Source organism: Copadichromis virginalis, linkage group LG14 (assembly GCF_057382275.1).
Source record: "Copadichromis virginalis isolate Kocher_CV1m ecotype Utaka linkage group LG14, C_Virginalis_male_GT1.1, whole genome shotgun sequence".
In the NCBI taxonomy this organism is placed as follows: domain Eukaryota; kingdom Metazoa; phylum Chordata; class Actinopteri; order Cichliformes; family Cichlidae; genus Copadichromis; species Copadichromis virginalis.
The window spans coordinates 1,120,618-1,252,908 of NC_140631.1; the positions used below are offsets into that span (position 1 = coordinate 1,120,618).

The 132,291-nt window shown below is 44.1% G+C and overlaps 4 protein-coding genes and 2 long non-coding RNA genes across 9 annotated transcripts; 4 read left to right on the forward strand and 2 right to left on the reverse strand.

Moving 5' to 3' along the window:
• Positions 1 to 9,334: 9,334 nt before the first annotated feature.
• Positions 9,335 to 26,427, reverse strand: LOC146693168 (uncharacterized). Its single transcript, XM_085478950.1, has 11 exons — positions 26,170 to 26,427; positions 24,000 to 24,118; positions 23,366 to 23,390; positions 23,033 to 23,079; positions 22,756 to 22,903; positions 22,359 to 22,662; positions 19,825 to 19,930; positions 15,189 to 15,335; positions 14,696 to 14,756; positions 13,964 to 14,127; positions 9,335 to 11,360 (listed from the first exon to the last, which is right to left on the reverse strand). Exons 1-11 carry the CDS (start codon positions 26,303 to 26,305, stop codon positions 11,337 to 11,339), a joined length of 1,281 nt encoding a protein of 426 aa, XP_085335076.1. The 5' UTR covers positions 26,306 to 26,427; the 3' UTR covers positions 9,335 to 11,336.
• A 16,498-nt stretch (positions 26,428 to 42,925) lies between these two features.
• On the forward strand, positions 42,926 to 47,979 carry LOC146693169 (zinc finger MYM-type protein 1-like). 3 transcript variants are annotated; one of them, XM_085478951.1, is made up of 3 exons: positions 42,926 to 43,070; positions 44,298 to 44,351; positions 44,780 to 47,216. In XM_085478951.1, exons 1-3 carry the CDS (start codon positions 42,987 to 42,989, stop codon positions 47,081 to 47,083), a joined length of 2,442 nt encoding a protein of 813 aa, XP_085335077.1. In that variant the 5' UTR covers positions 42,926 to 42,986; the 3' UTR covers positions 47,084 to 47,216. The 3 variants fall into 3 exon arrangements, 2 of the variants coding, with proteins under 2 accessions (XP_085335077.1, XP_085335078.1); XM_085478952.1 differs by lacking the exon at positions 42,926 to 43,070 and adding an exon at positions 44,029 to 44,046; XR_014923907.1 differs by lacking the exons at positions 42,926 to 43,070; positions 44,780 to 47,216 and adding an exon at positions 47,715 to 47,979 and having other exon boundaries at positions 43,981 to 44,351.
• A 1,923-nt stretch (positions 47,980 to 49,902) lies between these two features.
• LOC146693170 (uncharacterized) lies at positions 49,903 to 62,655 on the reverse strand. 2 transcript variants are annotated; one of them, XM_085478959.1, is made up of 3 exons: positions 62,547 to 62,655; positions 51,294 to 51,449; positions 49,903 to 50,864 (listed from the first exon to the last, which is right to left on the reverse strand). In XM_085478959.1, exons 2-3 carry the CDS (start codon positions 51,417 to 51,419, stop codon positions 50,631 to 50,633), a joined length of 360 nt encoding a protein of 119 aa, XP_085335085.1. In that variant the 5' UTR covers positions 51,420 to 51,449; positions 62,547 to 62,655; the 3' UTR covers positions 49,903 to 50,630. The 2 variants fall into 2 exon arrangements, with proteins under 2 accessions (XP_085335085.1, XP_085335084.1); XM_085478958.1 differs by lacking the exon at positions 62,547 to 62,655 and adding an exon at positions 52,136 to 52,184.
• On the forward strand, positions 54,738 to 55,720 carry LOC146693171 (uncharacterized). Its single transcript, XR_014923908.1, has 2 exons — positions 54,738 to 55,259; positions 55,434 to 55,720. It is a non-coding gene; the product is annotated as an uncharacterized LOC146693171 (long non-coding RNA).
• Positions 61,351 to 62,372, forward strand: LOC146693172 (uncharacterized). The gene is made up of 2 exons (XR_014923909.1): positions 61,351 to 61,911; positions 62,086 to 62,372. It is a non-coding gene; the product is annotated as an uncharacterized LOC146693172 (long non-coding RNA).
• A 30,085-nt stretch (positions 62,656 to 92,740) lies between the features above and the next one.
• On the forward strand, positions 92,741 to 109,518 carry pou2af1 (POU class 2 homeobox associating factor 1). The gene is made up of 5 exons (XM_085478955.1): positions 92,741 to 92,783; positions 101,380 to 101,507; positions 105,630 to 105,669; positions 105,753 to 106,021; positions 107,381 to 109,518. Exons 1-5 carry the CDS (start codon positions 92,768 to 92,770, stop codon positions 107,801 to 107,803), a joined length of 876 nt encoding a protein of 291 aa, XP_085335081.1. The 5' UTR covers positions 92,741 to 92,767; the 3' UTR covers positions 107,804 to 109,518.
• The last annotated feature ends 22,773 nt before the right edge of the window (positions 109,519 to 132,291 follow it).

The window sequence follows — 132,291 nt, forward strand, 5'->3', positions numbered from 1 at the left end:
TGCAGCAACAGTGGCAGCAGCAGGGATTAAAGTAATAGATGATAATTAATTAATTAATTCTAGATTAATAGAATAATAGATTATTCATGGCTGGGGAAAAAAGGACCAATGGTGTGACAGGATCTCATGAGGAGCCAAGAGGTATCATAATATCAGACGAAGCACATTTGTCATTGTAGAATACACCAGGCACAGACACACGCACACACAGGCAGGTACAGCCAACTTCCACATTTATTCAAGTGTTGTTGTTTTGACAGCTGACTCAAAACAACAACTCCCCCCCCGCGAGCGAGAGAGGAAATCGGCCACTGCCATCTGCGCCCCCGGCCTATGGATCACCTTGAACTTAAAGGGCTGCAACGCCAGATACCACCGGGTGATCCGGGCGTTGGCATCCTTCATGCGGTGGAGCCACTGCAGCGGGGCGTGGTCCGAACAGAGGGTGAATGAGCGTCCCAGGAGGTAATAGCGCAGGGAGCCGACTGCCCACCGGATGGCCAGGCACTCCTCCACGGTGCTGTACCGGCGCTCGCGCTCTGCTAGCTTCCGGCTGATGTATAGGACAGGGCGGTCGGCCCCCCTCACCTGCTGGGACAAAACGGCTCCCAGCCCTCTGTCCGAGGCGTCAGTCTGCAGAACAAAAGGGAGGGAAAAGTTAGGAGTGTGAAGCAGCGGCTCCCCACAGAGAGCCTTTTTCACCTGCACAAACGCCGCCTGGCACGGCCCCGTCCACTGGACCAGATCCGGGGCACCTTTTCGAGTGAGATCGGTCAGGGGGCTGGTTAGCTGCGCAAACCCCGGCACAAAGCGACGATAGTAACCCGCCAACCCCAAGAACCGTCTCACCTCCTTTTTCGTCCTGGGGCGCGGGCAGGATGCGATAGCCGCCGTCTTCTCCACCTGTGGACGCACCTGCCCGCCCCCCAGGTGGTACCCCAGATACTGCCCCTCCCTCTGTCCAACCGCGCACTTCTTCGGATTGGCCGTGAGCCCCGCCCCCTCAGGGACTCCAGGACCGCGGCCACCCGCAGCACATGCTCCGCCCAGGTGTCGCTGTGGATGATCACGTCATCCAGGTAGGCGGCAGCATACGCTGCGTGCGGACGCAGTACCCGGTCCATGAGACGCTGGAAAGTGGCCGGGGCCCCGAACAGGCCAAACGGAAGTGTCACGAACTGGTACAAACCGTACGGAGTGGAAAAGGCCGTTTTCTCCCTGGCCTCGGCAGACAAGGGAATCTGCCAATAGCCCTTGGTTAAGTCCAGTGTCGTGAAAAAGCGGGCCGTGCCTAACCGGTCCAGGAGCTCGTCGACCCGAGGCATGGGGTAGGCATCAAAGCGTGACACTTCGTTCACCCTGCGATAGTCGACACAGAACCGTATAGACCCATCCTTTTTCGCCACCAGAACGATGGGGCTACACCAGGCGCTGTGCGACTCTTCTATTACTCCCATCCTCAGCATTTCCGCCAATTCCCTCTGCACGATTTTTCGCTTATGCTCCGGGAGCCTATAGGGCCGTGAACGCACCGTCACGCCGGGCTGCGTCACGAAATGGTGCTCGATGAGGGACGTCCGGCCGGGCAGGGGGGAGAACACGTCCGCAAAACGCTGTTGCAACGCGACAACATCCACTCTCTGGGCCTGTGTGAGATGGTCATCACAAGGGAGGGAGGTGGGAATGATAGAATTTGGCACCTCAGGCCCCAACTCATCTCTCTCCTTCACCAAGCTCACCAGAGAAGCGGTTTCAACCTCTCGCCACAGTTTGAGGAGATTGAGGTGATAAATCTGCGTGGCTCCTCCCCTGTCCGACCGAGCGACCTCATAGTCCACGTCCCCGACTCGCCGTGTGACCACAAAGGGTCCTTGCCACTTGGCGAGCAACTTCGAGCTGGAAGTAGGGAGTAACACAAGCACTTTATCTCCCGGTGAAAATTGCCTGAGCCTAGCCCCTCTGTCATACAGGCGTTGCTGACGCTGCTGAGCCTGGAGCAAATTCTCCCGTGACAACCTCCCCAAAGTGTGGAGTTTTGCTCTCAGGTCCAACACGTACTGAATCTCATTCTTGGCGGGGCTCGGACCGTCCTCCCAGCTTTCTTTAATCAGGTCGAGCACCCCACGTGGCCTCCTGCCGAACAGCAGTTCAAAGGGAGAAAATCCCGTGGAGGCCTGGGGCACCTCCCGCACTGCGAATAACAGAGGGTCTAGCCAGTGATCCCAATTGCGTTCATCCTCGTTAATGAACTTCCGAATCATGGACTTTAAAGTCTTATTCAGCCGCTCCACCAGCCCGTCAGTCTGAGGGTGGTAGACGCTGGTCTGAATAGATTTAATGCCCAGTAATTCGTACAGTTCCCGCAGTGTACGAGACATAAACGACGTGCCCTGGTCAGTCAGTATCTCTTTCGGGATTCCGACTCGGGAGATGACCTGAAACAGTGCCTGCGCCACACTCTTTGCAGAGATGGTGCGCAGTGGAACTGCTTCCGGGTACCGCGTTGCGTAATCCACCAGGACTAACACAAAGCGGTAGCCGCGTGCACTCCGGTGAAACGGCCCGATGAGGTCCATGCCGATGCGCTCAAACGGGACCTCAATGAGGGGGAGAGGGCGCAGCGGCGCCTTCGGTATGGCCGGCTGGTTAACAAGTTGGCAGTCCGGGCAGGACGCGCACCAGCGGCGCACATCCGCTCGGATGCCCGGCCAATAAAATCGGGCCGTTATTCGCTCCAGAGTTTTCTCATAGCCCATATGCCCTGCCATGGGGTTATAGTGGGCCGCCTGGAAAAGCGTTTCCCGGCGGCCCTGCGGCACCAACAACTGGGTGTGTGTTTCCTCTGTCTGAGTGTCACGACTCACTCGATATAATCGGTCGTTTAATAAGACGAAACGCGGGTAGGTCTGCGCGGCCTCAGGGCGCACCACGTGACCATCAATAGCCATCACTTGGTCAAAGGCTGAGCGTAGGGTGCCGTCACGAGACTGCTCCAGTGGGAAATCACCCATGGGGGACACTTCCGGGGCCGGCGGGACGTCCCGTGAGGCTCCTCCCCCCCGGAGTCAGTGTCGGACGACCCCGCGTCACCGCTGAACGCCGCGCACACGCTACACCCCGCTTCCGGTCGTGATCGCACCCCCGCGTACTGCCCCAGTAGCTGATGAAACCCCGGCCAATTGGTACCCAGAATCAGGGGGTGCGACAGGCGCGGGCTAACCGCCGGCGTTACTCTATGCGTTTTGCCCTTATACTTTAATAACAGCGGCACTATGGGATACCTGTGAACGTCACCATGCACACACCTCACCTCCACCCATTCTGCCTCCAGCAATGCCCCGGGGCGAACCAAGCTTTGGTGTACGAGGGTCTGCGTGCAGCCCGTGTCCACCAACGCCTGGCGTATACCCCCTCGAGTCCTTACCGGAATACTGTATGTCCCTCCTGGACCGGGGGAGGGTGCTGGGGCGCCAGCAACACGAAACACCTGCCCCACTTCCATAAGCGGACAATCCCTCCTCAGGTGCCCCGGCTGCCCGCACTTCCAACACTCCGGCCCCGGCGTCTGTGCTGCTCTCCGTGGCTCGGGGGCGGCTCCACTTGGCTCGGCTCCCCTGGATTGCACCAACGCCGCGAAAGGGTTAGTGGGGCTCAGCGCCGGCAGCCGCTCTGCCTGCCCTGGTGCCGGCACACGGCGCCTCGGGGCCGGCACTGGGGCCTGTTTGTTCGGCCTCCGTCCGGCGTCCCCGGGTTCCCCTGCTCCAGCGGCAAGGTGGTCCTCCGCCAGCGTCACCGCTACCTCCAAGCTTGCGGGCCGGTGGCACCGGACCCATCTCGCCGTCTCCGCTGGCAATCCCTCCGTGAACTGCTCCAGCACCACCTTGTCCACCAGCTTCGTCTCCCCCTCCGATGTTCCCGGTTGCAGCCAGCGTACCGCCGCGTCGCGCAGCTGCCGGGCCCAGGCGAATGGTCGGTCCGTTGTAGCCAGCCGACAGGCCCGGAACCGCCGGCGGTGGTCTTCGGCGGTGAGCCCTAGCCTGTCCACCACCGCCCGGCTCACGTCCGCGAAGCTGCTCCTCGACGCCGGAGGCAGACTCAGGGCCGCTGTTTGTGCCTCCCCGGACAGCAGGGGGAGCAGCCGCGGAGCCCACTCCTCCCGCGGCCATTGGCAAGCCTCCGCCGTGGCACGGAAGGTCTCCAAAAAAACCTGTGGGTCGTCCCCGTCCCCCATCCGGGGCACCGCCACCGACATTGGCGAGGGCTTCGGCGTGGCAGCGGCCCCGACCAGCCGCTCCAGAACTTGCGTCTGCCGGTCCGTCTGCTCCCGCAGCGCGGCCAGGTGGGCACGCTGGTCGGCCGCCTGATCCCGGCTCATCGTCGCCATCTCCGCCAGCATCTGCGCCAAGAATTGCAGAGGCTGGGCGGGTGGCGCGGCCTGTGGGTCGGACATTTCCCCACCGGCACTTTCCTGGGTTTCGGCACCACTTGTAGAATACACCAGGCACAGACACACGCACACACAGGCAGGTACAGCCAACTTCCACATTTATTCAAGTGTTGTTGTTTTGACAGCTGACTCAGTCACACAGTCTGACAGCTCACGAGCCCAGCTGATCTCTCCTCTGGCCGCTCCTCCTCGTCTCACTATAAACACAGCGGAGGGAGACCATCATCAGTCCATAAACAACATCAGCTGTTCTTACCGGCCTCGCAGCGCCGCCCTGTTGAGCCTTCCGCTCCACTCCTCCCCCGCAGCTGCGCCCGGGGCCACGCCTCCGCTACAGTCATTATTAATGAATAAAGTTGCATACTGAAACGTGCTGCATTCCTCTCATTTCAAACTTTGTAAACTTTGTCTTGTAGCTTTTTGGTTGCTCCTCCTATGCGTCTTGTTTTATTTTAAATCCCCCCTCCCTTAGGCATCCCCTGGAACCCATCGTTTCATGCCACAGTGATACCAGCTGTGCGTGATTCTCTCAGGCTAAGTCTGCCAGAATGTTGAAACACGGGAGGTGTGCATATAGAGCTCAGAATGTCTGCCTGAGAGGGTTCCTAGCAGGTGATGAGCCAGACGTGCTGTTTACCAAACAGTGCTTATTGTTCTATCATAGCAGGTCACCTTCGACTGGGTCGTCCTTCCAGCAGAGCTGAACCTTCGCTAACAGAGGTAACATTTCTTGCTACGTGCTTTCAAATTAGAAATGCATTAGACACGAGTGGCATGTGTGTATGTCTGTGTGTGCGTGTAATGCTATACGTCTGCTAATGCAGTCGCACTCATTCAGAACCATGCCATTAAAAAAGTCTGCCCTTGTAAGATGTAAGCCAAGTTCTTCACACGAAGGACATTCAAAGCATTTTGAATCCACCTGAGCACACTGATGATACATCTAAAAATCTTGTCACAGGCTGGGTCTCCGACCCAGCACTCTGAGTTTTCTTTGTATTTTTTGATATGTTATTAGTTTGTGTTATTTCCTATTTTGCCTTTAGTTTAGGCAGTTATTGGTTATTGTTCCTGGGTTTTCTATGTTTTGGGGTTTGGTATTTATTCATCACGTGTTGGGTCTGTTGAGTTGTGTTGTCATGTTTAGTTGTTAGTATTTCCTGTTTTATTTTGACAATGTCATGTGTTCTTTGTTCATTGTATTTAGCTTTCTCTCCTGGTCCTGTCATTAGGTTTATGTCTGTCAGCTGTTCCCCCATGTGTCCCCACTTCCCCTGATCACCTCATGTCTGTATTTAAGCCTTTTGTTTTCTTCATGCCATTGTCGGTTCGTCTGTTTATCTCACCAGGGTCACAGTTTTAGTTTTCATCTGTTATGTATTATTAGTCTTAGTCATGGTCTTTGTTTATTATTTTTCCACCACAGTCATAGTTTAGGTTTTGGTCTCAGTACCATTTAGTATTTTGTTTCTTAGTGTTTTGCCTGTTTGTTTTTGGTCTCTTGGTTCATTTCCTGCCGTCATCGCATTAAAGGTTCACCTTTCTGTTAATCATTACAATTCCTCGTCATCATCTGCTTTTGGGTCCTGTTTCCACACACATCGGCGCACCCCGCCGTGACAAATCTGAGTCCATGTCCTTTTTAATTTGATAATTACGCCTTAACCAGCCACTTTATTAGTTACACTTAGTTACACTACTACAGAAATGCCAGCATGTTGTAAGATTTCCTCGAGGATGTTCGCAGTACTGAAACACTCACTGTGTTTGGCATTAACAGCTATGCCACGTTCCAAGTCACTGAAATCCTCTTGGTTGAGTCAGTACTATATTATGGAATATTAAAGCTGAAAAATGGTATCTGTCATTAGTTTATCAGCAAAGTGAGAGTTTGTTTCTGTTGAGTACTGAGCCACACTTTGTTGGTTTGAATCAATGTTTCCTGATATATTGGTAATAAGTTCTGAGAGCTACCGCAGACGGACGGCTGTAGCAGCTGTGACGACACCACTGACTCTGAACAGTCACTCACTGAAAATGAAGCACAAACGTCTGTGATGGTGAGGTTTGTGCTTCATTTTCGATAAAGTTTCAGCTCTGATATTACCTTAGGTGGTGGGTAATGAAGTACAACTCAACAAACATCAGCAAACACACAAACTGTGTGCTGTTTGTCTCACAGTGTGTTGCAGCTAAAGTGCAGCTGCTGGATTTCACAGGGAGAGAAAAGAAAGAGCGCTAGCTTCACTCAGAGATGGAGAAAGATGAGAACGACGGGCAGACTAACTGCTGTCACTCACAGGTCAGTGCAGGATAAACAGGTTAGTTTGCTGCACTGTGATTGGTTTAAAGTAAAGAACAGTGACTGCTGCACAGTGGCTGTGTTTCGTGGTCACAGTTAGCTCACAGTGTAGCACAGATTCATTCACTGAATTCCACCTTCACACCAACTTCATCCAGTCTAACGTAAAGGCGGCATAAACAGTGTAGAGTCAGTGCAGGAAACATCTGGTTGAATCCAGGTGTGTCAGCAGCTCCGCTGATCACAGCCTGTACACTAAGAAAATCTACTGGAAATGAATGTGAGTTTGATTCTTTTCCCCACACTGAACCATTACAACCAGTTTAGTTTAGTTTAGTTTCCCCCACTTTAACCTCTGACGGTGCACATTTCCCTGTTTACAGTCCCCAACTATAATGTAGGCATAAGAAAATAGAGCTGCTTTCTATTTACTTCTGATTCAAGATGAGAATATTTAGAGTTTAATAAAGTTTGTATTAACATCTACTGATATTATTTTAATATTATGCTAATATAGCACAAGGTTCAGTTAGCTTTGCACAGAAACAGAAACATCCTCCAAAGAGCTTTTCAGAGCCTGTACGTTTTTACTTTTACTGGAGTAAAGAAGTTGATTCTGTACTTCAACTTTTACAGTAATATTTTTTAATAGTAGTATTTGTACTTCTGCTTGAGTACAGAATGTCTGTACTTTTACCAACTCTGGATATTAGTCAGATCAGCACACACACAATGGTCCAGTCCAGTTTAACGACTCGAGGTTGGAGCAGAGGTGCTACTTGCCACCATCGGCTCCTCGGAGCCCCAGGCCAGTACGGAGGCCCCCGAGAGCTGGCAAGCTTTAAACTGGAGCAATGATTTGTGCAAAGTTTGCCATAACAATCAAAGACGCCTGACCTCTTTAATGGGGCCCCACCCGACTCCACCCGAATCCCCCCACTCATATTGCAACTGATATTTATGATTCTGTTCAAACTAACCCAGTGACGGATGCCAGTCAATAAAAATGAAGAGCAGTTATCCTTCTGGAAGTGAAAAAAACAAAAAAATGGTGAAGAAAAAAAGCAAGACACTGAAGTCTAATACTAAATAACTTCATATTACCAGTCTGTAACATCACAGTCATCAGCATCATATTATTTCTCTGATGTGATGTTTGACATTAGTGCAGCCAGCAGACTGGAAGAATGTAGAAACATGCAAAGAAACTTGGACGTGTGCTGCGATGTGACTTTTATTATATATTTTCCACGACTGCAAGTCCAGCAGGTATGGCTGGTTTCCAGTAACATACATCATCTGACGGTGAGTGCAAGGATCCATGGAGAATTTATATTTCAATGCACCAATTATGCATGTGCCCAGGAAGTGGACTTCAGGCAGAAGTATAACAGCAAGGACCTGGTTCCCAGCCCGTATCAGTCTCTACATGTATGCATTACAAAGATGTAAATTATTGTGGTGTGTGTGTGGTGTGTGTATATTTCACTACATTTTATACCTGTGGTGTAGACCACAGATAGACTGTCTTTGCAGTTTAATTGGCGTGTTTGGAGCACTGAAACCTCCAACTTGCTTACTGCTATGTGAGTGATGTCTCATTGTACTGCCCAGCTGCTTGTTATTGTCTAACCCATAACTATTTTTACATAAGGCCTTCTATGGAAATCTGAGCTTCGGGTCGAAACACTGAGTCGCTGTAAATTCTGTGCCACCATAAAGGAGACTTTGAAGAGCCACGGGCAAGTACTGAGTGACCAGGGATTAATGCAGGGGTCCATCCAGGTGATGTGACTGGAATAAACTGTATCGCATGTATTACAGCACCTCACAACCCCATTTGCAACAAAAGACAAAGTCATGAGCACCATCTAGTGGTGCAAAAGGGCATTTCCCCTCAGCTTAGATCCCTCTCCCCGTCACATCTTTGAACTGAGATGAAGGTTATCAGGTTATTTCTCATTTTTGACCTCAGCAGTGACCGAGGTGGAAAAATGCCAAATGTTAGACTGCTCCTGGTTGGCTGGCTCTGCCTTAAACTGAAAGGGAACAATTGACAGTTCTCATTGTAGAGTAGTCAGTAACTTTGTTTGTTGCTGGAGACACAGGAGGACACATAAGACGAGGGTCTGCTGGTGTGTGTGTGAGGAGGCTTCTTGTTAGATCAAAGTTGTCAGGTTTAACATCAAGACGCTGATGGTAAAACAATCAGCTCTAGGCTGAACTAACTAGACTTTACTCACACTAGCTACATCCATTTTTATCTACGGTCTGCTTCAAAATCATTTCATCAGTGACTCATACGAGAACTCGAGCAGTGGGAACAGAATCTGGATGTTTGCGTAATCAGAAGTTGGGCAAGGGGAGATGACTACAGAGAGTTTGTGTGTGAACCTGTCCTCTGAGGATCGTTTGATTCCAGTAAACGGTTTCAGCAGATGTGATCTCGTAAACATGATTTATTGTCAGAGCCTGACACTGAGAAATGCTCACGGCTTCTGCTTTCTAGCCTCTGGCTAAGCAGCGTCAAACAAGCACGACAAACGTTTGAAACCCTTCCGGATGCATGAATGAACCTGACAGCGTGAGGTTTACTCAACCCAAACTTTATTGACCTTTTTAAAAAGCAAAAGCATGTTCACACAAGTGTAAAACGTGCAGGAACAGCTCTACCTGATGATTCACCAACTCATTATGACTCGTGTGAAAACAACCCAAAGGTCAAATTGTTGGCACCACTCCATATAAGACAACAAACAAACAAACACATGTTAACCACAGGTGTACACTGGAGCTCACGTCCACAAACAAAAGACATAATGCTTACATAACACAAACACACATAGAGCCCCTAGTTGAGCCCATTTAATCCCCATGTCTTATATAATATCCCATAATAACAGCAGTACAAATCCCATACAATAAAGGAAAGTGTTTTTTAAAACTAGGATGTCATTTGTTTTTAATACATAAGCCGAGTGGTTTAAAATTAGCACCTGAAATACACTGTTTCTCATTCATGATGCAGGTGGACTCCCTGCCTGCTCAGGACTGTGTTGTATATACATATACAGATATGTTCATATATTTGGTCTGGTCAGTTTCTTTGTATGGCTCAAACTCACATGTACAGAGTCAAAGAGTCAAAACATATTAAACAAAATTGGGGAAAAAAGTCAGTATTAAAACAGACCTGAACAAACAAGGAACATGAAAAATAAAACCCCAAACAAATAAGTAAATATTAATTTTATGTCACATTTATGTTGTCGGCACTATTGGAAAACTAAAAGGATAACTAACGTGCTAACAACGAGCTGTCTTACATACATGCTGACATTCTTCTCCAAATACATCAAACAAAAAGCAATAAGTGACTGGAACACCAAACGTAGCTGGCAGATGGACTTTGACTTTGTTAACGTTTTCACCACAGCTTAAAGTAAGTGCTGGCATTAAGAGTCATTATTTTCAGCTTTGTGGTGAGTTATGCAGGAATATCAATAGGAATTTAAAAATAATGGGACACTTCTGGTAAATATCCATCAGCCAATATACTGGTGCATTCCCAATATTTATCATTTTCCAGCACAGGCACACTGGTTTGCAGCGCGGCCCACGTTCCTCCATCAGTCTTTACTCCTCTATAACCAGTGTACCATCTGCTGCAGTGACCGAGCTAACTACACATGCACATATAGAAACACATCAGACATTTAAAGACTCATACAGGAGCTTTCATGTCATTTATGAACATGACTACACTTTATTTGATCATTTTGTTTTTCTTTTCACTGCCGTGGTTTCATTTTTCAAACATCGAAACAAGAATGAAGTAATACTCGTACATTTCTGTGTTTAACCAGATTACTAATCAGTGACAACTGTTCACAGACACAGAGATGATATTTGACAGAAAAGAAAGTTATACATGCACAAGAGATCGAGGGACTCCTCGTCCCCCGGCACTACTTAATGTCCTCCGGTATCAGAGCCTCTTAACCTCTTAACGTCCACCACGTCGCCGGCACCCGTCGAGACTTAGAGCTGGGTTTTGTTTTTAGCCACATGCTAAACAGCCATATTTTCAGAAACTAGAAGATGTTACATTTTGAATGAAGTGTTTCACACGTGCACAGCAGTGTTTGTGTGGCTGGATGTTAACCAAACCCAAACCTAAGGCTTGACTGGTGGATTCAAGAGGTTAAAGATCCAACATGGCTTGTTCTAGGTAACAATGTCACAGCTCTCCTCAAAGAGCTCTGAGACATTAACAGCTTAAAGAGATTGGATCAGCTGGACACCCTAACTGAGGACAAGTTGTTACTCCAATGTAACAAACAATGGAAGTTTCATAGAAACCAGCTAATGAGAACCTAACATTTCTGTGCAGGTTACAGTAAACACCTGATTGCAAGTCAGGCATTTTTGCCAAACACAGAATGTCAGATGTTTCTGTAACAGGCCTGAACACATGCTTGGAGAGAAAAACACACACCAGTAATTACAGCCTCTCTAAGACAAAGACAAGCCTGAATGTACTCGAAACGTTACCGTCGGGGTCTCTGAAACGCCCTGCCAGGCAGATCAGCCGGTTCTGGGCTGCCCCCTCTGAGGAAGAAGGACAGTCGGGTTAATCGTTTCAAATTCACTCAAATTCAAATTTGTAAAAACAAAAAAATCTGAACAGAAAATTGTAGTTCAGCAGGAGATGGAGACCCAGAGCTTTCTGAACCATGTTGTTCAGTTTTAAAGCACTGAAGACGAACTGTGTACTGTAGCTTGGAATCCTCATTAACTGGACCTGTCACTTTTGTACTTTTAGTCTATATGAAACACGGACAGCACTGAAGTCAAGAAGTTCCCTTCAGCTGCCTCTCCAATCTGTGCTTAATGTCTTGTTTTGTCAGCAGTGCCACACTTCCATGGATTCTTTTGTTTACAGCTTTTATGTGTGTAATCGATTCAGTGCTCGGGAATATACAGGGAGTGCAGAATTATTAGGCAAATGAGTATTTTGTCCACATCATCCTCTTCATGCATGTTGTCTTACTCCAAGCTGTATAGGCTCGAAAGCCTACTACCAATTAAGCATATTAGGTGATGTGCATCTCTGTAATGAGAAGGGGTGTGGTCTAATGACATCAACACCCTATATCAGGTGTGCATAATTATTAGGCAACGTCCTTTCCTTTGGCAAAATGGGTCAAAAGAAGGACTTGACAGGCTCAGAAAAGTCAAAAATAGTGAGATATCTTGCAGAGGGATGCAGCAGTCTCAAAATTGCAAAGCTTCTGAAGCGTGATCATCGAACAATCAAGCGTTTCATTCAAAATAGTCAACAGGGTCGCAAGAAGCGTGTGGAAAAACCAAGGCGCAAAATAACTGCCCATGAACTGAGAAAAGTCAAGCGTGCAGCTGCCAAGATGCCACTTGCCACCAGTTTGGCCATATTTCAGAGCTGCAACATCACTGGAGTGCCCAAAAGCACAAGGTGTGCAATACTCAGAGACATGGCCAAGGTAAGAAAGGCTGAAAGACGACCACCACTGAACAAGACACACAAGCTGAAACGTCAAGACTGGGCCAAGAAATATCTCAAGACTGATTTTTCTAAGGTTTTATGGACTGATGAAATGAGAGTGAGTCTTGATGGGCCAGATGGATGGGCCCGTGGCTGGATTGGTAAAGGGCAGAGAGCTCCAGTCTGACTCAGACGCCAGCAAGGTGGAGGTGGAGTACTGGTTTGGGCTGGTATCATCAAAGATGAGCTTGTGGGGCCTTTTCGGGTTGAGGATGGAGTCAAGCTCAACTTCCAGTCCTACTGCCAGTTTCTGGAAGACACCTTCTTCAAGCAGTGGTACAGGAAGAAGTCTGCATCCTTCAAGAAAAACATGATTTTCATGCAGGACAATGCTCCATCACACGCGTCCAAGTACTCCACAGCGTGGCTGCAAGAAAGGCTATAAAAGAAGAAAAACTAATGACATGGCCTCCTTGTTCACCTGATCTGAACCCCATTGAGAACCTGTGGTCCATCATCAAATGTGAGATTTAAAGGAGGGAAAACAGTACACCTCTCTGAACAGTGTCTGGGAGGCTGTGGTTGCTGCTGCACGCAATGTTGATGGTGAACAGATCAAAACACTGACAGAATCCATGGATGGCAGGCTTTTGAGTGTCCTTGCAAAGAAAGGTGGCTATATTGGTCGCTGATTTGTTTTTGTTTGGTTTTTGAATGTCAGAAATGTATATTTGTGAATGTGGAGATGTTATATTGGTTTCACTGGTAAAAATAAATAATTGAAATGGGTATATATTTGTTTTTTGTTAAGTTGCCTAATAATTATGCACAGTAATAGTCACCTGCACACACAGATATCCCCCTAAAATAGCTAAAACTAAAAACAAACTAAAAACTACTTCCAAACACATTCAGCTTTGATATTAATGAGTTTTTTGGGTTCATTGAGAACATGGTTGTTGTTCAATAATAAAATTATTCCTCAAAAATACAACTTGCCTAATAATTCTGCACTCCCTGTATTTGTTAAAACATGTCCTACTAACACCGCTGAACGAAGCGCCGAATGTGCATGAATTCTTTTGGTGACGTGGCAAACACACGAACGCTCTGCTACTTGATTCTAACCTGTTGCCAAGTCTCTTTTACACTGCTGCAAATGCACCAATAAAATCACTAACATCAGTTTCACGTTGGCACTTTTCATGTCTCTCATTATGTTTTGCTCCACATGGTGGCTGGTCAGCAGTCCCACACTGCCGTGAAGGATGGACTGAAGTCTAACATTGTTGTTGCAGGAACATAAATACTGATGTTTCTTACACTCCTTCAGTCAGCTGTTGAGTCTGCTTGTTTTCATTCTGCCAAACTTGGAAGCATGAGTGGATAATTGCCTATTTACAGTTGATGATAAAATCATTAGTCTCTCCTGTCAAGTGTGAGACTTACGAACTGATTAGCATCAGTGGGGCCAATGATTCGGTGTGAAGTCCACGCAGAAGCTCAGATTCATCCTGGGTCGTTATTTCTTTATACTCTTACAATTTAGTGCTGCCTTACAAAACAGCTTGTCTTGAAATACGTGAGGACTATTTAAGTGTGTAAATGTCACCTGGCTCGAGAGGTCAGAAGAAACAATGTATGAATAGTGCTGCAGCAATGTGTGTTTCATGGTTACTGCGAGACTCACCATGACATGAAGGTAGCTGCACATCTGCAGCACACACTCCAGAGTCTCCATCATTTGCTCTCGGCGGAGTGTGCGGAGCTTGCTGTGACCGAGGGATTCGTTGCTTTCCACCTCACAGATGGTGGCCTTCAGAGCAATGGAAGCACACTGTACCACACTCATCCCTGCAGAAACACAGAGGGCTGCAGGATAATGGTGCTTCTAAGCATAACTGCAATCAGTTGCAGACAAAAACAGGAAGTGCAGCTTTCAGGTTTTTAGTCACTGTGACTGAAGTTTTGTTGTCTTCTGTTCTCGCGTGCTTTGCTCTTTACACTCATTTGTGTTAAAGATGAAAAAAGGAAACCTTGTTCTATTCTAGTTGATGACAGTTGGCTAGTCAGTCATGGCTAACCATGCTGTAATGACTAAAGCCATTAAATAAACAAGAGGTCACTGTTTGTGGATTTTAAGCACTGCCAGATGTCTTTCTTTGGCTTTGTTCTACAGCACATGAGAGGAAGCCACAAAGAAAGTGCTGCTGTTTAAAGACGGACATGTTGCTGGCACACTAACATAGAAGATCGTGCAATGACAAAGGCGTCTTTGGCATCAAAGCTCTTACTTTTCTCTCTCTTAGTTCTGTGTTGTCTTCTTATATAACCATGTTCTGCATTTATCGTCTCATTATGTTTTTGAAACAGTGATGCACGAATAAAATGATCTGAAAGCTTTAAAGATTTGAGGACTTACCAGAGTTATCAGTAGCTTCGACGTCCACATATATGCCATCCATCATTGCACGCATTAGAACCTGTTAGAAAACATTTGAATACATCTGGATTGAATACAGTAGATAAGAAGCAAAGGTTGATCAGCCCAAACTTGACGCCATGCATCAAAGTACAGCCAGAGCTTACATTACAGCACCACTCTGGAATTCAGTGAGCCCTTTAGCCTGAGCCCTCTGTCATACATGTTTGTACTGTGAGGACAGACTTTAGAAAAATAAAAATACGGCAACTTTTTAAATATCTTTAACAATTTGCACAGTGAACTACACAACCTTAATTTTTCATCACAGCTGTTTTCTAAGCCTCGTCTCTGACAGTAACTTGTAATGCTTCTTGACTTGCTTGTAAACTGTGCAGAAAGATGGGACACAAAAGCAAAAGCCCAACAGCAGACGTACTGTCACACAGTCAGGTTCTTTCTCTATACAAGCAGAAATGATAACGGCTCTGACCTCCAGGACTCTGATGTAGCCGCTCTCAGCGCTGAGGTGGAGGCATGATTTTCCTGCGTTGTTCGTCTCATTGACGTTGGCTCCCAGATAGATCAGATCGGCCACCATCAGGTGGTGGTTGTGTTTTGATGCATAGAGAAGAGGAGTCTGAACAGAGAGCAAAGGAAAGCATGAAGCTATGAACTGAACATGTTGGTGCAGAACGCACTCAAGTCTTTGAATAGTTACCATGAATGTGGCTGCAAAACAATATCTAGGAACAAGACGTTGTGCAAACTGATGGAAGACTTAGTGGTTACCTGTTAATTACATACCGATGGGTAACACCTGATATGGACCTTAACATGTGCAATAACACACAGATAGAACAGTGAAGCTGAATACGTGCAGCTCTGTACGCAGGAGGTGAGAGGAGCGTCACAGGGAGTCATGGTGGTGGTGGTGGTGGTGGTGGGGGGGGGTCAATCATTCTCCACTTAAACCAACGGCAAAAATAAAAAGTATACGAAAGCTTTTTGAAATACAGCGATGAGTCACATATGTGCCTGAAGAATCCACACGTTCTCACTTCCAGAGTGTAACATTTTACGCTAGGTATCGCCGATATGTTACGCTTCTGCGCACCCAACACTTCCCTAGATTACCAGATCGGAAAAATGAGGAAACATGAGAACCATTTGGAATGAATCTACACACGTTCGTTTTAGTTCAATCGTTTGGGAAAACAGTATGTAACGTGAAAGTGCTGGTTACGTTTAGGGATAAGGTTATGGTTAGTGCTGGAAGACGTGGCTGGAGCGTGCGTTACTGCGGGAGCGTCATTCTCCTGGATTTCACCCGGCGCGTAGCATAAGAACATGGGCGGTCAGAGTGCACTATACAGGTCATCGGATGTTCAAGATGGGCTTTACGTCTACCAACAACTGCTCACACTGCCAAACCAATTCACCGGACAATTATATCCACGCTCTTTGGTTCTGTCCACCAGTTCAGAAGTTTTGGCGCGAGATATGTGAAGACTTATCGAAGTGTCTGAAATGTAACATTCCAACTTCCCCCTTAGTGTGTTTGTTGGGCAGCTTAGATAATGTCACTTCAGAAAAGAATATAGCCCATATGATTTTCACTGCCCTATGCATAGCCAAGAAAACAGTCCTCATGAACTGGAAAAATAAAAATAATCTTAATTCTAACCAATATAGAAATTATCTATTAGATTACATTAGTCTTGATACAGCCTCTGCCACCACATCAGATCAATTGCTCTGGGCTCCTTTGATCAGCTCCATCACCTAGTGGGGGTGGGGGGTCATAGTTTGGTCCCGCCTTCACTGTTGTGATTGGTGTGGGGGTAGGGACAGGCTTAGGGCGTCGGGGGGTTCCCCGGAGGCATCTTCCTTGGGGGGCTCAACCCGGGGTAGCGGTCACGTCCGGTTAGGGGCTCTGTTGGCTCTCAGGTGACTGTTTCCTCGCGGCTGCGTGTAGCGGGGCTAGGGGAGGGTCTGTGCTGACGGACGTGGGTTACTGACCTGGTAGCCTGGCTGCCCCTGGGTGGGTCCGGGATGGGCGTGAGGTTCTGGGGGCGCTCCGTCTCTGGGCTGGGACCCGGACCGGGCCTCGGGGGCTTGGGTCCTGGTTGGTGTGTTGCCGGGGTTGTGGGCGGGTGGGTGCATGGGGGCCCAGCCCTGGAGCAGGGTGCCGCCGGTGCGTCGAGCCACCTGGGGGGCTCTTCAACTGGTGGGGGAGATTGTCACACCTTGCAGGAGCTTTCCTCTCCTCAGGAACTCTCTGCAGGAGGGGGAGATACAGGAGAGGTGGAGGAAGATCTCAGCCTGGGTGTTTATTGTCTTATGTAGTCTGGAAGAAGAGTGGATGGTGGGGTGGGTGCAGTTTTCTCTGTGGTGGGGTTGGGTGGACTGTCCCGGGCTCTGTGGGGCCGGGAGGCGCTGCTGCACTGGGCCCCGGTCTGGATGGGCCTGGGCCCCCTTTCCCTGGCGGGTCGCGGAGTATGGGGGTGCCTACTGGGGTCAGCGGGGGAGCTGGCCCCAGGGAGGGGTTACCTGCCCCTCCCTTCCTTCCCTCCCCATCTCCAGCTGCCTCCCCCTTCCCGCTCCACCACAACCACCCACACATGCAGGGCCTTGGAGTAGGGGTATGTCACCAGGGTGCAGAGGAGGCTACCCCCCCCCCCCCCCCCCTGTCCCCTTCTGGCTGCCTCTGCCTCAATTTTATCCCACAACTTAGACATTCACATTACTCACACTCTCATTACACATACATATAGGATCTTGGGGGTGGGCACGATACACGGACTCCAAATTACCATCAGGGTGTACACCTCACCCCTGGCGTCGTTGCCCACCTCTCAAGGTTAAATACACGTAGACATTGAGGGCTATCAGGAGGGACCATGCGCTTACCTGCTGCTCTCTGGCAGGTAGCTCCATGCCCTCCTGGGTTTTAAATGCACCTTAGAACACACAAGCATCAACACTACAATGAGCGGGTGGAGGGAGGTTTGGAGTCTTCTCTCACCCCCATTCTCTGTGACCTGCTGGAGCGGGGGGGCCAGGAGGAGGAGTTGGCCGTCCGACTGCGGTCTGGAGTGTGGGGCCTCCCTGCTGCTGCGGAGTCGGGGCAGTCTGCCTCCCCCCACCGCAGGGAAAAGGGTAACACCACCTGGGTCTGGGTGCAGTTCCCCCTCCAGGGGCAAAGGTACCTAGACCCGGTTTGTAGAGTACGCTTGGGGAGTGTGATCGTGTGTACAGCGTCTCTTTATGTCTGTCTCCACGTTGGTTGAGTGTGGAGTAAGTGCATATGAGAGCATGAGGGTGGGAATGGATGTTTGTGTCTGTGTGTGCCTGTATGTCTGTGTCTATATGTCAGGTTGGGTATCAGACGCCACCTCTCTGGGGACATCTCAGGCCCTCCAAGGTTTGGAGGCCTATCTCCCCCTACCCCCTCCCTCAGACATCGGTGCGTTGGTGGTTCTTTGTGTCCGGGGATGGGCGTAGAGGTACACACCGGCTCACTCCTTGGCGGCCGCTTATCGGGGCCTGGAGCCTGGGGCTCGCTCGGGCCACTTCGGAGGTGGGGTGCCCCCGGCCTCTCGGCCTGGGGCTCGGTCACTCAGGCACGGCTGGCTGCCGGCGGAGCTCACGGGCGCGTCACTGCAACTCCCCCTGGCTTCTGCTCCGCGGCTGCTGAGTGAACCCTCATCTGGGACTCTCCTCAGCTCTTTCTGGGACAGTGGCGCAGCTGCCCCTCTGTTGGTCTTCCTTGGTCTCTTGTGTTCTGGGGGCCTCTGGATGTCTGGAGTTTTGATCTCCTCCATACCTGCTTCATGCCCTGGAGGACGGGGCTGTGGCCCCCCCACACCCTCTAGCAGATCATTACATGAAGGAACCTTTTAAAAAAAACAAGCGCGTCCATGCTCACAGGTGTACACACGGGTGATCACACCCACAAACTACACCCTTTTTGGCTCCTACCTCAAAGCACACTGTGTTCTGTTGATCTTATGTGCTGCACAATAATGTTTAATATTTAGTATTTACTGTCATATTCCCATATATCATTGTGATGTTGTTTATTCTATTACTCTTGTTCTCTTCTGCTTGTTTTCTTTTTTATTTCTCAGCAGGTGATCCAGGTGATCGATATATGCATTTCTTATTCTTTTTGTTTTTTTCTGCTCATTCTGTTGGTTTTTGTCTTTTGCCCTTCTCCCCCGTCCCTCTTCTCAGCTGTTTCTTTCCCTCTTTCTTTCTCCCCTTCTTTCCCCCAGTCAAGTCTGTCCCGTATTCAGTAAGTGAAAATAAAATAAACAATAAAAGGTGAATCAAATGGACCATTACGGCAAGGCTGGGATGGTCAGTTTGGTAAAGTAAATCCGTTGGGCATCTTTCTTCGCCTTTAGACAACAATTCTGATGCAAAAGAGCCAAACGGGACAGGCCAAAAAAAAACAAAAAAAAAACATGGGCGGTCACCTGTCGCGCTCCTCAGGAATGCCGTGGGACGTGACAAATCGTCATCATATTACGCCTCAGGAGGGAGAACGGGCTGGAAGAATCTTAGTTGAACAGGTGACACAGTATTAAGTTCATATTTTAAACGTCTTTATCCCCCGTGCTTGTTATCTGCACATGGCTAACAGGGAAAACCACGAGGACACATTAGCTAATGCAGGATTTCAAAGGCCAATAGCAATATTTGGTGGATTAAAAATCTGATATTTTGATATACTGGCTGGTATTTTTTCTTTGAAACAGATGAACCATTATCATCACCTACCATGTGTTTTACATCAGCTCGGATTAGCTTGGATTAGCTACTACTTGTTTTTTGTAAGTGTTCTAAACGACAGGTTGTCAAGAGGTAAACTGCAGATTTCCCCCGTTAGACAAACTGTGCAATGTCAACACTCAATTGTCATTTTCATTTATTGGCTGTTATTAATCCCAGTACTGCTGATAAACTGGTCACGTTGTGGTGTTAGCTAACTTACTGGTTACAGGCTTAAAAGCAAAGAAAAATGATGCCTGACATGTTGCCAGGCTTGTAAAACACTGGAGGGAAATGTTGTATAAAGCAACAGATAGTTGTAATATTCATAAAAATAGAAATCTGTTTACCATGCCATCTGAGTCTTTTAGGTCCAGGCTGTTGAATGTGGCCATCCTTTTAGCAATGGCAAAGCCCAGAGCCCTCTTTCCAACACATGCTACTCTGTGAAGAATTCTGGAAGGAGAAACACAAATAAGCGATTCAAGTTTTTACTGACACAGGGCTACAGAAATGGGTAAAGGTGGGTTATGGACACTTTATTTGTTTGTGTATTAAGATCTCCATCAGCTTCTGCGGCAGCTACTCTTCCTGTGGTCTGACAAATTCTTTAACAAAAAACGTTTTCATACACGAACATCGAATACATGAAATACAATAAATGCAAATGTAACTGGAGCTGTGTCTGTGTAAACTGAAAGTTTGTCTTGTGTCCAAGGACTTCTGCACATTTGAGTGAGCTTCTTTGTGTCCTCCTTGCAGCAGACTAATTAGAGCAGTGCCCTGGTGAACGTAAGTAACAGCAGAAGACAAAAACCGAGCGTGAGTTTCCAGCATGTCAAAACGCCCTTTGAAAAAAAGGAACTTAAATGTTGAACGACAACAGATGTGACCAAACTAGTTGAAGCCTGGTTTTACAAGTCAATCCTTCAGCACAGCTCTGAGACATCAGTTACAGGATCCCGTAAGTACATGGTTGAAAAAATGAGAGAGCGATGAAAGAAGAAGATCTCATGAATCTTTGCCAAACAGAAATTTGCTGGCAGCTTGTTGACTTTGCAGAAGACACGAAATTTGCAGTTTAGAAAGCACCATCTGGATTTTTTAAAGGTGAGATCACAAGCTGAAGTTAGACAGTGGCTCTGTCTACCTTTATGTCAACACAATGATAAAAAAACAGTACATTATGTTAGTGTAGCCAACAAGCTCAAACTTTTATTTTGAAAAGGGCCCATTACCTCAATACAAACGCATACAGATTTTTTCTAAATGACACATTTGTTGATTTTCCAGTGCATCTATCTTTTTGCTGCTAAGACAAGAGATTTATAGTTATCTGCCAAGCAGAGTGAGCAAGTATTCATCCAGAAGCTTATTAATGTCTGCCAAACGGATGTCACTGAGGGTGAACATGCTAAGGGACAAGTATTAATGGGGGTATATGCATATTTTGATCCTGTGTGGATTAGAGAAAATCCCAAATAAATTCAAACGAGTGCGCCCAGCTCTTGTTTAAATGTAACTATTAATTTAAAAATCAATAGTTCAAAAGAAATCATTAAAAGCCCAGAACGTCCATGACATTCCTGCCCATGATCACTGGATGCAAACTTTTGACCACAGCTGTACATGCACAGTTTCGACTGTCAGCTCCAGCATAAGGTTCCCTGCACCGTAAAAAAAATTCCTAAAAAACAGTAATATCCCAGCAGCTGGGGCGCCAAAATAATACCAGAAAATAACTTTCCCATGAAAATACGGTTATTTTCAGTAATGACAATACAGTTTGTTGCCCTAATTTTACATGGGATTTTGCCTTTTCACGTGCTTTTAAACATTAAATTAGGAACAATTTAATGTGATTAAACAATGAAATTACCTATAAACAAAGTCAATGAATGCAGCAATATATACTTAAAGCCTCTGTCAGTGCGCCCCAGGGTGGCTGTGGCTACAATGTAGCTTCATCACCAGTGTGTGAATGTGTGTGTGAATGGGTGGATGACTGGGTGTGTAAAGCGCTGTACAAATACAGGCCATTTACCATTAAATGTACAGAAATATACAGTTAACAGTTGGTTTGAATAATAATGGATTGCATTCATATAGCGCTTTATGAGACCCTCAAAGCGCTTTACAATTCCACTTTACTATTCCCCTCTGACCATCACCAGTAAAAATGTAAAATCAGTCTATTTATGTGAATTTAATGATATTCAAGAAAAACAGTACAAAACTGTAAAATACGCAGTAAAATACTTTTATATTACAATTACAATTTTTTTACAGTGTAGTAAAAATCTGTCCCTTTGCAGTAAAAGCTGGAACGACTGCGTGTGCAGGACCGTGCAGCCCAGCCGTCGGTGCGAGGTGAGAGACAGTGGTCGTAAACGATTTAACCTGCCTACCACTGCAGGAGGACAAACGAGTCGTAGTATCGTCTGGTTCCTTTTTGACTCTTAATTCTTCAGTCGTTTTTATATTTGTAAAATAACTGTAGCATTAGGCTAATGACATGTGTTGGCTAGCTTAAATGCTCTAGTTTGTTAAAAAGTTAAAAAGTAATCTGCAGCCGTGCAATAACGACGGCTGACTAACCCCGATCTGGTCCACACGAATAATTTACCCTCAGGGCTCTTTTTTGAAATAGTTCTGGTCAGTAGATGCTCTGCTAGGATAGATGTATGAGACTTAATGTTCAACAACAACATTTATATTTCATACTGTACATTACTGCAGTTTCATTTCACCTCTGTGTCTCCTGAAAATTTCAGCTAGTTTTTTTGCTCGTGGGCGTCCAATCAAGGTGAACAGTAAAAGCGCCTCCTCTTTGGTGGCCATTACCTTTAACATACATACAGAGACAGTCTTCTATCAAACTTACGTCCTGCCATGTTCATCAGCGGACAGCAGTTCTGCATCGCAGACATCCCTCAGCTGGCCCTCCTCTTTCTGCAGCTGTGTCCAGAAGAAAGCGCCGCCGTTCACGTTATATTCACTGTAATTCCTGGGACCAAACCACTCCTGCCTTTGTTCACCATTTTTGCTCACAATTCCAAAGATCGAGGGCGGGCAGCTGGGAAACATGAAGCCAGGAGGGGTCTGGTGGTACTCTGCTGTGCCTGGGGAGTAGGTCATGTAGGACGGGGGGCTGGGAATGATTTCATCGTACTCGTCACCGTTAAGTCCTGCACCGAGCGGAGACAGCGTGGTACATCAAGGGTGGAAGTAATTGCCAGTCACAGTCTCACTTTAAGGAGTAGCTTTAAAAAACATATTACCAGTTGGAGACAGCTGAGGAGAAACTGGTGGATCAGTGGGGGACAGGGGTGGGGGAGACAATGGGTTTCTGCTGCCAGTCCTGAGATCTTCTTCCAGTACTTCGACGATGATTGACAGCTCCTCCAGGCTTTGTGACGGCTGTTGTGTCTGAAAGCCAAAGAGTACTGCAGAGTATTTGAGCTGCTCTTCAAAATGACATGTAGCTTACAGCATACCAAAGCTTTGCACTTTGAAACCTTCTGGGTGGAGCAGAGTTCTGTCTTTTATAACACTGACCTTGACAGTTCGGCGCCTGGAGCTCGTTTTAGCTCGTTTTAAGTCTCCTGAGGAACAAAGAGTCAAGTATAAGTCAGCACACCTCTACGCAGGATGTTTGGCTTCTTCTTAAGCCAGGCCCAAAAGCCTGCGTGACACCATAACACCCCCAAACAACACTATAAATCTGCCACGACGGAAAATTCTCTTAACATCACGCATGAGATGACGCACATCCATCCAACATAGGCTAACCCCACCACTGCCAACATTTTCATGCAAAGAAGCCAACCAACCCAACACACGACCTCCTCCGTGGTGCACACTGCCGCGTTAAATAAAGATTGCACTGACCTTTGGCTGTTTTGCTGCATCTGTCCTGCATTCACACAGTTGGATGATGAAGGGATAAAAACAAAGAGTGCGTCAGTGTGAATATAAATCTAAATATAATACTATACAGAACTTATACAGAAGTCCAATTTTTACCTATTCATGCAGTATTTTTTTGACCCTACAGTGAACCTAATGCAAAGCCACTTTCACTCTTTAAGCATGATTAACAGAACCTTTACTTTCAGCTCATAAACAGCCAGCACCACCATCGTGCCGTCTGAGAAGTGAGCTCACGCTGCAGACGATACATTAGATCAGTTTTCGGCTGCACATTATGAACACGGTCAGTTCTCTACCTGAGGATAAAACGGGTGTGATCGGCAGCCGGTTGTGTGCTGCTGCCTGCAGTTATCAGTTATTAAGACGCTGTTGTGATAATCTCACATTTGATGACTACAGCATGTCACATGTTACACGCACTTTCTTATTTTGCCTTGGCTTCAGTTGGTGCAGCGTTTGGGGGAACTTGTAAACCTCACTATGATTTCAGAAAACACAAGATTTCCTTTTCCAAGCAGTGAAATGTGTTTCTGTGCGGCTGTATCTTTGTCACACTTTTATTGTACGCGTGTGTTTTGAACCTCAAGCCTACCTTCAAATCTTGGCCACAGCCTTGAGTGAGGCGGATGTTTCTCAGCAGATCCTTTACTGGCATTCTGACACGGACTCCGAGGTAGACCTTGTCGTTACCATAAATGGAACGTTTGGCACCTGCAGGAAAACATGAAGGATCAGACTGCTGTGGCGCCATGACACAGAACCAGCTCTCTACAGAGCAGTGCTGATTTTCTAACCGGAAAGTAACTCAAAATGTTAGAAAACCAGCACTGCTCAGTGTTAGCCATTGTTAATCTTCTGACTAGGTTACTTTTAAAAATATAACACTGTCAAAAGTGATCATTTAACACTCAACAGTGTCATATTTAACACATAATGACTTGTAGCTGTAAGATGTGGCCGTGCTTCACCTACTGTATGACACCTATCTGAATGTCAGTGTATCATCAACACAGTATAGCGTCAGGTTTAAATGACGGGTAACTTCTGCATTACAGATGCCAAAAAAGTCAACAGAACCTACAACATATACGCCTGCATAGAGTCGAAGAACTTTTCAAAATAAGACCGAAATGAAAAGAGCTCAGTCAAAGAGAAAGAATAAACGCAGCTCAAGTAAATACAATCAAATGAAATATGTTTTTAAAGGCTAAATATAGTTGCAATAAAAGAGAAAAAAAGCTCAATAAAATGCATTGAAGCAAACAAAATAAATAAATAGCATAACACAGACTGATAAGAGTAAAGTGGCTCACAGTGTAACCTGTACAAGCTCAGCTCCCTGCACTTTGCTTTTGTCTTTTCCTCAAACATGCACACAGAACGAAGCAGGTCCCATTTAAACAACACCTTTAGATGAGTGAAGTGAATCCTCACATTCCTGTTTTTAGCAGGGTTGTCAGGACTCTAGAATTCCAAACTTTGTTCCAGTTTCCATGCCTCCTTCATCGGGCTGTGGAACAGTAAGCTTCAACGTTTAAATGGATGCAGGCTAAAGTTTCAGAGCTCTGACCTGTCACCATAGACGTCTACGGCAGGACTGAGAGCTCAGTATTAAAATAATTCACTGGAAATAAAATGTTTATTTTACCACTCTGTGCCCCCAGATTAATAATTAACCACAGTGTTATATCTGACTATTATATATTTAGATTCTTTATAGATTTCCAATCACCATTTGCTAACCTCTCTGGAGTAGGCGATCACTATCTGTGCAAAAAAAGGTTGTATGATCCATTAAACGACCCTTTAAGATTGGCCACATGCTGCCAACGTCACCCTCTTCACATGGATGCGCTGCAGAAATCTGAATTTAGTACAGCGGTCTTAAACTCGCAGCCCGGGGGCCACATGCAGCCCATGTCGGCCCTACTTGTGGCCCGTATACCGATGTGAATAAATGTAAGGCAGTTTGGCCCTTGAAGGGACTTTTTTGAAACCAATATGAGCAGAGAGCACAAACATGCTGAGGCTGTGTTCGCTCAGTGAGAGAGTCACAAACTCATGTGTGCAGTTTGATTTTGTTAAATATGAACACAATGACAGGGACCAGTGTGTTTGTTTGTTTGTTCAATGAAAGACTTCAGTTAGTTAAGAGTCTATTTATACAATATTTGAAATAAAAACAAACAAACAAATCATTTTCTGAAATATTTGTGGCTGTTTTCTTGTTTGTTTGGTTGTTTTTGTGCCACTTGAACACTAAAGTGGCCCACAGCTCGTTTGATAACCAGCTTCATGTGACTGTTTAGGCTGATTTTAGGGTCAATCCAAAAACGTAAAGAAGTCCTGGCTTCATGGTGCAGGACCAAGCTCGAAGTCTGATGTCTGTTATCGCATCATAGTTTCTCTTGTCTGGAGTGCTCTCTCTAAACAACACACGCCCAGGCGCTGACAGTAGATCAGCAAACAGTCGATCTGACGACCATGCTACGTTTAAAGTCGTGTTTCTTTAGCTCAGTGTACCATTGGCTGGTTGGATATCTGTGGTAACTAGTAGTCGAACAGGTGTACCCAAAAACGTGTCCGGTGAGTTTGTAAAGTTACTACAAGCTGTTAGGAGTTCCTTAGATAAAACACACAAACAACAAAGAGAAAAGCCGAGCATCGTTCCTGTAAAAGTACAAGAGCTGCGATAACGTCCTTTAATAATAAATGTTCTGCCTCAGAGATTTTCCTCAGAGATAAAACATCTTCTCGCCTACCTTTCTTAGTGCCTCCCACATCACGCACTGCTGCACCTGGGACAGGTGAGCCCGCCGCGGTGTCCCCCAGCAGAGCAGAGGAGTCGGCTTCTCCCCGTCTGCCCCTGCGCTCATTTATTTTGTACCGTCCTCTCATATCGTAAACAGACAAAGCTGAGTTAGCGACACACGGCTCCCACCACTGAAGCACTGACACCTGACAGCTGCTGTAGCTGGGCGGAACCTGAGCCTCGACCGGCTGCACGGCTGAGGACTCACCTGTTTGTTTGCCCACTGGCAGCTCGACGGGAACTGCACCAAAGACGATCCCGCCTGCTGCTCGATGCCCACGCCCAGCAGTGTGAATGTCACGCAGTGTTTGCATTACAGTTTTAGAGCAGGCCTCTATACCGACACTGCGCCCTGAGAGAAATGGCTACAGGACCCACGATGTTAATGTAACTGTAAATCTCTTGCTCTGATTTCGCATAGAAAGAATATGAACTCACCCTCAAGTACAGCGTTTACTCTCACCGGTTAAATAACTTGCAATACTTGAATATGAGAAAAGAAGACTAGAAAACTATGCTTTTACATAATTATCATATTATTGCAATGTACTTATAGAAATGTGTATTAAGTGATGGGGAGATTCTCACAGTGAAGCACTGAAATAAATGATATGGTGATTTGCCATTTCAGCTCGTAAGTGATCAGAAGCTTCAGTTATACACAGAGACTGACTATGTTAGTTCAGGGCTGAAGTTAACAAACCAAATGCAAAGCATCCAGTAAGACCTGCTTGAACATGACTGCTGATGAAGACTCTGCCCGAGGCACACATTCCCATTGAAAAAGATCTTTTCAATGGGAATGTCTGGTGTCTGTGCTGAAAGCAGATTTGAAAAGCAAAATAGAATAAAGCAGACACAGTACAGGGACAGGTGAGGCTACTGACATCCGTACCCCCCCAAACCAAAACAGCAACAAAGACACGATTCATAAGTTGTATAATGTGTGTTTCAGCTGACACAGGAAACCATCTGGCGCCTCCAGAATGTCTTTTATAGGGGTGGCCTTATGGTTGATTATTTTGCTGACTGGAAGTCCCAAACAGCTTTAAGGATTCCCAGCAGAGCTAAGCAGAAGCAGCTCCCCCAGCATGGAGACAAATAAGTAAAAGTTAAAATAAGTTGAAAACATGTATGTGTTGCTGTGTGAAATACTTGTAATACTTGTGTCACATGTGGATAGGGCACTATCTGTTGTGGCACTAAAGGCTAGCAGGCAGCATAATTAAAGAAATTTAAGTGCCTTTAACTTTAATGTACATAAAATATATCAGGAATATTAGAGCCAAGCCCTATCTGTATAATTAGCTTTTGTTTATTCTGTAGGGCAAATTTTAACCAACTGTCAGAAAACAAATAACCAGCATGTTATGTGTATGAATCAGAGGTGGGACCAAGTCATTGTTTTGCAAGTCTCAAGTAAGTCTCAAGTCTTTATCCTCAAGTCTCAAGTCAAGTCTCAAGTAATGTCAGGCAAGTCAGAGTCGAGTCTCAAGTCACTGGTGTAAAAGTCCGAGTCAAGTCACAAGTCTGAAACTTTGAATTTCAAGTCCTTTCGAGTCTTTAAAAAAAAAAACAACGAAAAAATAATGTTGCAGTTATGCTAAATATAAATATTAGACCATGTAATTTTAAAATCTGTGTTTTTCTCAACACATGACAAAATAGTGAACTTAGAAAATATACACAAATTGTGAAATTGCACCTCTTTAAAATGCAGCTCAATTAAACCTAGCTCCAAGAATAATTTTCACCGACAGTTCTGAGATAAGCTGCATGTTATTCTTGGATGCGGTTGTAGGACCAGCTTTAAAATCGCATGACAAAAATATCATACACATTAAAAAAACTGCATCACCAACGTAGCCTGGACAACATTTGCTAGTTAGATGAAGTCAGCTATCTCATCGTAGCATATTTATATGCATATTTATAATCATACGGTTCTTGGAGTGAGTGCACACACTCATGAAGTTTAGTAACTTCAGGTCACTGCAACAAGCCCAGGTACAGTTTACCGACGGATGGGTGCAGGACCTTGAAACCGTGTAGAACGAAAGACCATCGTACGTATCATAAGTTTACCAGTCTCACAAATCGTCTTCATAAATACACATTCATTAACCGTTTATTAATAGGACCTTTGAGCTCAACGGTAATTAATTAGCAGTGGAAATAATTTCTGGTAGCATCACAGAAATGTAGCAGTGACAATAATACTGTATGCTGTAATCGTACTGGGCAATTAGTGATACAAAAAACCTGTTTTACCCTGTGAATAAAAGTATATGTTTTTGTCAATGTACCATAATAACAGAGGCGAAACACAATATTGTGTCAGGACAATTTACTATTTATGCACAATAAATAAAGGAGCATAGTGCGACCATTTCTGTTCAGCGCCAGACTTGCTTGTAACCTATATCACCAATTATGTTATGAAAAATGACGCATTAACTACTAAAAAACACTGACCTTTGTGTAAATGCTTGGAGCAGACTAACCTGTGAGCTGGAGTGTTCTGGGACGTTATATTTGGTCTTTGAATGGCTGCAATCCAGGCCACCCGTCGCCTCTTTGTTACTTCGGAAACATGGCTCGAACAATTTCTCTTCAACGACGTAATCCGATAACAACCGATCTCTTTACCCGTCGGCTTCCCGTGGCTGTCATGTGACCGGCTATTGCAGTTAATAATACAACAGCTTCTTGACATTTTTGTGTTTCTTTTTATCGCTGTGTGACTGATTTCAATTGAAAGCCTGCGTGCGCTAGTACCGCTTGCCACGCGTTCCCAGAATCCTTTGCGGTTTTACCCGTGAATGACGTCACATTTTCAATCTCTATATAATATGCGTGTTAAATTTTATATTTGGGGTAAAATATCAAGTCTTTTCAAGTAAACCGGTTCAAGTCCAATTCAAGTCCCAGGTCATTGGTGTAAAAGTCCAAGTCAAGTCACAAGTCTTACAACATTTTTTCAAGTCAAGTCTAAAGTCATAAAATTAATGACTCGAGTCCAAGTCATGTGACTCGAGTCCAAGTCATGTGACTCGAGTCCACACCTCTGGTATGAATCATCAGTATTTTCTGAAAGATCAGCTCAGATTTTTATATTAAATTTATGCCTGGAATTTCCATGTGATCTGTATTCAGGTTTATTATTTAGACCTCTCATTGAAATCTTGTTACTCTCACACCAATCCCATCTGAATGGAGAAACTGGTGACACGTGTCACATTCCAGGACAGGTATAAACAATGAGAGGTGGTGGATTGGCCAGATGATGGCCGGTGTGTAAAAATAACTCAGTTGTTTGGTGGTGGCATCGCAGAGCTTCCACAGATTCAGTAACATTAACAAGTGGTGGAGGCCAGCAGGTGGATGAGGGAGAGGGGAGGCAGGAGGAGGCCGCCAGTCTGAGTGTCAGGTGAACTTGAGGTAAGAAGTTATGACCTGCAGTCCATCTGGGTCAGATATAAACCAAGTTTAGGTGGAGATTATTTTTGTTGTGTTGACTTTTTACAGTCAGTTACAATAACTCGTACTGCATGCTAGCTAGCATGACGGAGTTTCTATACAGCTGGGCGGGTGCTATGATGTTACTGACAGTGAACTTTATTTTATTCATAAGGTGATAGGTTTGTAGCTTGAACCTATTCGCTGGAACGTTGAAGGCAATAAAATTACACAGCAAGCAAGACACGAGTAGGCACAGTTCTTCATGTTTCTCGTGCACGGGAGAGAACCGGACAAACGCCGTTCCTTCGCTTGACCCCAGTTGCTCTCGTCCGTTCTCCCGTAACACTGTTGTTTTATTGAGGTTACATGAATATGCATCGGTTCATTAACATATGACGTCTACATACAAACAAAGAGTACCTTGCCTTTGTGTGTGTGTGTGTGTGTGTGTGTGAGGTCAAGATGTGACCCTGTGAAGACCCTCCCCAAAGCTGGTGCCAGGAGTCCAGCGGGTCCATCTGAACAAAAGGCTCTTATACTTAAAGAGATATATACGTGTGTTTGCTATGCCATATATCAGCAAGAGAAGATACGATCTCTCCTAGGAGGTGTGTGAGCTATGCCAGAGCACTCTGTAGAAGAGTGAACTCACTCCCCTCTTCATGCTACACAGAGTTGTTACAGACCTCCTAGGATGAGACATTCTTTCAATCTACAAATGATTATATACTTCTAAGCATATATGAGTAAATATTTCTAAGCATAAATGACAATCAACAATTCAAAACCTAACATCCCCCCTTTTTGACCTTTATGCTAGAAAAGCTCCCAGGTATGAATACCTCATGTCTGACAGTTTCAATGCAAACATTGTTATACACAGCATATGTCAAATCACCCTAAATTACTGTATAAATACACAGTTTGACAAATGTATTAGCAGTTATCCCATTCCTCATTGATCTCATCCAATGGCAACCTGCATCCTACGAGCAAACAAATAAATTGTTAATTTAATAGTTGAAATAAGAAAGTAACATTTTCAAAAACATCTCAGCTTGGTGATGCTTCCTCCGGGTGTGCAAATCACATGTCTCTCTGCAGAGTGGTTTGAGTTCTGCAGGGCGTCATAAATGTCTCTTCCAGTTGTTTCCATCATTGTCCATAGGACCAGAGTCCAAATGTATGTAGAATAGACATTCAAACATACCAGTTGGTTTTGTTGTTTGTCAACATGGGTCTCAGCTATCTCCAAAGCTGCAGACCTCTTCAGCACTCAAGTTTTATGGCCTCTATCAACCCCCATCACCTCACTTCAGCTTTGTCCTGTGTTCCACTGTCTCTTCTTGCCATTTTACTCCAAAGGTGGCAAATGTCAAACTCCAACAGTCTCCTCAGTTCTCCTCAAAAGTTTTCTTCACATGCACAGTGAAGTTGTAGCTTGTTGTAAACACAGTGCCATTCATCCGATCAGTCAGGATGATGGGTTTGCTCTTCTTCTCTGATGCTGTTTGTCCACACTGCTGCTGCTTGCTGGGACTCTTTGCTCAGGACTTGTTGCTGTCTCTTTATCATGTTATTGCTTTGGAGCTGCATTCCTTGTCTTCAGGGAGGGGTGAGCGCTTGCTTGTGAGGTTGAGAGACACATGGTGCTGTAAATAAGTCAGCCAGAAACTTGGCCTGAATGTTTCCAATGATGTTAAACTATAACTTTCTTCCGACCGCTGCATGTGGAAAATTGATTCAGGTCTGCTTTTCACCTGAAAGTGACAAACTAAGACATTTTCATTATTATCACTGCTTCATCTCTCTCTCTCTCTCTGTTTTTGTGAACAGTCCTTTCTTAAAAGCAGAAAATGAGATTGTAGTTGTTCTTGGCTGATCAACACAAAACCTTTTTCCTATTATTATTTTTTATCTACAATATAAATTCTCTCTCTTTTTCACTCTTTTTTCTCTTTCAAATAGCCGGTGACCTGCAGAATCCACTCCATGACATGCTGGTCAGTCACAGGAGCTCGTTCAGTGAGAGACTGAGATTACCGAAAAGCACCACTGAACGACACAGGAAATCATTCCTGCCTGTGGCCATCTCCCTGTACAACGCATCCACTTAACACACTGTTTGCTGCTACAGCTACACATGTTTCTTTTCCAACTATTTATTTATAAGTGACTTATGTATGTATGTATATATATATATGTATATATTGTACTATTCTTAGTTAGCGTATTGTCTGTCTTGTCTTAATGTTGGTTTAAAATGGAGCACTGTAACAAAAAATAATTTCCCCCAGGGATCAATAAAGTATTCTGATTCTGATTCTGAATCACCGCTCTCACAATTGGAGGCAATTACTTTTACACAGCGCACAAAGACACTGTGACGTCAAACACAATCACACTCACTTTTTCATCTGCATAAATAAATCATATGGCTGATGATATGTGCCATGGTGATCCATATGTATGATCACAAGTTTATTTAATTATTTTTAACCCAACAAAACAAATAAACAGAAACATGATGCTGATGCTATGAACACTCCACACACATGAGTCAAGATGCAGGAAAACTGCTCACGGAAACTCTGCACACTCCAGTTATCATAGTTATCATAGTACTGTTTCCCTCTCTTTGAGGAGTTCTCAGACAGCTCTCGATCTGATAATGTGTAGCTTGCTCATCAGCTCAGAAAAGTGGTCGCATGCTTTGCCCACAGTGGCAAAGTCTTACACTTTCATATTCAATTCAGCTTCTCCATCATGTAGTTTTCAGCTGTTTCATACAAGGTTCAGCATATTAGTTGTTTTCACAGGTGTGCTCTATATCTCAACAATAGCTCATAATAAGACGACAGTCTTTCACACAGGTCAAGTGCCTCTATGCACTTCATTAGTTTAAATATTTATCTATATCACTTCACCTCATATGTCATTGTACTAAATCTGAGCAACCCTAAGCTTAATGCAGATTGCTTTTAACAATTATCCACCTCAATTAAATCTATGGTCTGGCACACAGGCTGTTGTCGATCAGGGCAAGTTAAAGAATAAACATTTTGTGTCAGCAAGGGGTGGAGGGAAAGCCACCCACCAGAGCATAGCTGCTGATGTGGGCTGGCCTTCTCCACACGCTCTTCAAGGCTGGTGTGTTTTCTGAAAACTTCTGACATTTGAATCTCTTCCATTTATAAGCCTGCGATTAACCGCACGGCTCAGGTCCGCGTGAAACCCGCGCGACCGTGCTCGCGTGAACCCGCGCAGCTAAGGAGCCGTCGCTCTCCTTTTTTTTTTTTTTTTTTAAATACTTTGCGCTGCCAGGAGCAAAGTCCAGCATAAACGTCTGTCACCCTCTGACTCACTCTTGGTTGCCTAGGAACCCATGATAACAACAACAGTCGGTGTCACAGACCACGTGTTCTGCTCCGCACACAGTCACACAACAACAACAACAACGACGACAACAACAACAACAACAACAACACAAAATAGGCCTTTTGTCCAGCACATTCTGGGCCCCGCGGAACTTCTCAACGCCCCACAAAGCGGCGGAGAACTCACCTCTCGCTCCACAAAGCAGCGAGGAACTCAGTTATCGCTCCACAAAGCAGCGAAAAACTCACTTATTGCTCCACAAAGTAGCGAACTTCTCAACGCCTCACAAAGTGGCGGAGACTGCACAACCACACGGTTATAGAGTCGGGCTCTTTAAACTTACTTGGTGTTGCTTAGCGTGTAATATGAGCCTCGGATCCCGCCGATCGTCATTCATCGAGGAGAAAAGACAGACAGTTAATCCACAGGAACTTCCTGGCTGACGTCAGTCTTTCAGCGTGTCCCTCCTCCCCTCGGTGAATGCCGATTCCAGGGCTCCGGCTCTCGAAGGACCAATTAATGATAGGTTTGTAGTTTGAACCTATTCGCTGGAATGTTGAAGGCAATAAAATTACACAGCAAGCAAGACACGAAGTAGTATTTTAGTATTTAGTATTTAGTATTTATTTATTTATTGTCATTGTCAAGAACAATGAAATTGCGTTTGGGGCTTCCATACAACCCAAAAAAAAAGAAGAAAATAATAAATACCCCTTAAAACCCAAGTGTACATATTTAACCCAGTGTGACTCCAATGCAATAAGACAATCCTTAGCAATAATGTTCGTAGAAATTCAGACAAAGACCTGAGAAACATGATGACAAAATACAACAATGCAACCCATTCAATATTATTGTACTGTGAGATATGATATCAGATATGATAGTTATCTATTTAAGAAAGAGGGGGGGGGGGGGCAGGAGGGGGAAGAGAATAAAGATATGATGCACCAATGCAGACCAGTTCATTGCTATTAAGAAGTTGGATATGGTTATTGTCCGTGAGAGGGGGGCAGAGAGTTCAGGAGCCTCACAGCCTGTGGATACAGGCTGTTGGCCAGTCTGGATGTTCTGGCCTGTATAGACCTGTACCTTCTCCCTGAGGGCAGCAGATGGAAAAGGTGGCGCGCAGGGTGATGTTGGTCCCGTAGGATACTGTGCACCCTCCTCAGACAGCGAGTGGGGAAGATATTACTGATCTCTGGCAGACTTGTTCCAATAATTCTGCCAGCTTCTTTCACCACCCGCTGGAGTGCTTGCTGATCGGCCTTGGTGCAGCTGGGGAACCACACTAGAAATCCATACGTCAGAACGCTGCTGATGGCACAGTTGTAGAAGTTCAACATCAGAGATCTGGGAATGTGTGCGCTCCGCAGTCTCCTCAGGTAGTAGAGGGGCTGTTGGGCCTTCCGTACAACTGAGGTGATATGGTTGCCCCAGGACAGGTCACAGTTACCCCCAAGAATTTAAAACTGCTCACCCTCTCCACCGCCTCACTGCCAATGAAGAGAGGCAGATGGTTGTTATGACCCCTCTTCCGGAAATCTACAATGATCTCCTTGGTCTTTTTGGTGTTTAAGACCAAGTTATTGTCGTGGCACCATGACTCTAGTTGTTGCACCTCTGTCCTATAGTTTGTCTCATCATTGTTGGATATAAGTCCGAGCACTGTAGTGTCATCTGCAAACTTAACAATGAGATTGGACGCGCAGGAGGAAATACAGTCATGGGTGAAGAGAGTGTATAGCAGAGGGCTCAGGACACACCCCTGAGGGGCACCGGTGTTGACCACAAGGGTGGAAGAGGTGTTCTTACCCACTCTGACACTCTGTCTACGGTTAGTGAGGAAGTCCACAATCCAGTTGCACAGAGAGGAGTTAAGTCCCAGTTGGTAGGTAGGTACGTAGGCAAAGTTCTTCATGTTTCTCGTGCACGGGAGAGAACCAGACAAACACCGTTCCTTCGCTTGACCCCAGTTGCTCTCGTCCGTTCTCCCGTAACACTGTTCTTTTATTGAGGTTACATGAATATGCATCGGTTCATTAACATATGACGTCTACATACACACAAAGAGTACCTTGCCTGTGTGTGTGTGTGTGTGTGTGTGTGTGTGTGTGTGTGTGTGTGTGTGAGGTCAAGATGTGACCCTGTGAAGACTCCCCAAAGCTGGTGCCAGGAGTCCAGCGGGTCCATCTGAACAAAAGGCTCTTATACTTAAAGAGATATATACGTGTGTTTGCTATGCCATATATCAGCAAGAGAAGATACGATCTCTCCTAGGAGGTGTGTGATCTATGCCAGAGCACTCTGTAGAAGAGTGAACGCACTCCCCTCTTCATGCTACACAGAGTTGTTACAGACCTCCTAGGATGAGACATTCTTTCAATCTACAAATGATTATATACTTCTAAGCATATATGAGTAAATATTTCTAAGCATAAATGACAATCAACAATACAAAACCTAACATAAGGTTAGTTAGTAGAGTTGCCAACTGCTCCTTAAAAAACAATCGTCCCGCATTCAGAGAAAATATTACGCGTTTCATGTTGAGCTGAGAAGGGACGCAGTTTGTCTAGGATGGAAAAAGACACAAAGCTGGAGTTATTCTGTCGTTACGCTGCAGCTGCCTCTTCTCTCATCCTCTCCCCCTCCCTCTCCTGTTGCTACTTCAATCATGAAACTGATCAATGATCAGCTGATCGGCTTTTCTCTCTTGTTTATTTATCGCCCTGTTACGTTTCGGTGTTGTCAGTGTTTTGTTTTTGCGTGACTGTCATGTGTTTCCTGTTTTACTTTGAAGGTCTGTTGTTATCTCAGTGTGTTCAGTTTACGTTTCCTTGTCTCGTCAGGTCTAATTTGCCCCAGCTGTGTTTCCCTCCTGTGGTCCATTCCCTGATTGCTCCTTCTATGTATTTAAGCCCTGTGTGTCAGTTGGTCATGGTTGCGATCTCCCCCGTGTTGTAAGTAGTTTGGTGGTTTGTTGTAAATAAATAGTCTGTTGTAAATAGCTGTGAATGGGTTTGTTAATATGTTCGTTTGTGACACCTTCGTTTTGGGATTTTGGTGGAGAGCTGTAGTTTTTTTTTTTTCTCGTGTGTTTTTCTTATTTTTATTTTCATACGTTGCACGCCGGTTGCCTAGGCTGGGGTGTAACAGCCCACTTTGCGCCAGAAATCAAATCAAATCAAAATTTATTTATATAGCACATAGTAAAACAACAGTGTTGACCATAGTGCTTCACAGTCAGTAAAAGCATGAGACAGTTAAAACAAACAATAGAAGAGGACAACAAACAATAGGTAACAACGCAACAAGCTAAAACAGCCAACTAGACAGAATCAAAAGCCAAAGTAAAAAAATAACTTTTAAGACGTGATTAAAAAGACTGGATAGACTCGGCAGTGCGAATATGAACGGGGAGGTTATTCCAGAGTCTGGGTGCCACGGATGCAAAGGCCCGGTCGCCTCTCGACTTCATTCGAGTCCTAGGTTGTGCTAGGAGCCTGTGATTGGACGATCTAAGTGCTCTGTTGGGATTGTATGAATGGAGTAAATCAGAAAGATAACTGGGCGCTAAATTATTCAAAATATTAAAAGTGAACAAAAGAATTTTAATTTTAATCTATACAATATTTAACAGGGAGCCAATGTAATTTGGCTAAGATTGGAGTTATGTGTTCATGAATTCTCGTACCTGTTAAAAGACGCGCAGCTGCATTTTGAATTAACTGGAGCCGGCAAAGAGAGGAGTGTTGGAGGCCCGAGTAGAGGGAGTTACAGTCGTCCAGTCTGGATGTAATAAATGCGTGGATAAGCTTTTCAAGATCTTTTAAAGGAAGGAACGGCTTTGCTTTGGAAATCTGACGCAACTGGTAAAAGCTGTTTTTTTACCACAGTGGACACCTGTTTCTCGAGTTTAAAAGAGCCATCCAGGAACACTCCGAGGTTTCTTACAGTGGGCGAGAGATGGCTAGCGAGAGGGCCTAGGGCATCAGCTAACTGGTCTAGCGGAGTGTGACTACCAAAGACTATGATTTCGGTCTTATTCTCGTTCAATGTAAGAAAATTATGTGATAACCAAATTTTAACTTCATGCAAACAGTTGAACAGAGGTTGCAAAGAAGCAGACACATCGGATTTCAAAGGTAAATAAATCTGGATATCATCGGCATAACAGTGAAAGGAGATGTTGTATTTTCTAAAAGTTAATCCCAACGGCAACATGTACAAAGAGAAAAGAGCAGGACCGAGCACGGACCCTTGAGGCACACCACAATAAATAGGGGCAGAAGCCGAGGAGTGTTGCCCCATAGCAACAGAGAACGACCTCTCTGAGAGGTAGGATTTAACCAAGATAAAACCTTTGAGACCAACAACATGTTCCAGTCTTGATAGAAGAATGTTGTGATTAACCGTGTCAAAAGCAGCAGACAGGTCAAGTAAAACTAAGACCACAGAATATCCAGAGTCAACAGTTAAAAGAAGATCATTAACAACTCTAAGTAAGGCTGTCTCTGTGCTGTGGCGAGGTTTCAAACCAGACTGAAACTTGTCATTAATACCATTTGCATCTAAAAAGGCCTGAAGTTGTTTTAGAATTACCTTTTCCAATATTTTGGAAATAAAAGGGAGTTTGGAGATCGGCCTGTAGTTAGTGAGAGCATTAGGGTCAAGATTTTTCTTTTTCATAATAGGTTGCACAACAGCATGCTTAAAGACAGACGGTACACAACCTGATGACAATGATGCATTCAGCAGAGATAAGCTACAAGGACCAATAACATGTAAAGCTTCCTTAAAGAAACGAGAAGGAAGAATATCGTGCGGGGAACCAGAGATTTTGAGATGATCAATTATATCTTTTAAAGCAGAATAAAACACTGGCTCAAACTGTTGAAAGACAGTCAAGCATTCAGAAGCTGGAACTGGGTCTAAAATTGATGATGGATGAGATGGATGAGAAGCCCTTAGAGCTGAGATTTTATCAGAGAAATACTTTAAGAATTTATCACAAAGAGCAGGGGAGGCATCCCTATAAGTGGTAGTGCGAGGGTTTATCACAGAATTAAAAGTATTAAAAAGTGCTCGGGGGTTGTGGCTATTAGTCATAATAATGCTAGACAAAAAGGCAGATTTGGCAGCTTTAACAGACTTTTGATACTTAGACAATTATGGAGGATGTCCAGAGAGACGTGGAGTTTGTCTTTCCTCCATTTTATTTCAGCACGACGACATTCACGCCTAAGGGCGCGAGTAGTATCATTTAGCCAGGGTTGTTTAATCCTCAGAGGTGCCACAGAGTTAAGAATGTCAGCGCATGCAGTATAAAAGAGGTTAGCAAGCTCATCCGCTGATAAAACCCCATTACAGTTAGCATCAGAGAGGGGACAGTCAAGGAAAGCATCAATGAAGTGGGCGATTGACTGGGAGTTAATCGTGCACGATTGCCGCACAGGGCCATCACTGTTCAAATCCACATCGCTCGCTACAGTATTAAACAAAACCGGGAAGTGATCTGAAATCCCAAAGTCCTCTATGTCCGTGATGCAAATATCCAGACCATAAGACCAAATCAAGTATATGACCTTTAGTGTGAGTTGGTTCACTTACCCACTGGGTGAGATTGAGGGTGCTAATAAGAGCGAGGAAATCCTTAGCTAGCGAACTGTCCTCACAGCAAACATGAATGTTGAAGTCACCAACAATTAATATACGGTCATAACGTGGCACTAGGCTCCCCAGTAGATCAGCAAATTCTGGAAGAAAATCCTTGATAAGTTTCGGGGGACGATACACCACAGCGCAGAGGATGGAGGGGACGCAGTTCACTTCCAATAACTGCACCTCGAAACTGCGGTACAGAACAGGTGGCAGCTGCCGACATCAAAGTTTGTTTTTAAAAACTGAAGCTAGCCCTCCACCTCTTCCAGTGGTCCGGGGTGAGCTAATAAAAGCGTGGTCAGGTGGGAGCAGCTCCGAGAAGGGAAAAAGTTCGCCGGGGCGAAGCCAAGCTTCCGTCAGGAATAAGAAATCCAGTCCCGACGATAGAATAAGGTCATTTAAAATAAAAGTCTTATTCGTCAGTGACCTTGTATTTAATAAGGCCATACGGAGAGTGGTCACACTGTTACTGGTAGGAGAACGCCGCAGCAGGCGAAGGTTGCCGAGATTCGCGCCTCTTCTGGAGGACCGCACCCAGCACCGACCGGGTGGAAGATCAGCTGGGAGGTCCAGGTAACCATAAGGTCCGACAGGGCGAATCCAGCGATGACAGAACAGTCTGAAGTTAGCATGGTCTCGGAGGGCAGAAATACAGAATGTTTGTAGAATAGCGATCATTTATTGCAACATAGGACTTTAAAAGGGCCTTGATACGAACACGGATGCTGCCACGTTTACCCCGTCTCCGTGAACGTTTCCTTTGAGAGAAGGCAGATGGTAAGTGGCGGAGGTAATCAGGAAAGTCCTTCGAAAGCGGAGGAGGATCGTCAGATCTCCATTTAAAATCTTGTGTCTGGTAGTCCAAAGGCCGGAGATTCAAAAGAGTTTGGCGATCATAGACAAGTAACGTGGAGACATCAGGGCAGCACATAGAGAGAAGGACAATAAACAACAAACAAAAGCGGAGGAGACGGCTTGCCGTGAACACTGGCGCCATCTTGGTTAACACAACAGAAAGAGGAAACCAGCGGATGTCGCGCTAAACAACAGCAGCACGTTTGATCAGCTGTTGTTAGAATTTATTTAATATCACTTTCTAGTATCAGCTGATGTTTGCTGGAGCCACAGCTGTAAAGCTGCTGGTCATGATGTCGGTTTGGATATGTGGTGAGAGGGAAACATGAAGATGAGACCAGGAGATGTCCTTACTGAATCATCAGAGCTGAACTGGTGATGGATTGCAGAGGCCTTATTGACAGTATTTGGCTCTGAATGTCTGTGTGAGCAGGTTTTCTCTCACATGAGTCCTCAGGTAGCCTCTGAATGCTGGACACTTGGAGACCTGTGTCTCTGAGTGGGGCACCAGAGATCACATTAACATGTGTGTCTCTGTATTAACAAACATGCCATATTGGCCCAGTTTATTTTTCTTATCATTGTTGTGAGGAGACCATAAATAGCATTTGTATTTTCTGTTGTTCAGTTCATTTGCTGTTATGGATAAAAAGTCTTTTTTTTGTTTCAAAATAGCTGAAAACTATTCGCTGACAGCTGCCAACATCTGCGAACAAATATAATCCTATAAAGTGGTTCTATATAGCTTTCTTTAGCTCTCGGCGAAGGCGGTCGCACCTTTCTCCTCTCCTCCTCTCCCTTATCTTCCCTGCTTAGCCTCTTGTGTCCTTGTCTTGTCTTGTGTTTTTACTTTCCCTGGACACTCTCTCACAGTCTGTTTCTAAAACCTAAAAGAGGAATTATGGATTTGATCAACTGGTCTCTGAATGCTATTGACACCCTTTTCTCAACGAGAAGTCTGGGCTCGGTGAGCCTGAGTGCCCTGGAGGGACTTTCCCTGCCGGATAAACGATGGACGGGTGGCAGAAATGGAGGATCATGTGCCTGGCGGGACTGTCGATCAAGGACGCTGAAGATATCTACCTATTCGGAACCATGATAACAGGGTTCTTGCTGATCGGAGCTGGCTTGGCCCTGGCTTATCGGAGAATTAAGGAAGCGGAACCGGCTGTTCAAACACCCCAAGGCTGCCCGCTGGGATTGAAACGATGGGACGAGGCGCGACTTCTCCGAACGGGCTCACTGAGAGCAGCATGGTTAACACCTTGAGAGAAGCTAACGGCTGCCGTGAATACTCAGAATAACACCTCTGAGCGAAAGTTGGATCACATCGTGGAACAGCTCACTGCGGTCGTGAGGTCTCTAAATCTGCTCTTTGAGCAAAAGAATGGCAACATCACAGAGCACAAGTTTGATAACATCAGGGAAAAGCTCGCAGCTCTCCAACGGGAGATTGAGAGACCAGTGTCGGAGTGTTAAAGAACAGCTCTGAAATTCTCATGAGTTGCTCGCATAAAACAAAAATCACCATTTATTCCGGCTACCACTTCGGCGCCAGCTGTGGGCTCAAGGCTGGAGCCGAACAACAACACCCTGATGACGACTGTGTTGAGTCTGTTCCTATGCAAGGCCACCTGGGTTTACTTAGCCTGGCAGGGCGAAGGACACTGTCTCAGCTGAACTCTGGAAACACACACACACATATACTGATACACACTCATCCCCCCTCCCTTTCCAAACGCCTTCGATGCTTGTCCCCTCCCGGGGAAGATGGCGGTCGACTGGACCAGCGCAGACATGCTGCAGGACCGGATGCGCTGTCTACACCGGCTCTCTTACCCTTTACCCGCCCCTGTTGCTTATCTTGTGTTTCATGGTGTATTGATAGTCATGTGCTTTTTGTGCTGAGGTGTTTTTTTTCTGTTATCAAACTGTTCTCCCACTAGGAGCTCAGTCTGAGTGGAGTTTTTTCTCCTCCTCTCACCTCATGTTATGTATTGTCGTTGTTTTTTCCTATCAGCCTACCTCTCTGACATGTCTTCCCAATGTGTTGTTTGTGTTTAGTTTGGTCAGAAGGTTCCTTTGTAAGTGTGCATGCGCCATTAGCGTGCTGCCTGCTGTAACCTATAATTTCCTTCGGGATTAATAAAGTATTCTGATTCTGATACATAGTGTGTAACTGTTAATATAGAGCATTATTAAATTTATTGCTAATGCAATCATATGACACACTGACTTCTGAGGAAATTTTAAATGGCACTCGCCATCAGAAAGGTTGGCGACCCCTGTTCCAGGACATGCAAAGCGTATTTTTTGCACTTCTTGTAGTTATTATCAGGCTTATTTCAAATGGCAAGAAAAAGTAGTGATGTTGAACAAAGCAGATTTTTTTCCATGTCATCATCCTGCATGACTTACTTTTATTCCTGGCTGAGAACATTTCTACTAAATTAGATGTTATTTTAATACTGATCACATATAGGATGCATGTAAATTGAGTTTTTAATTAAATCCTTGCTTCTCTCACCCCAACCAGTCGCAGCAGATGGCCCCGCCCCTCCCTGAGCCTGGTTCTGCTGGAGGTTTCTTCCTGTTAAATGGTAAATGGCCTGTATTGATATAGCGCTTTACTTAGTCCCTAAGGACCCCAAAGCGCTTTACACTACATTCACACACAGGTGATGGCAGCTACATTGTAGCCACAGCTGCCCTGGGGCGCACTGACAGGCGAGTTTAAAGGGAGTTTTTCCTTCCCACTGTCACCAAAGTGCTTGCTCATAGAACAGAGGTTCCCAAAGTGTGGGGCCCACCCCCTATGGGGGGTCGCGGTATGAAAAAAAAAAAGAACTCTTGGACACTGCTAGCATAATGGACAGGTTTATGATGGGGCTCCTACACAAACGCAAAGCAGGAGATGAAGCATCGCTGAATATGTTTCCAAACCAATTTCCTTCCAAGCCAAAGACTAGAAAATATGGTGAAGCACATCTTCCCTTTGGCTTCACCTGCGCAAGTGCTAAGCTAGGTCTCCGTGCGACAGAATTACGGTCTGCTCAAATCGAACGCGATAGACGCGATCAGAGCATCAGATTTACATGTAAAGTTAATGTAGAAGCGCGATGACACGCAATTGCGGGTCCTGCAAAAATTCAGAAGCAGATTTGCGTCGCAAAAACGCGTGAAAACCACGCTCCTCAGTTTTTGTGTTGCATTTTGTGCATACGCGCGTTTCGCGTCTAGGCTCGAGTTGGAAAAATCTGAACTCCAGCGTCAAATCGCGCCGCGACAACCAATCAGGAGCCTGGTGACGTGGCTCTGACCTAGGTCAAAGGGGCAGATCCAGCCAAAGCCATTCATACTTCAATGGAGGGAAGGCTCATCAACGCGTAGCAAACAACTCGGAGCTGTATGACACCAGCTGCTTTCAGTACCCAGACAGGAATAAAAAGGACCGAGCTTGGAGGAAGATATGTGAAGAGATCGGGCAACCTGGTAAGTTCATTCATTTCTCTTTTGAAAGTTTTCACTGACCCGGGGAAGCCGCACAAAAGCTAGCAAGCCACCGCTATTTTCCCACTGACGTACAAATACCGTTCTGCTTTTATGCATGTTGTCATTTAGGAATATATTTTGTTTATTAATAAACAGCACACAGTGGTCCCGCTGTTCATCCGTCACTGCTTTGCTTTTTCGCTGATTTTTTTATTGCACAGTACAGCATTGCATTCTGCAGCCTGATTGACAAATCTCCTGCGTGCCGTGTCTCCTGCGCTTGCCAAATTTGTCACGTTTGGTTTTGATAACCATCACGTCCAATAGAAAAAACAGCACAAAAACACCCATAACTATGAGCCTCATTCGGAAATAGACACCTGCACCGCGAGGGAAAAAGGCGCACGAAAGTGGCGGGCAGATGAAGACAAACCGCGGCATAATAATACTTTTACGTTTTGCAATCTACAAAGGTTTGCACTTTGAGAATCAATTGTGAGAACTGTGACCAGGGGCTAGTTATTCTGAGAACCCCTGCTGCAGTGGCGTCGTTAGGCCTATTTTAGGGGTGCTGAAGCCTCCCTAAAATATTCTTAAGCCCCCCTAAATAATTTGGTGGGTTTTTTTTTTTTTTTTTTTAACTTATTCGATTTTTTTTTTTTTACAGAACTTGCAGACAAATTCAATATAAAGATGCAGGAATATGAGTTTAAAGAAATAATAATATAAACCTGTCGCTATTCACACAAATATGATCATAACTCGGTTGGTCCCTTTCGCTTTACATTGTTAAGGTAGCGTCAGTGCTTCGTTATCCAATCCCTTCCAGTTGTTCACAGGGGACATCCACATGACTGAAAATCCAGTCCTCGTTTTCACTGCTACTTTACACTCCGCTCGTATACACCTGCGGGCACACTAGCGTGCATGTGGCAAACGGCAAGAAATCATAGATATACGCAAGTTTTTCAAGAAAGTAAGTCTTCATCACTGGCTGGTAGTAACAATTAGTTAGCTCCAGCTAACAGCAGAGAGTCCCATGTAAATAATGAACCAGGTGCTCCCCATTTTGTAAATAAAAACCTGGCTAGCGCACTAAGTTAAATTGTTAGCATAATGTTAATTTCTGTCACTCGTTTTAGCTCTGAAAAATCCAGCTGAGCTCATTCAGGTATAGTTATCATCAGTGGAAATAATAATAATCACTCCATCCCCATTAACCTGTAGGAGTCAGGGCAGAGGAGCACAGAGAGGCAGAGGGGAGAGACGTCTGCTGGAGAGGTGAGTCAAAGGATGGAGTCATTAGTGATGGAGACAGTCTGATTAGAATTTTATGGGACTCAATATGGATATGAAATATGAAACATTTCAGTCACGGTACAACATATAAGACCTGTTTAACTTGAGCTTTTATTTAGGAGAGTCAAGGTTAGAAAGTGGAGAGAGCAAAGAGAGAGATATGTATATAAGTCAAATTAGCCTGACTCACATATTTTTGAGGGTTCTATTTTAATATTACTTCAATTCAAGTAATTTAGTAATATTTTTCAGGGCTTTAAATTGCAACCATTTTAGTCACATGCGTGCTCAAAATATAATGTTTGTAACTTCAAAATATTTGGGAGCAACAAATTACTGTGGAGCGGGAGCAGAAGTCATGATATTAGCAATTTACATTACAATTCAGTATGTTTTAATGTATCTTGAAGGGTGAGGCAGAAGGAGTGGCTGAGGGAGAAAAAGGTCAACAGGCAAGTTCAAGTCAGAGAGAGCAAGGAGAGACAGAGGAGCTGCAGCAAATGGATCGAGAGGCAGAGGAAGATCAAGTTATTACAGAGAGAGGAGAGCAAACAGGCCAAGAGAGGGAAAATGATGAAGCAGCTGCAGCAACTCATTCTACTACAGGGTTTGATTTAGGTGACAAAGACACAGGGCCCAGACAGGTGAAGCTGAAGAGCTATCCACATGATACTTTTGGTACACAGAAGCGAGCATTTAACCACAGCTGGTTTGAAAAGCACAACTGGTTAGAATATTCAGTCAACCAGAATGCAGCTTTCTGCTTCCCATGTAGAGTGTTTGGCAAAAACATCAAACATGATAGTTTGGTCAGTAACGGTTGCAAGAACTGGAAGAAAGCTTTAGTCATCTTTGGCAAGCATGAGATGGCACAAACACATAAGGACAGTGTTGTTACATGGAAAAGCTACCAGGGAACTAGCAAACAGGGAAACGTTGCACAGATGATAGCAACTGCAAATGTGAGTGAGATAGTCGAAAGAAGAGAGTATCTCAGACGAATTGTTGCAGTCACCTCTATGTTAGGGAGACAGGGACTCCCTTTTCGTGGTCATGATGAAGGTGAAGACAGCCCAAACAGAGGGAATTTTCTTGCGTGCATGGAGCTTTTGAAGGAGTTTGATGCTTTTCTTCAAAAACATAATCCCCCATCAAATGCACAGTATATCTCACCAACATCCCAGAATGACATGATTGACTGTTGTGCCCAGGAAGTTACTAGTGTCATTGTATCTGAAATGACAAAGTCTAAAGTCTATTCCATCATGGTGGATGAGGCAAGGGATAAAAAGGCAGAGCAGTTAGCTGTTTGTGTCAGGTACGTGTCAGAGGGGGCAGTGAAGGAGCGTTTCCTTGCACTTGCAGAGATAAAATCATTTGATGCCCAGTCCATTGCAAATGAGATTCAGCAGCAGATCCAAAACTATGGTCTTGCAGAGCTTAAGTGTGTAGCACAAACATATGATGGTGCAGCCGTTATGAGTGGCTCCACTGGAGGTGTACAAGCACATTTTAGAAGGCTCCATCCTGAGGCTATCTATGTGCATTGTTATGCTCATCAACTCAACCTGGTTTTGTGCAATACTTGCAAGGCTGTCCCAGAGGCTGTGGAGCTTTTCAGCTTGTTGGAGTGTGTGTATTCTTTCTTCAGCACCTCCCTAGTCAATCATCATAAGTTCATGGAGACTCAGGCAAAGCTTGGATTGACAAAAACTGAGCTTGTGCAACTTTCAAACACTCGCTGGGCATGTCAGTTGCGATCAATCAGTGCAGTTCTTGAGACATTGCCTGCCATTTTGGAGTGCCTATCTGCAATTGGATCCCCCATAGCTGTTGGTCTCAGAGCAAAGCTCTACAAGTTCTCAGCAGTCTATGCACTACTGATGTTTCAGTCGATTCTGTCTGTAACCGAAGGACTCCACAAATTCCTGCAGAAAGAGACTTTAGACCTGGCAGAAGCTTTTATCTGCAAACAAGCTGTGTGTGACACACTTAAGGGCAAACACTCAGATGCATTTGCTACAGAGCTGTATGAGAAAACCAAGGCCCTGTGTAACACTCACAGTATCCCTGAACCAGGTGCCAAGACAAGGCACAAACAGAGGAAAATGGAGGATTTTGTCCTGGAGGCAACTGTGGGTTCACGCACTGAATTGAACAACTCAGACACATTGAAAAGAGAGTTACTTTTCCCTTGTGTGGATCGGATGGTTGGCGAGCTTGATCAAAGATTTTGCAGTGTAGATGCAGGGCTGCTAAAAGGCGTCCAGGCATGCAGTCCTAAATCTGAGAACTTCTTGAGTGAACCACACTTGAATGAACTTGCAAAGCACTACAGACTTGACCTGAAAAAAGAGGAGGTTCTGGTGGCCAGAAACTTTCTTACCCGGAAAACAGAGGCTGGATGTCCACCCAAAAATATGTTGTCTGTGTACAACCTCCTTGATTCAGACATGTTTCCCTCTCTGAAGGCAACCATCCAAGTTGCCCTAACAGTGCCTGTCAGCAGCTGCTCGTGCGAACGGTCCTTTAGTGCACTGCGTCGGCTGCACTCCTGGCTGCGTCAAACAATGGGTCAGAAAAGACTTCACAGTCTTGCAGTCATGTCTATTGAAAAAGACACGCTTCAGCATCTGAGTCACAACAGAGTGATTGACCGATTTGCCACTCTTAAAAACAGACGTCATTCTTTGATGCTTCCACCCACCAAGTAACTGGTGATTGCAGCCAGAAAAATGTACTTTTTTATTTTCAGTTTTTTTCTTGTTATTGATGCAGCAAACACATTTCCTCTGTTTTTTTGTTGTACTGTATTATAAAGCAGACTGAAATAAAACAATAGATCTATTGGTGGCCTAGGATGTTTAATCTGTCCAAAAAAGTAGGAAAACAATTTCTCAGTCTTTGTTTTCTGTTTGTGAAATTTTGTGCTCATTCACTACGTTCGTTCATGTCGCGTGCATCTCTTGGGGGCTAAGCCCCCCCTGTCCTTAAAACCTAGTGACACCCCTGCCCTGCTGCAATAAATGAGGGACCACTGTATATACTTTCTCTGATTATATTCAACATGTTAACATTTAATACTGTATTGATAGAACCAACTGATTCTGCAGCAGAGCATCCCCAGTCCCTGAGCTCCTGCTGCTGCACCCACAGATATGTACAGCAAGCACTGATACCTTTTTAGTCGGTGGGATTGCCTTGTGATCACCTTTACTAAATATCTACAACCAATCTGATTATATCCTGTTTTTTTTTTTTTTTTTTTTTTTTTTTCTTTTCAATGTTGAAATTAAAATCTAGTAGCAGCCTTCTCATTTCTTTGTGTTTTGTGCTGTTTTACAGGCCCACAGAGGAGGACGGCTCCGAGGCAGATGAGGGACGGGTCCCAGGACGGTCCATCGGCGCTGGAGCTGGCCACCCTGGTGTCCCTGAAGAGGCCACACCAGTCTCCAATGGAGCATTTCCTCCTCAGCCTTGTTCCTGCTCTGGAGAGCAGCTGGTCCTTTTTATTCCTGTCTCTCTGTAAATTCTTATATTTTATATATTTATGTTTAATGTTTTTCTGTTTGAGAATTTTAATATTATTTCAAATAAATGTTTATAATGACTAATGTCTCAGTTCTACTACACAGCAAATGTTGGCACACGACTTGACACATGTAGAATTTATTTCATATTATACTAATGACAAAATATACTAATACAGTGGGATGCAGAAGTTTGGGCAACCTTGTTAATAGACATTATTTTCCTGTATAAATCGTTGTTACAATAAAAAAGGTCAGTTAAATATCATACAGGAGACACACACAGTGATATTTGAGAAGTGAAAAGAAGTTTACTGGATTTACAGAAAGTGTGCAATAATTGTTTAAACAAAATCAAGCAGGTGCATCAATTTGGGCACCACAAAAAAGAAATGAAATGAATATTTAGTGTATATCAATGTGTGTGTCTCCTATATGATATATGGGGTGCCTTTGTCTGGACGTGCTTCCCATCCAGAGCTGCACAGCACAGAGGAAAGTTCCAGCGCTCCTGGAATCCCTCTGTGATGGACCGCCAGTCTCCAGGTGAAGGCACAGCCATGAAGTCTCCACTAGACAGTCCCATGTGTACTGCAGTTACAAAATACATTATTCAAATTCCAAAATACTTTGGTGATGTCAGATTTAAATCACAAAACTTAAATCTTACATGAAACATTTTGTAATTATAAGGATAACTACAAAATGTATATTAGATCATATCTAAAACAGTTGTTTTGTTTTAACTTTAACATATCATAATTTGATTGGTAACAACTTTTACCCCTACGGTGTGTCACGGACCCGACTCTGGGGACTCGTGGTCCGTGGGCAGTGGGGACTACGACTGTTGTTGTTGTTATTATTATTATTATTATTATTATTTGGTGTGTTGTCTGCACTGCCCCTGTGCACATCTGTATGTAGGCAGGTGTGTGTGTGTGTGTGTGTCGCCTTTCTTCTGTGGCCAAGTTACAGGCACCTTCAGCCCTGGGGGCGTGGCCTGACTTGAGGGCTGGCCACGCCCAAAGTCCTTGCCGCACGCCTGCTCCTCATCTGGGCTTGTCGGGGGAGCTATTTAGATGAGCGATGGAGCTTCCACCGACGCTGGATTATTGCGTTTGACTACACGTCAGTCTTCAAGCACAGTCAAGTGTGAGTGTATGCCTGCTGGGACAAGTGTGTAACAGCTGCCTCTATTGTTTCCCCCTCAGGAGGAGTGCAGGGACACTGGAGGAGAGAGCACTACACGGGGACTTTTGGAAGAAGACACTACACGGGAGTCTGGGAAACTGGGGATTTATTGTTGTTTACTTCACCACCTTGTAAATAAACACTGTTGCACTGAAGAGTCCGGCGTTTGGGTCCTATTTCCCCATCTCCCCACAGTCTGCCAGCCAGACCGTGACAGAGTGAGCCAATCACTCATAATTCCTACACATGTCAATCAGGTGGGAATGAAGTAAGACATTTATAGAAATAAAGAGTTGTATGTTGACATGTAGCCCTTTTCTTGCTTAAATCATTGTTAATAGTTTTGAAAGATTAACCTGTGATAAGACAGCTTATCAAGATAGAACATGCTACACTGAAAAAAATAATCAGTGGGATAAACATAAAAAAATTATTGTAATCGGTTGCACGAAATTAAGTTATGTTTGGTTAACCTTAGTTTTTTATGTTATACCTGCACACATTTTTCTGGTAACACGAACATGACTTTTTTATGTTGTTGTTATGTTTTTCATTCCGGTCAAATATTTATAGAAACCACTTGTTTATCAGACATGAACTTTTTGTGTTAATTGTATTGGACTACTATGTGTTATATTGACAAGATTATTTTATGGTAAGCTTATTTTATTTTATAACAAATTTCTAATATATAATATATAATCTAATATATAATTGAGTGTTCAATAAATAAAACTAAATTAAGGCTGATCTTACTGTATGTACTGTACACTTTCTCTTCAATCAAAGAAATAAGCAAAACATTTTTGAACAATGACCTGTGTATTTTTGAAAATACTACACAGTTGTAACAATGGACTTTCAATTCAGGCTTCCAAAATATACATGAGTCATATTTGTACAATGCATCTCTTGAAAAACATTCCACAACATTCCTCAAAGTTATCTGCTGGAACCTGAATTCAACATTGTGGGGCCTTGTGACATCGCGCTTATGTAAAAAATAGTTTTTTAAATGTAAGAACCATGAGGTAATATGGCAACAGGGGTGTAATTATTAAAATGACACAAAGAAGAGACTTAAAATAACATTATAACCCACAGGCACACAACCAAGAGACCTAAACTGATTAGTATTGGCTTGCTTCTATCACTAAACATCACAATCACTAATACTACACGATGCAATCTGTTTGTAGTGGTGCACCTTGGGAAAAAAATTGCAAATTGGTGAAATTGGTGCAAGGCGCCATTTCCATTGAGAAAAATGGACATTCAAAGTTTGAATTAAAAAAAAAACAAAAACCATGGCTTGAAAAGTGAAAACTGCAGGAATAAAGGCCCCAAGTTGAAAAGTGCCAGAAAAATAAGTTTCACTATGTACTGCAACTTTACCAGTGCTGGCTTAAAAGAAAGGATGGTACATATTCGAAGAGGTAAACATGTTGTTCCCACATCATAACTGGAAAACTGTTCAATCATACAAAACCTGGGCCTTCTTTGAAAGGCTGTTCCTTTTGAGCTCCATAACCAGTTTCTATAATACCTCGAAGGTATACTTTTCCAGTGGGTAGGTGAGGTTCAAAGTGTACATTAGTCCAAACAGCATTGCAGCTGCTAGGGTATAGTTATCCAAATCCTGCCAGACTCTCTGGCCTTCAAGGACTATCCCGATGTCTTCAGGGCTGCCATTGGCATCTCTTGACTTTATGATGTAAATTCCCATGGTTGTTTCCTTATTAGATCGTTGGATAATGGCTTCATCTGTGGCCTAGAAAATGCAGAATTCCAAAATTTAATTAAACAGAACACTGGTCAAAGAACATTATACCAAATCTTATTTTAATCTGTGTCACTATTCCAAAAAATGTTAACATTAACACATTAGGTGAAAAAAAAAAAATGGATTCGTTACAGCATGTGATTTGAGTCCTCAGAATGCTTAAAAAGGTAATGCATGAAGTGAAATCTCCATGCAAAGAAGCAGAATACTGTCAGAGCATAGAGAGGTGTTCAACTATGAACTCCACACATCGTTCTGATGCAGGTAAAAGAAAAAACAAAAACAAAAAACGCACCCATGGTAAATTGTGAAAATCCCAGGTGATTTTCAACATACTCCTGGCATAGAGTGACAAGCAGCATTTTGTTAAAATTATTATTTTCCCTAAAGTGTATACACAAATTATTTTTTTCTTACCTGGGCCGTGGGCTCCAGAATGTTCTGCAGTCTTCTTCCTATTTGTCCTCCTCGCCTTTTGAAGACCTTTATGAGTTTGTCAGATAGCACATCCATCTGCGAGAGTAATCTGGACTGCAGTGGCATGGTGGTAATGCGCTTAAACTCTGCATTTATCTAAAAAGACAAGTTGTCACATAAAAATGCTGTCAAAATCTCAAATCTCACAAGGTTACATCCACACAAAGTTGTTATTTTTTGTCATGTTACTATTTATTAGCTATGGGTCCCATGTTGCTGAGCAGCTCCATAGTTGCCCTTACTTCCATACCACCCAAAGCCTGTTTGCAATCACAGCAGTTGCCTCCTTCTGGCCATTTTGCAGTTCTGCCAAATGACCCAGAAACTACATCTATTATTGTCATATACACATCAAGGTCTTTCATTAATACTTAGTTAAATTAGTTAATTTGACCTTTCCAGAAAATTTACCTTACAGAATGTGAGATAACATATGCAAATCTTCACCCCCCCCCCCCCCCCCAACAGAGCCCACCCCATGGCAAACTAGCTTATTTAACTGTTTAACTAAAACATTTTAGGTACAACCAGTTAACTAAATGGACACGAGTTTGTTAGTCTGTATTCACTGAGAAAAAACAAGCGAATGTGACTGGGCACACACTGAAAAAAAGCTAATGCACATAATATTGTCCTGCAGCTTAAGCTAGCATTATCGTTAGTTAACTTAAGGAATGACTTGTTTTTTCCATTATGTTGCTCAACAGGAATTCATGAGAAAAACTTCCCCATATAATGGATGCTCTCTTCGTTTCCTCTCAAACATGTAGTTTTCAGTTTACCTCGACAAAGTAAAGCTCAGCACCAAACGTAAACGAAGCAACGACAAAAAATGGCAGACCGCCACAGTGAATTTTCCCTCGCAGAACACACCCTGGGGGGTGGAGTTTCAACAGAAAACACAACTATTTTCTGTTATTTTGATATGACTGGTTTTAAAAGACTGAACATCCTTCTAAAACAAGTGAAAGGCGTGAGACTTAATTATGTTTAGACCAAAAATATAAATGATTCATGTTGGATATATTTACTGTATTTTTACTAACTTAACAACGTCATCATTGCATTAGTCGCTTTATGCTATAGCATTACGCTTACATTAGCTTGAAGCTCAAGGTCGTCATTTTATTTAATTTCTTTTTCTGGGCTTACAAACAGGACACACAACATTTAGATAACCGTTACACTGAATCTTGGGTCTGTGTTGAGTCTTCCAGCTGCTGACTACAGAAGCTAGATTGACCTTTCAGCATGTTTATAGCGGCTGTGGCTATTAGGGGTGCAACGATATTCGTATCGATATTGAACCGTTCGATACAGTGCTTTCGGTTCGGTACGCATATGTATCGAACAATACAAAATTTTTAATTTATTTTATCAACTTTCCTTCTGACGATGCTGTCTGTGTTGAGCGCTCAGTGAATCTGCGTTCGACTACTCCGCCTAGGCTCGACAGTGCAGCCTAGGCGGAGTAGTCGAACGCAGATTCACTGAGCGCTCAACACAGACAGCATCGTCAGAAGGAAGAGCGCAGGGCATTCAGATCTGGCGTTTGGAATTATTTTGGTTTTCATGTGACGTATGACCCTGAAGGTAAGCGAGTCATGGACTAAAGTAAAACAGTATGTTTGCCATGCAATGCTCAATTACATGGGTGGGAGCTAGTGTGTTAGCGCAGTTAGCTCGTTAACATGTTGGCCATCTAGCCCCATGCACGGAGCGATCGGTGGTAGCTCGTTAACGGAGATTTGCCGTGTTGTGGCGTTAAGGTCATTTCAACGAGATTAACCTGAAAGCACTAGTGGGAACACAACGAATATGACTCCACATTTACGCCGACATCATCCTAGTGCAAAGACAAGTTGAAGCAGAAAAAAAACAAGCAAGCATGCTACTAACTTTAGCCGAGTCATTTAGACAGCTGTTAGCACATGATTCTCCTTATGTGTTTAATATGCTGCTGAGAATATAGCCCAGAAGAAGCGGATAGTATAGCTTTTATTTTGGAAAGAGACATTTCTCTGTAATAAACTCTCTTTTCCAAAGATGAGTGATTCCTCAATCAGATACAGGGCTCGCAATATCGCTAGCCCGACGTCCCGGGGCTAGCGATCTTTTCAGTCGGGCTACCAAAATCTATCTCTTCCCTGCCCGTCGGGCTATTGTAGGAAAAATATATGTCAATGCTTTTGCATTCTTTCAGAAATGTAGCTGGGTAATTATGTCATTGGCATCGGTGAGCCACTGTCAATATGTGACACATTGAAATCGCGTTTGAATTTGCGCTTGTTTTTTTGCTTTCACTTTGCAATCGTGCGAACTGTGTATAGAGAGCGACAGCACTGATCTGTGAGTGATGATAATTTGTGCACCAATTCCTCTGACATCGTCTTATTAATTGTTAGCTTACTATGCAAACATGACAAGTGAAATCTCCCGCAGCTTAAACATGTGAGAGGTTGATCGCGCAGAGAATCGCTGAGCTTATGTGAGTGCGCGTGTAAAAGCAGCAGGATATATATTTGACTACGATGACCTGGATGACTGAGAACCTTCACAGACAGATATATATTTTAGTTCTGCTGAGCCAAATAAGACAGGTCAGGGTGAAGAAGTGACAGCCAAAGAAAAGCTTACCACAAAACGGAGAAGTTATGACAAATCAGACTATAAGGCAAAAAGAAAGTGCAGCTTTATGGTTTCATGGACAAAAGAATTTCTGTGGCTGCAATATGACGAGCTAAATAACCAGGGCTGCACATAAGTGGTCCGCAGGTGCGCATTCGCTGTCAAAATAAAAAACACGCACAAGGGTTAGGGTTAAATTTAAAAACTGTACTTTTGAGTTAAAATATATATTTATAATTTTAATAAATGACAAATTAAAAAGGCATGAACATTTTTTTTGTATCGAAAAAATATCGAACCGTGACACCAAAGTATCGAACCGAACCGAACCGTGAATTTTGTGTATCGTTGCACCCCTAGTGGCTATGTGCTGGTAATGTTACCGTGTGTGAGCAGTCACATTGGCAGCAGACATGTTTCAACAAACTAGTCATATCCCGGCCCTACATTAGCTTGTTTAATGGTTAAGACACTGCAGGTACCACCACTTACTACAGACACCGATGCAAGTTTGTAATAGTCTGTTAATTTAGACTGAAAGAATATACAAACAATATTAACTCACATTATATATGTTAATTACTAATTTGCTTATCGCATAATTTCGGTTACCATTAGCTAACTGGAGCCTAACATTGGCCTTTCATGGTTTTCGATAAACAGCCCACATACCTGTAAAATAACAACACCCCAGTAAAAGTCCACATATATAAAGGGTCTACACTCTTTCTCACTGGTGTGTTAGTGTGGCAGGATGAATGTTATCCTTCGGTCCAACCCACTTTCAGCCTGGCCCATTAGGGGGCGCTGGTATAAATAGTGGCCATTTGAGTGTCTCTGCGTCGCTTGCCTGTGATCTCCTTTTTGGTCACCTGACTTCCCCTCGGTGTGGTGGAGATCATTTGCGGGTTATTCTTCTGAAGCCCCCATCGCGGCTGGTCGTAGCTATAGAAGCCTCCTCTGAGCTATTCTGCTTACGTTCTGTGACCCGGCTTATTTGGAAGTGTGGGCCTTAGTTTTGCGCCAAGCTACGCGAACTGAAGTGCTGCTGTTTTGCCTTGCTGTGCTTTTACCGTCTGTTCCCGTTGTGAGAATTCTTTCCCTGCTGCTGTCAGCTTTTACAGTGGACGTCGGCGTGGACAACGGCCATATGCATGCCGGTTATCGGAGTCAGCTGGCGTGCATATTGATTGACTGTTAACTTATCGTCGTGTGGACGGCAAGTTGGAGCAGTACGGCGATTCCGTTTGCTCCAGATTTTAGAGTTTTATTCAGATTGTATGTTGTTTTATTGCTTTTTGATTTGTAGTTTGGATTTTCTGTTACACCACTGGTGGGAGGCCCTTTTTCTAGCTGTAGATCACCAGTGTGGTCCTGCAGTTGGGTTATCCCCCGGTGCTACACATTAGTTTGTTGTAATATATTAACATTTTCTTTGTTTCTTTTATTCAGATGCGGAGTGCCGACGTGGAGGAGACTAGGGTGCCTTGGTGGTGGGATCCCTTGAGTGTACACACCTGCCTTGTCTAGTTTATTAGTGTGAGTGTGTGATAGTGTGTTGCACTTGTGTTTTGGTGTGTTTTCTTTCTTTAGTTGTGTGTGGCATCCCTGCCCCTCCACTGGTAAGCCTCAGCTCTGAATACCTTTTTAAGCATATTTGTATTTGAATATTTATGATTATGTTTTTATTCGGTGTTTTAAATAATTACCAATAAATTGTCAATTTGTTTATTATTGAACCTCGTCTCTGGATTGAGTATAGCGAACCTAAGTGCCTTTTTGGTGATTTAGTGTCATTTCCAGTATTCTCTGGGTGAAATTCCCAGGGTGGCGTTGTCGTTCTTTAAAACTGAAGAGTATTTACTTTATATCCCAACCTCGTCTCGCCACAAACTTGGCGTTGTCGGCAGGATATACTCTTTAAAACAGAGACGTGTGTTCTTCTTTTTTTTGTTTGGTGTAACGTAAATTGTTTTTTTTATATTATTTTGTACAGAATAAAGGCAAAGCAGCAGCTACTTTGGTGTGGGATTTCACAGCTGTGTTACAGAGATGGAGGAAGAGTTACAGGAACTCAGGGACTTGATTGCGCAGCTGAAAGCAGACAACGAGAGGCTGCGTCAGGAGAGGGCTGTTGGGTCAGGTACTAGTGCTACACCTTCTACTTCAACTGCATCATCTGTGAACCCCCCAACGGCTGGTGTCTCTGTAGCAGAGAGACTAGGTTTTGTGCCCCGTGACAGAAAATGCCCTATGTTTAGAGGAAAATCAGGTATAGGGTTGAATGAATGGTTGGAGGAATTAGAAGGTTGTGCTAGAGCACGTCATTTGTCTTTGGCTGATAAAGCATTTTTCCTGTTTGACCACCTAGAAGGAGAAGCACGTGAGGAGATTAAATATCGCTCTAGTGCAGAGAGGACTGATCCTGCTAAGATAATTACTATATTGCAAGAACTTTATGGCTGTTCAGAATCCTATGTAGCATTGCAGGAAGCTTTCTTCTCTAGAAAACAGCAGGAAAGTGAGACACTGCAAGAGTTTTCCCTCGCTCTCTTGGGTCTTATGGAGAAAGTTAAATCGAGTGCCCCCAATGGCATGCCCAATGCTGACGTTTTATTAAGAGATCAATTTGTTGAACAGGTCTTAGATAGTACCTTGCGGCGGGAGTTAAAGCAGTTAGTAAGGAGGCAGCCCACACTGACATTGCTGGAGATTAGAGGGGAAGCTATTAGGTGGGAACGTGAAGGGTTGCCTAGTGGCGTTAGGCATAGAAGCAGTTCTGTCCCTTCTGTTTATGGCATTCAGTATGGGGTCCATAGTGGTCCCTCAGGAATAGCTCAGTCTACCCATTTGTCTGAGATGAGCGAGATGAAGGAATTGTTAAAGCGCCAGCAGGAGCAACTTAATCAGCTCACTCAGAGCATTGCTCGATTGCAGGGCCCCCATCGAATGCCTCGCTCAGGACGGGGCGACTCCATTATATGCCGTCGTTGTCAGCAACCTGGACATGTTGCTCGGGAGTGTGATGGGGAACGCGTTCCTCGTTCCCGGCCTCCTTCGCAGGCCCCTCTGCATAATCGCAGGCACTCTCCTTTAAATACGGCTTCGGAAAACTAGCACCCTCCGTATTGCCGAGCCACAGTTCGGGTGGGGTGTCTATTGGCTCAAGGGTTGTTTCTAATGGTCCAGAGGCAGTCTCGAAATTAATTTCATCCTGTCCTCATATAGATGTGGACATGGGCGGTATAAAAGTACCTTGTTTGGTTGATACGGGGTCCATGGTCTCTACCATTACTGAAAGTTTTTTCCGCCAGCATTTTGAGTCCTGGGGTCAAGAGCGTCTCCAAGCTTGTCATTGGTTGCAGCTTAAAGCGGCTAATGGGTTGTCCATTCCTTACCTTGGCTATATCGAGCTAAGTGTAGAGCTCTGTGACAAGTTTCTTCCACAGTGTGGCGTGTTGGTCGTTAAAGATCCTCCAGGTGCAGGACCTTCCACGGTTCCGGGTGTATTGGGGATGAATGTCATTCGGAAGTGTTACCACGAGCTTTTTGGGCAACACGGTGAAGCATTGTTTAGTTTGGGCTTTGTCACCGAGGCCCCTAAACCCCTTGTGCAGGCGCTGCAAAAGTGCCATGACGTTAGTATAAGAGCCCCACTGGATTTGTCTGGCCATGTGAGAGTGAGGGGTAAGCGAGCATGTTGCATTCCGGGTGGTGTAATGAAAGTAGTGGCCGCCACCTGTTCTGAGCAATATTCAGGTGCCACTGTGTTATTTGAACCTACTGATGTTAACTTGCCTGCTGGACTTTTAGCGTCCCCTGCATTGGTTCGAGTGGTTAGAGGTACTGCATACATACCAGTTGTTAATGTAGGGACTACGGCGGTCTTGCTTTACCCTAGGACCGTTATAGGGACCCTGGAAGATGTTCATGTGGTCAGTTTGCCCGCTGGTGTGACAGAAGTACTCCCTAACGTAGCCACAATGGCATCTCACACCGCCACTCCTACTGTGCAGGATCAGATGGAAGGGATTGATTTGTCTAAACTGTCAGCAGAGGAACAGGCACAGGTGAGGTCTCTCCTTAAGAAATACAGCTCGGTCTTTTCTGCTCATGACACTGATTTGGGTTGCACTAACTTGATCTCCCATGACATTCCAGTCTTAGACGATATCCCCGTGCGGCAGCGTTATAGGCGCATCCCCCCTTCAGAGTACGAGGTTGTGAAAGAGCATATTAACTAGTTGTTAGGGGCCGAGGTGATTAGAGAGAGTAGCAGCCCCTATGCCTCTCCCATTGTGCTCGTTAAGAAGAAGGATGGCAGCCCGCGCATGTGTGTTGATTATCGGCAACTGAACAACAAGACAAGGAAAGATGCATTCCCCCTGCCGCGCATTGAAGAATCCTTAGATGCGCTGACTGGTGCCCGTTGGTTTTCCACCATGGATTTAGCAAGTGGCTATAATCAGGTCCCAGTTACGGAAGAGGATAGGCCCAAGACTGCCTTCTGTACTCCTTTCGGCCTATTTGAATGGAACCGAATGCCATTTGGGCTCTGTAATGCCCCTAGCACCTTCCAGAGACTAATGCAACGCCTTTTCGGTGATCAACAGTGCCAGTCTCTGCTTCTCTATCTTGATGACATTGTAATCTTTTCATCAACAGTATCGCAACATCTTGAGCGGCTGGATGTGGTGCTAGGTCGGCTTCAGCAGGAAGGTTTAAAAGCCAAGCTTGCCAAATGTGCCTTTTTCCAGCGGGAGGTTCGCTACCTAGGCCATGTCATCTCCGATCAAGGTGTCTCTACGGACCCTAGCAAGGTGGAAGTGGTGGCTAACTGGCAGCCTCCTAAGACTGTTTCGGAACTACGCTCCTTCCTTGGGTTTGCCAGCTATTATCGCCGTTTTGTGGAGGGTTTTGCCAAGTTGGCGGCACCTCTGCATAGACTGGTGGCAGAGTGGGGAGGCAGAAAATCAAAGAAGAGGTCAGAGCATGGTGTCGTGGAGAACTGGACTGCAGAGTGTGCTCAAAGTTTTGAGGCATTAAAGACTAAACTGACAACAGCACCAGTGCTCGCTTATGCAGATTTCTCTTTGCCTTTTATTTTAGAAGTGGATGCCAGCCATGCCGGCCTAGGGGCAGTGCTTTCCCAGGAGCAGGGAGGTAAGGTGAGGCCAATAGCCTATGCCAGTCGGGGTTTGAGGCCCACTGAGCGCAATATGCTAAATTATAGCTCAATGAAGCTGGAGTTTTTGGCACTTAAGTGGGCCATGACTGAGAAATTTAGAGAGTACTTGTTGGGCCATAAGTGTATTGTTTACACCGACAACAATCCTCTTAGTCACTTGTCTTCTGCTAAACTTGGGGCTACTGAACAGCGCTGGGCAGCTCAGCTCGCTTCGTTCGACTTCGACTTAAAGTACAGGTCAGGAAGGAGTAATAAGAACGCAGACGCTTTATCTCGCCAGCATCCCCCTGATCCTCAGGAGATTAAAGCCATGGTTCCTGGTACAGCCTTGCCTGGACCTCTTCAACAAGCCTTGCGGCTGGGACCAGCTGAGGTATCACAAGCTGCCATTACGGTTTTGCCCCATCTCACTACTCCTGATCTTCATGCCCTCCAACAGGTCGACCCAGTGATAAAGGAGATCTTGGTGTTCTGGAGACGGAAGCAGCGACCCAGCTTTGAGGAGCGGCAGCAGCTTGCTCCACTTGCTCTGGTGCTGCTACGACAATGGGATCGTCTGATTGAAAGGGAAGGAGTTCTGTATCGTCAGGTTCATCTCCCTGACGGTGCCGAGGTGGTACTTCAGCTTTTGCTGCCTAGTGCACTAATTGAGCAGGTGTTGACTCATGTTCATCAGGAGCACGGCCATCAAGGTGTGGAAAGGACCCTAGCGCTTCTCCGCTCACGGTGCTACTGGCCAGGTATGTCTGCTGAGGTAGCTCGTTGGTGTCAGAGATGCGAACGTTGCCAAGTTGCAAAAGACACCCAACCAGCAGCTCAAAGTTTCATGGGACATTTGTTGGCTTCTCGACCAAATGAAATCTTGGCCATTGATTACACCTTGCTCGAACCTTCCCGGAATGGGCTGGAGAACGTTTTGGTGATGACTGATGTTTTCAGCAAGTATACATTGGCTGTCCCCACTCGTGACCAATGTGCTGCTACAGTGGCCCAGGTTCTCGTGACTGAGTGGTTTTCGAAGTTTGGTGTACCAGCGCGTATCCATTCCGATCAGGGTCGTAACTTTGAAAGCTCCCTGATCCAGCAGCTCTGCAGGTTTTATGGTATCGAGAAGTCCCACACTACTCCTTATCATCCGGCTGGAAATGGTCAGTGTGAACGTTTTAATAGGACTTTGCACAATTTGTTGCGGACCCTGCCAGTGTCCAGAAAAAGAGACTGGAATGTATGTTTTCCCCAGTTACTCTACTGTTATAATACCACTCCCCATCAGGCTATTGGGGAAACTCCATTTTTATTGATGTTTGGGCAAGAACCCAGGTTGCCAGTGGACTTTCTGTTGGGCAGAGTACCGGACCCCATCAGTGGAGATGTGCACGAGTGGATTCAGGAGCATCAAGCCCGGCTACAGGTTGTACATGAAGGAGCCAAGGAACGATTGCAATTGGCTGCCGACCGCAGAAAGAGGCACCATGACAAAAAGGTGAAAGAGGCACCATTGAACGACGGCCAGTTGGTGTTCCTGCGCGATTTGAGTGGAAGAGGGAGATGTAAAATCCAAGATCGATGGAAACCAGCGGTATATAGAATCCTGAAGGCACCTAAAGGAGGTGGGGTAGTATATACCATCGCACCTGCAGATGATCCCAGCAGCGTGAAGCATGTTCATCGTACCTTGTTGAAGGCTGTGATAACGGCAGCCACACCATCAGAAGGGCCTGCTCCAAGCAGTAGCCCACGTGGCCCAGAAATATCCTCCCCAGAACCAGGACATGACTCATCAAGTGACAGTGACCTGTTATTCCTGAGCGTAGGAGCTCCTCAAGTAAATGTTTCACCATCTTACAGCCCAGTGGCAGTGATTCCAAGTAGCCCTGAGTTGTTGCTCCGGCCAGAAGACCGAACTTCCGATGTCCCAGCCACTTGTACAGTTACTCCGAGTGTAGCACCAGTTCCATCTAGCTCTCTTCCTGCTCCCTCTACGAGTTCTGATACAAGAAATGTGGTGGTGCGAAAAACAACCCGGTCCACAGCTGGCCAGCATTCAAACATCCATCGTCTCCCAAGACCAACAGGGGAGGTGGCACAAGGGGCTGCTAACTCTATTTCTGAGCTTAGGGTACATGCTGTCTCTGCATCTTTTAGGCCTTGGGACTAATCTGGGTGTCTTTTCATCGTCGGGGCGACGATGCAAGAAGGAGGGGTAGAATGTGGCAGGATGAATGTTATCCCTCGGTCCAACCCACTTTCAGCCTGGCCCATTAGGGGGCGCTGGTATAAATAGTGGCCATTTGAGTGTCTCTGCGTCGCTTGCCTGTGATCTCCTTTTTGGTCACCTGACTTCCCCTCGGTGTGGTGGAGATCATTTGCGGGTTATTCTTCTGAAGCCCCCATCGCGGCTGGTCGTAGCTATAGAAGCCTCCTCTGAGCTATTCTGCTTACGTTCTGTGACCCGGCTTATTTGGAAGTGTGGGCCTTAGTTTTGCGCCAAGCTACGCGAACTGAAGTGCTGCTGTTTTGCCTTGCTGTGCTTTTACCGTCTGTTCCCGTTGTGAGAATTCTTTCCCTGCTGCTGTCAGCTTTTACAGTGGACGTCGGCGTGGACAACGGCCATATGCATGCCGGTTATCGGAGTCAGCTGGCGTGCATATTGATTGACTGTTAACTTATCGTCGTGTGGACGGCAAGTTGGAGCAGTACGGCGATTCCGTTTGCTCCAGATTTTAGAGTTTTATTCAGATTGTATGTTGTTTTATTGCTTTTTGATTTGTAGTTTGGATTTTCTGTTACACCACTGGTGGAAGGCCCTTTTTCTAGCTGTAGATCACCAGTGTGGTCCTGCAGTTGGGTTATCCCCCGGTGCTACACATTAGTTTGTTGTAATATATTAACATTTTCTTTGTTTCTTTTATTCAGATGCGGAGTGCCGACGTGGAGGAGACTAGGGTGCCTTGGTGGTGGGATCCCTTGAGTGTACACACCTGCCTTGTCTAGTTTATTAGTGTGAGTGTGTGATAGTGTGTTGCACTTGTGTTTTGGTGTGTTTTCTTTCTTTAGTTGTGTATGGCATCCCTGCCCCTCCACTGGTAAGCCTCAGCTCTGAATACCTTTTTAAGCATATTTGTATTTGAATATTTATGATTATGTTTTTATTCGGTGTTTTAAATAATTACCAATAAATTGTCAATTTGTTTATTATTGAACCTCGTCTCTGGATTGAGTATAGCGAACCTAAGTGCCTTTTTGGTCATTTAGTGTCATTTCCAGTATTCTCTGGGTGAAATTCCCAGGGTGGCGTTGTCGTTCTTTAAAGCTGAAGAGTATTTACTTTATATCCCAACCTCGTCTCGCCACATTAGCTTTAAAATCCTATTTACCTTCAAGTGTAAAACTCCAGATGGTAGTAGATTTTCCAAAGCGAGAGACAAAAATGGCGGACAGTGCAGCCGATTTTTCCTTTCCAGGGGGCGGAGCTTGAGGATAAAACACGACTAACTTGTTTCTTTTCAACATGATTTGTTCTAAAAGAATGAATATTCTTAAAGAATATGTGAAAATTAAAAGACAAAAATATGTTTAGATGTGAAATTTAAATTAGTCATGCTGGATATATGAAGTAATTCTATGCAGATTCAACAACCACCCTATTGCATTTTTTTCAGTGTAGATAGAACCATGTAACTAAAGATGAACCAAACTGTTCACAGTTTTATCTACCTCTCAGTTTTAAGAAAGGCTGGTGACCCCTGTTATAGAGTCTGACAGCTGCGAGGATTATATACAAATATTCAACTATACCAGAATTAAACCAGGTCTAAATACAAAAAAAGGAGTGAGTATCACTACAAAGATTAACCCACAGTGGTCCTCATACTCAGGGGCGTTTCTAGGATCAGAGCTTTGGGGGTGCTGAGCACCCAGAGAGCTGCCCACACTGTTAGCCTTTGCAGTAATTTCCATAGCTTAGTACTGCAAAATCAACAGTAAAAAACTCTAAAGGATGTTAGCAGTTTGGTACTGTAATTTGCATGAAAATTCCATGAGATTACATTATTTTTACGGTAACTCACCGTACTCATGGAAACAGCTGTAAAATACAGCAAATGTAACAATTGGTGATGTTACTGAGATTATACTATTACACCATCCGGATTTCTGTTGTTTTCTACTGTAGATCTAAGAGTAATTACTTAAATCCTCATTCAGAGTGTGTTACTATAAAATGTGATTCACTGTGAAAGCAGTATAACATATAAACTACAATATACAGCATCATTTTTAACTTAAGGAGTAAGTTGCAGCCACACTAAAATTTAATTCCTTGAACTGAGTGGAACCTCATATATTAATAAATGTATTTGTTTATTCAAACAATGTGAAACATTAGTAATACTATTAATTAATAGTATACTTGTAAGGTTAGTATTGTGATAGAGTCGAGTATATTTAATTATACTCTTGTAGACATTATGACATTATGCTAGTACAATTATGGTGAACAAAAAGTACATCTAAAAGTTCATTTCAAGAATACTGTTATGTACTAAAACGGGGGCCAATATAGTCCCAAGAAGCATTATTAGTATACGTACTAGGTAAGGTATACTTGGGAAATATAATTGAAGTATGCTTGTTTTTTGTATGGCCAGCAACAAAAACTAATGGCTACATTTAGAGTAATGTTTAAAAATGACTTCATTTAGCAGGATGTTGCTTTTTTCTCTTCTTATTCTTTCTTATACTGGACCTTCATTTGTTTTGTATAAGGTGGTACTTTTTAAGACACCTCTGCCTAACTACAGTGAACTGACCTAATATATGACGACCTCTGGTCGTCATATGTTTGTTCATGTTTGTTCATGTTTAGCGTGTCGGGTTACGTTTTTAAAGCTTTGTAATGTGACAGGTGCGATAGCCGACGCCACACCTTCACCTGACGTACAACGTGACGTATGACGCACACGTCGGGTATTCACTTTCAAAACAACAATGGGGATAGAAAATATTGCTCGAGGTGGTTAATGCTCCTTTCGCTGGTTGCCAACCACCATTAAATAACAACAAGAAGAAAATATTGATCTGCTTCTCTTAGTTTTGCACGTTTAAGCCGCAATTCAGACTCAAAAAAAGCTGCAAAGCAGGAGAACAACATGGCCATCAACTATTCTGTGCCACAGATACAGTTCGCTGCAGCACAGAGTGATGATGAGACCGTTAACATGTGCAACTTGGAAGTAGTCAGAGGTAACTGGATGTTCAATCGGGTTAAATGCAAGGTTGATTGGATTATATCTGAAGGTCGTATGCTATTCGTGGTAACTCTGCTAGACTCCAAATTGCTCGTCCATGCGGGAGTATCTCAAAATTAAATGAAACCACTTAACACTTTTTCCCTAAAACGGACTGACATGGGACACATTAAAGTTGGATCGGAACCTGCTAATCAGTCTGAAGGTAAGTGTTTTTTTCACTTATTCGAGAGAAGTCCGAAATGCGTTCTTAGTACTGTTTGTTTTGACTTTTAAGCTACCCTACCAGTATATTGTCATTTAAAGACAAATTGTCAATATCTCTGAATGTGGAGACTCAAAAGACTAGTTAGGTAATTTGCCGATGGATTTATGAGACTTGATAGAAACTTGGACGTTTGCAACAGGTGAATCGGTGAACTACCGAGGTTGCGCCCAAATGCTTAAAGCTGTTAGCTGGTCAGTGTTTTCAGGTGTGCTTGTACTACCTGTACGGTGCGGAGTGCTGACTAAGTCATGTTAAACCCATTAAAGCGTCGAGCTCAAATATCTTTTCATGTTTGTGCACTGCTCTCTTGTCGGCACACATTTTCTGTTTATTGAAGCCTTTTGTGAATAATTTTGATCATGTAAAAACTGGGAATTGGTCCCTATTGACAATACTCTTATTTTTTGCATTGCATATGTCATTCAGGAAAGGTAATTGGTCACTGAAGTTTTTGCAACTGTGTATTTCTAAATTTTGTGGCTTCAGTGCACGTTTATTATATTTATATTTATTTTATATTTTGTTTGATGATTTAAAGTCTCACACACAACCCGTCGATAGGGGGGCAGCTGCTTCCAAATAGAGCACATTTCATTCATAATGATGTAAATCCAAGCCCATTATGTATTCATGATTTGAATCCTGGGTTGTGTGAAATCCCAGAAATAAACCTTAGACAAAGTGAATCTGTGAACTAAGGTGTAGCCAAAGCCTTCAAGACCTTGAAAAGGACAAAATCATTGACCGCCTTACATATCACCGCCTTTACCCAGGGGATACCATACCCTGCATTTACGGACTTCCTAAAATCCACAAGGAAGCTGTCCCACTCAGACCCATAGTCAGTAGCATAAACTCAGCCACTTATAACATTGCTAAACACCTTGCTACCATCCTTGCTCCTCTCGTGGGGAACACCCCACACCACATCAAGAACTCCACCGACTTCACCGACAAGGTCCAGAAACTTACCCTGGATCCAGATGAAACCATGGTGTCCTTTGATGTAGTCTCTCTCTTCACTTGCATACCCACCACGGAGGCCGTGGAGACTGTCAGAAAACGACTACAAGAAGACAGCTCCTTGGAGGACAGGACCAACTTCACACCCGATCAGATCTGCACACTGTTAGACCTCTGCCTCACCACTACATATTTCAAGTACAACGAAGGCTTTTACAGACAAAAACATGGCTGTGCCATGGGCTCCCCCGTGTCACCTATTGTAGCCAACCTTTACATGGAGGAAGTGGAAAGGAAGGCTCTTGGCTCTTTCAAAGGAAGAGTACCCAGCCACTGGTACAGATATGTGGACGACACCTGGGTCAAAATCAAGACACAAGAAGTGGAATCCTTCACTGCGCACATCAACGCTGTGGATAAAAACATCAAGTTCACCAGGGAAGACACAAAGGACGACTGTTTGCCTTTCCTGGACTGCGCTGTGCACATCGAAGAGAACGGCAAACTCAACATCGAAGTTTACCGGAAGCCCACACACACGGACCAGTACCTCCTCTTTGACTCCCATCACCCTCTGGAACACAAACTTGGAGTAATTAGGACCCTACACCACCGGGCAGAACATGTTCCCTCTAAGCCTGAAGGAAAAAGAAGGAACACACACATGTAAAGGAAGCACTCAAAACGTGCGGCTATCCTAAATGGGTGTTCTTAAAGTCAGCAAAGAGGCACAGAAAAGAAAACCAGACACCAGCGAGGGAGGATAAGAAGGACAGACGCAACAACATTGTCATCCCCTATGTAGCCGGTGTATCAGAGAAACTCAGGAGAGTTTTCTCCAAGCACGACATCCCAGTGTATTTCAGACCCAGCAACACACTCAGACAGAAACTGGATCACCCGAAAGACAAAACGCCAAAACACAGACTTAACAATGTGGTGTATGCTGTACAGTGCAGCGAGGAATGCTCAGACCTCTACATTGGAGAGACCAAACAGCCACTTCACAAGCGCATGGCACAACACAGAAGAGCCACCTCCACAGGACAAGACTCAGCAGTCCATCTGCATCTTAAGGTCAAAGGTCACTCTTTCGAGGATGCCAATGTTCACATTTTGGACAGAGAGGACAGATGGTTTGAAAGAGGAGTGAAAGAAGCATCTATGTCCACTGTGAGCGACCATCTTTGAACAGAGGCGGGGTTTACGACACCAACTCTCTGCCATCTATAATCCAGTTTTGAGATCCTCCCCAGACGCCTTAACGCCTACTCACATCCTGGGCCATCTGACCTCAGGAATTCGCAGGATAAGGTGGGGCCAGGTTTCACAATGAACACACCCGAAACTCTGGCTGATTGGGACCCACGCCCAGTTTCACACCTTGTCTCAGGCGATCAGGGGGTCTTTTTGTCCCTCTGTGGGGGGAAACTCCCACTAGGTTTAAATCTGGGACTCTCCACCATTTGACCTTAGAACTGAAGAAGCTTCTCGGATGAGAGGTGAAACGTCTTCAAGCAACTTAAAGAAGTCCAGACGCTTTTCTTTGCAAGCTCCTTTGACTACGATGACCTGGATGACTGAGAACCTTCACAGAACCCTAACTTATATCTTTACTCAGCCGACAGGAAGACACTAAATATGCAAACTAAGAACCCCTTTTTAAAAAACACTATAATGATCTGGTTAGAAACACATAACTACTTGGGAGAAATGTTACAACTGTCTCGGTTTACTCTGATATTTGGAAATAACAGCTTTCTTCCTGGTAGGGTGGATGCAGGTTTTAAATTTTGGTTCGATCAAGGTATAAGAAAAGTGTCTGATAAATTTAGGAATACAGTTTTTTTCAATCGCTAACAAGCGCCTACCCATACTTCAGATACTTTTTCTAAACTCTTAACACAGACTCACACCTACAAAACACAATTGGCCAAATGGATAATTTTCTTCTCAAAAATACATTTTGTTAAATATATATTAACTCTTCATTACAAAATAGAACACATCTTTCTCTGCACACACTAACATGACAAAAACACTATAAACCTGACTCAAAATGAAATTAGTCTGTCAAAGAATAACACTTGTTTTCACCTCACAAGGTACATGCAGTCAATCAAAGTACACCTTGTTTCAAAATACTGGCTATTACAGTTTTTTGCAGTCGCTAACAAGCGTTTGTCCAAACAGTTGTCACATTTGCAAAACTCTAAACACAATTAGCACAGCATCGGTCTGTTGTGGCCATACCATTCACACATTTCATGTCGTGTTCACCCAATATGCAGTCAGTGAACACATTTCCACAATGCTTACATTTTCTTAACAGACAAGTTATACCTCCCAACAAAATTATGGACTGTTTTTGTAGTATCTACGAATTGGGTAAATTGGGCACAGCTTCTTCCATTCTGGCTTAGACTCAGTGGGGTTTATAAGGCAAGACCTTGAGGAGTGATGTTTTTGGAAACAAAAAAAAGACAAACACTGTAATGTCTGGTCGAGGAAGAGTAAGAGCAAGGGGCCCAGGGAGAAGAGCAGGCCCAAGGAGAGGGCAAGGTAGAGGTGTAAGAATGCGTGGTGGTGGCATTCCAAGGGCTGCAAGAACAGTAGTCAGTGATGAAATTCGTGCCACTATCATTGACCATGTAATCAACCATGGTCTTTCACTAAGAGAGGCTGGTGAAAGAGTGCAGCCCAATTTGAGGCGGTCAACGGTTGCCTCCATTATACGCATCTTTCAACAAACCAACAGGTAAGTATTGCATTTTACATGGATTGTTTCTATTCTCACTTGACATGTCAATATGGTCATACAGTAATGCATATGTTGAATTTTCTGTCTTTCTAAAGAATGCAACGTCTTCCACCCTCTGGGGGAAGATGAAAGCTCCTCAGTAATGATCAGGAGCTTGCCATTGTAGAAATGGTTACTGCAAATAATGCAATAAAACTGCGTGAAATTCAAACTAGAATTGTGGCGGACCATGAGATATTTGACAATATCGATAGAATCAGCCTCACAACCATTACGCGGACATTGTCCAAACACAGAGTGCGGATGAAGCAGCTCTACACTGTTCCCTTTGAGAGGAACAGTGAGAGGGTCAAGGAGCTACGACGACAATATGTCCAGGTATAGTGTATATTCAATCCAATGTCCAGTTCTATAAGCTTTGCACTTTGCAAGTAGGTAACCTACACAATACTAGGTTACAGTACAGTATGGTATACAGTAATAACATGACTTACATAAACTTTGTTTCAGAGAGTTATGGAATTGGAGGCCAACCAGGCCCCTCATGAATTCATATACATCGATGAGGCAGGATTCAATCTGGCCAAAAGGCGTCGACGTGGACGAAATGTAATTGGAAAAAGGGCCACAGTTGATGTGCCAGGACAGAGAGGGGCAAACATTACCATGTGTGCAGCAATTGCAAATGCAGGATTACTCCTTCACAGATGTCAGGTTGGACCCTATAATACAGAGCGCTTGCTTGCCTTTCTCAATGATCTCCACCAGCGCCTGGTTCCAGAGCAGGGTCAGGAGGGTGAAAACATGAGGACCTTTGTAATTACCTGGGACAATGTGGCTTTCCATCACTCGCAAGCAATAACAACATGGTTTGAAGTCCACCCAAGACTGGTGAGTCTCTTCCTTCCACCCTATTCACCTTTCCTCAACCCCATAGAGGAGTTCTTTTCTGCATGGAGGTGGAAGGTTTATGACCATCAGCCACATGACCAGATGTCCCTCCTCGAAGCCATGGATGCTGGCTCCAGGGACATCACAGTTGACGATTGCCAAGGGTGGATCCGACATACCAGGCGGTTCTATCCCAGGTGCATCGACTTGGATAACATCAGATGTGATGTTGATGAAAACATGTGGCCTAACCCTGAAGATCGCAGAGATTAGATGCAAAGTTTTTGCCTTTTTTTAGCCCCCCTCCCCCCCTTTTTATCTTGGCTTTTTGCTGTTGTTTTTTTGTTCAGAATGCTCTTGTGTGTTTCATGGATATTTTGTTCACTGTAAGCAATACTGTAAAACCTTCTCTGTCCTATCATACCGTGTTTCTACTGTACCTCCTGTAGTAAACAGTAAAGAAACAAAAACTTGTTTGCTTTTTACTGGAATGCTTTTGAATGTGAACATTACTGTACATGTGGACATACAGTTACCAACCAAGACATTTCTGGTGTCAAAATGGTGGATTGCATGTTTCGCATGGAAATACCTGTAAAACTGAAACATAAAAGTCTATGCAGTTTTTGTAATGTCAATAATAGCCAGTATTTTGAAACCTGGTGTACTTTGATTGACTGCATGTACCTTGTGAGGTGAAAACAAGTGTTATTCTTTGACAGACTAATTTCATTTTGAGTCAGATTTATAGTGTTTTTGTACAGTTAGTGTGTGCAGAGAAAGATGTGTTCTATTTTGAAATGAAGAGTTAGTATATATTTAACAAAATGTATTTTTGAGAAGAAAATTATCCATTTGGCCAATTGTGTTTTGTAGGTGTGAGTCTGTGTTAAGAGTTTAGAAAAAGTATCTGAAGTATGGGTAGGCGCTTGTTAGCGATTGAAAAAAACTGTATTGACATTACAAAAACTGCATAGACTTTTATGTTTCAGTTTTACAGGTATTTGCATGCGAAACATGCAATCCACCATTTTGACACCAGAAATGTCTTGGTTGGTAACTGTATGTCCACATGTACAGTAATGTTCACATTCAAAAGCATTCCAGTAAAAAGCAAACAAGTTTTTGTTTCTTTACTGTTTACTACAGGAGGTACAGTAGAAACACGGTATGATAGGACAGAGAAAGTTTTACAGTATTGCTTACAGTGAACAAAATATCCATGAAACACACAAGAGCATTCTGAACAAAAAAACAACAGCAAAAAGCCAAGATAAAAAGGGGGGGAGGGGGGCTAAAAAAAGGCAAAAACTTTGCATCTAATCTCTGCGATCTTCAGGGTTAGGCCACATGTTTTCATCAACATCACATCTGATGTTATCCAAGTCGATGCACCTGGGATAGAACCGCCTGGTATGTCGGATCCACCCTTGGCAATCGTCAACTGTGATGTCCCTGGAGCCAGCATCCATGGCTTCGAGGAGGGACATCTGGTCATGTGGCTGATGGTCATAAACCTTCCACCTCCATGCAGAAAAGAACTCCTCTATGGGGTTGAGGAAAGGTGAATAGGGTGGAAGGAAGAGACTTACCAGTCTTGGGTGGACTTCAAACCATGTTGTTATTGCTTGCGAGTGATGGAAAGCCACATTGTCCCAGGTAATTACAAAGGTCCTCATGTTTTCACCCTCCTGACCCTGCTCTGGAACCAGGCGCTGGTGGAGATCATTGAGAAAGGCAAGCAAGCGCTCTGTATTATAGGGTCCAACCTGACATCTGTGAAGGAGTAATCCTGCATTTGCAATTGCTGCACACATGGTAATGTTTGCCCCTCTCTGTCCTGGCACATCAACTGTGGCCCTTTTTCCAATTACATTTCGTCCACGTCGACGCCTTTTGGCCAGATTGAATCCTGCCTCATCGATGTATATGAATTCATGAGGGGCCTGGTTGGCCTCCAATTCCATAACTCTCTGAAACAAAGTTTATGTAAGTCATGTTATTACTGTATACCATACTGTACTGTAACCTAGTATTGTGTAGGTTACCTACTTGCAAAGTGCAAAGCTTATAGAACTGGACATTGGATTGAATATACACTATACCTGGACATATTGTCGTCGTAGCTCCTTGACCCTCTCACTGTTCCTCTCAAAGGGAACAGTGTAGAGCTGCTTCATCCGCACTCTGTGTTTGGACAATGTCCGCGTAATGGTTGTGAGGCTGATTCTATCGATATTGTCAAATATCTCATGGTCCGCCACAATTCTAGTTTGAATTTCACGCAGTTTTATTGCATTATTTGCAGTAACCATTTCTACAATGGCAAGCTCCTGATCATTACTGAGGAGCTTTCCTCTTCCCCCAGAGGGTGGAAGACGTTGCATTCTTTAGAAAGACAGAAAATTCAACATATGCATTACTGTATGACCATATTGACATGTCAAGTGAGAATAGAAACAATCCATGTAAAATGCAATACTTACCTGTTGGTTTGTTGAAAGATGCGTATAATGGAGGCAACCGTTGACCGCCTCAAATTGGGCTGCACTCTTTCACCAGCCTCTCTTAGTGAAAGACCATGGTTGATTACATGGTCAATGATAGTGGCACGGATTTCATCACTGACTACTGTTCTTGCAGCCCTTGGAATGCCACCACCACGCATTCTTACACCTATACCTTGCCCTCTCCTTGGGCCTGCTCTTCTCCCTGGGCCCCTTGCTCTTACTCTTCCTCGACCAGAAATTACAGTGTTTGTCTTTTTTTTGTTTCCAAAAACATCACTCCTCAAGGTCTTGCCTTATAAACCCCACTGAGTCTAAGCCAGAATGGAAGAAGCTGTGGTTGGCCCAATTTACCCAACATAAATAAGCTGTGTCTCAATTATTCAGTTGTTTGTTTATTATCAGCTGAGATATATTTTTGATATTGATATTGTTTTTGTACTGATATCATTGCAGAGGCAGAGGTTTTTATACTGTATCTAAGGTTTGGAATATTGTTTTTGCTATTGTGGGATGTTGTGTGTTAACATTCGTAGATACTACAAAAACAGTCCATAATTTTGTTGGGAGGTATAGCTTGACTGTTAAGAAAATGTAAGCATCGTGGAAATGTGTTCACTGACTGCATATTGGGTGAACACGACATGAAATGTGTGAATGGTATGGCCACAACAGACCGATGCTGTGCTAATTGTGTTTAGAGTTTTGCAAATGTGACAACTGTTTGGACAAACGCTTGTTAGCGACTGCAAAAAACTGTAATCAGCTACCATCTCTCCTATGGACTTTTTCAGCCCAGCACAGCCCCGCCCTCCAGCACTATCAGCAGCAGCAGCAGTAACCCCTCAGCAGCAACATTGTCAATCAAAACATGCGCGCTTTGCATTGTCTCCACCTGCTGACAGATAGATGTGATTCCATATTAGATTCTTGATGAATGTGGGTTGTTGTGACTCAGCCCGGTTAATTTTGAGCACCCCCCCGCGCCCTATCTGAGGATTGCTTGACTGCAGCAGCATGTGGACTGCCGCCATGAAATGATGTCTTTACTGCCTGCTTCCATTGAACCTTCAGCCTCTCTTGCATCATCTTCTCATGAAGCCTAACCTTAAAACGATAGTATATAGTGTTTTGAAAACCTAGTCGTCTGCAGCCATCTAGTGTTCCTATTACTCACTGCATGGTCCCTGTTCAGAGAACGTGTATGTGCGAGGATTTACCAACAGGTGGCAGCAGTGGATTAGAATAAAGAGCCTTTGGGAGCTGCTAACCTTTGCTGTCTGCATATTTTCTTGTCAAGCTTTGTATGCTATGCTGATATCCTTCTCTCTGTTCTATATCACCTTTGAGTTTTCTCTCCTAACTGCTGATGATGTCTCTGCATTGATAAACGTATGGTTTACTTGCTACATGTGAACCTGATAAAAGGCTTCATTGTTAAATGGTGTCTTTGCCTTCAAAGAGCCACACAAAGAACAACAAGTTTCAACTGATATCAGTCAAACAAATGTGGTAACATGCTTGAGTAATAAAAGAACTATTGTGTGTACCCTGTGTGTACCCTGTATGACCTGCAGGACAGTCTGTGTGTGTCTGTGTGTGCAGAGCATTAAGTCACGTTTTTCTTTGGTTCCTACTGTAGAAACTGTGCAAGTTGCCACTTGTGTGAAGGTGCAGGTAGTGTTCATTAAATGAGTTTCAGTGCAGCCTGAGAGCACTTTGCTTGCAGCTTAAAGTATTGCTTTCACCTCTCGTTCAGTTTGCGACACCTTTCTTTGGTGAGACTGAACAGACTTGTAGATCGCTGCTCTTTTGCGCTTAAAGCATAAATTAAAAGGAAAATGATTTTCTCATTATTCACTTCCGAGATTGTAGTTTCCCAAGATGTTATGCAAGTTCTAAACATCGAATGTGGAACTGCTCTTTTACAAATAACACCACCCAAGGCAAAAGTCACGTTCAAAGTTCAAGGAAACAGGGAAAAACCTGCGGGGGAAAACACCGACACCGTGTTAATAATAGAAGAAAGGCGTTGCTGTTTCACTCCTTCATAACCAGCAGTTGGAAGGGTGAGGGGACATTACTTAAATTAAAAAAAAAACAAAAACATTCAGATTTTATGAAGGCTCCAAGTTTGATTGACAGGCATCCCAAAAGATGCTGCAGCAGCCTTTAACTGTCTGCTTCCCCTGCTTTCACTAATTAAATGAAAATGTCCAAGAGGTTCAGGCTTTAGTGTAGTCAGCCTATTGTGACCGCAACATTGTCTTTTGGGATTATTCATTTGACATCAGTCACAGAAAGCCTCAGTAAGGAGGTACGTTGAATAATCTCTTTAGATTGAAGAGAAAATATGAATGTATGAGATGAGCAACTGATCTAAATGTGACACAGTGCAAACGAGAGTTCATAGAGTCTTGCTACATGACTTTTCCCTTTTATGTTTAGTTATTAAAAGAAGTGAGAAGAGGTCATATTTTGGGTCAACACAGCATTTTGGAACAATTTAACTTCTCACTCAAAATGAGCGGATATAGCACAAACACTGAGTAATTATGAGTCAACAATCAGTCTTTCTAACAAAAAGCACAGAGCTTGTTACAACCTGACACATTTCTTAATAACTGTTTTTGAACTTCTTTTTCAACTTAAAGTTGTGCTTCTTCCTCAGATGACCTGACCTCACCTGCAAGTCATGCACTTTTTATATTGAAGCTAAGTACCCCACAGCATCATGCAAGCTACTGCACACCCCCATCCCTCCATTTTCCTCTTTAATAATAACATAGTGGGACAAGTTCATGCAGTGTGATGACAACCTGTTTGTCTGCCCCATCCATGCCAGCGAGTAAGAGGACGAGGCAGTTCTCAGGGAAGCTGATGTTTAACTAAGATAAACTGTAAAAACACCTGGTACAACTGCACATGTTCCTGGTCAGAAACTGAAAAGGGAAGTTCCATAACTTCCTGAATATGGATGCCATATTAAGAGACGTCTTGATGACTTTGAGATATGATATTGCAAGAAACGCTTTATGTTTTCTCTTTGGTCCTGTTAATTCTATGGATCTTATAATTATCTATGAAGCTTAAGGCCAATATTTGCACTGACGGTACACTGAAGTGACAGGCTGAGGTGTTAGGCAAGACCCCATACAGGTGCTTTTGTTTTCACATATCCAGACCAGAGGCAGAAGAAAGTAGAAGAGGGTTCTTGATGTCTTCTAAGATGTCCCACATATCAAATACAAATATTTTGCTGGAAAAGTGGTTCGGTTGGCGGACAATGTGGAACTCCTCACAAAGGAAGATAGTGCAAAACATGGGCGGATCATTCTGGTTCATGTGAGCAAAAAATCTGTTTAAAGATGAAAAATTACAAAGAAAGAAAACACAAGTGAATAAAACAAATGTTGTAAATCTGGGCTACTAAACACCGGATCTCTGTCCTTTAAGTCCTGGGTGATAAATGATTTAATAATTGATCAAAATATTGATTTAGCTTTCCTGTCTGGAACCTGGCTGCAGCAACTGTCAGAAAGCGTGGACTACAGAGGAGGTGCAGCCACTCTCTTAAAGACCTGGACACAGTTATAGCTCATGGGCCTCATTCAGGGTTTCTGTCACATTACTTCACATCATGTCATGGAGTTCCACTTTGTTCTGTGATGGGAACGATACATTATCATTGAAATGTTTGCCTGAGGCAACATCATCATTGCTATGCAGACAAAACCCAGCTTTATTTATCTATAAGGCCAGAGACAAATCCATTAAACTTCAGAAACGCCCTAAAGACACAAGGTTTGGATGTCCCCAAATGTTCTTCCCCTAAATCAGGTGAGTTTGATATAGGATCAGACAGCTCCAGGACTTTGAGTGATACACTGAGCACTTCCCCCTCACCTCTTTTTACTCCCCACATCTTTATAATGTCATTACATTTTTCGTCGTCTCTCTCTGTTAGTCTGCGCTCTCTTTTTCTTGTCTTCCTTCTTGTCCCCTCACCCTCAGCCAAGGGCCGCCTCACCCTGAACCTGGTTCTACTCGAGGTGTCTTCCTGTTATTATTAGTTATTCCTTCCCAGTGTCATGTGCTTGCTCATGGGGGTCACTTGATTGTTGGGGTTTTGCTCCATCACTGTGGGTTCTTTACCTTACAGTATAAAACTTATTGAGGCGACTGCTGTTGTGAATTGGCGCTAAAAAACTAAATCTGAACCGAATTGGAATTTGGCTCGCTGACAGTGGAGTAGACAATGATGATGATGTTCTCAGGAGGCTTGGGTGGAGGTTGGGATTGGTGGAGGAGATGGAACCCCTCTGGTTGACTGAGCTGTGGAGGGACAGGACAGGTTGGGCTTCAGTCAGCTGGTTAAGGACATAACTACAGATATTGAATCAACTATGTAGTGCTGTCAAAACACTTGAGATTAAGCTGTCATCACAAGTAACGCGATACAAAACATTTAACGCTATTAACGCATCTGGAGTGCAGAATGACTCAAAATCCATGAAATGTTTCTGTCAACGCATTTCGGGCAGTTTGTCCAAGGAGAGTTACCTTCACACATGCGCAAATCAATGTAGTCGATCTGGTAGTAGTGATGGGATTCCAGCTCATTTTAGAGAACCGACTCTTTCGGCTCCGAACCGGCTCTTCAGGTTGTTTTGTTGCTAAAATTAATTTATTATTAACAATAATATAAAACTATGCACAAAAGGAATTACTAACGTAAAAAAAAAGTGGTTTTATTTATATATGTTTATATATAAATATATGCGGTGGCCCCTAGAGACAAAACACGTACAAACTCCAAAACACATTTCTAGCATGAACTGAACTTCCAAAGCAGAGCTACTAGATCACTTAAATTACACAATTGAAAGCATGTGTGTATTGTTTGTGTATTTATACACAGGCACTCATATATATTCAAATAATTTAAAAATATGTTCATTTACCTGTTACTACCACACACCAAATCCGGTTGTTGGTACTTGCTGGCTTGTGTAGCCACGAGGTAACAAAGCTCAACACTGCCCCCTAGCATCCTGGAGCACTTCTGTTGTGTTTGTACGTGTTTTGGAGTTTTTACGTGCTTTGTCTCTGGGGGCCACCGTAAATATACTTTTATTTATTTACTCCACATAAAATGTAATAAATAAATCATATAATACAAAAACCAACTATTCACATTTCACCTTTTAACTAATTAAATTTTCAGCTTTTTCCTTTTAAACAAATTTAAAGTGAAACAACACAAAACACTGCAAACCACAACACAATTAAATATAAATTATAATATGAAAACAAAAAGAACATGCATATTCTCTGTCATATGGACCTGCATGAATAAACTTTCTGAATCCTTTATCATCCGCAACTGAAAATAGTTGTGGATGATTACTATACCTTTCTAATGTGATGTTGTTGTCCCTGGCTCTCTCTCTCTCCCTCCCTCCCGCTCTGTTCCTGTGCTACTGAGTGTAACTACCGCCCCTCCCCCCTCTGCTCAGCGTAAAGCACAAGGCTCGCTGTGGAGTGAAGCGGGAAAAAAGAGAGAGAGAAAGAAAACAACCCACGGCTCGCGATAAGGAGCGGCTCGTGTCGTTCACTTCAAAGACCCGGCTCTAAGAGCCGTTTCGTTCGCGACCCACACATCACTATCTGGTAGTGACGGGCAGCTGAACCAGTCAACTCAATATGGAAGATGCTAAACGCACATTGGCCCTCTTGATGGGAAATTTGGGTATTAAAAAAATAACAAGTCGACCAACATAAAGTCTCATGCACATTGTGGAAGCACTCCCAGCTTAAAATATCACATGGACTTGAAGCATACGTTAGTCGGGGATGCTGCTAGCACTTTGGCTAACGCGTCACACAGAGCAATATGTCCAAGTCGACCTCGGACATATTGACTGACGCCAAGTGGATTGCAACAAACTGCAGACGTGTTAATATCGTTGAGAACAGGCGCTTTACAAGCTTTGGTTCCTCGTTTCAAGGACTCGAAGCCTCCCCAAGAGTGACAGAGAGAGAGTGGATAAATGCTTACAGAGTTTGTACATGAATGTTCAAGATGTTCAATAAACATGTTTAGTTTGTATATTTTCCCTTTTTTCTCGAGTCTGTTTGCTCATGCAAAATGAAATGCGATTAACCTCTTAAGCTCCAAGCCTAACTGATCTCCTACGGGGGCAAAAGGCAGGAGATCAGTTAGGCTTGGGGCTTAAGAGGTTAATATAGAATAAAAATTAATTATATTTAATTGTGATTAAAATCCAAATTAATCCCCAGTAACCCTGTGATGAATCCTATTAAAAATTGTAATTTGAGAACAAATATATATTATATATTAGTGCATACTTAGCCATTAGTATGGAGGTTTTTAAAAACGTTGTATTTCACAGGAGAGCCTGTGCTAAAAGAAAACTATTAAGCATAGATTCTTTCTTTATTCTCCATTTATTTCATTATATTGCATTAATGTCTGTTACAAGCTTAAATATAAAGTGTAATTACAGCCAGGCTATTGATCAAGTAATTGGGATTAATAGCAATTAATTACAGAAAATTGTGAGATTAATTAGTTAATTTTTTAAAAATCTATTGACAGCACTAATGTATATATGTATTAAGCAGACCTGTACACACCTGCTCAGGTAATAATCAGTGTTTGGCTGTAGTGGCAAAGCAGCTTTGTTCATGTAAATAAGCTCTTTGTTTAATTGCGCGTGTGGGAACTCCCCTATCAGAGCTGGTTCGTGCTGCTAATGCATATCAGCTCACGATGAGGAAAACTATTCATGAATAATTCAAAGGCTCAACTATCAAAAGTTACTGAAATCATTTTTATTGTTTCAGTGGAAGTAAGGCCTGTCATTACTCAGTAGGCAAATATTAACCTAGCATGGGACTTTCCACTTGTGCTTCATGTTTTTCTTCAGCAGCCTTTGGGGGGCATCGAGTGACAACATTCACTGTTCCCTCCTCTCATGCAGCTGTGACCTTATGAACTTTTGATGTGCTGGTGGATATTCTTTCACCTTCTCGAGCTGCTTAAGCATTAATGAGACGGGAGCACTGCGGCTTTTCCCTGAAGCAGCATGTTTGTTGCAGGATTTCAAATCCCCTGCACAGGTGACACTGTCCTGTTCTGCACACACGCATGCATGTGTACATGCTATGTGTCCGTGACAGAGTGAGGTAGTGAATGAAAGGTGAAAGTGAAGCCACAGATGTTTGCTCTGCAGGTGGAGGCATGTTTCAGACCCTTTAAGGCTTGGCATGTACACACAGGTTAAGAAGAGCAGGAACGCAACACATGCACACAAAATCATTCCACACACCCACAGCCCTTTTTTTTAACCTTATCTGGAATCTGTTTATATTGCTAATACTAATACCACAGTACTATCTACCATACTATGACTTTACTGCAGGCTTATAGCAATTTTAATAAACACACACAGGAAAAAACCGAGCACTCAGGGAGACCCGCTGGGGCCGTGAGAGGTCAGAGAAACAGGTCACGGCAGTTTAAAGGATTTGGCAGCTCTGAGATCACAGAGGGGGTAGACAGGCTTTTAGAGGAGCATGAGATCATGAGTCCAAGTTCCTTCAACTCATAAATGCTATTAACTGCAATAGTAAACAATCAAGCATGTCATGATCCGCGGTTTTTGACACAGTGTTTTGAACTTTTGAACTCATCTAATACTTTGGAGTTATTATTTTTTGATCATTGTTTACGTTTGGTGGTTTTCATTAGTCTGATTTCTCGTTTAGGTCCAAATGCGTCGATGTTTAGTCCTCGTTTGGTTTTCTGTTTGTGTTTAGCGGTTATATCCTCAGGTGTTCTTTAGTTCTCGTCTTGTGTGCGTGTTTAGCTTCTTCTCTGTCTTGTTGGCTTGATTCTGTTCACCTGTTTTCCCCCAGCTGATTCGCCTCCTGTGTATTACACGTGTCCTTTGTCACTATATGTGAGAATAATTTCTGTTTGCTCTACTCTCCACACATCATGACAACAGCAACACAGACTTCTTTGAGCAAGAATCTCCAGTTTGTGTCAGAGTCCTGAGGACACCTGATCCTGTGAGCCATGAGCTGGCTGTTTAATCCAGAGCCAGTGGGTCTTTAGCCTGATTCCAGGAGTCCCAGCCACCGCTGCTGGCCATCTGACAACCCTCGGCTGACCTGGGCCTCCAGCCATGCCGCCCGAGCTTCTCCATTGCCATCTCCTAACTAAGAACCCGCTGGGCCTGTGTTGCTGAAAAAGCCTGTCAACTCAAACATGCAGTGTTAGCTATTGTGGTGGCATCTTGCTGTAGTAGCCTTTTAAACCTGTATGTAAACATTAATTCCCCACAGAGCTCATTTTCCGTGTTGTGTTGATGATGTGTTCTGTAGTTTTCCAGCACACGACACTGTGCAACCTCCCTGTGGCAACTCACACACACAACAATGAACAAGTCATCAGTGAGTCGTCCTTATGTGACTCTAAAACAAATTCATTTTTAAATTCAAATTCAAATTCAAATTTTATTTGTCACGTACACAGTCATACACAGTACGATATGTAGTGAAATGCTTGGACAACTGCTCGTGACCTAAAGAAAACAAAAAAGGAAAAGGCTATGAATAAGATAGGAAATAAATATGAAAAATTAAAAAGGGTAAATTTAACTAGGAAGGAATAAAATATAAATTAAGGTTAAAAATGAAATAACTGTACAACACAAATTAGAATGAAGGGTAAATTTAACTGGGAAGGAATAAGATAAAATATATAAATTAAAGTTGAAAATAAAATAACTGTACAACAAAATACACAATATAGAACTATATAAGAATGTCTGAAGAAATCTAAATATAAATAAATATATGCACAATAACAGCAGCTGTACAAGTATTAACTGGAAATGAAGAATATAGTGACCAGTGTTGTGCAAAACCAAAGTCCAGAAAGTCCAGTGTGTGTGTGTAAGAACCATATGTGTGGGTCAGTACTGTGTGGTGGTGTGATTGAGAGACCGTATCGCCTGCAGGAAGAAGCTCCTCCTCAGTCTCTCTGTGTTGGTCTTCAGGGAGCGGAATCTCTTTCCTGACCTCAACAGAGAGAACAGTCTGTTGTTGGGATGGCTGAGGTCCTTCACCATCTTCCTGGCCTTGGTCCAGCACCGCCTGCTGTAGATTGAGTGCAGGTCAGGGAGCTCGGAGCGGATGGTGCGCTCAGCTGACCGCACAACCCTCTGTAGAGCTCGTCTGTCCTGCATGGTGCTGTTCCCGAACCAGGTTAAGATGTTTCCCGCCAGGATGCTCTCTATGGTGCACGAGTAAAAGTTCCTGAGCACCTTGGAGGGCAGTTGGAAGTCTCTCAAGCGTCTGAGGTGGTAGAGACGCTGTTGGGCCTTTTTCACCACGGTGTTGATGTGACAGGACCATGACAGGTCCTGCGTGATGTGAACTCCGAGGTATTTGAAGCTGTCCACTCTCTCCACTGGGCACTCGTTGATGACAGGGGTCTGGTAGTTCCTCTCCTGCTTAGTGCTGAAGTCCACTATCAGCTCCTTTGTCTTACTGACGTTTAGAAGGAGGTTGTTCCTCTGGCACCAGTTCTCCAGATTCCTAATCTCCTTCAGGTAGGCCGTCTCGTTGTTATCAGAGATCAGGCCCACCACGACGGTGTCGTCAGCAAACTTGATGATGGTGGTGGAGTTGGTAGTGGCCACACAGTCATATGTGTACAAAGAGTACAGCAGGGGGCTCAGAACACACCCCTGGGGGGCTCCAGTGCTGAGAGTGGTGGAGGCTGAGACATGTCCGCCCATCCTTACTGCCTGTGGTCTGCCAGTTAGGAAGTTGGAGATCCACTGACACATAGATGAGCTGAGTCCCAGATGCTCCAGCTTGGTGGTGAGTGTGGAGGGAATTATGGTATTAAATGCAGAGCTGTAGTCTATGAAGAGCATTTTAACATAATTCCCCCTTCTAGTGTCCAAGTGAGTGAGTGATGTGTGGAGGAGATGAGAGATGGCATCGTCTGTGGAACGATTTGGACGGTAAGCGAACTGTAGTGGGTCCAGTGTGTCTGGTAGTGAAGAAATGATGAAGTCTCTGACCAGGCGTTCAAAGCACTTCATCACTACTGAGGTGAGGGCTACAGGGCGATAGTCATTGAGAGAAGCAGGGTGGGGTTTCTTCGGGACAGGAACAATGATGGACTCTTTGAAGCATGTGGGGATCACCGACTGAGATAAAGAGATGTTGAATATCTCAGTGAACACAGGAGCTAGCTGGTATGCACAGTCTCTGAGGATACGACCTGGGATGCCGTCTGGTCCTGCTGCTTTCCTGGTGTTCACTCTCTTGAAGGCTCTCCTTACTTCATGCTCGGAGATGACGAGCATGTTTCCGGTGCTGGCAGTATCTTCCTGTCTGCAGCCGTTAGCGCCGCTAACACTAGCATCGTTGGAGACCTTAGCTGCAGCCTCGAAGCGAGCATAGAAAGTGTTCAGCTCGTCTGCCAGAGTCACGGCCGCGTTCGTCATACCGGTTGTTGGTGCTTTATAGTCCGTTATTGTCCTTAGTCCCCGCCACATTTTCCTAGAGTCACTCTGTTGGAGTTGTGACTCTAGTTTCCTCCCGTAGCGCTGCTTCGCCTCTTTCACCGCCCTCCGCACGTTATATGACGCGGCTTTGTACGGGTCCATGTCCCCCGTCATGAGTCCCGTGTTGTAGGCAGCGGTGCGGGATCTCAGAGCGTCGCGGATGGTTTTATCCACCCACGGCTTCTGGTTGGGAAACGTTGTGATAGTCTTTGCCTCCACGGTATCATCCGCTAGTTTCCCGATGAATCCCACAACCGCTTCCGTAAACACGTTGACGTCATCGTCTGAGCTGTTTCTGAACATGCCCCAGTCTGCGTCATCGAGTGCGTCCTGTAACGCGGCCACCGATTGATCCGTCCAGCGCGCGACCTTCCTCTGAACCGGAACTTCCTGTTTTAGCCTTTGTTTGTATTTTGGCATGAGGAAGATGGCGGCGTGATCAGATTTGCCAAACGGGGGGCGGGATTGTGCCTTGTAGCCGTCCTTGACCGTAGTGTAGCAGTGGTCCAGTGTCCTTTCACCCCTGGTGGGGCAGGAGATGTGTTGATAAAAGTTCGGCGCTGCGCGTTTGAGGTTGGCGCTATTAAAGTCCCCCGTCACAATAAGCGCAGCGTCCCGGTGTTGTGTCTGGTGCTGTGTGAGTGCCTCATGCAGCTCGCATAAGGCGGTGACCGTGTCCGCTTGTGGTGGAATATAAACGGCACTTACAATGACCGATGTAAATTCCCGAGGTAGATAAAAAGGACGACACATGATGGACAGTAGTTCCAGATTTGGTGTGCAGGAGCGTGTGAGAGGAACCAAGTTCGCACTGTTGCACCAGTTGTTGTTCACCATTAAACACACGCCGCCTCCCCTTGACTTCCCCGAGTCCCGTGTCCTGTCCATGCGGTGAACCGAGAAGAACTCGGCCGGCTGGATGGCGTGGTCCGGCACCGCTGGGTTCAGCCATGTCTCGGTGAAGCAGAGGAGATTGCAGTCCCGAATGTCTCTCTGGAACTTTATCCTGGCCCTGAGGTCGTCAAGCTTGTTCTCCAGTGACTGGACGTTGGCGAGCAGGATGCTAGGCAGAGGTGTGCGGTGTGCACGAGCTCTCAGCCTGTTCCTGACGCCGGCTCGCTTCCCTCTAGGCCGCCGCCGCTTCCCTTTGTTCTCCCTCGAGATCTCACTCGGCCAGCTCGGATCCGGAGTTAAAAACTTCGAATTGTGAGTACATTGTAAACCAATAGAAACAAGAGTGTCACTGTCATACCTAATGTACCCAATGGTGATGATTTTGCTGATTTAGAAACGCTGAAAACTAACTTAAAAAAACAAAGACAAAGAAAAAGTGGTCGGAGCAGTCGTGACGGCAGCCGACCTCACCGGCGCCATCTAACATGTACTGTCATATCAGTAACCAGACACAACAGGGGAAATGTCTCTTTATTCCACATGCCTGAAAGAAAAGAAATATTGGCTAAAATGTAGGATTTTGAAATCTTGAAATATGGATATCAGTCTCATAAAAACCGGCACCACCATAAACGCTAACATTTAACATGGGGTGTTAAGATGTCCACTCCTAGAAGATTGTGCCATCATGTTCAAACTGCCACTGTGCTCAGCTTCTGGCTACTTTCCCTACTAAGAAGTAGGGGTGCACTTACTGTTTCACAGGCACACAGAGTCCTGTAAAACCACTGATTTATTTCACCAGACTGTATGCTGTGGGCTCAATATTTGTCTTCTTGGTTAGAATTACTGAACACTACTAGAGTTCAAAATGATAATACTAGTAAGAATAATCCTTATTTCAATTTATACCAGGCCTTGGTGCAGCTTCAGTTTGAAAAAAGCCGTTTTAGGTGCATACACAAAGACAATGTTGGAATACAGAGCAGAGCAGTCATAGTTGCTTAAGTAACATCATTTCCTTTATTCTTATAAAAGGCTCTTCATCAATGCCTTGTTCTACTTATTTCCTCATTTAGAAACGAGCCTAATGTGATATTCTTAAAATCTAAGATGGTAAAAATCTGTCTGTTACAATAAGGACGCTGCGCCCATTTTAGATCCCAGCTCCTTGTTGTATCACATTGATTTATTTTCACTCTGAAATGTTGTGATTGCCAATAATCAATAATAATTTGCAGATATCATTTTGCAGTATGTTTTTGCATTCATATTACACAACATTCGTGGGGACAGGCTTATTAACAAAGTCTTTAAAGAGCAGAGATAGCATCAGTGATGAGAAACAGCCCATGGGCTGAACTGACAACTGAGACAAAGACAAATAACTGTTCATGAACAGGTGGCTGACTTTCTCTGTTTTGCTCACTGCTCACTCTTTTCATCTTTCATGTTTCAGTCATACCCCCCCCCCCCCCCCCGCCCCCCCACCCCTTTGGTTTCACTCAGTCTTTGAGGCCTGTGCTGTCTGAGTCCACACCGCTGTCCACAGCCAATAACTCTTTATAAACAGTCACAAAGCCACACTATCCCCTCTGTCATCCTCAAACCTCTTTGCATCAGCTGTTCTCATTAAACTACACTTTGCATCATTCACTGCACACATACAGGATCCAACAACACACAATAATGACAACAATGGACTTGTTGGACCTGCCATGACACACGTGTAGTTTCAGAGTGTGAGTTTGAACATTTTCTCTGTCTTTTCTGTCTTTGTATTGTTATTAATATGATTTGTATGGATTTTAGTTGGAGCTTGGTGTTTAGTTTACAATGTAAAATTCTACACGTTTTCATTTCCAGGAAAAAACAGTAAGTAGGATGTAAATGTTTACGTCTGTGGAAACAGCATCGTGGTGCTGAAATGCACGACTTCCAGTTTTCTTTCTTATTGAGTAGAAACAGAAAAGTAAGACAGGATTAGGTAGAACTGAACTTCTTAGTTTGAACTATTACGGACGAAGCAGATGGCACTGACTGCTACTAAAATAAAAATAGTTTTTTTTGCAGCGTGTTGCTATTCAGTGAACTGTGAAGTACATGCAGGTGTTTCCCATTTGTGCTGCCAGATAGACTAAGTCAGACCGGTTTCAGGGTCATGCATAGCACTGTATTTAGCCTCCAGATTTTTACAGCTGACTGCACACCTTCATGCAGCAACACAATAGTGTAGTGTAATGCAATACTTTCTTTTTGCACTTTTTCTTTGTATTCTACTATCGTTTTTAGCCTTTAGTTGCATTAGATGGTGAATTAATAAATTATGGCTGAGTAAATAGTTCTTTGTTATGTATGCATACAAGCGTGTGTTTTTTTCTCATGACATATTTTGACCATTGTTCAGTAAACTTTAAAATAAAATATTCAAACATGTTTCCTGGTGTGGAATGAGCATTTGAGTGTGATATATCCATGTAAACAAGAAAAAAAAAAATTCTGCTATTTTAGGCCATTTAATAGACAAAAGCATGTCTTACAATTAAAATGATTTCTGATGAAGAGCTTTTTAAAAAGAAAAGTCCCTTGTGTCAGGCTCAAAGCTTTTTGTTGGGCAAAAGTATGAAAATAACCACAGAACGAGTAAATAATGCAATTTACTTCCTGTTCTGTCTGCGTTCTGAAAAACATGAAGCCAGTCAGAGATTTTGGTGCTTTAAAAAGAAAAGCATATAATTTATTTAATATCTGTGACCTTTGAAGCTGACAAAATATATGTAATATTTACAACAGAATATAAATGTAATACAAATAAATGTGGTTCTGAGTTTGTACTCTGATTCAGTTTTGAGTGCTTGCAGTATAACCAGTGACTAAACTCCAAAAGAGGAAGTTAACCACAATGAACTGACTGTGAACACCATAACTGCCTGCTGCATCACAACTCTGAACACAGTCTGAGGTCGCAGAGGTTTTCTGGTCTGTTTTAAACATTTACCTCACACCTGCCTGGAACAGCTGTCCATGCACTATGTATGGAAATGAAGTAAACAATCCATTTACTTTAACAAGCACAGTTCATGTCAAACAAATACACTTCACTGTCACTCTGCTCAGCAGCAGTGATGCTTTTGATTCAGCCACTTGTAGCTGTTCACAGAGCAGCAGGAGCAGACGAGACGGGAAGCTGAGCGATTTCATCTCGCTAAATAAATAAAGAAATCAAATTCCCGCTGTCATGTTTGTTTGTGTGTATGATTTCAAGGTCACTTTGAGACAGCCAAATGACAATCTTGGCAAAATGCTGCAGTTTACAGGGAAGCGAGAGCCTGAAGGTGTTTGTTTTCAGCAGTGATGCTGTTTTCCAGGGAAAGCAAATATCGACTGGCTGGGAGGGGCAGGTATGGCAGCAGGAGGTACTGTGTTAGCTTTGCATTTAGCATCGGGTCATTTGACTGTAAAGACTCATATTGTGGCACAATCAGTTCTGGCATAAAAAGTTAACATTTCAAACTGTTTTATTGTATTTGTCTAATTTTACTTCCTGTTTCACCATGACTGTATCAAATACATAAATGGGAGTAATACAGTGATAATGTAATTTTGTGTCATTTCCTTTCAGTCTTTGTCTCATTATCTTGTTGTTAACAAAATATGACTCCGCTAATTTTTAATATTCTCAGTGTAATGTCTGTGAGGGTTCTCAGTCATCCAGGTCATCCCAGCCTAAGGAGCTTGGAAAGAAAAGCATCTGGAAGTCCAGACTAACCATTGCTGCCATTAAAAGTGATTGTGTTTTGTATTTTGCTGAAGTGAAATTCAGGGACCGTGGGTAATTTATGGGCTAAAACTAAGGGTCAAGCCAGGCCTAAACCTAAAGCAGTGTTCGAAGTGCCTGAGTCAAGACTGTAAACTAGATATAAAAGATGGCCACCATGAATACAGCCGTTGGTTCCCTCATTTAGAAGCTTCGGTATCAGGTAATGCAAGCAGGGTTTGTTAGCAGCTACATTCAGAACTGCATGGGTGCAGGCACAAATAAGTGGTGCTTTGTCTCATAGGATACCAGAACTTTACTCATCAAACCTTGCTTGTTAAGTGGTGTAGTGTGCCTTTAAATGTATGAGGGTTTTTTAAACTTCTGTGACCTCACTCTAGGGTTAGAACTGACTTTAGAGTCATGACCTTTTCTATTAATCTGTGGGGACATCCTCAGTTTTAGAGAACTGAACTTTTGATACTTTATGAGGCATTTCCAATACCAAAACTCTTCACGATATCAATAACTTGATGATAATCGTATTTTTTTTTTGCTTGCCCCTAACCCCACCTCTGCAAGCTTCTCTGCAGCCATCTCATTGGCTGAACGTTCTCTGATCAAATAGGCTGCCAGTGGCCGTCCTAGCCTGTTTGGCGCCCTGGGCGAACACTCCCTCTGCCCCCCCCCCCCCCTCCCAACACACATACACACACATAAAACATATTAAGGATTGTGGACGAAATTCACCAGAGAAACACACACACGTACATGAAGAGAGAGAGAGTATGCATTGTATGCAAACAGCTACCAAACAGCCATCATAATTCATCACACAATGAGAACAGGACAAATCAGCAATTTACCATTTCTTCTTCATTTCAACTGTAACGCACATCATTTCCTTAGGGATTAATAAAGTATTCTGATTCTGATTGGTTCAGGATGACCTGCCATTATCCAATCACACATCTGCTTACCTGCATCTTTTGCTCGTTTCTCCTCCTCTTTTTTCTCTTTTTTCTAAACGGAGCACCTGATGGCTTGATTGACTTTTGTCTTTTCTTGTCCATCTTCCACTGGTTTTAATTTTGCACTCCAGTATGAACACAAATCCCCCAACCCGAGGATCACCACAACATAACCTACACAGCAAAATCTCCACTGTTAAATTAACACTAGAGAGTGTCTATATGGGTCCACACCTCTGAGTGTTAAATACAACACTGTTGAGTGTTAAATTAACACTTTTGACAGTGTTATATGTGTAAAAGTAACCTAGTCAGTTTTGAAGATTAACAAAGACTAACACTGAGCAGTGCTGATTTTGTAACACTGGAATATTTCTAACATTTTGAGTTATTTTCCAGTGTTAGAAAATCAGCACTGCTCAGTGTTAGTCTTTGTTAATCTTCAAAACTGACTAGGTTACTTTTACACATATAACACTGTCAAAAGTGTTAATTTAACACTGGAGATTTTGCTGTGTAACAGACCTACACCTTAGTTCACAGTGTTATGGCCCTGTCCATAATCTGTTTTGGTGGCTGTTGTTGTCTGTGCCTTTAAGTCTTTGCAGGTCCCGGAGTGGATGAGCTGACGGCTGCTGATTGGTCCCCTGGCCATGTGATCTTCTTCAAATCCCTCACCAGCAGTTGTCCCGGGGCAGCCACTGACAGCAGCAGCAGACCTGACCCTGGCCTCCAAAACCTGAGACTTTTGTGCCTGTTATTTTTGCGGCTTTTCTGAGTTTTGTATATAGTGTGTACATTAGTTTTCATTGTAAATAGCACTGCAACAGAAGGGGTGAGCTGCCGGATTGTAATTTTGCGCGACACTGGGGCTGCCCAGTCTCTCATTTTGGAAAGCGCGTTGCCTTTTTCAAGTAACTCGTTTTGTGGTGCTGATGCTCTCGTGTGGGGAGTGAAAATGAGTGTGTTACGAGCTCCGCTGCACAGAGTCTTCCTACAGTCGCCTCTCGTTTCGGGCCCGGTAACAGTTGGGGTGCGCGCTCGCTTGCCCGTGCAGGGGGTTACTATGATTCTGGGGAATGATCTAGCCAATGGAAAAGTTTTCCCGATCCCTGAAGTAATTGAAAACCCCGTCGATGATTTTGTTTTTGTTTCCGAGCCTGCTGCTGACAGTCTGCCCTCTGTTTTTCCTTGCACTGTTTTCTCCTGTTTATTTCAGTTAGGGAGTTAGGTGTAGCGCTTGTCTTTTGTTTGACTGAGGTTCTAGATAGCACCTCCTCCTGACTTAGCTTGTTTTGTTTTGTTATTTTGGCCTTTGTTCACCCCGGAGCTTCATTTTTGCAGTGTAGAGAATAAATCACAATTCACTAAGAAATTGGTTTCCCTCTGTGTATGGTTTTGGGGACCAGGGCGGGACAGTCTTTTTAAAATGAGAGACTGGGCAGCCCCAGTGTCGCGCAAAATTACAATCGGCACGCGATCCTCCTCTATTCCAGTCAGTGAGACGAACCCTTGTGAAATGAAAGGTCGGTAACTGCTGTCAAGACTGTCATTTCCTGGTTCATCACTGACGGGATAAGGAGGAGAAACCGACTGAACAAAACCAACACTTTTTGGCTTTTTCAATGTGTGAGTTTGCTCTTTGCGACGGAGCGATGGACAATTGGCAATGAGATGGCCAGTATCATGGCAATAAAAGCATTCTCGGACAGTCATGGGGACCTGATCAGGGCGCGTTTGACGCTTAGGAGAAACCCTCAAACTCCTCGCAGGTTTAGACAACGGGGCACATTCACGGCGCACAGCTGAAAATGTAACGCGATGGGTCAACACAAACTCATCTGCGAGAACAGCAGCTTTAGACAACGAATCCACCTTTTGCTCATTGATATATACAACAACATTCTCTGGAAGACACGTTTTGAATTCTTCCAGCAGGACCAATTCTCTTAGCTGAGGAAAGTCCTTCACTTTGCCAGGGAGAAGACTCTCTTGTTTGATAAGTGGTTAGCTGCAAGTAAACTCTACATGTGTTTGGTTGGCAGATTTTTCACATGACCGAAACCTCTGGCGATATGCCTCTGGAACTAGCTCATAAGCCCTTAAAATAGTGGATTTCACAATTTCATAATCCAGGCTGTCATCAATAGACAAGCTCGCACACACTTCCTGTGCTTTCCCCACCAATTTACACTGCAGCAACAAACTCCACACATCCTTGGGCCATTTCAAAGTGGTTGCGATGCGTTCAAAGGCATTAAAGTAAGAGTCAACCTCACTTTCTCTGAAAGGTGGCACTAAAGCAATTTTCTTGCTTGCATCAAATTGGTCAGAGGAGAATGAATCAGAAGATTTACTCACAATTTTACTCACTGGGGTAGAGGTAACATTGCGTTGTCGGGAAGGATCCAGCTCCGTATCCCTTATGCGGAGATGCATAAGCTCAACTTCTTTGGCTTTAGCCTCAAGCTCCACCTCTTTCAGGCGAAGGGAGAGCCCAAGATCCTCCGTAACCAATCCTGTTGATTGTCCGGCTGGGCTAACGTTTGGGACCTGAATGGCAGCAGGAGCCTCCGCCCCTGGCGACACCCGTCCACTGGCAGCTTGTGGGATGGTTGCAGCAGCTTCTGCTCCCGCATCCACCACCAAACCTCCAGTCGCCTCACCCGGCCGAGGTTTCGACTTCGCATATACCCCCTTATCCACCAGCTGAGCTGTCAGGCACTGCTTAATTTCTGCCTTTTTAGCATGTAAAGGCACACTAACATTAAACAAATCTGCCACCAACAACAAATCCGCTTTTGTGCATCGATCCAACTTATCCACGGTGGGTTGTAGTGCAAAATCATCCACGTCAAAAGTCATTGTGACTAGACCACCCCCAACACTACAAGAAAACTGCCAACCAAAAACTGCAGACAATCCACAAAACACAATGAGCAAAAAGAATGGCAAAAGAAAAAAGAGGACGAGCCCCCACTTTATGTTACGCCCCAGTCTAGGGGTACAGGAACGCAACATAAGTTTGAAAAGACTGCCCCCGCCCTGGTCCCCAAAACCATACACAGAGGGAAGACCAATTTCTTAGTGAATTGTGATTTATTCTCTACACTGCAAAAATGAAGCTCCAGGGTAACCAAAGGCTGATGAGATGGTCCCTCTTAGTACAGGATTTCAATCTGGAGATCCATCACAAAAAAGGGACAGAGAATGTACTGGCAGATGTGCTGTCACGTGGTTTTCGGAACCCCTAAGCGCCAAACATCTTTAGGGGAGATGTTTGGTCTTGGGAAGGGGGGTGTTATGGCCCTGTCCATAATCTGTTTTGGTGGCTGTTGTTGTCTGTGCCTTTAAGTCTTTGCAGGTCCCGGAGTGGATGAGCTGACGGCTGCTGATTGGTCCCCTGGCCATGTGATCTTCTTCAAATCCCTCACCAGCAGTTGTCCCGGGGCAGCCACTGACAGCAGCAGCAGACCTGACCCTGGCCTCCAAAACCTGAGACTTTTGTGCCTGTGATTTTTGCGGCTTTTCTGAGTTTTGTATATAGTGTGTACATTAGTTTTCATTGTAAATAGCACTGCAACAGAAGGGGTGAGCTGCCGTATTGTTTTTCCTTGCACTGTTTTCTCCTGTTTATTTCAGTTAGGGAGTTAGGTGTAGCGCTTGTCTTTTGTTTGATGTTTGATTTCACATAGGGTTCTAGATAGCACCTCCTCCTGACTTCATTTTTGCAGTGTAGAGAATAAATCACAATTCACTAAGGAATTGGTTTCCCTCTGTGTATGGTTTTGGGGACCAGGGCGGGACAGTCTTTTCAAACTTATGTTGCGTTCCTGTACCCCTAGACTGGGGCGTAACAACAGATTCACTTTGTCTAAGGTTTACTTCTGGGATTTCACACAACCCAGGATTGAGACCGTGAATACATAATGGGCTTGGATTTACATCATTATGAAGCTCTTTCCACGGGTTGTGTGTGACGTTAAATCATCAAACTCTAAATTATAAATTTTAAATTGTTATTGATCCTTTACCCTTTATCCATCCATCTATCATCCATCCATCCATCCATCCATCCATCCATCCATCCATGCATGCATCCGTCCGTCCGTCCGTCCGTCCGTCAATTCAATTTTATTCAATTCAATTCAATTTTATTTATACAGCGCCAAATCACAACAACAGTCACTTCAAGGCACTTTATATTGTAAGGTAGACCCTACAGTAATCCATCCATCCATGAGTTGAACTCAGACCTCCCATTGTACTCTGAAAAACAAACTAATTAAGTCATACATTGCTCGGTTTTCTAATTAAAGTCTTTTGAATGTGTAATGACAGCTTCTGTGAGTGACAGCCAGAATAACATCTTCGGTTTAACTAAATTTAGGTCTGCTTGTTGAGAGAAGACTAACAGGGAAAGAAGTCTGTTGCACTACTTTCATTGAGAGTATTTTAATTAGTTATGGGTTATTTAAATGTTTTTTATGCGCTTGCTCTCTCATCGTCAGCTCTGTGTGTTTCTGTTCAGATGTAATAGCTGTCACGGGTATGATTCAACTAAGACATTACCAACTGTGAAACAGATGCAGTTGTGGTTAGAGAAGCTATGACATCCCAGGGGATTGCTAGCTTGCTTCTAGCTGTTATAAAGCACGTCAGTTGACGCGCCACTTTGATTTTCTTCAGTTTATCTATCTGATATTAACCAGATAGGCAGCATGCACTGGGAGAAATGTAAGTACACTATATTGTTGCTGTTTCCTCAGTATATACTGACTTTATATATGAATGAATAATTATGTTAAAGTGTAATAACTGGAGAGGTTTGCAGAATGAAATGTGCTTCATCAAACTTATGGATGAGGAAAGTTTTAAAAAGCACTCTGTGAAGTGTACATTACAGTTATTTTTACTAATGACAGGTGGATATAATCCCAGCAGCTCCGAATGATGTGTTTTTCCTTACCCTGAAAATACAACGTGTCTTTTTGAATAGTTTTAATTTAATTTTAGACATTTTTTTTAAAGCTACTTCCTTTGTCATTTTTGTAAATTATCAAGTATAGTGTTACTAAATGTTTTTCATTTCTGTCACATTTGTAGTTAATCTTTAATAAAATTCCTTTTTAGCTTACAAATGATTAAAGCCCGTCAACTCAGCGACGACCATTCGCTGCTAATTTGTTATTGTCTAGTTGAAGTAAAGTCTTCCTTTTCTGTTCAGGATTGTTTTTTATGTTGAATAGTGCAAACAGAAGGAAAGATCTTTTCCTGTTGTGAACTTTGTCAGAAGCAGCTCTTTCGGAAAGCGGAAGATTGCCTTTTGAATGCTGGCTGAGTGTTGCCATTGGAGTGTAATCTTGATATGCAAAATGGCAGCAGGCAGCCAGCACAGTAAAACACCGCACAGCTGTGCAGCTTCCTCTTTTGTGTTGATTGAGTCTGTGTGCCTGTGCCATGGTGATTGTTTGTCCGTGTGCACTCATGTGTGATTGTCTAAAACAGATAGTAGTAAAAGACAACATCATCCACTCAACCGTGCTTCAGTTGACAGATACAGCAATTAATTTGAACTTGTTACACTCATTTCCTTCTGTTGGCACTGAGCATTTTGTGTGTTGGCTTCACATTTTCTCACATTTAGATACATATGTTCCATAATTGAATTTTCTGTGTTACCAGTTAATCTTTGTAGAAAACTCTTCCATTTGAATGATGAGGTAGAAAAGAACTCCATGACCACACTTCACTCTTGTTCATACAGCTCCTCTGTTTCTCTTGGCTGTGTTACAACATCACTCACCAACCTCCCGCAACAACAGATCTGTTTCTCATTTCTTCCCTCGCTTTGGTACAGCATTCTGCAGTTGCTCAATCCATGATCTGCAGATCAGGCCAAGAACTGAGAACAGGCCATTAACCCTTGTTCAGCCCCAAAAATGTCATGCAGTGTTTATCCAACTATTAGACAATTCATGTCACAAAATGGTGTGAAAAACATACATTTTAATCTTGTTGACATAAGGAACAGATTTACAGTTTTTCTTGATCGAGTTGACCGTCGGCCTGAACAGAGGCACTCGTGGTCAGACTGACACATCCTGCTTCAATCACATCTGTGTAAACTGTTTTGCAAAAGGCTGTGCAGAATTTGTCGCTCCAATAAGGAAAGGTTAACACATTTCCAGGAGGTGTCCTCTGCTCTGCTGATAGTCGTGATGAAAACTGAGTGATTTCTTTAAGCAGGTCAAGAAAAACTGTCACATGAAGAGGGGATGTTTTAATGCTCTGTGCAGGTGAATCACAGGTACATGTGTCTGGTACAGCTTTTTTTTTTAATAGAGATTGAAAATGTGACGTCACTCAGGGGTAAAACCGCAAAGGATTCTGGGAACTCGTGGCAAGAGGTACTAGCGCACGCAGGCTTTCAATTGAAATCAGTCACACAGCGATAAAAAGAAACACAAAAAATGGCAAGAAGCTGTTGTATTATTAACTGCAATAGCCGGTCACATGACAGCCACGGGAAGCCGACGGGTAAAGAGATCGGTTGTTATCGGATTACGTCATTGAAGAGAAATTGTTTGAGCCATGTTTCCGAAGTAACAAAGAGGCGACTGGATTGCAGCCATTCAAAGATCAATTATAACGTCCCAGAACACTCCAGCTCACAGGTTAGTCTGCTCCAAGCATTTACACAAAGGTCAGTCTGCTGTTGTAGTTAATGCGTCATTTTTCTTAACATAATTGGTGATATAGGTTACAAGCAAGTCTGGCGCTGAACAGAAATTGTCGCGCTATGCTCCTTTGTTTATTGTGCATAAATAGTGAATTGTCCTGACACAATATTGCGTTTCGCTTCTGTTATTATGGTACATTGACAAAAACTATACTTTTATTCACAGGATAAAACAGTTGTTTTGTATCACTAATTGTCCAGTACGATTACAGCATACAATATTATTGTCACTGCTACATTTCTGTAATGAACCAGAAATTATTTCCACTACTAATTAATTACCGTTGAGCTCAAAGGTCCTATTAATAAACGGTTAACGAATGTGTATTTATGAAGACGATTTGTGAGACTGGTAAACTTATGATACGTACGATGGTTTTTCGTTCTACACGGTGCATTTCAAGGTCCTGCACCCATCCGTCGGTAAACTGTACCTGTGCTTGTTGCAGTGACCTGAAGTTTCTAAACTTCATGAGTGTGTGCACTCACTCCAAGAACCGTATGATTATAAATATGAGCGTGGTGAAGTTGGGCAGCACGCTAACGTCTTTTGTCCCTCTGTGTGCTCGTGAGGGTCTAACCCTTTCACTCCTTTGATTTTTTCCTCGTATCTTTTCTTTGACTTTTCATCAAGTCTGTCTTTGTACGGACCGGCATTGTTCTCCTTCGTTTTGTACAGAACCTTTTTGGGGGGCAAAGAAAAAGCAAGAATTTATTGGAACCGAAGAATGAACGTTTTGCGGTGCTGCAAATGCTTGCATTTGATGCAGGTACTTGGATTGTTTTGCCACGAGTTCCCGGCATGCAATGCGTGAAAGTCACGTGGTCTGCGAATCTCTATCCGGTTGTTCAGTCTGACGTCACTAGCCGTGTCTGGGCCTAAACTCCGCTGCAGGTCCATATATCAAACGATCACTGTGGCATTACTGAGAGTTAAAAACTGTCTAAAGTCTTTCATCTTTAATAAAATGATCAGCGTTCTGCTCTACCAGGTGTAACAATTGAGTTTAACATCCAGGCATCCATGAAAACGGAATTTATGACATTTAACGGAGTTAGAAGTTAGCAGGGAGTTAGCTCGCTAGCTTCTATCTAAATACAATATAGCATGTCCTGACTGCGGGGTTTTGGAAACAAATTCAAACGTACAGCTCTGTTATCACTTCCAGCATAAATGAAGACAGAAAACTAAACAGCAGTGACGTTTGTAGGGTTACTGAAGTTGGGCTAGCTGGTATATAATGATGTGCTACGTGACCGCTAGCGACACAGCTATGTTAGCATAATATAAACAAGCTAACTTTTTTTCCACTCGATAAAAGTTAACGTGAGTGTTCTCGGTGGTCAGGAACAAATGTACCCTAACCCCTAACCCTGGGCTGTAGTTACATCCTAAGGTTTTAAAAACTGAGCTTAAATAAATGATTAGTGGTAATAAAAGCCGAGGGAGGTCAACAGTGATCACTGACTGTTTTAGGAGCTTTTTGAGATCAAATAGAAGAAAATACAAAACATTAAACATGTTAATAACACAAAAGCCATATTAAACTCAGACTACTTTAGGCCCGGAAGTAGGATTCGTCGCGTCATCACTAAACAACCGGATAGCACCAAGTATGAAGAATGGCTAAGAAATGAAGCTGGAAAGCATGTGCAGCAGCTTCGAGTCAGCATAGATATGGAAATGTACTAAGAGAGTGATGAATAAAGACAACGAGAGAGAGGCAAACACAGGACAATTAGGTAATTATCAAATTCAAAGAATTGGTGAGGAGGAAGTGAGCACAGCTGTGAGGAGGATGAAAAGTGGAAAGGCAGTTGTTCCAGACAAAGGTTGGACCTTTATTTCAGGTCCAACCTTTGAGAGTGTTGATGACATGAGATGCGAGGATGGGAAGCAGGTGGAAAGGGACCTGGAGAGGTGGAGATATGCTCGGGAAAGAAGAGGAATGACAGCCAGCACATGTGAGACAGAATACATGTGTGTGAATGGGAGGGAAGGAGTAGATAGTGAAGATGGATGAGTCTAAATACCTTGGGTCAACCATCCAAAGTAATGGAGAGCGCACAAGAGAGGTGAAGAAGAGGGAGCGGGGAGGATGGAGTGCGTGGAGATGAGTGTCAGGGCGGATTTGTGACTGTGGAATAGCAGAATGAAAGGGAAGGTTTACAACATGGACCTGCTGTGATGTTTTGCTGTGATGGTTTGGAGACCGTGGCACGGACAGAAAGACAGGAGAGCTGAAGATTTTGTAAGAGTGTCACTGGGAGTGAGGAGGATGGACAAGACAGTTCAGAATGTCAGAGGGGCGGCTCAGGTTTAACACTTTGGAAACACAGTCAAACAGGCAAGACGGAGGCGGTGTGGACATGTGGAGAGAGGGGATAGTGGATAAAAGATACTAAAGATGGAGCTGCCAGGCAGGAGGAAAAGAGGTCAGAGGAGGTTCATGGATGTAGTGAAGGAGGACACGTTGTGGGTTGGTGTGACAGAAGAGGAAGCTAGGGACAGCAGGAGATGGAGCTGATGATCCACTGTGATGCCCCCTTAAAGGAAACTGGTGTAAACAGAAGAAGACAAACAAGTATGAAGTATGATGGTGGAAATGTGCTGGTGTAGGGCTGCTTTGCTGCTTGGGGACGGAGCACCTTTTGATCACTGATTTAATTAGAACACAAGGTGCTTTACATTGTAAGGTCGACCCTACAATAATACATGCAGAGAAGAACCCAACAATCATATGACCCCCTATGAGCAGCACTTTGGCGACAGTGGGGAGGAAAAACTCCCTTTTAACAGAAGAAACCTCCGGTTCAGGGAGGGGCGGGGCCATCTGCTGTGATTGGTTGGGGAGAGAGAAGGAAGACAGGATAAAGACATGTTGTGGAAGAGAGACAGAGACAATGATTCAATGCGGGTGTATAAACACACAGTGAGTGAAGAAGAAACACCCAGTGCATCAACAGCAGTAATCCAGTAATGCACAAATGGGACGGTACATCACAGTTACTTTAATTAAACAACTTCTTCACACTTAAATAACATGACTTATTTTTTCCCATGTTGTAAATGGTTTATATAAAGTCTTGTGCTGTTATGTGGCTGAGTTTGTGTGGAGTCGACGAGCCTGTATTTAGACCCAAGTGCACAGACTGTTAAATAAATCTGCCACCGTTACTGTAAAATGCACATGGACACACATGCACACACACAAACACGCACACACGCAATGAAGAGGGGCTGGGCTCGGTGCAGTGGCCATTTGTGCGCCTTTTATTGTTAAGCACCACAGACGTGTCTGTACATGGCAGACTGTCACAGTGTTCTGTTTGTTCTGAGAAGAAAGTGTGGCCTGTCTGACCTATAGAGGTAAATCTATCAGCTTCAGAGAGGAAGCTGTGCAGCATACTGTCAGGATACCTTCAGCCTCGTGACAGGGGTTAAGCAGAGGACCGACATGTCTGGACCCAAGGTCTCCATCCTCTGTCGGTGTGAGTGATAGGAACCAAAACTCTGGGCTCAAGGTTAAAAAAATGTGCCGGTAACTGGAGGGAAATTCTGAGAAGAGAGAAAGACTTCCCTTTATCAGGGTCCTCAGTGATCAGTGTGGAGGAAAAGAAAAAGAAACAGGGACAAACATGAAAGTGTCCTTTTGCCATGGCAGACTTTGAATGGTCACAGAAATTTCTCATTGTGAAATTTTGGTAAAGGAGGAAGTGCTTGTACCCCCCCCTTATGCCCTGTTCTTGGCGTGGAGACAAATTCCACATAGCACAATCTGTTGACCTCTATTTGCTTTCTTAACTGGATAATCACAAATGAGGCTTGATACAGCCTTACTAATTTGGGGGATTTCTGCTAATCTGCAGAATTTCATAACTGAAACCAAGTAATTCCAACTAAATCCATTTTTGAATGATGTCCATGCACCACAATGGGCTCAGCGTGCTGACGTCTGAAGACAGGGAGGCAGTTTATGTTCAGCTGAGCTACGAGCTGCTTGTTGAAGCGAACTTTTAGTTACTTAGTTGTGAAGCCCAGCTAAGTAAACGGACTCACCATGTTTGCAGTGCAACAGAGGATATGCAGGCATAACAGAAACATCCAGCTGGGTCCGGTTCATCTTCTGCCACGGTATTAGGGTGGGGAAGGGGATGATAAGACTCAACATGTTATAACGAGAAACCTGCACACATGAGAACTTGAAGCTCAGTATGGCACAATGTCTTGGCACAGCATCAACATCACAGTCTGTGGGAATGAGCCTTTTCATTTGAACTGACTTAGCTGTGACTTAGCTGTGCACCAGTCCATCTGAGCCACTGTCTCCAGCGTGAGTCTCAGACTGTTTCATTAGGAAATAATTGATGGACTCTCCCCAGGAGATTGCAAATTTCCTGTTTTTAGTGTGTGTTTGTAACCCCAGCAATCATATCAGCACATTTTAATTAAACTTCGTATTTCTTTTATGAAAAATATTTCAAGCGTGTAGAATCTAAGAGCGACTGTAAATGTGCAGGTCAGCAGTGTCAAAGACATTTTCTGGCAGCTGCTGACACATCTGTGCAATTCCAACAACAGTGGCTCATATACAAAACCAAACATGGAGGCATTCAATCGATATGTTAACTAACTCAGACGTGTGTTTGTTAAAACCACGTGTGAATGTCACAACTGTTTTTATAGATCATGTTCAGTCAATTTATTTATTATTTCTGTATTTATGAGGAAGTTCTATTAAAATAATAAAAAACGTGCCTTTAACTCTGCGAGTCATCAGACATGACCACAGGACCAGGGCGCTCTACATCAGGTGGTTATAATTTTTCTCATAGTTGCAATCACATGTTGTGCTTACCTGTGGCATCTAAAGAGGCTAACGTTCACAGTAAAGATCTTAATAAGTGCTCTATGCAGTGCATGCTAGCAGCCTTTATATTTGGAATGAGGGGTTTTAAATCTGCAGCCACACAGTAACAAATGAATGGAGTGTGCTCAGCACTGTTAGTTTGTATGGAGGCCGCCTGCTCTTTATTCTGGTTTTAAATTTGTACATGTCCTCCTTTTAACCTGTTAACCTAGCATCATGATCAGTGTAGCTGCTGTACAGTGTGTTACGATGCACAAATGACCGTGGTGTCATTGTTTTATTGTCACGCTTACCTTTGGAGCACATTTCTGCAATACCGGTGATTTTGTAGCTCGGGGCGGCAATGACTGATGCCATTCTCTGCACTTGTGCTGATTAGAGTTTATACGAATGCGACTTTGCTGTTAGGCTGGATTTTTTCTCATGCTTATACTTGCAAGAATCTGCCAGTTCCAGACATTGAATGTTCCCAGAAAGCATTTACTCTGTCAGTGTGTCTCTGTTGAGGATGGAGCCTTCAGGCTTATCAGTAAAGTACGGCACTCAGCCAAAAAATGTTAATGAAATAATTTGAGCTGCATGTGAAACACAGAGTAATGATTTAAGACCCGTTAGAGTTCTTTTTGTTTTGTCAAATTAATTATAAGAATTATAAGGTGATGCACATGTTTTATGATGAAATGCCCATTTTTGTTTGTGTTTTTCACACAGGTTTTATTGTATTGTTACACAGTTACTGTAAGCTGCACATTGATGGTTATCATAGCATATAACCATGTAATAAAGCTTTGACTGCTCCCTTACAGACAGGGGCTCAGCATAGCTGGTAGCACCACATGTTTATTTGGTTTTATTTTACTTCTTGATGCAACAATGTGATTCATATCAGGAACAAACCCAGCGTAACCTTGATCCACTGGTCTGCTGGGATATCGCCAGTTTCCATCCAAGGAGCTGACATGTGCGTTATTATTTTAGTTTGTTAAACTGGGCTCGATCCAGGTGACAGCGAGCCAACGTGATGCTACCTGTGTGCGTCAGCAGCAGTCTGTACTCAGTTTAAATATGACATGGATCAGTTCGTAAAGGCTGAGAGAGGTGGACAGAGAGGGAGAGAGCAGGAGAGGAACAGGTGAGAGGGGACGTGTGGTCACAAAAGTTCTTCTTCACAAAGTGTCATTCACGGATGCTCAGCCTGCTTTCCAGCAGCACACTTTCAGCCGACCGACCCAAGGGGGACACCATCATTGCATTTGTCTGTGTTTGACACGAGGAAGCCCTGCACTGCAGCCCAAACAGATCACGTCATAACAGACCTGTTGATTTCTTCCAAACCAAAAGCACCAGTTTAACAACCTTAGCAGCAAACTTTTTGAGCTATTATTTTACTGGACAGTTCAACATCAGGTCAAATTGAAGTGCATGCAGCCCGTGACCTTAGACACTCGTGGACATTCACTGAGAATATTGGTTGTAAAGGCTTATATCAGCTGATGCTGACACTCAAAAGGCTTAAAGAGAATACGTCTGAGAGGTTCACTTTCCGTGTGTCTTTAGTGTCTCAGTGTCGGCTTACAGTCATGGCACCTGAGCGCGTCTGCTTCCTCCGTTCATGAACTGTGTGAACCCATCGTGTGCATCATGTGGCTGATTTAAAGCAACTTGAAAAGGAAATGAGGTTGTGTGTATCTGTTCATTGCTGTGTGTCTGACCTCCTTAGCACAGCCATCAGCTGTGGGCAGGTCCAGGCCATACCAAGGTGTGCGAGTCAGGGATCCTGTCAAAGAGCTGCTGAGGAGGAAGAGGAGCCTGGAACTTCACAGCACCAAGACACTGCCTCCTACTGGGGTGAGGACGCCATGACAGATAAGCAAAGAACACTTGTTGATGTTTGAAGCACAAGCTGCCACATTTATAACGAGCAGGGTTCAAAAAAAGCAGTCTTCAAGTAAAATCTGAAACGAATGAAAATGTCTGCGTGCATTTACCTGCAAGGTAAGTCATTTCCTGTAAATCAATGTGTGGTTTAAAAAAAGCAAAACCAACAAAACCTTGCAGATTGTTCCTTAAAGCTGTACTTGGACTGTGTGTTTTCAGGGTAGGTTTACTTTGCTAAACAGTGTTTCCAAAGAAGCCCTCACGGCATCGTTAGTCACTAAACAAACACACAGGAGACTCCCACAGTGGGGAGCAGCGACTGCTCTGCATTATGTGCTGACACTTTGAAACCGGCGCTTTGTGAGACGTTTGGGAGAGACTCAGTTAAAAATGTGTAAGAAAATTAATAAAAGTAAAATAGAGCGGTGCTCTGCTTTGGTTTCATGTTGAAGAACATTTTGCAAGGTTTCAACAACAGTTTCCATGAACCCCCCCCAAAAATCCCCCCACCCCTCTTTGACGTAGAGCTGCCCTCTAATCACATGACCTGATAGCCTCCTGATGATTTATCACTTTCAGTCTTTAGGCCAGTATTCTTTTCTCGTGAATCACTGATCTCTCTGCAGGGATCACAACCTCACAGAACAGCAACATGCAGAGACTGTTTGATTGGGAGTGACTGTTCTGCACCTCAGGAGACTGCACATGAGATCTGCAGGAATCGAAAGCAAAATGTCCTGTGAGGATGTGTTCGGTCGGGATACAGGCTCAGAAAGCAGCGGGGGATTTTATCCTTATATAATCCAGGTGTTTTTCCATGGCGGTTACAGCAGAGCTGCAGGGCTGGGCACACAGCCCTATGCAAAGTAACGTGCAGCCTTGCCAAAGAGACCTCCCACTTTCTATTTATTATCCCTACAAGAAGAGAAGAGGCCAGAAGCAGCGGTGTGCACAAACATACACATGTACGGACACTCCCCGTGACTAGCATGTGATATTCCAACATCTTTTATTGGCACGGCACTACAGTTGATTATTTTAAATGCAATGAGTTAGTGCTGCTAGCAGCAAAGATAAAATTCTGTCCACTTCTTCCACTATTTGCCTGCCTGGCAGGACTACGTGGGTATTTCCAGGATTCTGGTTCAAAGGGACGACAGTTGTGTTTGTGCAAATCTCAAACCAAACCACATTACTATGAGGTGGCAGTTATTCCACACTCACTGAGTCTGCTTTCAGATGTTGTCACTGCAGCTTTCCACAGTAAAAATCCTCCGAACGTGTTGCCTTTGGAGCTAAGAAGCGTGTTGTGAAAGCACGCTGTCATCATCTCTGGACTGAATTCCCAGTTTGTTCAATCAACCTGATAAATCACAGCTACGCTGCGAACAGAAACCTGAGCACCAACGATGAGGAAATACATAAAAGCCAATACCTGAATAATTCATTTTGAATTCCAGAAGTTAACTATACGACACATGCACATTGGTCTTTCCTCTTTTTGTGGATATTTTGTCCGTTTTTCTTTGAGGAAAGATTACAGACTTCACAAAAAGTGGATTTTGCCACACTGTCCACTCTCTGCCTCGTCTCTGTGTTTGTGCAAACCCAAATGTCCGTCTCACAGATTGAGTCTAAAACCCGTCTGTTTGGTATCGACCGGTCGGGCTGTACATGTGCCTGTAGCAAGAAGAGACACTGCGATACGCAAACACAAAAGACCGAATGGGAGGCAACAGCGGCAGCACTGACAGCGTGTGTCAGTGTTTGTACTGCATCCTGCTGCCTGCAGTCAGCGGGCAGGGCGTGTTCAAGGCAGCAGGGAGGTGCTGCCAGGTGGCTGACGGGCTGCAGGAGAGGAGCTGATGGTTCGACAGCTCTGACAGGAGGAGCTACAACAATCGCACAGTTAAACCCCACTGTGGTCACTTTCTGAGGACGCTTTGTGTTCACAAAGTAAAGGACCTGATCACCTGCACTGGGTTTGACTGAGGCTGAGGAATGAGTCGGCTTTAACAGCATCCATAAAAGTTACACCTGGACATGCCGACTGGGTGTGTTCCACTTCACCATGAATGCGCTTTAAGAAGCAGCCATAACGTTCTGCTTGAACGATAATCTGAACCTCTTACACAAAGTGTGGCGGCACCATCCTCTACCTCCAACTTCATTTAGTTCAATCTTTCAGTGTCTGAATGTATTTCACATTAGCTGCAGGAACTTTCCAAAGGGTGAAACTGGATTCAGTCGGTCGGTCACAGATCCATTAAAATCAACTTGATGATTTTTTAAATGACTCATGCAGTTTATACTGTGCAGAAATCCCGAGCCACCCTTTACATTTTGCTTCCAGAGTTTCTGCTCATTTGGACATTGGTTTCTTTTTCATTCGCTGTCAGTCTGGCTGTGAATCATTCGAGCATTAAAAAGGAGGCTAACTGAAGGGATGCAAAAACACACCCTTTGTTATCGTTTCTTGGTCAAAAGTACCAACGATAACACACTCTGACAGAGGTAAAATAAAACAAAAGTGACTCCAAAAGAGCCAGACTGTGAAATACTGTATCCTCAAAAAACTGTGAAATCTGGGGAAGACGAGGAGTGGCACCCCTAAAAACAAAGAAAACAGCAAATGATCAGTACAAGAAACAGGAACACATCCAACAATGACCTGACCCTGGACCTGAGGAGTGTAACTGGCCCTTCAGCTGATCTAGCTCCTGAAGCCTGGACAGAAATGGTGTCAGTCAGTCACAGTGATAAATCCAAACGTAATGTTTTGGTTTGAGTTATTTTCAGTATGTACGGAGGAGGCCAGGAAAGAGCCCGACTAAGGGTCTGCAGCTCTCTGTGAAGCACGGTGGAGGCTCTGTCGTGGTTTGGGGCCGCGCTGCTGGTGACCTTTCAAAACTGATAAAAGTACCGTGAGATTTTGATCCACCACGAAACAGAAAGGAGTCTGATTGGCCACAGCTTCATTTATCAGCATAGCTATGATCCTAAAGACATGATGTCAGTGCGTTAAAGCGCACACACAATGGAAACCCTCCAATGAGTGTGTGTGTGTGGAGAAATACAATGACAAAGCAATGAATAGCACAGGTTCAGAATGGGTTCAGTGGTTCTTCAGCGATCCTCTGTATCATTGTCTCTTTCTTTTATTTGCTATCTTTACAGCTCACTTCTTCTCAGGAGAGGACCTGCCTGCTCTGGCCTCAGAAGAACATAGATCCTAGATCTGCTCCCACACGTGCCTGAGATATGTCATTTACAGCAGAAGCAGCTGTTGGCAGAACAAGCTGGAATTTGCTCAGTTAGCATGAAAAACATTTGTCATACATGTAGGCTTTGTGATCGTCCAGTAATGGTTTTATTTTTTTGCCACTTTAATAAATAAGGTTAATCATGAACTCACATTTATCCCCCAGATTATACAAGACTGGAAAAACCCCTCATAAGTTATTTATTGGGGAGAAAAATCCAGTATGATATATCCAGTATGCCAGCATTGGTAAATAGAGACCCTGATGACTGTCCCACCTCAGCTTTGTCTTACCTTCCAAGGAAATGTTAAAAGCAACTGTACCGTGAATGAAAGAACATTTCCCAGTCAGACCAGTCAAGATGTGTCACTGCACAATAACAAACGCTGGGTGCTGCACAACAGTACCAGTGCTCTGTGTTTTCACCGACCCACCAACAGCATTTATAGAGCCTGGCCTTTGAGGTTTAGATGAACGGTCTGTTTTAATACTATCATGGAGGCTCACAGGGGTCGTCTGATCATCGGGATATTCTCTGTATTACTGTAGGTCGAGGCATGTGGCACTATATAAATAAAGCTGAACTGGACCGATGTACTTCCATGCCCAGTAGTATCAAATTCACAGCTTTCGCTTTAATGAACGGATCCAGAAAGTTCAAAAAACACTTTTCAAGAGTGAATTCTCAGATAGCTGCTCACACCTGAGTGTCACAGGTCCAGGTGTGGCTGCTGCATGTTTACATATCAACATCGCCGCGTTGCTGTGATTAAGGTTCTGCTGCAGTTATTGACCTGTTAAGCTCATTGATGATATCTGTGTTTTTCAGGACATGGTCTCACACAACAACCAGCTGTCATTTACACAAGGTAGAAGCCTCACCTGTGAACTACATGTTCCACGTAACGCTGTTTCCGCGTGTCTAATGCCGAATCTGCTTCTTGTTCTCCAGGTATCTTTGGCTGTGATGTTGCCAGCGGATCCCCAGCCGAAGCGCCGACCACAGCTGCTGATGGAGGGCTGCAGTGTGCGGGGTGGAAAGCGACCAGTCCTGGGCTGCAGGCCGCCGCCATGTCCTGGTCGACGCCTGACTACAACCAGCAGGACCCCTCAGCTCAGACTCTGACCTACCCAGCCACTCCGACACTTACTATGCAAACTCTGTGTCCCAGCTACACCATGCTGACCTACACACACACACCACTGCTGACAAACTTTGGGGTGAGTGAAAAAGGACTATGCAAATATGTTCTACAGACTGCACGGGGGAATAAAATGATCACAAATCGGCACAAAAGGATAAAAACAATCAGTTCTCGCTCTATCAGTCAAATGTGATTTAACAGATAGAGCCATTGCAACAGTACAAGCATGGATTCAGGCTATTATTTCACTTTAAAGTAAGGTTGTGTATAAGTATGTGCAAGTATAAATATGTATATGTAAAAGTACATGTACCAAATCTGAAACTCTAGGCATTAAGGGGCTGCTTCACCTTTGAGACCCGATGGTACTGTATCCCACAGAGTCACGGCTGGGACGGGAACGATCTAAAGTTTTCTTTAAAACTCATTTATGTCAAAATAATGCAACATGTTTAACAGTATGTTCTGTCTTTAGTGAACTAAGTCATCTTATTGTGCTGGTAGTCTCAGCGTCTGTAATCAAAGGTAGCTCGTACAGGGCTCGTCTTTCTCTACAGGTGCAGACAAGTGTTTGTGATGCAGTGTGATGCTTCCCACCATAAAAGCCTGTTATCACTGCATGCATGCTCTCTGTGTTAACTGCCAACAGCTGCTGTGCTTGTCTTTAAATTCTTACATTTCAAACCTGCTGCAAGTGGGTAATAAATACAGAGATAAGACTGGGGTAGAGGATTAACTGGAACTCTTTAAACCCGCCGAGGACCTTTGTACACCGTGGGATTAACATGGGATTTAGATTTCTGCCTGTTCAGCATGAACGATTTCTCCTTTATATTTGCAGCTCTTTTTTCACTGCAGTTTTTGAATTTATCCAGAGAATAACTGTCACTGACTCAGTTTAGGGATTTACATACACGTCACTCATCATGACGATGAGTTGATGTGCAAAGTGGAAAAATATGTTTGTCTCTGAAAAAATAAATAAATGGAAACACATCACAACAAAGAGAATCCAGGAAGGAAGAACATGGTGGCTGTCTCCACATTAAAACACTGGGACATGACCACGAGGCTAATTAACACCAAACATGTAGGTTCACCGTAGAAAGATTCACCGCAGCAGTCTAAATCAGCACAAGCTGTACCCGGTCTGTGTCCACCGGGTTCACTAGGGCCCTCTTTTCTTGTGTACCTAATTATATCTGATTACAATATTCCTGTGAGCTGAACAATAAATGCTGACTGCAGTGACACTGTGTCTACCTTCCAAACCCTCCACAAAATCTTGATTAAAACATAAAAAAATCAATGATTGAGCGCCTAAAGTGAGGCTCGTGGCATCAGCAGACGTCCGTTTTATGCATGCGTTTGACTTTTTGCAAGGTTAAATGTCTTTGCCATCATCATAAATATTTAATGATTGCTGTTGTTTCAGACCATACCAGTGGCACCAGCCCCAGCCTCCCTGCCTCAAGTGGAGCTCCAAGACTCAGGGTTGACCTATCTTCCTTGGGCCCAGCCACTCACCACTATATCGACCATGCCTAATCACGGGGTGCAGTTTGCCCCGGGTTCTGGAGCGCTGCCTGGGTCGCCTCTGGTACACATGCCGCTGTCCATGTCGTTGACCGCCATGATCCCACAGCTGGAGCCCCAGGGTATGGACCCTCAGCCCGAGATCCTGGAGATCCCCGAACATTCAGAGCAGCAAGCTCAAGGTCAGTCTCTGAACGAAGACCCGGAGGTTGAGGCGGAATCACCAAACCTACTGGACAAACTTCTCGAGGATCACAAAGAACATGGTGAGGAGGAGGACAAAGACTCGTACAGAAGCTCCCTCTTCATACCCAATGTCTGAAGAACATTTTTTTAAATATGAAATCAGTATTTTTACCTTTACATTTCATTTTTTTCCCTCTGGGGCAAGTGCCTATTGGCCTTTTTGTGTAACTTGATTACCACAGATTCTGTCTATTATTAAGCCTTTGAGGTCTAACCTATCTAACTTACCCAAACCAAGTGTTTTCTGTGATTTGTAAGCAAAACTTGAAATAGTTTCTCTTAGTTATTGTGTTTTTTTTGGTGTCCCTGTTGCAAAGACTTGTAAGAAAAACAATGAAAATCCAGAAAGCGATTATTCTGAAAGTATACAGTAGAGTCAGGGTTCAGGTACGTGTTACCACACATTATGACCCAGACTTCACAGAACTATTAATTTCTTGGATAATTGGGAATCACACGTCTATAATTATCCATGCTGGCTCATACTTAATAATAATAACAACAACAATAATAATAATAATAATACATTTTATTTATAGGCGCCTTTCAGACCCTCAAGGTCACCTTACAAAAACACGTGAGCAATAGCAGCATATATTAAACATGGCAAAATCAAATTTAGATAGATATAAAATAAATAAATAGATATAAAAACTGAGCAAGGTAAAGACTCTTCTGGATTATTATGACCTGAGTTTTATTTTTGTAACTGCTCCTGACTTCCTGTTATTACATTTTCATTATGTTCATTTGATTTATTAGAAATTAGTTTAGTGTGCAGCAATAAACAGAACCGAAAGACAAATCATTTCTTGCATAGAGACTAGCGTAATTCTAGTAGTCTGTTACCTACAGTGCAAAGGTCTTAAGCAAAGGCTTCATATCTTTATATCGTCAATGCGAAATGGGCACGGCGCATTACATACATGTAAACACAGTATATTTGTACAATGAGCTTAGAAGTCCATATTTGGTATGACCACAGAGCCTTACCTGAAATCACAGGCAAGTTTCATGTGACTTTTAAAAGCCTCCTTCAAGTTTTTCTTTGGATGTTGGACGCAGTGTTTTGCAGCTTGTAGTGAAAACCATTGCAACATTGTTCAAGATAAACTTTAAAAAGTTACAATTCTGTCTCCTTAGATGCAAAATCTAAATAACGAAGGAGTAGCTCAAGACGTTTGCACAGAAATGCTATAAAATCCATGTTTGTCTGTGTTTGAGAAACAGCCAAAGCACACTGTGATTCAATTTCATATGTATAAAAGTCAGTCTTAAACAGATGCCATCTAGTGTTGTGTTTGCAGAATGCAGTTCAGCATTATGTCACAGCTGAACAACCTTCTTGTTTTATATAAAGGGACCCTGTTGTTCTCAAATCCAGCTCATTTCCGATTTGTGGACTTTGCTAGATTTGCTTTGCATGAACAATTTTGGATTTTTGGACACATGTCTGAAATGTGACAGCACAGAAGTTCAAGGCAGAAACATCTGGAACCACTGATCGAGGTTTTGGTGTGCTTTTGTCTTAACCTGTGTAAATGCTTCTGCTTGTAGGTAAACAATGAGCAAAGGTTTCAAATAAATGGAATGCAATAGAAAACATTTCTCTCTGGAAAATGAAACCACTGAAGTGTCAAAAGCTGCAGTTCAGCCTCCTGAAGCTGGCTGCAGCAGTCAGTGTGTATCGACTGGTCCCGGTGTTACAGTGTCCACCTAAACAAGATGAATGATCACCCCTCTCTGATTTTTCACATCATATCAACTTCACAATAAACCTACTTATCTGGACTCTGTTAAGTCTTAAAGTTACTGCTGCTGCTGCTTTGAGTTACAGGTGAACTGGACTGTGTCTGTGCTCCAGACAAACAATATGTCTTGCTGTGGGGTACACACCTTCCAGTACTCAATTCTGTTTTATTTCCATGTGACTTTGAATTTTTATTAGTAAAAAAAGCTTAAAAACAATCAAAAAGTCAAAGTACAAATACTTTGATGTTGTTCAGTACCTCAGCATTTTAATGCAAACACTATTTGATGTCCAGTAGAAATTGCAATAGTGTAATAGTCTTTGACTTTGCTAGTCTCTCCTAGAGTTACTCCAAACTAGACTGTAAATTACAAAGTTACATTTTATTAATCGAAACAATCAGATTTCTTCCCCTGTTGGCCAACATGCAGGATTAAGCCACGTGCACCTTGACAAATGATAGTTTGAACTCATGACCAGTAGTATTATTAACAACAGCGTTATAGTTTTTATTTGTATAGCACATTTAATTAGATTAGGTAGATCTGAGTGTCATCGACATATGAATGGAAACAAGTGTTATATTTACTGAAAATTAGACCTAGAGGCAGCAGACACAGAGAATAAAATTGGCCCCAGTAAAGATCCCTGAGGAACGCCACAAGTAAGGGGAGCTGAGGAAGCGGATCTCCAAAGCTCACGGAAAAGGTCCTGTCAGACAGCTATTAACCTGTGTTGATATTAAATTAGTGATTAATTAACTATTAACCACTCGAATGATAAACCCTTGATCCCGTAATGCTCCAGTCATGAGATCCAGATGCTGTGGTCAGTGAGTCAGTGGCTCAACTTTTAAAAGTGCAGTTTTGGTGCTGTGAAGAGCTTTAAAACCAGACTGAAACCTGAAGAACATCCAGCCCATTTACAAAAGATTGCAGCTGAACAAATACAATCTTTTCCAAAATTTTCGATTGGAAGGGAAGCTTTGAAATAGGCCTGAAATTTGAGAGGACAGAGGAATTGAGACGAGGTTTTTTAAGTACAGGCTGTACAACAGCATGTTTAAAACAGGCTGTACAACAGCTGAACTAAGGCTGCTGTTAAAGATCCTTAATAGGGATGGGTATCGTTTAGGTTTTATCCGATACCGGTGCCAAATCGGTACTTTTGAAACGGTGCCGGTGCTCAAACGGTGCTCAAACCGGTGCTTAAAGAATGGAGAACACAAAATTGGTCCAAAAACCTCTCATGTTCAGCTGGTTTTTTGTAAAAAGATAACAATGTTAGCCTTTTCTGCAGCTATAGGGCATATATGGTATCACTCTTGGCTGGAAGCAGTCAGAATCAGAATCAGAATCAGAATCAGAAAGGGTTTTATTGCCAAATGTTGAGCAGGTTTACAACATTAGGAAATTGCTGCGGTGCTTCAGTGCAAACATACTGTCATAAAAATATAAAAATAAGAATAAGAATTAAAAGTGCTAAGTGGATAGATATATACATGATATATACATGAGTGCAGGTGGTGATCAGTGCCAAACATGGAATGATGCAGTGACACAGCGTAGGGTCATGTGTTAGTGGTGGGAACAGTCATACGGTTATTGTTCATGTGTCCAACAGCAGAGGGGAAGAAACTGTTCTTACGGCGAGAGGTTCTGGTGCGAATGGACCGGAGCCTCCTGCCTGAGGGGAGCAGGTCAAACAGACTGTGTCCAGGGTGAGAAGGGTCAGCTGAGATCCGGGCTGCACGCCGCAGTGTCCTGGAGGTGTACAGGTCCTGCAGAGATGGGAGTCTGCAGCCAATCACCTTCTCAGCAGAGCGCACAACACGCTGCAGTCTCTGTTTGTCCCTGATAGTGGCTCCAGCGTACCACACGGTGATGGAGGAGGTGAGGATGGACTCGATGATTGCAGTGTAGAACTGCATCATCGTCCGTGTTGGCAGGTTGAATTTCTTCAGCTGCCTCAGGAAGTACATCCTCTGCTGGGCTTTCTTAATGACGGAGGTGATGGTGGGCTCCCACTTCAGGTCCTGGGTGATGGTGGTACCCAGGAAGCGGAACGAGTCCACAGAGGTGATGGGGGTGTCAGTCAGGATGATGGGGGGGAGTGGGGCTGTGTGCTTCCTGAAGTCCACAATAATCTCCACTGTCTTCTGGGCATTCAGCACCAGGTTGTTGTGGCTGCACCAGGACACCAGACGTTCAACCTCCCTCCTGTAGGCAGACTCGTCCCCGTCAGAGATGAGTCCAATAACGGTGGTGTCATCTGCAAACTTGATTAGCTTGACAGACTGGTGGGTGGAGGTGCAGCAGTTGGTGTACAGGGAGAAGAGCAGAGGAGAAAGAACACAGCCCTGAGGGGAGCTGATGGTCCGGGAGTCCGAGACATTCTTTCCCAGCCTCACATGCTGCTTCCTGTCCGTCAGGAAGTCAGTGATCCACCGGCAGATGGGATCAGGCACATTCATCTGGGAAAGCTTGCCTCGGAGATGGTCTGGAAGGATGGTGTTGAAGGCAGAGCTGAAGTCCACAAACAGGATCCTGGCGTAGGTTCCTGGGGAGTCCAGATGCTGCAGGATGAAGTGTAGGGCCATGTTGATGGCGTCGTCTACAGACCTGTTGGCTCTATATGCAAACTGCAGGGGGTCCAGGAGGGGGGCCGTGAGGGTCTTGAGATGGGAGAGAACTAGGCGCTCAAATGACTTCATGACCACAGATGTCAGAGCCACGGGTCTGTAGTCATTTAGTCCAGTGATCCTAGGTTTCTTGGGGACAGGGATTATGGTGGAGGACTTGAAGCAGGCAGGCACATGACATGCCTGCAGTGAGGAGTTGAAAATGCCAGAAAACACTGGGGCCAGCTCGTTTGCACAGTGTCTGAGGGTGGCAGGAGACACACCGTCTGGGCCGGGAGCTTTCCGAGCATTCAGACTCTTAAACTGCTTCCTCACATCTGCTTCATGAATATGAAGAGTTGTGGTCGGAGGAGGTGGTGTGAAATCCTCTTTTGTGTGGGGTGAGGAGGGGGGTGTTGTAGGTGAACAGTTTGAAGGTGGTGATGGCTCTATGGAGGGGGGAGAGGTGGGGGAATGAGTGTCCAAAGTGTCTCTATTGTTGGGGTCGTTGGAGGTGTGAAGGCTGCCTGATGGCTCGTCTAAACGGCAGTAGAAGTCGTTGAGGGTGTTGGCCAAGAGCAAGTCGTCAGTGGAGTGGGGGGTTTTAGGCTTGTAGTTGGTGATATTCCTAAAACCTTTCCACACAGAGGCCGAGTCATTCTCTGAGATCTGCTGCTGCATCTTCTCAGAGTGCTGATGTTTAGCAATGTCCACTTCTTTAGTGAACCTGTACTTGGCCTCTCTGTAGCAGTCCCTGTCTCCGCTTCTGAACGCCTTTCTCTTTTCCAGCCACAGCTTTTTGAGTTTAGGAGTAAACCAGGGTTTGTCATTGTTATAACTCACCCTGGTGCGTGATGGCACAATGCTGTCCTCACAGAAGTGGATATAGGAGGTGACAGTGTCCGTAAACTCGTCCAAGCTGTTAGAAGCAGCCTTCATTGTGTCCCAGTCTGTAGACTCCAAACACGTGCGAAGCTCCTCCACAGCCTCGTTGCTCCACAGTTTTTTGGTCCTCACGACAGGTTTGGAGAGCTTCAGCCTCTGTCTGTACGCGGGGATTAGGTGGATCATGACGTGGTCAGAAAGTCCGAGTGAAGCGCGGGGCACCGCGCGATAGGCCCCGCTGATCGTGCTGTAACAGTGGTCTAATGTCCTCTCCTCTCTGGTCGGGCATTTAATATACTGCTTGTATTTGGGAAGCTCATGGCTCAGATTGGCTTTGTTAAAGTCCCCAAGAGCAATGATGAGAGAGTCCGGGAATGTCCGCTCCATGTGCAGTATCTGCTCCGCGAGTGCGCACTGAGCTGCCTGCGCATCCGCATCTGGCGGGATGTAAACAGCGGCCAGGATGAATGAAGCAAACTCCCGCGGAGAATAAAACGGTTTGCAGTGAATGAAAAGGTATTCCAGAGAGGAAGAGCAGTGCTGAGCAATCACTGTTACATCTGTGCACCAGACACTATTAATGTAGAAGCAGAGACCTCCACCTTTGGTCTTACCAGAGAGAGAGGCCTGCCGGTCCGCGCGCAGCAGATGAAAGCCCTCCAGCTTGAGCGCGCTGTCCGGGATGTCCTCACAGAGCCACGACTCCGTAAAACATAACACACAGGAGGAGGCAAAGTCTCTGTTCATGCTTCTCATCAGGGCCAGTTCGTCTGTCTTATTCCTGAGTGATCGTACATTGGAAAGGAAGATCCCAGGAAGAGCAGTTCTCAGTCCGCGTCTCCTCAGACGCACGAGTGCGCCGGCTCGCTTTCCTCTCTTTCGGCGTCTCACTTTCCTGATCAGAGTCTGCAGTAAATCTGTCGCAGATGCGACAAATATTGGAAGTAAATCCACAGGTGTTGTAGTCCTGTGGTTAAGAAGCTCTTCTCTGGTGTAAGAATATCCAGAGGAGTGCCCAGACACAGAAGTTATGCACAAAAACAAGACAGAAGTAACGCACTGAAGCACCAGGGCATCCATACGCGGCGCCATCTTGGATCGTAACGCAGTGCTTAAACAATGGGAAAAACACAAACTTTGTCCAAAACCTCTCATGTTTAACTGTTTCCCACTTTTTCTTTGGTCATTTTAGCCTTTTTGGCCAGGGTGAAGGGAGCATCTGCCATCAAACAAGAAGACAGCCGCATGTAGCTATGATGATGTTTGCTAGTTCACCTTACATGCATTAATGTAATAACGCGGTTAGCCTACTCAACGTAAATTACACACGAACAACATTAAGCTACTCACGCAGAGAAGAACGGCTGCTGCTGCCATCATCATCCTCATCATTTCTGCTACACTGGCAGGGCTAGGGGCCAGGACTCTCCTCTTCGTGTTTTTGGGGGATGTTGCATAACTGGCAACCCACCCGCAGTAGATGCGCTCGGTGTGAGGTCTCGCAGCAAGCTATCAAATACGGCGCATTTCTGGGCTTTTAAAAAAAACGCTATGCGTCGCCAGCTGTTACCTCCTTTGACAGTATCACAGTATCACCTTAAAGCACTTGTTGCTGCTGAGTTTGCATCTTTTGCTGTGAAGTACAGCCAGACTTTTGACCGCTTCGCCTTGGGCATTTTTAATCTGTAGCTCTGCTCTAACAGAACGTACGTACTTGGGCCCGCCTACTATCCTCGGAAACGTAAAGTGATTGGCTAGAAGTGTGTCACAGCTCAGGAAAAAAAAGCACCGAAATAAAGCACCGAAATGTGCGCTGCTTTTCGGTCTGGTTACTACCGACACCGGTACCCATCCCTAATCCTTAAGATGTTGGAACTTTAAAAATCAAGCATTGGAGCAAGATATCAACTTTTTCTGCTTTTACTTGTCCTGATACCTGCTCAGACTGTCTCTCAGGATGAGAAAAGACGTCTTCTTTCCGCTTACGTTTAGCCTTCCTGCACTCATCTGGCTGAGGGAGGGGCATCATTTATCCATGGGTCAGATTGTGGTTTCAAGCTCGTAGTTTTAAAAGTAGGAATGTCATCACGGACAGTTTTGTATTTGTGATAAAAACGAGACGTCATCTCCTCGGTACCAAGGCTGAGGGGAGAGCTTAGGAGCTTTTTTTAAAAAAGAAAATGGTTCAGGTGCAGAGGGTTTAAACACAGGACAACGATGTGGTAAGATGAAACAATACCAAACACACCAGGACAGCGATCAGAGAAAACAGCAACACGCGATCCAACGTGCGATCCTGTTTCGGGGGTTGGCCCCGACACAAAGCGAGCAAGACTGAAGGAGTCTATCAAACTTAAGAAGTCTCTGGTTAGTGGATCGGAGGGCCAACACACATGAATATTAAAATCTCCAACAATTAATATTTGATTATAGCTTGGCACAGTATCTGCTAAAAGGTTTGAGAAGTCCTGATTAAAATCTTTGTGATATTTTAGAGGTCTGCATATAGCAGCAACGAGTGCCTCAATTCAAACGTGAGAAGTTCAAACCTCAGTTGACAGTTTTTTGCAGGTGAGCTTTTTCCTAAAAACAGCCGCCACCACACCCAGTCATCCTCGGCACACACCCTCCGCTATTCGATCAGAGTTTCCACTGTAACATTGTTGTTTTTAAAGGTCATTTTGAATAAAGCTCGAACAATCCCAGCATGTTTCTGGTCTTAGGCTCTAGTGATTGTTGTGAGACACCTCTCATTAAATGAGTCATTGCACAACAAGATTACCACGCATCCTGCACGCCAGCGTTTCTCCTTCCTCGGAGGATGCTAATTGGATTCAAACCAGAGAAGAAACTGAACTCATGCTTGTGGAAATATGACGACCCAGAAACAAAAACTATCCCGTATGATATCGGCCAATATAGCAAACTGTGTTTTTACATGGAAGAAGGAACAGTTGAGAGACTGGCTGGTAAAACTGTGATAAATTTCTTGTCACCCATTATCATTAAGAGAATTGCACAAGAGGCTGGATGAATACTATGCATCCTGCACGCCAGCTTTTTCTTTTTTTAATTTACCTTGGAAGCTGACAATCTAAACCAGATGAGAAGCTGGACTTTTATGAAAATGTAGCTCCACTAAATAAATGCCACAGCTGATTGCATCAGTGAGTTATTCTTACATGGAAGGGAGAGCAACTGACAGACTGACTAGTGAAAAATGTTAAAAACATACTGTGGATTTACTACTTATCATACCAATGGGAAAATGTATCAGCTAAGCCCAACAGTAAATTACAAAGGACCATAAACTGAATGAGGTAAGATCTTCATATGTAGCGGTTCCTTGGAAGTCTGTCCCTACGCCTGATGAACAACATATTTAAAATTAACACTGCATGAGAATATAAACAGATAAAGCCGTCTCGCTCACTCTTGGCACTGAACACGTTTGTGTCTCGGGGGTTTCCCCACGAGGGAAACTGACATGAGGGGCAGCAACTTATCTGTCAAATCCAACACCTGTATTTAGTCTGAGATCGTATCACAGGGAGAAAACTTGCTTCCTTTTTCTGCTGAAGAGACGCTGGTTTTTGCCTCAGTTTTTTCACGCTGACTTGGAAATTGGGAAAAACAGAAATGCTAAAAGTCGAGCTGAGATCCCATTATCACTTTGAAATGTAAGGAAAGCACTCGTTTAGTTTTGTGTATCCACAAATACATGCTGCCCTTACCTGAGGAGAAGGTACAGCGAATACGTTTAAAGAAAAAACGATTTTTATTCTTGTTTGTATTTTGGCTTCTTCCCTTTGTTGCCGAGGCTTGGCTCAGATATATTCAGTCAGTCGTGTTGGGAACACAGAACTGAACCAGCTTCTGATTGGCAGCTGCTTCACTCAGCCTGCAAATGCTGTAAAAACTACCTGGACACAAAATCACAAGCGAACATTACTCATGGAGTATATCTGGATAAATCGCTGTTTCCCAGTTTCTTACTGAAATATAAAGAAATGACGGGGAGCTGGAAACATTTGTTGGCACACTAGTTTGAAATGATTTGCATATGAAGGAGTTTAAACTGCATCCTTTTAAAAATATACTCCATGTGGAAACACTGCTCACTGATAAAGATCCTCGATCAGTTTACTTTGGATCAGTGAGTCTAGCTGCTGAAAGTAAAACAACTCAGTGTGATTTTTGCAGACTTTCACTCCACTCCGTGTTCTTGCGAAAACTGTTTAAGAGCTTCTCACGCCATTGCCGTTTAGCCTTTGATTTTAGGCAAATGATTTATCTGGTGACTCATCCTGCTAGCATGTACTGGAGTGTTAATAGCAGTTCAGTGCAAAACAACTGACCGAGGATCAAAGAAGGGCGGTTGCTCCTCTGTTGTCTTGCTGATACAACCTCAACGTGTCTTCACAGACCTTCAGCCAGTTTAGGAAACATCGATTTCTTTCAACACCAGTGTTGTAAAACTGCTTTAATGTGAGACACTTCCAGTATATTCTCTCTCCTCTTCTTCCCAGTGTGTGAGCGTACCAGTTTGCTTTATCTCAGGGGAGGACTCAGGCAGAAGAGAGCATGTATCAAACAGCCCAGAGAGTCCCTTTAAAATTGCTCCATACTCTGAGCTAGAAGAACATGCTGGAGCGCGCCTTTGACAGCACGCAAAGCCGGCACCCCGACTCCTGCTTGGGCCTGCCACAGAAAACCTGCAGTCTAAGCTTCTACAGATATGGCACCCCATGGAGGCCGAGTGCACTCATTACACATCTTTTCCTATTTAGAGACCTTTTATATATAAATAACGTGTCCTTCAGCAGGTCTTAAAATTAGGAGGCACCACACAACATGACATGTTACACTGTGTCCAGTGGCGGTCCTAGCCTGTTTGGTGCCCTGGGCAAACACTCCCTCTGGCACCCCCCCCCCCCCCACACACACACAAAACATATTAAGGATTGCACATTAACATAAAACTTTTGTACACACACACACACACACACACACACACACACACACACACATGAAGAGAGAGAGACAGTATGCATTGTATGCAAACAGCTACCAAACAGCCATCATAATTCATCACACAATGAGAACAGGACAAATCAACAACTGACAATGACTAATTAATATTAAAATCTGTAACATAATGTTTGGAGTTTAGTCTGTTACTGTTGCTATTTTTACCATTTCTTCTTGGAGCAACTGTAATGCACATAATTTCCTTAGGGATTAATAAAGTATTCTGACTCTGATTGGTTCAGGATGAGCTGCCATTATCCAATCACACATCTGCTTACCTGTATCTGTTGCTCGTTTCTCCTCCTCTTCTTTTCTCTTTTTTCTAAACTGAGCACCTGATGGCTTTGAACTTTTCTTGTCCATCTTACATTGGTTTGAATTTTGCACTCCAGTATGAACACAACTCCTCGAGGACTCGAGGATCACCACAACATAACCTAACAGACCTACACCTTAGTTCACAGATTCACTTTGTCTGAGGTGTATTTCTGGGATTTCACACAACCCAGGATTCAGATCATGAACACATAGTGGGCTTGGATTTACATCATTATGAATGAAATGTGCTCTATCTGGAAGCAGCTGGCCCCTCCCCTTTCGATGGCTTGTGTGAGACTTTAAATCATCAAACTGTAAATTTTAAATTGTTATTGATCCTTTACCCCGAGTCCTAAAGTGTATATTTATTTTCTTCTTATATTTGTTGTTTGTTTACTTGCACTGCTGTAGCTGGAGCCTCGTCATCTCGTCTCTCTATATGCTGGGCTGTCTGTAGCGGAGATGACAATAAAGTTTACTTTGACCTCAGCAGCGCGCAGGCGCACCGAGGGCTCTCGGTCACTTTTCGTGTAGAATTTCGAAAAAACATCGGTGCAAATTATAAGTCTGTATCATGATGTCTGGTCAAAAGAGCTTGCAAAGAAAAGCGTCTGGACTTCTTTAAGTTGCTTGAAGACGTTTCACCTCTCATCCGAGAAGCTTCTTCAGTTCTAAGGTCAAATGGTGGAGAGTCCCAGATTTAAACCTAGTGGGAGTTTCCCCCCACAGAGGGACAAAAAGACCCCCTGATGTGAAAGGTGTGAAACTGGGTGTGGGTCCCAATCAGCCAGAGTTTCGGGTGAGCTCATTGTGAAACCTGGCCCCACCTTATCATGCGAATTCCTGAGATCAGATGACTCAGGATGTGAGTGGGCGTTAAGGCGTCTGGGGACAATGTCTGGTGTTTTCGTGTTTGTTGGTTTGTTTTTATTTTGTTTTATTTTACGAGTTGGTTATTAGATGCCGCTCCAGCCAGTCAGAGAATCCCCCGCAGCCCCGCCCTCTCCTCTCTGAGCCGCAAGCAGCAGGCGCACCTCGCAAACGGAGGGCGCCCTTACTCCCAGCAAATGGGCGATAGGAAAACGATCGGTGCCTATGCTATTCCCAGTATGCGCTGGTTGACGTCGGGGAAGCATGAGAACGAGCATTTTTTTTTTGCCGATGCCGCCCCGGGCAGCCGCCCCAGGCAACCGCCCCAGGCAACCGCCCGTGTCGCCCTTATCTAAAACTGCTACTATACAAAGACTTCGCTTGCAGAATTTTGAACACAGTAACAAATCAGGTCGATTTCTAGCTAACCAGCTAAAAATAAATAAAGAAAAAATAACTATATGTGCTGCTAAAGATTTATCGGGGAACACAATATATGATCCTGGATGAATAAACAACATTTTTAGGGATTTCTATGAAACTTTATACTCACCACAAATAAACCCATCTAAAAATGAAATTGATCTGTTTCTTGACAACGTAACTCTTCCAAAATTACTAGACAGTCAAGCAATGGAACTGGATTCGCCACTGACACCAGGTGAACTCCAGGAAGCCCTGATAAGTATGCCCAATAATAAGGCTCCAGGTCCAGACGGCTTCCCTGCAGAATTCTACAAAGAATTCTGGACAATTTTGGCACCAGTATTCCACAGCATGTTGCAGGAAATCGAGGAAAAGGGCAGACTACCACCAAATATGAATTCTGCCAACATTAGTCTCCTGCTAAAACCAGGCAAAGACCCTTTATTTCCCTCAAGCTATCGTCCAATTTCTCTTTTAAATGTAGACCTTAAAATAATCTGCAAAGCTCTCTCAAAGAGATTAGAGAAAATGACCCCCCTCTTAATTCATCCTGACCAAACTGGTTTCATAAAAGGTCGGCACTCCTCAACAAACACTCGTAGATTACTTAATTTAATAGACTACTCATACGATAAAAACATCGAAGCCATAATATTATCTCTAGATGCAGAAAAAGCAGTTAATTGGAAATTTTTATTCGCAACTTTACACAAATTTGGTTTTGGAAACTCTTTCATAAACTGGATAAGAATATTATACAATTCTCCAACGGCTCGTATCAGAACAAATGACCAGACATCCTCCAGCTTCTGTCTCCTGAGGGGCACCAGACAGGGATGCCCACTCTCCCCTTCACTTTTTGCAATTTTTATCGAACCTCTAGCAGCAGCATTTAGACAGGCTACAACAATTAAGGGCATAAAATGTAAGAACATAGAACATAAAATCAGTCTCTATGCGGATGATGTGTTGCTTTTTCTGCAAAACACACAAACCAACCTCTCTGAGGTAATTACTTTAATAAACTGGTTTTCAAGAGTTTCAGATTATTCAATTAACTGGCCAAAATCTACAGTTCTCCCCATTAACTGCTCCTCCCATAATTCTTCCTCTGCCCCACTGCAATCCGGAAATATTAAATATTTAGGTATTAATATCTCTCCTAAGCTTTCAGACTTAACTAAACTAAACCACATCCCACTTCTAAAGAAAGTAGAAGGCGATCTGACTAGATGGAAATCTTTACCCATATCACTCATGGGAAGGGTCGCCACTATAAAAATGATGATCTTGCCAAAAATAAATTACTTATTTTTGATGATCCCTAACAAACCATCACAAGATTGGTTCAGATCTCTGGATTCATATATTTCCAAATTCCTTTGGAAAGATAAACCCCCGCGTATTAGCTTAAAAATGCTACAAAGAACCAAGGATAGAGGAGGATTAGATCTGCCTAATTTTCACCAATACTTCTTAGCCAACAGGCTTCAGTTCATCTCAGAATGGTTAAAACATACCTTCTTAGTTGAGCCCTGGCTAGATGTTGAACAGGCACTATGCAAGGATCTAGAGATTTCAGCCCTACCATTTATTAGCTCAAACATCAAAAGACATGAATGCTTTAAAAGTATCAACATCAGCTTTTCTCTGACAGCATGGTGGGAGTTTCTAAAAATAACGGAGTCTTCATTAATCCCATGCAAACGTACACCTATCTGGAATAACCCTGACATATTACAAAACAATAATATGATTAATTTCCCAGAATGGAGTTGTAAAGGAATTAAATACTTAGAACATATATTAGAGGGAACAGAATTTATTCCATTTGACAGACTAGTTGAACAATATGGGATCAACAAGACAAGGTTTTTAGAATATCAACAAATTAAATCCATAGTAAAAAAGAAATTTAACCTCAGTCAAGTTGAATTACAAACACCACTAAGTGCGGCACATTTTCTTACTCTTAAATCCCCCAAATTATTATCTAAAATATACAGAACACTTTCTAAATTAGATGAATCAATATCCCTTCCTACTGCAAAGTGGGAAGCAGATTTATCAGTCAACCTAGACCAAAACTTCTGGTCTCAGATTTGCTTAAAAACTTTTAAATTAATTAAAAATCCCAGTCTGCAATTAATACAATATAAAATACTTCATAGAGTGCACTATACAGGTCATCGGATGTTCAAGATGGGCTTTACATCTTCCAACAACTGCTCACACTGTCAAGGCAATACACCAGACAATTACATCCACGCTCTTTGGTTCTGTCCACCAGTGCAAAAGTTTTGGCGCGAGATATGTGAAGACTTATCAAAATGTCTGAAATGTAACATTCCAACCTCCCCCTTAGTGTGTTTGTTGGGCAGCTTAGATAATGTCACTTCAGAAAAGAATATAGCCCATATGATCTTCACTGCCCTATGCATAGCCAAGAAAACAGTCCTCATGAACTGGAAAAATAAAAATAATCTTAATTCTAACCAATATAGAAATTATCTATTAGATTACATTAGTCTTGACACAGCCTCTGCCACCACATCAGATCAATTGCTCTGGGCCCCTTTTATCAGCTCCATCACCTAGTGGGGGTGGGGGGTCATAGTTTGGTCCCGCCTTCACTGTTGAGATTGGTGAGGGGGTGGGGACAGGCTTAGGGCGTCGGGGGGTTCCCCGGAGGCATCTTCCTTGGGGGGCTCAACCCGGGGTAGCGGTCACGTCCGGTTGGGGGCTCTGTTGGCTCTCAGGTGACTGTTTCCTCGCGGCTGCGTGCAGCGGGGCTAGGGGAGGGTCTGTGCTGACGGACGTGGGTTACTGACCTGGCAACCTGGCTGCCCCTGGGTGGGTCCGGGATGGGCGTGAGGTTCTGGGGGCGCTCCGTCTCTGGGCCGGGGCCCGGGCCGGGCCTCGGGGGCTTGGGTCCTGGTTGGTGTGTTGCCGGGGTTGTGGGCGGGTGGGTGCATGGGGGCCCGGCCCTGGAGCAGGGTGCCGCCGGTGCGTCGAGCCGCCTGGGGGGCTCTTCAACTGGTGGGGGGGATGGTCACATCTTGCAGGAGCTTTCTTCTCTTCAGGAACTCTCTGCAGGAGGGGGAGATACAGGAGAGGTGGAGGAAGATCTCAGCCTGGGCGTTTACCGTCTTATGTAGTCTGGAAGAAGAGTGGATGGTGGGGTGGGTGCAGTTTTCTCTGTGGTGGGGTTGGGTGGACTGTCCAGGGCTCTGTGGAGCCGGAGGGCGCTACTGCACTGGGCCCCGGTCTGATGGGCCTGGGCCCCCCTTCCCTGGCGGGTCGCGAAGGGTGGGAGTGCCTACTGGGGTCAGCGGGGGAGCTGGCCCCAGGGAGGGGTTACCTGCCCCTCCCTTCCTTCCCTCCCCATCTCCAGCTGCCTCCCTCTTCCCGCTCCACCACAACCACCCACACATGCAGGGCCTTGGAGTAGGGGTATGTCACCAGGGTGCAGAGGAGGCTACCCCCCCCCCCCCCCGTCCCCTTCTGGCTGCCTCTGCCTCAATTTTATCCCACAACTTAGACATTCACATTATTCACACTCTCATTACACATACATATAGGATCTTGGGGGTGGGCACAATCACGGAGTCCAAATTACCATCAGGGTGTACACCTCACCCCTGGCGTCGTTGCCCACCTCTCAATTTTAAATACACTTAGTCATTGAGGGCTAGCAGGAGGGACTATGCGCTTACCTGCTGCTCCTTGGCAGGTAGCTCCATGCCCTCCTGGGTTTTAATTGCACCTTAGAACACACATGCATCAACACTACAATGAGCGGGTGGAGGGAGGTTTGGAGTCTTCTCCCACCCCCATTCTCTGCGGCCTGCTGGAGCGGGAGGGCTAGTAGGAGGAGTTGGCCGTCCGACTGCGGTCTGGGGTGTGGGGCCTCCCTGCTGCTGCTGAGTCGGGGTGGTCTGCCTCCCCCCACCGCAGGGAAAAGGGTAACACCACCTGGGTCTGGGTGCAGTTCCCCCCTCCAGGGGCAAGGGTACCTATACCCGGTTTGTAGAGTACGCTTGGGGAGTGTGATCGTGTGTACAGCGTCTCTTTATGTCTGTCTCCACGTTGGTTGAGTGTGGAGTAAGTGCATATGAGAGCATGAGGGAGGGAATGGATGTTTGTGTCTGTGTGTGCCTGTATGTCTGTGTCTATATGTCAGGCTGGGTATCAGACGCCACCTCTCTGGGGACATCTCAGGCCCTCCAAGGTTTGGAGGCCTATCTCCACCCACCACCACTTCCCCTGCCGGTGGCGGACTCCCTCAGGTGTCGGTGTGTTGGTGGTTCTTTGTGTCTGGGGGTGGGCGTCCGGGTACACACCGGCTCACTCCTTGGCGGCCGCTTGTCGGGGCCTGGGGCCTGGGGCTCGCTCGGGCCCCTTTGGAGGTGGGGTGCCCCCGGCCTCTCGGCCTGGGGCTCGGTCACTCAGGCGCAGCTGGGGGCCGGCGGAGCTCACGGGCGCGTCACTGCAACTCCCCCTGACTTCTGCTCCACGGCTGCTGGGCGAGCCCTCATCTGGGACTCTCCTCAGCTCTTACTGGAACAGTGGCGCGGCTGCCCCTCTGTTGGTCTTCCTTGGTCTCTTGTGTTCTGGGGGCCTCTGGATGTCTGGAGTTTTGATCTCCTCCATACCCGCTTCACACCCTGGAGGACGGGGCTGTGGCCCCCCCACACTCCCTAGCAGATCATTACATGGAGAAACCTTTGGAATGCAAGCATGCTGATCCACACAGGTATGCACACATGGGTATTCACAGACGCGGACTAAAGCTTTCTTGGCTGCTGCCTCAAAGCACACTGTGCGCTGTCTATCTTGCGTGCTGCACAATATCGTTTATTACTTAGTAAATACTGATATCTATGACTAGCTAGTTTATTGTGATGGTGCTTTGTTTTCTCTATTATTATGTTGCTCTTTGTTGTTTGCTGTCTCCTCTGTTTGTTTTTTTTGTTTGTTTTTTTTTTTTTCTCCATACAGGTGACCCAGGAGTTCTTTTTTTTTTTCTCTCTCTTCCCCCCCCTTCTCACCGTCTCTTCTCCCCTTTGGTTTTCTTTCTTTCTCTCCCCCTCTTTCTCTCATTCATTCCCCCTGTCCTATTTATTAAAAAAAAAAAAAAAAAAAAAAAGACAAAGGATGAACTGAAGCTCTGCCATCACGTCATGTCGCATACTGCTGTTTCTGATGTCATTTAGAAAAAAAAAAAAAAAAAAAAAAAAAACTGCTACTGACTCATTTCAGCTGCATTTGAAAAACTAAGTACATCCTTACTGGGAATTAAGAGGGTAAATGGGAGCCAGCCTCTGCTGATCAAGTGTGCTTGATAAATTACTCATTAGTGAGAACACCTCTATAAAATCAGAAGCTTTGGTAGTTTCAGGAGTGTGTTCACGCTGTGCCAAGAAACAAGGCATCATCGTACAGTAGGAACGATTATTCACAGGGGGCAAACACTCCACACACTTGTCAGCAAATCCATCCAAGGCAATGAACCAGCAGCAAACCCGATGTCTCAGAATCCACAGGCCTCAGTCAGCATGCTAAATGCTAAAATTCATGACAGCACAAACGACTGATGTCATCTGGCTCGTTTTGGAAGGGCTGGCGAGAGAAAGCCTCTTCTCCTAAAAAGAACACAACAAGCATAGTTTTGCAAAATTGCATCTGAACAAACCACAAGTTAGGCGAATGCCAAGCACAACATCTTGGCCCACACACAGCAGCTGATGCCAACATCGAGCACAATAACCGGATGATTACGGTGATTACTTGAGCTTGTTTTGCAGCAACAGGTAGGTCAACCATGAACTTCTCTGTATACCAAATTACCTTAGAGTCAATGAACAATGATCCCGAGCACACTAGCAAATCTACAACAGAAGGGCTGAAAAACACAAAAGAATCAGGGTGTTGCAATGGCCCCGTCAAAATCCAGAACTCAACCAGACTGAAGCACTGTGGCAGGACCTCAAGAGTGCTTTGCGTAAACGATTGCCAACAAATCTGAGGCCCAAAAAGGTGCAGGAGGTAGAGCAGATCATCCAGCACTCATCATATCTTTGGGCAAGATACCAACCCTGAGTTGCATCCATGAGAGTATATATGATAGACAGAACTTCATTTATCCCTCGGGTACGTTCCTCCACATTCAGTTTGAATGTTACATAGTAAGCACAAGAGTGCTTTTATACTCTTTGCACAGAGTATACTGTATAAGAAGCAGTCCATTTACCATTTAAAGTGTACTTTTGTCTTTCCATGACTGTACAGTTGTGTATAATTGTGCTCGACACCTTCAGCTGTTAGGTTCCTAAAGCTGTATGCAATTATTCTGACTTGTTCTGAGAGTGAATTCGAGCTCTTGACATCCACAGGCACCACATGTAGCCGCTAAGTCTGGTGGACCTAAATCTTCACCTCCAAGTCCGTTCACATACAAGAGGAAAGGGAGCGAGCGGGTCGGCGCTCAGGGCACAGAAACTAAACTTTGAACACAAACCATTTATTTCCATAAAAAACACAGTCAGAATCACAAATACAAGTTAAAATCCCCCGTAAACAATAAAAGAGTGTTCTCAACGCTCTAAAAAACCCTGCCGGCAGAAATAACCATACACTATTAAAACAAAGCTAAAAACATGTTTCCCATATGCTAAAATTACCCCCCCACAGTCCCATAATCCCACAGTCCAGCCACACATGGGCGAATGGTCCTTATCTGAAACAGGAATTCCTCTTCCGGGATGGAAACCACGGCGACCAGAGGAACAAGGAGGGGGCTCCTGTCGCAGACCTGTCTCCTCCTGACAGCGCGTCGCCGCACAGTCGAACGACTCGCGGCGCCCCACAGTCAGGCAGCAGTTCCTTCAACACACGTGCTCACACGCGTTCCTTTTTCTCCTGCTCACCTTTCGTGCGTCGCTCTCTTGTCTCTGCGCTCACTATCCCCTTTAACAGGTCAACCTGGCGGCTGATAGGCCACCTTGGGGAACGCCCCCACCTCACAGGTGCCTACAATTGTCTGTTTAGTCCACAGTGGATTAAAGGAATATGGTACAACAACATTAACACACATAATATAAATATGAGGATAAAACCATGCAATATAAATATCAATAAACAAACATGCAATATAAATATCACAATAAAATCATGCAAATAAAATCAACACTATGTACCAACACACAGACTGATAAAACATAAAAACACAAATTTCCACTGTGTGACACACACACTCCCTGTTGAATAGGTTAGTTTTCTTAACTAATTTTACAGTGTATCAGCCACAAACGTTGTTCATAGATGAAACATTTTATTAAAGAAAAACAATAATTAATAATTATTAACAGTCACTGATCATAGAGCAGTCGTGACCTTTCACAGAATACTTACACGGAGGCAGTCCTGTGTTTAAAGGGCACATGATGTCATTTCAAAAGTATATAATTGTGAAGGTCTTGGAATCCATGCAAACTCTGAGTCTTATGCGGTGCCAAACTGTCATAAAGATGAAAGAGATGGCGCTGATTCAAGAGACAAACAGGATTGATTCACTGTGTCAATAATTCCCAACATGAATGGCAGAGTCCGTTTCCCTCTTACATGGAAAAGTGCCTTGTTTACATTTTATCGGCTGTTCTCGATAAAGTGCAGCATTGATGAAGAAGAGAAGATTTTCATTTACATTCACTGGTGATGTAAACTGACAAGTCACTGGGAAAACAGTCTTACTGGGGTTGGTGTTGAAGGAGGACATTTCTCAGGAACATTATATTCTTTTCTGAGCACTTTGCCTTTTAGACCCTGGAGGTGAGCAGATTTGTGGATCATATGATCTTTTCTACGCAGCAGTGTGGGATTTTAAATGTCTTTGCACTAGATGTAGTCCTGTAACCAAGATCAAGGATGAATTCCTCCACTGTTATTTTCAATGCCATGCGCCAACACAATAAAACTCACTTTTATTTACACCAAATCACAACTGCAGTCGCCTAAAGGTGCTTCATATTGTAAGGTAGTACATACAGGGAAAAACCCAACAATCTTATGACCCCCTATGAGCAAGCACTTTGGCGACAGTGGGAAGGAAAAACTCCCTTTTAACAGGAAGAAACCTCCGGCAGAACCAGGCTCAGGGAGGGGCGGGGCCATCTGCTGTGATTGGTTGGGGTGAGAGAAGGAAGACAGGATAAAGACATGCTGTGGAAGAGAGACAGAGGTTAATAACAGATATGATTCAATGCAGAGAGGTCTGTTAACACATAGTGAGTGAGAAAGGTGACTGGAAAGGAAAAACTCAATGCATCATGGGAATCCCCCGGCAGCCTACGTCTATTGCAGCATAACTAAGGGAGGATTCAGGGTCACCTGGTCCAGCCCTAACTATATGCTTTAGCAAAAAGGAAAGTTTGAAGCCTAATCTTAAAAGTAGAGATAGTGTCTGTCTCCTGAATCCAAACTGGAAGCTGGTTCCACAGAAGAGGGGCCTGAAAACTGAAGGCTCTGCCTCCCATTCTACTTTTAAATACTCTAGGTACAACAAGTAGGCCTGCAGAGCGAGAGCGAAGTGCTCTAATAGGGTGATATGGTACTACAAGGTCATTAAGATAAGATGGGGCCTGATTATTTAAGACCTTGTATGTGAGGAGCAGGATTTTGAATTCTGGATTTAACAGGAAGCCAAAACAGGAGAAATCTGCTCTCTCTTTCTAGTCCCTGTCAGGACTCTTGCTGCAGCATTTTGGATCAGCTGAACTCTACTCCAATAGAAGTTGTTTATCCCTTCAGTAGTGTTACATGTAACCACTTTTGATTTAAGGCATTCATTTCCAGACGAACAACAGTGTCGTAGCACAACCACATTCCCTAAAGCAGATTATTTGTAATCTGGAGAAGAAATGACATCTCACTGATTTAAAAGATTTTCATTTATCCTGGAAGAAGCTTGTTGCTCTACACTTATCACCGCTGACAGTGGTGATATCGCTGCCCTTGTCCTGCTAGATCCTCAGCGCAGCGTTCGATACCGTTAGCCACATTATTTTCCTGCGAGATAAGAACACACATTTGGTATTAAAAGAATCCAGCTGCAGTGATTTGAATCATATCTATCTGACAGATTCCAGTTTGCAAATGTAAACTGGGAGTCGTCTTTACCCACATAAAGTATTCAGAAATTTGACAGGATTCTCTGCTGGGACCAATCATTTTTACATTAAACAGCATAGCACACATACATCTCCTACATATATATATCATGATGCCCAGATTTATTTACCCATGAAGCCAGATAACACAAATCCAATTCCTAATATTGTGAGGCAAAGACCCTACAACGTTAATATCTCAGAATGATGCTGAAAAGCGAGTTCATACATTTATTGCTCTAAGCTGACCAACTTAATTATTATTGTCAGTGTACTGTAGACGCTCCCTGAAAAGTGTTCAGTTGATCCACGCTGCCATGTAAGTACTATACTGATATTCTAGTTTCTCTTCACTGGCTCCCTGTTCAATTCAGAAATGAACTCAAAATCATTGTCATATACAAAGTATGAAATGATCAGGCCCCATTATCTTTTAAACACAGTGCTTCATTATTCTAATGGAACGTTTACAGTGGGGGAAACAATTATTAGATCCCTGCTCACTTTGTACGTTTGCTCACTTAGAAAGAAATGAATTTCAAATGTTGATGCATTTTTCCCTTTAACTGAGACACACAACAAATGTTGATGCACAATTTTGAAATCGCACCATGTCTTATCAAAGGAAGCTTTCAACGCTCCTCCGTAGGTTTCAGTGTATGAGGACTGTGGGGTGTCTGGCCCTTCGCTACGGGCCATTCAGTCTCTACACGGCCTTCGTCCACACTGAAAAATAAATCCTAAAACAACAGTAATATCCCGGCAGCTGGGCGCCAAAATAAAATAACAGAAAATAACTTTCCCATGAAAATATTTTCAGTAATGACAATACAGGTTGTTGCCCTAATTTTACCCTTTTTACCCTTTGCCCTAATGGGATTCTTCCATTTTCACGTGCTTTTAAACATTAATTAGGAACATTTTAATGTGATTAAACAATGAAATTACTGAATTAATGAATGCAGCAATATGAATAATAATACTTAAATGTACAGAAATATACATTTAACAGCTGGTTTAAATAATAATGGATTGCATTCATGTGGCGCTTTTTGCAACCCTCAAAGCGCTTTACAATTCCCCTCTGACCAACACCCGTAGGTGGAAGGTTTTCCACAGCATGACATTTGAATTTAACAGTTCAAGCTTTCAAATAACAGACAAACATTTGTGAAATTATGATACATTTGTGAATGTATTTTAACAATCTAAATATGCTCATGTACAGACAAATATATTTAAAAAACAAGAAAATTATGTTTTATTACATTTACAGTGATTTTACGTTAATTTACATTTGAAAAGTAAAATCAATATATTTACGAAAATTTAATGGTATTCAAGAAAAACAGTACAAAACTGTAAAATACTTTTATATTACCAGGGCTCCAGAATAACTTTTTGCCATGGGTGTACCGGCACAAAAGTTAGGCGCACACAAATTTTCTAATTGATATAATATAATGTGTTTTCTGGATACACTGTGCTTTTTCAGCATTCAAAGATTGATGACACCGTGTCAGAGCACTGGCTATGAATTTCAGAAGGATCAGGCCTTAACAGAAAAGTTAGCAATAGTTCTTTTCCTATTACAGCTACATCCACGTCTGTGGTGCCCAGGCTGCTCACTAGGGCTGGGTATCATCACTGATTTCTATAATCCATTCGATTCCGGTTTTCAAAGTCCCGATTCGATTCAACTTAGCCTCAGACAGTCAGAAATATTATAATTCTGATCATTTATCAGTACTGACTTCATCAGAATTGTGAACATCACAGCAGATGCCTTTGTGTGAAAGTAGCTGAGAATAAAACAGAAAAACTGTCATGGGGAATTGGGTTAAAGGACTCAGGTGTGAGACTCCTTGCAGAGTGACAGTGAATTTATTCACAGTGAAAAGGTGAGTCAACAGTTCGAGTCTGTAAACCAGAAAGGGCAGTGCAGTGATCCTCCTCCGATCCCTGAATCCTGGAGGCAGATGAGAAAAGCACACGCACAGTAACAAAAACGTTCTCTCCTTCACAAACTGAGTATGCTAGCCGCGACTACGCTACCCGGTTTAGTTCAACGTTCCAGCGTTGGTTGTGACTCGACCGCACTGTTAAATAGGTCTGCTTCAGATTAGTTGTAGCCGGTGAAGTGATTATGCACAGGTGCGACGATTCCAGCTCAGGACACTCCCCTCGGGTCAGCTGCCGTTCCGTGCCACGGCTTCCGGAGGAACATGTTCCAGCAGAAAAACACATGCACAGGATGGAGAGGAGAACACGACACAGTACACACAAACACCACCAAAAATTGGCAAGGCGATCGGTGAGGACCGTCTAGCCGTGACAAAAACATGAAGGAGATTTTCCTGGTCTGGCTTTTTATAGCAGATAACCTTAAAAATATTTTACAATCTTCTGCATATAAAGTTAAAATTTCTTCAGTATTGAACAACAGAAAAAACAGGCTTTCTTGTCCGAGGTCATTTAAGTGAAGAAAAGAAAAAGACAGCAGCCACAGCGCTGTAAACAGCGGTAGACTGGTGGGTAATAAGTGAATGAATAATACAGAAAACAGAGATTGGAGACGGAAACTGTTCTTGAAGCACAGAGAGAGAGAGAGAGAGAGCTAGCTGTGCATGGAGTGTGATTTTAATAGTCGTGGAAGCAAAACAGCAAAATTCATGACGACATTGATCAAATGTGAAGCGCAGGTCGCACAGGTGCAACCAAATATTTTTTTTTAGTCGCACCAATGAAAAATTTGGTCGCACTCTAGAGCCCTGATTACAATTATTTTTTACAATGTACGTAACCGGCAATAAGTCAGACTCGTTCCCGGTGGGTGATGGGCTCCGCCAGGGCTGCCCTTTGTCTCCGGTTCTGTTCATAATTTTTATGGACAGGATTTCTAGGCGCAGCCAAGTAGCGGAGGGCTTTCACTTCGGTGGTCTCAGGATCTCATCTCTGCTTTTTGCAGATGATGTGGTTCTGTTGGCTTCATCAGGTGATGGCCTCCAGCTCGCCTTTGAAAGGTTCGCAGCCGAGTGTGAAGCAGTAGGACTGAGAATCAGCACCTGCAAATCTGAGGCCATGGTCCTCAGCCGGAAAAGGGTGGAGTGCCCACTCTGGGTCAGGGATAAGTTCCTTCCCCAAGTGGAGGAATTTAATTATCTCAGGGTCTTGTTCATGAGTGATGGGAGAAGTGAGCGGGAGATCAACAGACGGATTGGTGCAGCGGCCGCAGCGATGTGGACGCTGTGCCACTCTGTTGTGGTGAGGAGAGAGCTGAGTGTAAAAGAGCAGCTCTGGGCGCCTCCTGGGTGAGGTGTTCCAGGCATGTCCCACCAGGAGGAGGCCCCGAGGCAGACCCAGGACACGCTGGAGAGATTATATCTCTCGGCTGGCTGGGAACGCCTTGGTGTTCCCCCGGACAAGCTGGAGGAGGTGGCTGGGGAGAGGGAGGTCTGGGCTTCGCTGCTTAGGCTGCTGCCCCCGAGACCCGGCCT

Coding starts and splice junctions, on each gene's coding strand:
- LOC146693168 (XM_085478950.1), bottom strand. CDS start 26,305: ATGAGAGGACGGTACAAAATAAATGAGCGCAGGGGCAGACGGGGAGAA. Junction 22,904..23,032: donor CCAGGCGCCGAACTGTCAAG/GTCAGTGTTATA, acceptor TTTGGCTTTCAG/ACACAACAGCCGTCACAAAG. Junction 11,361..13,963: donor GCAGCTACCTTCATGTCATG/GTGAGTCTCGCA, acceptor CTTCTTCCTCAG/AGGGGGCAGCCCAGAACCGG.
- LOC146693169 (XM_085478951.1), top strand. CDS start 42,987: ATGACACCAGCTGCTTTCAGTACCCAGACAGGAATAAAAAGGACCGAG. Junction 43,071..44,297: donor TGAAGAGATCGGGCAACCTG/GTAAGTTCATTC, acceptor ATTAACCTGTAG/GAGTCAGGGCAGAGGAGCAC. Junction 44,352..44,779: donor GAGAGACGTCTGCTGGAGAG/GTGAGTCAAAGG, acceptor TGTATCTTGAAG/GGTGAGGCAGAAGGAGTGGC.
- LOC146693170 (XM_085478959.1), bottom strand. CDS start 51,419: ATGCCACTGCAGTCCAGATTACTCTCGCAGATGGATGTGCTATCTGAC. Junction 50,865..51,293: donor TTCTGGAGCCCACGGCCCAG/GTAAGAAAAAAA, acceptor TGCATTTTCTAG/GCCACAGATGAAGCCATTAT.
- pou2af1 (XM_085478955.1), top strand. Junction 105,670..105,752: donor CCAGCTGTCATTTACACAAG/GTAGAAGCCTCA, acceptor CTTGTTCTCCAG/GTATCTTTGGCTGTGATGTT. Junction 106,022..107,380: donor CACTGCTGACAAACTTTGGG/GTGAGTGAAAAA, acceptor CTGTTGTTTCAG/ACCATACCAGTGGCACCAGC.